The 137,218-nt window shown below is 45.6% G+C and overlaps 5 protein-coding genes and 1 non-coding gene across 6 annotated transcripts in view; 2 read left to right on the top strand and 4 right to left on the bottom strand.

Moving 5' to 3' along the window:
• The window catches only part of Got1l1 (glutamic-oxaloacetic transaminase 1 like 1), a 5,924-nt gene extending 998 nt beyond the window's left edge, over window positions 1–4,926 (bottom strand). The window contains exons 1-7 of the mRNA XM_041673995.1: window positions 4,812–4,926; window positions 2,766–2,947; window positions 2,295–2,406; window positions 1,972–2,081; window positions 1,683–1,775; window positions 1,438–1,588; window positions 510–675 (exon numbers count right to left, since the gene is read on the bottom strand). Coding sequence (XP_041529929.1) covers window positions 510–675; window positions 1,438–1,588; window positions 1,683–1,775; window positions 1,972–2,081; window positions 2,295–2,406; window positions 2,766–2,947; window positions 4,812–4,926 — 929 coding nt within the window. The remainder of the gene's footprint in view (window positions 1–509; window positions 676–1,437; window positions 1,589–1,682; window positions 1,776–1,971; window positions 2,082–2,294; window positions 2,407–2,765; window positions 2,948–4,811) is intronic.
• Window positions 4,927–15,907: 10,981 nt separating this feature from the next.
• On the bottom strand, window positions 15,908–18,390 carry Adrb3 (adrenoceptor beta 3). The gene is made up of 2 exons (XM_041673997.1): window positions 17,128–18,390; window positions 15,908–16,333 (listed from the first exon to the last, which is right to left on the bottom strand). The coding sequence occupies exons 1-2, from the start codon at window positions 18,318–18,320 to the stop codon at window positions 16,288–16,290; spliced, it is 1,239 nt and encodes a 412-aa protein (XP_041529931.1). The 5' UTR covers window positions 18,321–18,390; the 3' UTR covers window positions 15,908–16,287.
• A 19,272-nt stretch (window positions 18,391–37,662) lies between these two features.
• Window positions 37,663–52,559, top strand: Eif4ebp1 (eukaryotic translation initiation factor 4E binding protein 1). Its single transcript, XM_041673791.1, has 3 exons — window positions 37,663–37,874; window positions 50,517–50,693; window positions 52,062–52,559. The coding sequence occupies exons 1-3, from the start codon at window positions 37,733–37,735 to the stop codon at window positions 52,091–52,093; spliced, it is 351 nt and encodes a 116-aa protein (XP_041529725.1). The 5' UTR covers window positions 37,663–37,732; the 3' UTR covers window positions 52,094–52,559.
• A 19,115-nt stretch (window positions 52,560–71,674) lies between these two features.
• Window positions 71,675–71,805, bottom strand: LOC121462456. Its single transcript, XR_005976319.1, has one exon. It is a non-coding gene; the product is annotated as a small nucleolar RNA SNORA3/SNORA45 family (small nucleolar RNA).
• Window positions 71,806–88,245: 16,440 nt separating this feature from the next.
• Chrnb3 (cholinergic receptor nicotinic beta 3 subunit) lies at window positions 88,246–102,303 on the top strand. The gene is made up of 4 exons (XM_041673923.1): window positions 88,246–88,287; window positions 92,740–92,849; window positions 93,080–93,962; window positions 102,172–102,303. Exons 1-4 carry the CDS (start codon window positions 88,261–88,263, stop codon window positions 102,286–102,288), a joined length of 1,137 nt encoding a protein of 378 aa, XP_041529857.1. The 5' UTR covers window positions 88,246–88,260; the 3' UTR covers window positions 102,289–102,303.
• A 10,287-nt stretch (window positions 102,304–112,590) lies between these two features.
• On the bottom strand, window positions 112,591–120,264 carry Chrna6 (cholinergic receptor nicotinic alpha 6 subunit). The gene is made up of 6 exons (XM_041673832.1): window positions 120,170–120,264; window positions 118,605–118,744; window positions 117,175–117,219; window positions 116,261–116,370; window positions 115,178–116,156; window positions 112,591–113,841 (listed from the first exon to the last, which is right to left on the bottom strand). Exons 1-6 carry the CDS (start codon window positions 120,246–120,248, stop codon window positions 113,710–113,712), a joined length of 1,485 nt encoding a protein of 494 aa, XP_041529766.1. The 5' UTR covers window positions 120,249–120,264; the 3' UTR covers window positions 112,591–113,709.
• Window positions 120,265–137,218: the final 16,954 nt, after the last annotated feature.

Here is a 137,218-nt window from a genome sequence, read left to right as displayed (position 1 = left end):
AGATTTTGCCATCTTATTTTTAGTGTGTGTGTGTGTGTGTGTGTGTGTGTGTGTGTGTGTAGGTCTAGGTTCTTTTGGGAATCATCAGGTCTTGAGGTCATCAGTCTTGGCAGGAAGTATCTTTACCTGCTGAACAATGTAGCAGGCTCAGATCAGATTCTCTCTCTCTCTCTCTCTCTCTCTCTCTCTCTCTCTCTCTCTCTCTTTCTCTCTCCTGCGCTTGTGTACAAAACAACGGGTTTCAACTCAATGCAATCTTGAAGTGTTTAGATAACTAACTCACTGGCTTATCTCCAAAACAGGTGACATTGTCCACTCCTACAAGGCAGCGCCACCCTTGGCGTAGCTAGAGCCGCACACAGAGGGCCTCAGTGAAATCTGATGAACGTGTGCACGAATGAGTGGGATAAGAGACCACAACGTAGAAAAAGGACCCAAGCGAATCCCGTGAACCGTCAGTCTGTAGGAGCCCTAGCACCCTCCCATGCCCAGACCCTCCCACCCCGTACCATTCTCCAAACAGAGCAGGGTTGCAGAGGATGGACGTGATTATCCGGGCGCCCGTGGCGGGAGGGTTTCCCCATAGGGCCCCAACGTAGTCCATCAGCTGGGAGAGGACACACAGCAGATCCTGGTTGCTGAGGGCCGCCACGACTAGAATCCCCACTCCTTCATCTGCAGCGTGAACAAGACAGCCTCACCCTCGCGGTCGGAACCTCACCTACCCCTCTCCCTCCCACCTTGTAGGGGGAAGGGCTAAACTGTGGCGTCACCGGCTCAGCCCAGCCGGACTAGCGCTTGGCCCTAGAAGCCCCAGCCTCTTTTTTTTTTTTTTTTTTTTTTTTTTTTTTTTTTTTTTTTTTTTTTGCAGAAAGAGTATCCATAAGCAAGAGTGTGCAAGGAGAGAGCTCGAGAGATTTGCTCAGTACCTCCTCCTCAGCTTCCAGCCAAGGAGGCAGAGGCCTGAGAGGGTGAAATTTTAACTAGATAGAACAGGTGCGGGTGTCTTGGGTAATCTGGGTTTAGTGACAGAGCCCAACTTCTAGCTCACGGGTGCTCTTTTCTGCCCGCACTATGATTTTTCTGGAGTACTAGGCTCCTTCCAGGGGATAAGTGATATCAAAAACATCTATCCTTTGGAGGAGTGGTAGGGGAAGGCAGTAGGGAAAATATGAGTAAGTACAGTGTCTGGTGTGTGTATGTGTGTGTTTGAGGGAGAGAGACAGAGACAGAGACACAGAGACAGAGGAGAGACAGAGAGACAGAGGAGAGACAGACAGAAATACAGAGACAGAGACACACACAGAGAGAACATTATTAAAAACTCATTTTGTAAGCTCATACACACACACACACACCAAAAACACTTGTGCAATGGATATGGCAACAACTTTGTTTCCCATTTCTCTTCTCCTTGTCCTTCTGCCCATATCATACCATAAATGCCAAAATTCTTGGACAGAGACTGGCTGCAGAAGAACTCAAACCCCAGAGACACAAAGTACTGTAAGAGCCTGGTGTCTTCTTCCAGGTCGCCGGTGGACAGACCCTGGCAGGGAATGTCGAAGAACGGGAAGAGGTGCTTGCTCTGAAAGAGAAAAGAGAAACCGAAAGCATGAGGCTGCAGCTGGGGGGACAGCAGAGGTGAGAGGAGGGGTCATGTGGCCGGGAGCTGGGCCCACCTTAATGATGGACATCAGCTTTGTCCACTGATTTTGTGTGAGCCTGCAGTCAATGATGTTCCCAATCACAAGGATACTATCAGCTGGGATATGCTGTAGGAAGACACTGTCTTGTCAAGGCACCACCTCTAACGGTACAGAGGTGACACCTGGCGGTTAGAGGGGAAATACTCTCGAAGGTTTGTTCTCACCAGAAAACCAGGCCAATCCAAGCTCAGCAAGGGCCTCGGGCGAGGGGCCACAAACCAGGTTGATAGAGGGAGAAGATTCTGAGTGGGGACCCCTTTACCTCCATCACGTCGAAGAATAAGATGGGGTCTGAGCACAGCTCCTTGGGGTTCCAGATGGAGTATTCATAGACTGTAAAACCCATGTCCTGGAAGATGAGTCCGTACTGTTCTGTGGGAACACAGACCCCCTACCAGCTGGGGTCCGTGGAAATGGAGAGGCAGAGGCAGAGATGCCAGAGAGCAGGGTGAGGGTTACTGACTGACGGGAGGACAATAACAGGAAAAGGATGGGCATAGCTTGGCACAGCCACTATTTTTCTCCTGCCGAAAAGTGAGGGCAAGAGTGGAGATTACACACAAGGCGGGAATTGGCAACACTCACCCTTTTGGCACGAGACGATACAGACGTTTTTCAAATTCTTACGCCAGGTCCTGAGAAACTGGGCCCCAAGCTGGAAGGCCCCACTGTCACCAACAGTGTGCACACCCCCTACCTGTCAGCAAGCGATACACGAAAGGCACGTTTTACAGGAGCAGCGGCAACCCCAGCGCGTCTCAGACTCAGACTTTAATTCTCTTTGGTGCTGGGGTTGATCTGAGGGCCTTATACACACTGAACATTCCAGTCTTCTTCCTTGTCTTCTTTTACATTAAAACGATCTATTTACAGGTTTTAAATCAGCAACATGAGTTGGTGCAACTGAGTGTCTGAATGAGGATTTAGGTTCGGATCCCAGCTCTGCTTCCCCATGTAAAAGCTATGGATGTTCGGAGTCTGGGGGGGGGGGACCGCCTTTGTCAAGGCCCCCGTGGTGCCATGCAGCCCTGGGTCTGTCTCCTCTCGGTGTCTCACCCTTTTCTCAGCAATGGCTTGGCTGTGCTTTCCAAAGAGGAGTTCCAAGGCGGCTTGGATGAATGATTTCATGCCCAGCAGGGGCAGGTACTCATAGTTCAGAGAGGGGTCCCGGGCGATCTTCAGGCGAGTCTTGTGTACCACAAGGGAAACCCAGGGATGGCCTTCATCGGTCATGCAGACTGTGGAGAAACTTCAAAGGGAGTTCTGGATGCCCGACCTCGGGGTCTCCGGGGCTGGGCTTGGCAGAAGCTCATGAACCACAAGTCTGGCTTGTGCTTTGAAAAGTACCCATGAAAGGTTAAGCTTAACCCTCCCCTCCATTCCTCCCTGCCTCGCTGCCTTTCTGGCTTCTTTACTTTTATAAAACAGTGTGCTGTTAGTGATTGTGTTTTAAAAAAAACCACCACCACTACCACCAAGAACCTCAGCAAAGTCAGGCCTGATGGTCCATACTTGTCACCCCAGCATTGAGGAGGGGAGGCAGGAGGATCATTTTGAGGCCAGCCTTGTCTATAGTGTGTTTCAGGCCAGCCTGAGCAAGATACCTGTCTCAAAAACAAAAACCACAAGCAAAACAGAACGCAACAAAGGCAGCTGAAACCTATGCATTTTAAAGGTTACATACAAAATTAATTAGACATTCAAGAAGTTAAACAAAAGATATGCCCTGGCTTTCATGATGGCGAGGCCTGATTTCATATTAAGAAGGGGCTCACTGTGTCTGACTTTCTCCCTTTCTTTCTTTTTTTTCTTTTTCTTTTTTTAAATATTTATTTATTATGTATACAATATTCTGTCTGTGTGTATGTCTGCAGGCCAGAAGAGGGCACCAGACCTCATTACAGATGGTTGTGAGCCACCATGTGGTTGCTAGGAATTGAACTCAGGACCTTTGGAAGAGCAGGCAATGCTCTTAACCACTGAGCCATCTCTCCAGCCCCCTGACTTTCTCCCTTTCTGTGTCTGTCTCTTTTTCTATGTCTGTCTGTTTGTCTGCTTTCCTTGTCCTCTCCCTCTCTCTAGTTTTTTGTTTTTCAAGACAGGGTTTCTCTGTGGCTTTGGAGCCTGTCCTGGAACTAGCTCTGTAGACCAAGCTGGTCTCGAACTCAGAGATCCGCCTGCCTCTGCCTCCCGAGTGCTGGGATTAAAGGGGTGCGGCACCATCGCCCGGCTCTCTAGTATCAGGCCTTACAGGCTGCCTTGAACTTGCTTTGTAACTGAAAATGACCTTGAATGTCTGATCTTACACCCCTCAGGTGCTGGGATTACAGGTGTGTGCCACACCTGGTTTATTTGCTAGGGATTGACAGAAGGGCTTTAGGCATGCTAGGCAAGCACCCCCCTCCCCCAAGTCTTAATTTTTGGTTTCAAGGAGAGCCCTGGGAGGGGAGATAGTTCAGTGGTTAAGAGCACATATTAGCCCTTGAAGGGAACTCAAGTTCAGTTCTCAGCTCTTACATCAGGTAGCTCATCACCCCCTGTAAAGCCATCTCTGGGGTTCAATGCCACCTTGTACATGTTCGCTCATGTACACGTGCACATGTATGTACGCACACACACATTCTCTCTCTCATACACCCACATATAGTTAAAAAATTAAAACAAACAAACAAACAAACGAAAACCAACCAAAGAATTAGAGGAAAGCAAAGTGTGGTGGTGCCTCCAGGACTTGGGGGGTGGAGGCAGGAAGAGACTCTGCTCAGGGTCTTTCTCAGCTGTTTGTGAGTTCAAGGCCAGCCTGATTTACGAGGGGCCAAAAACAAACAAATGAGAGACGGAGGTTACAGTAGCAACTAAAGAAAAGGTGGGAGGAGAAAGAAGATGGCTCCTCCCAAATTCCCAGAAGTCCCCAGCAAAGGGCCCAGGGTATGGGGTGACTTGGAACCCTCACTGCTCTTCTATGCTCTGGGCAGTTCCGTTAATAAACTAAAACCCTTCCCAGCTGCGGAGGCATGGGCTATTCTTCATTCCTCCACCGGGGGGCGCTGCCCGCTGACAGGCAGTCAAAATATGCAGAAAACTGAAATGACTGGCTCCTACCTCTGTAGGCCAGAAACATCTTGCTAGAATAATTGTCTTGCTTGTAGATCTTTAGTAAGCTGCCTTCCAGCTTCTGGGCTGGGGGTATGTCCCTAAACACAGAAAGACTAGTCATAGTTGAGCATTTACGAAACCAACAACTGTGACCCTTCTGCAGGTGTCTTCTTCCCAGAACCTTAGCAGCTCTGATGCAGACACTGCTCTGACAATGGGTTGTCAAAGAAACAGAACCTTAGGACTCTCAGTCTCCGTGGTGGCAAGTTCAGGGGTCACAGGAACATTCCATGGTACTGGAGGAGAGTCCTCTGGGAGAGTAGGCAATGGGGAGAAGTGATAAAGGACGTGGGATTCCCAGGCACTTTCCCCCATCTAACTTACTGCCTTCTATAGCCCCAAGCCATCCAACTAAAAATAACAAGTCAGTCTCTAAAAAGCAGGACAAGCCTGGCAAGCCATCAAGCTAGGTAGGGCTCCCCCAACAGAAGCAAACATCCCATGGCACACAATAGTGCCAACCAAGGGATGTATTTGCGGCTTCCATTCTGCAAGGAGTTGGGTAAGCACTCAAATCACACTATGATGTGAGCGTAGAAAATCCAATTTTCTTTTCGGTGCTGGGCATTGAACTCAGGGCTTGAAACACATTCTTCAGAGACCTGGAGATTTAAAAGCAGTAAAAAGGGTGTTCTGGTTTCTGTAAGTGTTGCAGCTCGGATGGAAAGGTATCTTGGCAGACAAGGAAAACCCCGAAGTTATTTTAAGTGTAGTAACTTACAGCCCTGCTGCAGGGAAAGGAAGAGGGTTTCCACACAGGACGGTTTCCCCAGCAAAGTGTTTGAGCTCTGCTCAGGACCCCTGGAGTGTAACAACTCTGCCCCACGAAGGGAAAGTTTCCCCAGCAAAAGTGTTACAGACAGTTCTGCTCCTCTCTGGCTCTGGCCAAAGTGGTTATAGCCGGCCTCTGCTTGGCAAAAATGTCACACTGCACAACAAACCTCACTCAAGAGATTTATTAGGAAGGAAGAATCCAGGGGGTGGCTGTCTCCAGTGTGAGCAGCAGCAGCACACTGAAGAGGGTACAGATCTTATACAGGGTTTCTTGGGGGGTGGGTTGGCAGAGTGCTTGCCTAGCGCGTATAAAATTCAATCCGTAAGCCGGGTGGTGGTGGCGCACGCCTTTAATCCCAGCACTCGGGAGGCAGAGGCAGGCGGATCTCTGTGAGTTCGAGGCCAGCCTGGTCTACAAGAGCTAGTTTCAGGACAGGAACCAAAAGCTACGGAGAAACCCTGTCTCAAAAAATCAAGAAAAAAAAAATTCAATCCGTAGTGTTGCATAAACCAGGTACAATGACAAATGCTTGTTACTCTAGCTGTCAGGAGGGACGGAGGCCGAAGAATTTTAAAAATTCATGGTCTTTCTCTGCTACATAGACTTAGATACTGTTTCAATAATACAACACAAAACAACAGTTTTTGTTTGATATGCAAAGGAATTAAATGAGAGTGTTCTATAGTATAGTGTGAGGGGAAAGGGGTTAGCAAGAGGTTGCACACCTAGAAACTGCATCACGCTCCAATTATTTTCTTTTTTTGTAACTCTTTCCTTCCTAAGCCAGGGTCTCAGTACGCAGCTGGGCTGGCTTTGAACTTGCCATATAGATCAGGTTGTCCTCAAACTCAGAGAGCCCCCACCTCTGCGTCCTCAGTTCTGGTACAAAGGCATGTGCCACTACACCTGGCTTTGTGGGGTTTCTTTTCTTTTCTTTCTTTTTTCTTTTCTTTTTTTTACTTATGGACATTTTACTTGTATGTATCCGTGCAAACCTCGCGCCTGGTGCTGGGGCAGTCAGGGAGAAGGTGGATAGTTGAGAACTACCGTGTGGATGCTGGGAATCGGACCTAGACCTCTGGAAGAGGAGCCAGGGCTATTAAATGCTGAGCTATCTATCTCTCCAGTCTCCCCCGCCATTGCCACCCTCTCCCTCCCTTTCTCCGCCAATCTGCTAGCTCAGGCTGAGTACCCTTACTAGCGAAATGGGGAACCTGAGGTTCCCCAAAGACCAGTATTTCCTCTGCTTGCCGCGGGTCGGCCCCACTGCCACCAGCCTAGCCTCGGCTGTGAGCTTTGCAGCCTCAGCGGTCTAGATGCCCCGGGTGACTCGGGTGGACTTGAGCAGAAGTGGCATGGGGGGGGGGGGAACACCACAATTCTCTCTGTCTCTCTGTGTCTGTCTCTGTTTCTGTCAGTCTGTCTGTCTCTCCCCCTCCCCGCGCCCCCTTCTGCCCTCCTGAGGCTTGAACTCTGAAGGAAAAACCTCGGGAGAAGGAGCTGAAGAAGGGGGTATCTGTGCTGTGACTGGGTAGCATCTCTGCCTCAGATTGTGCCATCTTGTAGGTGGCGACTGATTTTCAGGCTTGCAGTGGCAGTGACGTCTTCAGAGCTGGGGAGATCGCGTACAGCGTCTGTAAAACTTTAGAAACGCTTTTAAAAGACCAAAACGTCTTTTGGTAGCTGTTTAGGAAGAAGACACAAGATAGCGCTAGAGAGCCGACAAGAGGATGCATCAGCTTTAGGGCGCGGGTGGGTGGGTGGGGTGGGTGTAGACAGTTCTATGAGGGTGTTTTCGGAGCTAACATTTCCTTAAATTCGGCCCCACTGTCACTCCTTTGGAGGACTTTGTACATGCTCCCCACAAACTTTCCACACACCCCGCAAGACCTTGGGAATCCTTGGAAATGACCTTGAGCATGAACGTGAGAAGGCAGGCAAAAATGGCAGGAGCAAAAGCTACTTCCTTAGATTGCTTCCGAGTTTGGGCCAAGCGCTTGGGATGAGCGGACGTCAGAGCTCTGGGTGAGACTCAGGTGGCCACAACTGTGATAGAAGAGGAATGGGGATGCCCGAGAAGCCGTGGGGTGAGCAGAAGGCGTGAGCTACACCGTGAGAACGAGCGCTTGCCATACCAGGAAACTGCTGGCGTCTCACTTCTCTCTGGGCCCCACGTGTTAAATAAGAATGGAGAAATCGGCTTTTAAGCTAAGATCAGGCAGCACCCACATCACAGCTCACAACTTTCTTGAACTCCAGATTTGGGGACCCGAACCCCTCTTTTATCCTTCTCCAGCACCAAGCATGCATGCAGTGCATAGATATACATGCAGGAGAAACACCCATACAGATAAAATAAATCAATAAGTGAATTTTAATTCAGACATTAAAACAGAGAGGAGAGGAAACCAGGAGAAGATGAGCATCTTCTGTAAGGGGCCGCCAGGTCCTGACATTAGAAACGCTTTTTGCTCTCTCTATACCTTCTACCTATCCCTACCATTTATCTTATTGACAAAGCTGTATTTGGTGAAGGGAGATATGACCAAGACCCAAAGCCAGGCCAAGGTCAGACCAGAGTCTGGACATGGTGAGAGCCGAAGGGGGACCTCTAGTGGAGGGTCTATAAAGTCAAGGGAATTAATCTGAGATGGGTCCGACTCTCATAAGAAAGAACAGGCAGGGCATCTCATAGTGACCAAAGACAAGCCCCACAAAACAAGCAGGGCTATGGGAATGTAAATCAGTAGGTCAGGAACTTGTTCTAGCTCTAGTCTCATTCCACCAAGTTATGCTGGAGCAGCCCCTTCTGTTTCCAAACTGCTTTCATCATGTAGGATCTTGACTGCTCTTCCAAATTAATCTGCATGGGCTGAATGCAGAGGTAGCGTTTCTGTTTGAATCATATATAAGCAAATGGCTGAAGAGCTAATGTGTGACTTCACACACACTTGGCAGTACGTGTAGAGAAGATAAGGGGAACTTTGTGTTGCTCAAGGAGGTCTCGAGTCCCCCAGACAATATAGGCTGTTGCTATTGCTTTGTTTGCTCACAAGAACTAGATGGTTAGATCCTATTGCTGAAGACATGACATACTTTGGTGGCAGGACATAGAGAAATTGAGCTGGGACTGGCTACATTTTCTAGTACCAGAAGGTGTTATGCAGGCTGATGGAGGAGAGATCCCCTCAATAGTCTTAGCAAGTGAGGAAAGCTGGGGACCAGAGAGGTGGCCTTCTCTGGGGAAGAGCACATCCGTTGGTTGCCCAGTGACACATGGTCAGCCCTGAAGACACACACATAAGTCACATTATCCAAACTGAACAGAGTTACTTAGGAATATATATGTATACACATATACACATATGCAAGCAGTAACAATGAATGAAAAAAGAGACCATGAATTTGAAGGAAAGTGGAGAGAAGTATGTGGGAGGCTGTGGAGGGACGAAAGGGTAGGGAGAAATGTTGTAACTGAATTATAATATCAAAAGTAAACAAAATAATAAAAAAGAATCCATTGTGGAGGGAGGAGGGGCTAATGAGGGAGGTCCCACCTTCTCTGAGGAAGGACTGGCCGTTAGTCTTGCTGGGGGAGGCAGGGCGATTTTCTTCAGTGATGGAGCCACTGATAATTTGCTGATATAACCTCCTACCCACGCTCATTCCAGAAACTCATTTCAATTCAATGAGTAGCGAATTCCCCCTCAAATCTGACAAACAATCAAAGAAATAGACGTTAAAGGGAGCATTGCTGAAGAGAAGGGAGTTGGGTGTGTATGGGAAGGGGTGAGGGAGAGCAGTGGGGGATGAAAAGGACATCATCATATCATGGGTGGCATTTTCAAAGAATGAAAACATTTGAAGCCTCCAAACCTAAAAGTAAAAAACAAAAAATCCACTAATGAGAGAGAGCGAGAGAGAGAGAGAGAGAGAGAGAGAGAGCGGGAGAGTGCGCCAACATCGGTAAGACCAGTCCCAGATACTCTGTGATTCCCGTGTGACTGCATTTTAATAATGTTTTATTCTATCTTATTTTTTGTCTTTTGTTATCATAGTGTGTGACACGCACCTTTACTATTTTTTTGTTTTTGTTTTTCTTGGCTCTGAAGCTTGTTTGACTAAAGAAATTTTGACTATCCAACTCACCACTTGTAGGTACATACATTTGCTTATTTTGAGACAAGGTTTTAGGCATCCTAGGCTGCTCTCCAACTCGCTATGTATCAGAAGATGACTTTGAACTCCAGACCTTCCTCTTGCCTCCGCCTCCTCAGTGCTGGGATTGCATGGCCATTGCCATGTACAGTTTTGGTTTGTTTGTTTTGGTTTTTCAAGACAGGTTTTCTCTGTAGCTTTGGAGGCCTGTCCTAGAACTAGCTCTTTTTTTTTTTTTCCAAGACAGGGTTTGTAGTAATAAGGGCAGCGGGGCTGTGTCCCCAGCACCCCGGCTGCCTGGCTAGCTTATGCCCGAAATAACAACACACAAACTGTATTCATTTAATCACTGCTTGGCCCATTTCTATCTAGCCTCTTCTAGGCTAATTCTCACATATTAATTTAGCCCATTTCTAATATTCTATGTAGCACAGCTAGGTGCGCTTACCGGGAAGATTCTAGCCTAAGTTCATCCTGGGTCGGAGCTTCATCACGTGCATCTTCCCTGGAATGGGGAGCATGGAGTCTCTCTGAGGTGTCTGCTCCCAAGAGGAGAGCTGTGGAGTCTGAGCTCACTTCCTCTTCCTCCCAGCGTTCTGTTCTGTTTACTCCTCCCACCTATCTTCTAACCAATGAGGGCCAAGCAGTTTCTTTTTATTTAACCAATGACCTTCCTCCATCATTTCCCCTTTTTCGGTTTAAACACACACACACACACACAAAAAAAGGCTTTAACTTTAACATAGCAAAATTACATACAACGAAACAGTTATCAAGTAAAAGTTACAATAATCTTTATCATAACTAAGGAAAACTATAACTATAACTAACTATTCTTAACTCCATCAAAGACTCCAGAAAGATACAATACTACCTAAGCAAACAAGAAAAAAGCAACTTTTAAAACTCTAGAAATGACAGAGACATCTTGTTGCCTGGACAGTCACCCAAAGTTCCTCTGTACCATTGGGGCATCCATCTTCAGCCTTCAGGCCCATGCTATCCAGCAGACATTTCCATAAAGCAGGAAAATTCAAAGTCAGTTCAGTCACTATCTGTTGTGTACTGCAGAATGTCTCGCAGACTCTTTCATGAATCAGGAACCCCGAAAGATCATCTCACCTTAAGCAAGTTCAGTAGTCCTCTCTGCGAGTTCTCTGTGTCCAATTTATGCAATAGTCCAGGCAAGAGCAGTTTCTTGCCCAAATGGCTATCAAACTCCATAAGGATCCTCTTCGATGCCCATCTTCCTCTTGAAGTAGATTGGTGCTGCCAGGAGCAGAGTGTCTCATTGTCATGAAAAGTCCTCAGTTATTAAAACATTAAATGTCCTATTCTGTAATCTTTGAAAGACATGAAGAATGTCTATCTAAAATATATCTCTATATATCTAGAAAATCTAACTAACATGACTACAAGCTTTACTATTATCGATGATTATCCATTAACAACCTATATTTCTTAATTATACAGTACATATTTAAATGAACTACACAATCACAATACCTTAATCAAAATCAGAAACACTTATACATATAACAAAATTGACTTTAAATCTCTATCAATAAAGCAAAATCTATACTAATGCAAATTATTCATATCTATATCATATCCCCCTTTAAATGTAAAAGAACGTTTATAAACATTTTTTGGGAATATGGGCACAGTTATTTCTCTCCAAACTGCTTCCTGCTGAATGGGGGCGTCGTTAATTAGGTCTTTCATGGTATAACCTGTGTGCTAGTTTCATCTCAGTTGGCAGTTGAGCGAAGCAATTTTCTGAAGGTGTTCACACCAACCTTTCAGGAGGGTGTGGTCCATCATACCAAATTGGAATAGAAGAAATGAACAGGGTCTCATCCTCTGTGAAAACAAAATAAGAAACTCCTTTCCAAAGCATCATGTCCTTAGATCCAAATTTCAAAGTCAAAACATCAAAGTATCTATGTTGGATTAGTTCAGAAGCATTTATAAATAAATATCTTTTAGTATCTGTTGCTCCTTCCTCAGCATTTAAATAATTTAAAGAGAGCATAATAGCATACAGTATCAAAATTCTCTGTGTATTTTCCGTCTTTGTGCAGCTTTGTTTTAACCTCTATTTTGTTTATTTTTACTTTTAACTCTTTGCTTTTTGAGACAGGTTCTCTGTGTCTTTGACCTGAAGTAACTCTGTAGACCAGGCTGTCCTTGAATTCTCAGAGATCCGCCTGTCTCTGCCTCCCAGGCATTGGGATTAAAGGTGTACACTATGACACCTTGAACTCACAGAGAACTGTTTGTCTCTGCCTTCTAGGCACTGGGATTAAAGGCGTGTGCTACCACACCTTGAAGTCACAGAGGTCAATCTCCCTCTGCCTTTCAAGTGTTGGGATTAAAGGTGTGTACTACCACACACAACAACTCTCTTCCTTTTTTTTTTGTTTTTTACTTTAAGAATTTTAACTTTTAGTCTGCATATATTTTTAACACGCTGTAAATCATTTAAAAATTTTCTTTGTCTTTGACGCTCTCTTTACTGTATCTCTCTCTGTTTTTCTGACCACATGAGTCTTTAATTTACCAAGCAATCTCAGTAGTACTAAAGCCGGCATTTTTAAACGGCGTAGCTTTTTTCCTGCTACGGCTGAAAACCGAAAAGCATGCATTCAGCTTTTCCTCAACACCATTTAAGTGTTTCATGGCAGGACCTCTTAATGAGCTGCAGGGTTTTGCAGCTAAAGCTGAGTCAGGAAGCTTCTCTTAGATGAGAGCGCTTGCTTGCCTCTAGCAAGCAGAGTGCCACAAATGCTTTAAAGCCAGAGTTCACACTGGCAGCACAGCCCCAAGAAGCTGCGCTTTAAAATGACACAGCGTTTTATCTGCTGCTGTTGCCGAATCAGGAAATCTCTCTACAGCAAGCCACCAACAAACAGCAAAAATCTGTGTTAAACCCTCTCTCCCTTATTTTTAAGCCTTCTCAGGTTTTTTAAGTGGGTTTAGTCCATCACGTCAGGCGCCATTTGTAGTAATAAGGGCGGCGGGGCTGCATCCCCAGCACCCCGGCTGCCTGGCTAGCTTATGCCCGAAATAACAACACACAAACTGTATTCATTTAATCACTGCTTGGCCCATTTCTACCTAGCCTCTTCTAGGCTAATTCTCACATATTAATTTAGCCCATTTCTAATATTCTATGTAGCACAGCTAGGTGCGCTTACCGGGAAGATTCTAGCCTAAGTCCATCCTGGGTCGGAGCTTCATCGCATGCATCTTCCCTGGAACGGGGAGCATGGCGTCTCTCTGAGGTGTCTGCTCCCGAGAGGAGAGCTGTGGAGTCTGAGCTCACTTCCTCTTCCTCCCAGCGTTCTGTTCTGTTTACTCCTCCCACCTATCTTCTAACCAATGAGGGCCAAGCAGCTTCTTTTTATTTAACCAATGACCTTCCTCCATCAAGGGTTTCTCTGTAGCTTTTGGTTCCTGTCCTGGAACTAGCTCTTGTAGACCAGGCTGGCCTCGAACTCACAGAGATCCGCCTGCCTCTGCCTCCCGAGTGCTGGGATTAAAGGCATGCGCCACCACCACTCTTGTAGAGCAGGCTGGCCTTGAATTTACAGAGACCCATCTGCCTCTGCTGGGATTAAAAGTGTGCACCACCACCACTCAGCTAGTTTTTGTGATGCTGGGACTCATACTTAGGGTGGCAGGCAAGCTAGGCAAACAGTCTAGTAACAGAAAGAACTTCGGTTCTTTATTTTTTATCAAGGTTTGAACTAAATTCTTTCTTTTCTTTATTGAGATAATTTCTTTCGGTGCAGCTAAGGCTGGCCTGGAATTTGAGACCCCCTTGGAGAGCTGAGACTATAGGTGTGTCTGCACACCTAGTTGGACTAAGGTATTTATAGGAGTCTTTTAGTTTTTAAAACTGTTCACTAGACAGGGGAACATTCCACTCCTATTGTATCTCATATTGCCACCAGGGGGCGCATAACACTTCTAATGTCTGTGCAACAAGGCTGAGGTTTAAAAGGCCCGCCAGGAAAGCCATTCTAACACAGGACATAGTGGGGCACACCTCCAATCTCTGCACTAGGGTGCCTGGGATGGAAAGACCATGAGTTCTAGGACAGTCTGTGCTACAGAGCTAAACCCTCAAAAAAAGACAGTTCCAGACCTCTATGGATTTCCCTCCAAACGGTTTCCTTTCTTTGGTTGGGAGGTCTCTACTCTGAAGGTTTGGGGAATGAAGTCGGTATGGAATTAGTCTAGTAACTGCCCACGAAGCCCACAGCCTACACTTACCCATCAGCACCTAGAAAAGTCCACCATGGGAAGAGTCCCAGAAATGCTAATTAACAGTGCCCTCCTTTCTTTAATTCAGCTTGTTCTTTTGCGGTTTCACCCAAGAGGTCACCTGTTCAACTCATGCCCCCTTTCTTTGTCATTTCGGCCCCCTACACTCTCCTACTTCCAGACTCTTGGTCAGGGCTTCCAGAACTCTCCATTTCCCACTAGTCTTTGAGTCTTCACATCTTTGGGTTCATAGCAGGGCCGTTTGTCTTCCCCAGTTCAAGCTCTGTCGCCCACAAAAGCAGTTTGCCTCCCATTCAAGGATGTAAATCTCCTTCAGTCTGACACCTGGCTGGAGAAGGGACTAGAAAGGCTGTCTCTTCAGCTGTCAGATCCACTAGTGACAATCTGCAGATGGAATCCACAGCTTTGTTCAAGTCTAAACACTCCAAAGGAGGCTGAGAGTCGGCACACCGGTATGTGTCCTGCAAGACCCAAGCAGTCTGGGCTCCTGGACACTCTTCAAGGACAATTCTATAAACCAAAGAACCCCTCCCCCAAAGTTACCCTCTCCTTTGCCTGGGCAACTTCCCTCAGCAATGTTGGGAAAATATCCAGAGATCCAGAGAAGAGGCCCTCTGATCCCCAGGCTCTACCAAGACTTCCTTACCCAGGGCCATAGTTCACGAGCAGAATCCCTGCCAAGAAACCGTCTACATTCAGACACCAGAGATCGCACACGGCATTGGTTTGGAAAGGAGAAAGTCATCTTTGGTATGCAAACATCCTGAGAAATAAAACCTGTGCTCTAGGAGAAAAGGGAGCTGCATAGACTAGGTCCAGTTCGCAGGGAACACCCATATGTGGAAATGCATGTAGCATTGTCGCGTGGGCGATGTGAGGTTCTGTACCTCTGGGGCCCCCAAGCCCAGCCAACGCAGAGCACGCTCTGCCACGGGTGTGCTAAATGTTAGCTGATTAACTGGCCTTCCCGACTCTCACTTAGCCTGCTCATGGTCTCTGCTCCTGGAGTTAAAGAGGAGCCCGCGAAACACTCCAGTGGCTTCCATACAGCTTCTTTTTCTGCGAGAAACATGTCAGAGAAGAATAAAAAAAAACCCCGGAAATGAGGGAAAAAGTCATATGAACAGATAGTCGTAACTCCAGTTTTGTTTCTCGAGGGTAATAATTTCTTCAAACCAGGAAGGAAGTGGAAAGATAGGCAGTACAGAAGTACAGAAACATGTACGTGTGTGTGTACACACATCTATTAATATAACACAAGACGTATTGCCCCTTCCTAAATTTACCAGTGCCCTGTGCTTCCAGATACACAGACACACAAAGCACAGAACCGAAGTGTTTGCTGATGTCAATGAGACCTTATTAATCCACTCTGGTTTGTGGTATGGGAGTATCCTATTCTTGGTCCTGGGCACAGCAAGCCCCCTCGTCTAGAAAGACAGCCCAGTCTTGGGTGAGTGACTACATTGCTTCTCGCAACTAGATCCCCAGAGTTGCAGGAAAGGCAGGGAGGAAAGAGAATCAAAGACTCGCCAGTCCCATTTACACAGACAGCCTTTTCGGTTTTGTCTGACGAGGATTAGGAAGAAAGGGGCAAGGATTACTCCGAATTTACTGCCCCTGACAAAAGGCCTCTGAGCCGGGGAAGCCAGCAAGGGGATTATGAAAAGAAAACAAACGGGAGAGAAAAGAGAACAAAAGGACAAGTTACATTCAGTAATATTTATTAATTTGATCTTAAGTGGAAAAGGGAGCCAGCCCAGTGGTTCACCTTCTATGAACCCTGGAATCCCCCCAAACCTGGATGACCCGACCATGAGGTAGATCAGAGCTGGTTTGTGCTGAACGCAAGATAAGGTCTGAGGGAGCCATGGGGCAAAACCTCAAATTTGGTTGTTTTTTCCCTGGCTTCCTGCCCTCAAACCAACCAGAAACACAGAATCACAAGCCGCTTACTGGGGTCAGGAAAGCAGAAAGAAGGGAGGTAGGTAGGGGTGCTTTCTTTGCCCTAAGCACACAGCATACACACAAACAGGGTGATGGGCATCCCTTCAAAGCTGTAGGGCTGCTCACGGGGCAACCGGGCACAGGTGGTCTAACATCCCAGCTGCTGAGGAGGTAGCGAAGTTCAAGGCGGGTCTTCCGGTGAAACCCACTCGGTAAGAGTTCCCCTTCGCAGGGCATCTTGCAGTCTAGTTAGCAGGCTCCCGAGAGATGAGGTTTTTCAGCCTGGGGACTCACTCTGAGAAGAAATTAGGGGCGTTATCAAAATTCTGCATCCATGGAGTCGTTTCTTGTTTTTCTGGCAAAAGCAAAACAAAACAACCCCTCCCCCCTAAAAGAAACATGAAAACTCCCAGAAGTCCTGCAAAATGGAGATAATATTTCTTAGGGTAACTGGTCAAGGAGGCGGGAACCAAGCACTAGCGGGAAGGGGTCAGTGTCTCAGGAACCCTGAAAAGCACTTTTACTTTCCAAAGGTATAAGGACCATTCAGCTCCCGCCTTCCCAGTCCCACCCTACAGCTCCTACCCAGTCCCTGGGGGAGGGATGCAGTTGAAATTTCAACTCATAGGTTCCTTGCTGGATCTCGGTGGTCCTTCATGGGGGAAATGGCCGCTCACCTCCATGGCCACCAAACCTTTGAAGGAAATTGGAGATGAGGGCGAGGGGTTGGGAACTACACTGTTATCTACGGTGGCCCTAGCCAGGTGTAGAACTTGGGCGGCTGAAGAATGGAACTAGAAAACCCAAACTCGAGGCGACCAGGGAGTTTAGAAACCTGCAGGCAGGGCAGCAATTGTTTGTGGGGCTCACCTGGTCGCCGGGTGAGCAGTCTGCCTGCCCCTTTGCCTCCGTCCCAGGGGTTGCATCCAAGAAAGGAAAGGACCCTAAATTCCATTTTAGTTCCTACTCCCTTTCTGTCCTTTCTAGGCAAAAGGCCCTGTCCACTCCTGTCCCCAAGCCCCAAACTCAAAAGCGGAGACAGAAGGTGTCCCCACCCGGAGCCCCCGGTTCTCTGCCTGTGTCCCCTACCTGTTGAGCGGCCGGCTCTGCCTGAACTCGGCTGAGCTGGCCCGAGCCGCTGTGGCTCCCGCGGGACTGGCTGGGAAGGCGACAGCGCGTGGCTCCTCCCGCCCGCGGCCACCGCAACCGCACAGAAGACGGCGGAAAGCGTCGCGGAAGTCCGGGCTGCGGCAGTAGATGAGCGGGTTGAAGGCGGAGTTGGCATAGCCCAGCCAGTTGAGGGCGATGAAAACCCCGTTGGGAACCAAAGAGGGCCCAGCGAGGGCGCGCAGTACGTTAGCCAGGAAGAAGGGCAGCCAGCACAGAGTGAAGATGCCCATAATGAGACCCAAGGTGCGCAGGGCGCGGTGTTCCCGAAGCGGCAGGAGCCGCGCCGGCCGCCGGCCGCAGGAGGGCACTCCATCCGGAGCCAAGCCTGTCCCTCCTGTGACAGGGGACGGAGAGCGCGACGGAGCCCGCGGAGACTCCTCGGGCGGGAAGCGGCCCAGCTCCCGGCGCAGTAAACGCCGTTGACGCTTAGCCACGACGAACACTCGCGCGTAGACAAAGAGCATCACCAGGAGCGGAAGGTAGAAGGAGACGGAGGAGGAGAGCAGCGCGTAGGGCATGTTGGAGACGAAGGAACAGCAGCGCGGATCGGAGTGGCACTCCTGCGCCTCGGCGTCAGCCCCTACGCGCCACCACTGGCTCATGATGGGCGCAAAGGACACGGTGGCGGACACGATCCACACCAGGACCACCGCCGCCCGAGCTCGGCGCTTGGTAACCAGTGTGCCATAATGCAGAGGGTTGGTGACAGCTAGGTAGCGGTCCACAGCCAGGGCGCACAGGGTCTCAATGCTGGCGGTTACACAGAGCACGTCCACCGACGTCCACAGCTCGCATCCAGTTGCACCCAAGGGCCAATGGCCAGTCAGCGCCAAAGTGGCCCCCGGTGGCATTACGAGGAGTCCCACTACCAAGTCAGCTGTGGCCAGCGAAGTCACGAACACGTTGGTTATGGTCTGGAGTCTCGGCGTGCGGGCTATGGCTATGATTACCAGCAGGTTGCCTCCCACCGTGGCCAGCGCCAACACCGTCCCAGCCAATGCCGCTGCCCATGGCACCCCTGGCAACCCACTTGTGTTGGCTGCACTGGGGTCCAACATGGGGACATCTGACCACAAAGCCAGAGAGCCGTTCTTGTGAGGCCACGGAGCCATCTCCTGTCGCGCCTGGGGTGGGAATGTTCTCCCTGACCCCCTGGCTCAGGGAAGGGGACAATAGGATTTGGGAGCGACTCCTCCTGCCTGGGCCATCTTCCCTAAGTTGTTGGGGTAAGTCTGTCAGCTTTCCCCCGTCTCACCCCCCACACCCTAGATCCCAGGAGGAGTGGCTGCTTTTAAAGGCGCAGTGTCCAATAGTCAGGAGAGGAGAGGCCTCTGGTGGGAATTGGAGGGTAGAGAGGGACAGCCTGCCATGGCACTCCCTCAACACCCGTTTCCTGGAGCTCGGCAGCTCTTTCCTGGCAAGGCCTGCAACAACCCTGGAAAGGCCTTCCACTCTACCCTTTGCCCAACAAGGAAGATGACTCTCTCCCAATACAACAACCCTAAGGTATTTTATTGTTAGAGATAGACTCTCCATATGTTGCTCAGAATGGTCCAGACCTAGAGATCCTTCTGCCTCTAGTCACCCCCCCCCCCAGTGCTGGGATTACAATTCTGTGTGCCACTACTCCCAACCCTTGTCTTGTATCTGAAGCAATAGCAAGTGGTTGATGTCCTTTTCTCTCCCTCCAGATGAGATCTGTCCCCTCCCCTTTTAGTTCTTTTTCTTCTCTTCAGTTACTGGGACATCACCTCCATTCAGGTGTGGCTTTCATTTGACTTGGCGCCCTGAGGCCTGGGATGTTGAGGGCTTCTGGTCCCATCTCCCTCCTTCACTGCCCCCGCCCCCCATTTCTCCTAGAAGATTTCTAGATAAGCCCCTTCAAATTCTTAAGTAATAAAGACACATCACAAGTGAAGAATGGGCAGGGCAGTGGTGGCACATGCTCTTAATTCCAGCATCGGGAGGCAGAGGCAGGTGGATCTCTGTGAGTTCGAGGTCAGCCTGGTCTACAAGATCTAATTCCAGGACAGGCTCCAACACCATAGAGAAACCCTGTCTTGAAAAGCCAAGGGGAAAAAAAAAAAGAAGACTGGGGGCTGGAGATGTGGTTCAGTGGTAGGGTGCGTACTAACATGTCTGAGTCTCAGCATTGAGAGAGACAGAGAGACCGAGAGAGAGTTTGAAGCTAAAGTTTGTCTAGTGTTCTTTACCCACAGGGGCTACATAGCAGATATTTGCATTCTGATGCATAACTGCAGAATAATTATAGTTATGAAGTAGTAACAGTTTTGTTGTTGGGTCAGCACAGCTTGAGGAACTGTATTAAAGGGTCACAACACGAGGAAGGTTGAGAATCACTGAGCACCATCCTCAGTTCTCCAAATAAATAAATAAATAAAACCCTAAAAATAAAAATAAAAAAACACATTTTTTTGTCACCTCCCCCATGGTGAAGAGTTTTCTTGGAGTTTTATTCCTAAGAAGCTAGAATTGAGGGATTCCTCTGTGTGCATGTGAAGGTGTGGGCACATCACGTGTCTTCCTCTATTCTCCACTTTATTACCTTGAGGCAGCATCTCTGTCAGGGCCAGAAAGCTTCTATTTGGCTAGGACGGCTGATCTTGAGCTTTTGGGATTCCGTCTGTCTCTGCCTCCCAGGGCTTGGTTATGGGCATGTGCAGCCGTGCTCAACTCTCTCCTTGGGTGCTGGGATTTGAACTCAGGCCCTCAGGCTTGCAGAACAAGCACTCTCAACCTACTGAGCCATCCTCCTAGACCTTTATGCTGCGTTGCTGGAGTGTGTAGAAGGATAAGCTTGGTATCGAACACCCTGAAGCCTCTTATACAGTACTTTCCCTTACCAGAAGACCAGCGCCTTGCTCTCTCCCCTCACTCAGACTTCCAGGGCCTCACTCTGTCTTTCAGGCTCCCAGTTTTTAAAACGATTCCTTCCAAACCAGGAGTGGGGATGAAAGGCTTAGAAATGAGCTTCTGGAGGTTAGGGAGATGGCTCAGTCACTGAAGTACTTGCCTTGCCAACAGAAGGATCTGAGTTCCATGATTCCCAGGTCCCATAAATAAAGATGGCTAGAGTGATGGCCTGCAGGTGTCATCCCAGAGATGCCGGAAGCCAGTCAAGACTGGACCCTTGAGCTGTCTTGCTTACTCCCCTGAAACAATGGGACAAGAGAGAGAGAGAAAAAAAAGTACAGTGGAAAATGCCTCCAGGGTGACCCCGTGGCATGTTCTTTTGAACAGCTCCACATTTCAAAAGCTCGCTGTATAGTCAGTCACTGGTCTAGGCAATCCCTCTGGGAGGCTGAACCAGGGGCTGGGAGTCAGAAAGGTTGGAAGAGGACAAGAGAACCTAAAATTATCCCCGAGGAAAAGGGACCAGCTGGGCTCCCAGGGACCCAGCAGCTCACTCATCCATGAGCAGGGCTGACAGGGGCTCTCGAGCAAATGCTTTCCCTGTCCCGTGGAGTAACCAACCCACGAAGCCTGCGCATCTCCCCTCTGTGGCCCCTGCCCCCGTCCTGGCATGCCAAGGTGGTGCAGGCTGCATTTGGCTGCGGCTTCTCGCTGTTCATCAGGCTGATTGCGCCCGAGTCGTGTTTTGCAACACTAGAACCCTGCCAGTTATCACAAAGGGGTGTCATGAGATTCCCCACAAGCAAGCAAGCAATCTCTGAAACAAATACATGCCATTTGGCAATTTTTTTCCAGGACATGAGAGTAGGTTGGGGAATGAGTGTTGTACTGAGATATACCCAAAGGCTGTCACTTCTTCAGTGAATAACCTCGCTATTTGAAGAAAGTGTGCCAAAAGGTTTACGTTTTTGAAAAAGACCGAGAGTCCCCAAACCTTAAGGGCATACCTGTGTGTGGTCCCATAATCAAACAGTGTGAGAAGAAATGTACCAGTCCCCTGTTCTCCAAGGCCTGTGAGCCAGAGCTACCACGCCCAAGTACTCTGCCTCCTCCTCCTCCTCCTCCTCCTTCTTCTTCAGTATTTCTCTCTCCTCTCATGCCTCAGGATGCTTCCATTATTTTGCCAACTATTCTTTTTTCCTTTCCTTTCTTTTTTCTTTTCCTTTTTTTTTTTTTGGTTTTTTGAGACAGAGCTTCTCTGTGTAGCTTTGGAGCCTGTCCTGGAACTTGGTGGACCAGGCTGGTCTTGAACTTGTAAACAACCGCCTGCCTTTGCCTCCTGAGTGCTGGGATTAAAGGCGTGAGCCACCATTGCCTGGCTCTTTTTTTTTTTTTTTGTAATTTTACTTTGTAAGTTTTTAATAGATAATGTATTCACATTATCCACAATATAGAAAATGTATATACTAGAAACTTGCTCTCACCACGCTGTTTAACTCAATGAGTAACTACTCTTGAATATTATTAATTCTTACAATAACATTTGATATACAAACAACTCAGTATAAAAACATTTTCTCTTAGCCACCTTTTCCACACAGATATACCTCATCCTGTACTTTTAAATTTTAACTATAAGGAACCAACTTCTGATCCTTCTAGATCAACACACAAAAGATGCCCATTTTTAGTGTGAATGGATATAATACATAAAACCAGCTAATGGATACCTGGTTTACGTCCTGTCTTTATTAATAGATGATGTTGCAATGAATAATTAGCCTTTTCATATTGGTGTAAATGTATTTGTGGATGTTTCTATGAACGGAATTGTTATATATAAACACGGCACACACATTTGTGATTTTGGAAGCCATTGCTTCATTTCTCTCCGCAGACAATATGTCTGCTTCCACCCTCACTATCACTTTTGGTGACCAGCTGGGGGTTGAAACCAGTGGCTTGCTGCTCTGGAAGCCATCCTAATGGCTGGGCCTTGGGGAATTAGCATTGCCTGCTCTGCAGAGGTCGTCCAACTCTGGATAGACACATACATTGCCCAGGGAGAGCAATGCTCAGGCCTTCGGTCCCCCATGACCTTTGTTTTATGCCCTTGGAAGCTATCAGTGAGGGAGGGCCACTAAGATGCTGAGGGTGGACCCCCAGGTCTCTGGCTGTATGTAAGGAGCTCCATAGCAATCTGTGGTGAGGAAAGCCGGCAGAAGTCCTAATAGCAGGAGGTTTGTCCCTCCTGGTGAACAGGAGCTGTTGTCCCATGAACATCAAGACTGCGTGCTTGAACATATGTTTACATGGCATAGCAGGAAGAAAGCAGAGAGGGCTTGTGTGACTGTGGCCTTCTACCTTGTCTAAGACCACATGTCAGATGTGGGTGTATGTAGTGAGAAGAGCGGCGGGCTGTGGCCTGGCTCCCGGCTCCCGGCCACTGGCTAGCTTTACCCGAAATAATTACATGGAAACTGTATTCTTTTAAACACTGCCTGGCCCATTAGTTTCAGCCTCTCATTGGCTAATTCTCACATCTTGCTTTAACCCATATTTAGTAATCTGTGTAGTACCACAAGGTGGTGGCTTACCGGGAAAGATTCAGCATGTCTGACCTGGCGGCTGGCTCCATTGCGCCTCCAACTATGCTTTCTTTCTCCCAGCATTCTGTTCTGTCTACTCCACCTATCTAAATTCTGCCCTATCAAAAAGCCAAGGCAGTTTCTTTATTAACCAATGAGAGCAACAGATAGACAGATGACCCTCCTCCATCAGCCATGGGTGTGTGGTGGGGGGAAATGCCACCTCCCCCCACCCACCCAAGAAGAGACAAGTCATCCATTTTATAGTTGGGAGGGAATACCCTTTACTTCTGGAAATAAATATAAAATGGAAGGAAGATGGATTTTCTTGGGTCATCCAGCCTGAATTGTTGCAAGAAGACTTCTCTTGTGGGGGTGCAGCCACCTGGACCTCCACCTTCTCATCACCACTCATACACTGTCCCCAGGCACCTACCTGTCTTGTGTAGTTTCATTAGGCATATTGATAAGGAATGGACCAGGACTCAGTTTTTGCCCCTGGGTAGGCAATCCACCAGCCTCACAAAAGGAGTGGGCTTTTTACTTTGTTCTGTCAAAGGAGTCCCATTTTCTTGGTAGGCATCTTTGGGAAGGGTGGTTTTGTCTATGATAGGGAAGGGAAATAAAGTATCTCTAGGAGTCATCAAGGGTGATGTATCTGAAGAGACCTGCTGGGGGTAGTTTGAATGGAATTGGCCCCTATAAGCTCAGAGGGAGTGACACTATTAGGAGGTGTAGCTTTGTTAGAGTAGGTGTAGCCTTGTTGGAGGAAGCATATCACTATAGAGGTGGGTGCTGAGGTGTCATATATGCTCAAGCCCCATCCAGTGTCGCAGATCACTTCCTGTTGCCTGAAAGAACAAGATGTAGCTCCTTCTCCACTCAGCTTCTTCTCCAGTACCATGTCTGCTGGCATGCCACCATGTCACACCATGATGATAATGGACTAAACCTTTGAGATGTAAGGGAGCCACTTCAATTAAATGTTTTCCTTATAAGAGTTGCCATGACCAAGCCAAAAAAAAAGATGGCACTAACAAGACACATATCCCGCCTCTCTTCCACTCAAACTTGTCCCCGCTGTCTCCATGAAACATTGCTTCATGGCTGCTCTGCAAGCTATTGGCAGCAGAAGGGAGTAGGGTTAGTATTTTCCTTGTATAAACAGCGCTGTTCAGATTTACTGAGGGACTTGTGCAGGGTCAGAAAAAAATGGGGTGACAGAACTGGGAAGGAAAGCCAATTCTCGAAGGTCTGAGCCAAGGGACTTTCTCTTCTTACTCTATGGGCAGGGACTTGGGAATGTGTGGAGGGTTAGGGAGATGGAGGAAGAAGACAGGGTACATAAAAAGGATAGCCTCTGCTTCCTGTGGTTTGGTTGTTCCCTGGTCCCTTGAAGGAGGTGAAAGGGCAGATTCGGTAGAGAAGTGGGGGCATCGAAAGTGGGAGGATGAGGAGCTTGGGTCGAAGCTCAGGGGTAGAGCTTTAGCCAAGGGTTTGCAAAGCCTGGGTTCAGGCACCAGCATCCCAAGACAACACAACAAACGGAAACAAACCAAACACAAAGACTGAGAAAAGGAAGGGTAGATGCCGACTTGAGGCAAATCGGAGAGGACTAGGCTTCCTCAGAGGACCAAGGGTGGCCTTGTCATAGGGGCAGTCTCTCTGCCACATGAGTGGTCCTGGAAGAGGGGGGCAGGGAGACAAAGAGGAAGAGAATGTAAACCATACTGGGAATGTCAATTCTGTCCTGAGATGCGGGACAACGGGAGGCAGCTCTGACTTTCTCAAGTGATCTTCTCTTTTTGCTATTATAACTTTCTTCTTCTTCTTCGTCTTCTTCTTCTTCTTCTTCTTCTTCTTCTTCTTCTTCTTCTTCTTCTTCTTCTTTTTTTAAGATTTATTCATTATGTACACAGTGTTCAGCCTCCATGCCTGCAGGCCAGAAGAGGGCACCAGATCTCATCACAGATGGTTGTGAGCCACCATGTGGTTGCCGGGAATTGAACTCAGGACCTCCGGAAGAGCAGTCAGTGCTCCTAAGCTCTGAGCCATCTCTCCAGTCCACTATTATAATTTTCAAATGACGCCATGGACACGGAAGGATAAGGGCTCCTTTGACTCTCAGGGGCCCCATTGGTAGCACAGAATATCAAGATGAAATGGCATTAAGAAGGAGAAAAGTCCTAGCTAGGGCTGTGTGGGCTTCTTCCCTTCCCTCACCCTCTCTCAGGAAGGAGAAGGAAAAGGCATGAATCCACTGGAGCTTGTTTCATGTGGTGGCAAAGCTGGGGTTCGGTGATAAGAGGGAGCCATTGTTCTAAGGAACCAAAAAGAGCTGTGTGGCATTCTCTTTGAATGGCAACACATTCAGCAGAGGCACCCAGAGAGACAGAGAACGTCCATGAGAACGCTCCCCTGGTCAAGCACCCACACAGATAAGCACAGCTGTGCCCAGGGCACAAACACTGCTGTACCAGAGGTACACACACTGACGCGTGTGCACACTCAGTGAAAACTCGGATGTGTGCTCTTCCAGGCTCACTGTTGCCATAGTCACAAACGCAGCCATGTACACCCAAACGAAGTCCAATGCGATCACAGGTGCGAGCCCACATCCCAGAAACGTCTAGAGACTCTACCCCACATGGGCATGCCTTATCCATTGAGTTGGAAATAAAATGCCAAAAAGCTCGGGGTTTCAAAAAAGATCTTCAACCCTGTGCAGAAGCAGAAGGTCAAGGGCCAGCACACTTGGCTGCGTCTCTCGGCGCTCATCTCTCAGTAGTGGTGCTGACCACACAGGACTTCAGGTCTTGAGTCTGTCGTGGGAAAGTCCTTTTAAAGTATGGGAAGCAGAGCCCAAATTAAACCAGCAAAGGCACCGCTTGCTCGGAGGGAATAAATCACTGGCTGGCTCTGCTGTGTTGTCATTCATCCCAGGGACACTCTGCAAAGGAGCTTTTTTCTCTTCTCCCTCCCTTTCTCCCCCTCCCTCCCTCTCTCCTTCCCTCCCTCCCTCCCTCCCTCCCTCCCTCCCTCTCTCCCTCTCTTCCTTCATGTCTTTCTCATCTCTCTTTTTCTACAGGCTCCTTACCATTATGCATTACTCTGCCAGGTAATTAACAAACTATGGACTGAAATCTCTGAAATGGTAACCCCAAACAACCCTTTCTATTTATACGTTGATTGTCTCAGGTTATCTGCTGCTATACAGAAACTGAACACAGGAGGTTACATTTTTGGATAAAAGATTTTTTACAAGGACCCTTCCCAAGAAGTGTTTGCCTAAGGGGAAAAACACATGAGGGCCTTAGATGCTTTGGAAGGACCATGGGGGAAGTTCTTGTACAGCCAAGTAGGTGATATATCTGAAGTAATGGGCCTCTCATAAAGGAAGCCTGTTTGGCTTGATATCCTGTGTGGCAAGCATTTGCTCAGGTGTAATTAGTTGGCCCAGGTCCTAGCGGGAAACTTTGAGACATGGACCGTTTTTGGTAAATGAAGGGAATGCACTTACAGCTGAGAGGCCTGAAAGTTAGCTGGCCAGCTGCAGCTGGGATTTCAGTTAATACAGTAATAAAACAGTGTATAAACTATGCTACATATAAACAGTGCAATTGGATACTGTATACACATATGGAGGAAGGGAGAGAGAGATACATACACACAGAGATTTATAATAACAATTAGCTGCTGTAATTATGGAGACCAAGAGCTCTCATCACCTCCCATTTTAAAGCTGGTGCTGTATAATTCAGACTGAGTCTAAAGATCCCTGGCCTTCAATGGACTGGATGAAGCCCCCATCATTACATTGTTGAGGGCAGATTTTCTTCTGGGTCTACTGATCAAATGGAAATGTCTATCAGGAGCTTCCTCCCTGTGCAGATACAATGTTTCACCGGATGTCTGGTGTCCTAGTTACTTTTCTATTACAAAGCACTACCCCCAAAGCAACTTATAAAAGAGAGTATTTGATTTGGGGGCTTGTGGTTCCAGAGGGGTACCGTCCATGAGAGAGAGAGAGAGAGAGAACAGTAACTGGCAATGGCATGGGCTATTGAAACCTCAAAGGGTCCCCCAAAGGATACACCTCACACTTCTTTCAGTAAGGTTACACCACTTAATCTTTCCCAAACAGTCCCATCAACCGGGGGCCAAATATTCAAACATATGAGCCTACGGGAGCCATTCTCATTCAAAGTACCACCTCCGGGCATCCCTTAGCCAAGTTACATAATGGTGACACATGAACTTAGTCACCACAATGAGCAGTCATGCACAGCACCCTGCTTTTGGGAGATGAAGCTTAGAGGGTCATCTTATGGCCTGTACTGATTGCCCAGGGCCTTGGCTTTTGACTGGGATCCTTTCTGCCACACTGAGCTTCAGAAGCAGAGAACTGGACTTGATGGTTGCATCATGGTACAGTTGCATTCATGGGAATGGTTTTAAATCACTAGTGTTTTTTCTTGGAATATTGGACATCAAGGGAGAGGGACTTGAATAGGCATGTATCCAAAGAAGATAAATAAATGGTCAACACACATGCGAAGACATGTTTAGTATCACCAGTTATCAGGGAAAGAGAAATTAAAATCAGGCTGAGGATAATTTTATGCTTACTAGGATGACTAAAATTAAGAACCAAAAGAGCAAGTTTTGAAAAGGCCATTGACAGTTGGGGACCCCCTTGCAATTCCTGGTAGGGCTATAAAATGGTGTAGTCACCGTAGAAAATGCTGTTTCACAAAAAAGTCCAAGACTGCATTTCGGCCTGATGTCATGACACCCACTTCAAGCTTACAACCAAGAGGAATGGACAGTGACGCAAGTAGAAGCCTAGACACCATGCTGATTGCAGCCAAAAACCCCACAAAGCTTGGTGGGTGTGTACAAAGGGGTTTTCAGCTCTGAAATGAATGAGGCCTTGACCAATTGCTATGACATGGACAGACCTTAAAAGCAAATCAGATGTGATAAAATAAATCAGATGTGAGTAGACAAATATCGTGTGGGTACGCTTACATGAAATATTTAGAATAGGCATAGTCAGACAGAAAGTAGGCAAGAGTTAACCAGGGGCTGAAGGGAGGGAGAAGAGAGAGTATTGCTTAACCCTAATGGGAGCAGAATTTCTATTTGGGGTCAAGAAAAACATTTAAAAATAAATAGTCACAATGATTGCACAATACCATGTTTGTAATTAATGCCTCTGAGTTGTACATTTAAACACTGTTGAAACAGCCAGTGTGGTGGTAGACTCCTGTAATCCTGTCTTGGGAGGACCATGAGTTCCTGACTGGCCTGGGACACACAGTGAGACTCTGTCTCAAAAATTACGTAAAATAAAAATTTAAATACATAAGAAATAAAAACAAATTGGCAGCCCGGCTGTGGTGGCGCACGCCTTTAATCCCAGCACTCGGGAGGCAGAGGCAGGAGGATCTCTGTGAGTTCGAGACCAGCCTGGTCTACAAGAGCTAGTTCCAGGACAGGGTCCAAAACCACAGAGAAACCCTGTCTCGAAAAACCAAAAAAACAACAACAACAACAAAAAAAAACAAAAAACAAAACAAAAAACCAAAAAAAGCAAAAAAAAAAAAAAAAAACCTCAAATTGGCAGAAAGAAATTATGTTTGCCCCAAAGCATCTTTAGGGCATGTGGTCTGGAAGGGAAATGAGAAATAATGGGTCAAGGAGGATTAAGTGAGGAGGGAACTGTGAGGGCCGGGTAGAGGCGTGAGCATGGAGGAGGAAAAGCTAACATTAAAGGGTTTAGCTGGAAACCTGCTCCTGTAGAAGCTTCCTAATATATATGTATACACACACACACACACACACACACACACACACGCGCGAAAAAGTGTTTAAATTGAGTTGCACTATAATGTGGGCACAATGCCTCTCATAGAGATCATAGACTAGCAAATAAATAAAAAAGCCCCATGCCTGGAGTGGGTTACCATTTTTGGAGTTGGTCTGTTAGGTCCTATAGACTTCCCAATATTCTAGTTACTTCCATTACCCTGGTTTGTCCTCCAGAACTTGATGATAAGACCTTATGACTGATGATAGCATATACTTGAGTCGGAGAACACGTAGATGCCAAGCTGGTACTGACGCGGAATCTTCATCTACTGGCTAGATTTCATAGTGCTGGAAGATTCTATGATTGCTACCAGAAGAGAAAAGTCATCATTATTCTTACCTAGCCATGAACCCTCCAACTACAGTGACGACTGGTCAAGACACACCCACTGCTCCAATAGGGCACACATGCTAAGAGAACAGCTTTGTTAGTTAGTGGTCTCTCTCTCTCCCTCTGTGTGTGTGTGTGCATGCACAGGTATAAAGGAGACGTATTAGATTGGCTTACAGGATATGCTCTGGGTTGTCCATATATAGCTGTCTCACGCTGGAGAGGTCAAGAATCAATTTCTCAGTCCTTGAGGCTGGACATCTCAGCAGTTCTGACTGATCTACTGCGGATGGCCTGGAGAATTGCTGGAGAGCGATGAATCTTCAGTCTACATCAGAAGCCCAAAGAAGTTGGTTTTAATATTGGTGAAGGAATTGCCTTAGTTAAGGTTTCCCTTGCTATGACACATTTCCTCCTACTCCAACAAGGTCACACCTCCTAATAATGCCACTCTCTATGAGGCTTTGAGGGTCATTTTTATTCAAAGCACCACAGGAATGCTGCAGGAAGAGAGTAGATTAACTTGCCAGTGACGAGGACGGTAAGCAGGGTGTTAAGAATCTGGTCCCCAGTCTGTGGTACTACCAGGATATTCTAGAACCTTGAAGAAGTAGGCACTAGATGGAAGAAGTTGTTACTGGGGACATACCCTTGAAGGGGACATTAGGCCTCTGGCTCCTTCTTGTTTCTTTCAGCTACCTGGCCACCATGAGATGAATAGGCCTCCCGCACCACATTCGTCTATCACTACTGCCTCACTCCAGGTCGAAAGCGATATGGCCCCACAGCAACGGCCCAATCCTCTGAAACACTGCAAGAAAACAAACTTTCCATCCTTATAAGCTCGATTCTCTTATTTTCGTCACTAAAAGCTAGCACAGGGGCTGACTCGTCTTGCCAGGAGAACTCAGAATGATGTTGGAGGCTTCTTGGGGGAGTCCTTGACTCCTCTGGTGGTGAATCAGATGTGCCCCACTTATGACGAGGCCCATAGTTCTGAGTGCTTCGTGTGGAGTTCCAGGGGCAGCTGCCAGTCATCTGCCTTCTGCCGCCGGGTGAGGCTAAAGCTTTAGGAATGTGGGAACTTAAGTGGGCAATTGCTGTTTTATGGCTTGTTTCCAAGAATCCCTCATGACTATATCCTTCCCACTTTCTACTTCCCAGTGGGGAGGGAGGGAGGGAAGGAGAGAGAGAGAGAGAGAGAGAGAGAGAGAGAGAGAGAGAGATCCTTCCTCTCAGTCCCAGTGCTTCTCTCAACCTCTTCCCATATTTCATGCTAGCTGACCACAGTGTCCAGTCCTTCCTCTGCTGGAAGAGATCTTCTCCAGGGACCGCTGTCCTTTCTTGGTTGTGGTAAAGCCAAGCCTGGCATCTGGAGAGGTCAGCTGGAGGATGCACAAGTCAGCTGCCTAATGTTAGTAACTACTTAAATGTTTGTCAGGAGCCTTTTATAGGCTTCCTAAAAAGGGTGTGTGTGTGTGTGTGTGTGTGTGTGTGTGTGTGTTATGGAGGGCCAGCCTGGGATCTTACAGGGCAAGGGGGCAAAGCAGAGTTGTTCAAGAGAAACATGAACCAAGGCCTGTGATGAGATGGCCCACTCAGTTCCCATGCCGTGCTGACTCAAGGCAGCTGCCCTTTCTGGGAGGGTTTGTATGACCGATCCCTGATCATTTAGGGCTAAGTTTTGCCCTGGTTTGGCTTTCTACTCACATATATCAAACCTCAGATTAGAGAGCAAGGCCAATGCCATGGTGACACTGGAGGGCATTCCAGTGTGTAAGGACTTTTCCTGGGGAGCCATGAGCAAACCCCAAGCAAGGCACCAAAGACAACCCAGAAATGATTCCACCTAAGGTTTTCTTGGTGAGCCAAAGAGTTTCTTGGGTTATTTACAGGAGCATGGGTGAGGGGTTCCTTAACGTGCTTATAATGACCCGAAGGCAGCTCATCTTAGTAGGAGTGACCATTACAATTGCTTGCACAACTTTTAAGCAGCTCCACAAGCCCACACTTACACACACTCAAGCACACAAGTTCACACATATCCACATATACATGTATGCACACATGCTCACACACTTTCCCCTCTGGCTATTGTATTACCTTGGCAGTGGGTGGGGGTGAGAAGCTTTTCACTGTCTGTGCTTCTTGTATCGATACAACCAGTAGTAGCCCCGAGAAAGCATAAGAGGAAGGAATCCAGGGTGATGTGGAGGGAGAAAGGAATCCCTGGCCTTGTAGGGAGCAGGATGGGTATTGAGTCCCATGCCCACCATCTAGGATAGAGAACTCATACTCCACACTAGGGGTTCTCTTCAGCCACTTGTAGTATCTGGGTCCCCTCTGTAGGCTACGGAAGGAAATCCTTTCAGGGTAATCTATTTTTCTTTCTTTCTTTGTTTCTTCCTTCCTTTCTTCTTTCTTTTTTCTTTCTTTCTTTCTTTCTTTCTTTCTTTCTTTCTTTCTGTCTTTCTGAATTACAATGAGGATTTATTTGCTCCTTCTGCCAGGTAAAAGTCAGGGGCTGAGAAGAGGGGAAATGTTGAAAGCACAATAGGAAGAGGCGATCACTGAAGTCAACCTTGTGCTTGCTTACAGAAATGAGAACTATTTACATATTTTTCATTTATTCAAATATGCTAATGAGTTCCTTCTCCTTTTCCCCCTTACTATTGTATGTAGAAGTTTTTTCTTTTCTTTTTTAAGAAAAGAACACAGACTGTCTTTTTTTCATTTTCCACACCAATCCCAGTTCCCACTCCTTCTTCTCCTCCCATTCTCTCCACCTAACCACACCATCCGCCCTCCCCCATCCACTCCTCAGAGAGTGTGAGGCTTTGAGGAAGGTCCAAGGCCCTCCCTACTATGTCTAGTAGAGAATGTGCTGTGGGGCAATGGTCTTTTATCCTGCCACTTGTATTATTTTTAATAAAATGCTGATAGGCCAGTAGCCAGGCAGGAAGTAGAGGCAGGGCGATGAGAATGCCGGGAAGAGGGAAGCGCAGTCTGCAGTCATGTCCCAGCCTCAGAGGAAGTAAGATGTGACTGCCTTACCAGAAAAGGTACCAAGCCACGTGGCTAACGCAGACAAGAATTATGGGCTATAAGGTATAAGAGTTAATAAGAAGCCTGAGATGCTAGGCCAATCAGTTTATAATTAATGTAGACCTCTGTGTGTTCCTTTGGGACTAAAGGACGTGAAGAGGGATGCAGGATCCGATAAATATGGCAGTATGAAGCCTGTCACTTGGCCACGGTCTTTTTGAGAGTTGGTGGACAAGGCAGTTGTGATTAAAACAAGATACTCTCCCCAAAGGGAAAACTTGCAGCCCTGATGATTCTGCTGGACAATTCTGTCTGTTCTGTTTTAAAATAGGACAGGAACTCACTCTGTAGTCCTGGCTGGCCTGAAACCCACCATGAGAAGCAAGCTGAACTCAGACTTGCAGTAATCTTCTTCCTTCTGTTCCCAAATCCCAGGGTTACAGGTGTGAGCCACCACACCTTTACACTGGAGAATTCTGGAGAATTTTACCTAATACCTAATACGCAAAGAAAAATAGACAACAGTTTTGTGCAGCTCCTCCAGCACATAAGGATATCTTCCGGTTCATCATTCTACAAGGCCACTACTACCAAACAGGGTCAGCTCAGCACTGAAAGGAAAACCGTCAACTAATATCTTTCCTGAACTCAGACGCAAAGCCCCCAGTTAGACATCCACTAATTTGAAGTCCCTTGAGGAGAAGCTGGTGGTAGATTAGCAGTAGGCAGAAGCACCTTTCCAGCTTCTTGGTGTCTAGGAATCAGAGCAACTAGAAACAGCCCCTAGGCAAGGAAGGCGATTGAGGAAACACCGTGACAGCTGGAGAAACCCACACTGAACCCTCATTTATCGGATCCTGCATCCCTCTTCACACGGGAGGCAGGGAGGCTTGTGGGTGGGGTCCAAGGTCACAGACTCTTTATCAGCAGAACTGGAAGGAGCCTCACCATTCAGGATGCTCTGCTAGCTTTCTTTGCTCCTGACGTACCTGCTAGTGGCTTAAGAAGGGACGTTGTTCAGCTTGTCAAACAGTTGACTTCAAGTCCCCACCCGCTTGCCCTTGTGTAACGACTGCTTAGGAAGATTTCCCCAAGTCCTTTCTAGGCCAAAGTGAAAACCAGGAAGGGCAGAAGGCGAAGGCAGAACTACTAACTCAGCCTCACCAGGCAGGAGGATGCAGCTTTGGCAACCAGATCTGCCAAGGAAGAGGCAGCCGTAAGGCTGTTGAGCCTGACTGCTGGGTGCTGAAAGGAGAAAGTAAGGCAAAAGATAATAGGGAAGTTAGACACCTTTTCAACCGGTCAGTTTAAGACATGCCTTTATTTTATTTATTATTTGATCAAGTTCTATTTTTTATGTGTATGTGGGCTTTGCCTACATGTATGCTTGTGCAGCTATGTGTGTGTCTTGAAGGCCAGAAGAGAGTGTTGGATTCCCTGGAATGACTTCAGGATGGTTGTGAGCCATGCTGAGGGTCCTGGGAACTGAACACCACCAACACTTAGGAGGCGGGAAGATCAGGAGTTCCTGGTAATCCTCTCTGCTTCATACTGAGTTCAAGGACAGCCTAGTTCTATTTAGGACAGAGGCTAAGGAGAGCAAAATGCAGAGCAAGCAGAAAGGCGCTAGAGGGCGCCCTGGTCCAGGAGCTGAGGGGCTACAAAGCATCCCTGGGGCATCATTCCTTTGGTGGTGGCCTCTGGGTTCCTCTTGCACTTCTCACGCTCTGCTCCGCTCCACTGTAGCTTCAGAGAAGCAATTTCCAGGCAAGCCCCTTCCCACCACACCCCAGGCTTTTCTTTCGATTTTATTTATGCCCAGGCTTTCTCATGTGTAATTGCTAACCTCCGACCCAGAATTTATAGAGACCGACCAGGCTATCTTCTAGTAGGACAAGGCCCCCAGGACACTTACACTCATAATGTCTCATTTTGCCTTATTTTATGCTTCAGATAAGAGAGATGTCTGAGTTTGGGCAGCTGTCCAGGCCGAGAACTGGAAGACAGGATTCTGCGTAGCTTTTTATAGTCCCTCTAAGTCCACCGTGGCCCCATGTTTACACAGGCAACCCCATTTTTGCCAAAGTGATTTGTGAAATCCACAGACATAGGTAGTGGATTTGAATCCATGACTTTTCTGTCTATAAACTCGTGGAATTAACACTTTACCATCAGTTTGGAGGTCTGTGTCATTACCAACAGTGTTGGTTCTGCTAGATAAGAAGCCGGAAGGATGTATGTATGCTGGGATTCTATGTAAGTCAGACATGAAGGGAAGATAGGGGCAGTCACATTGAAGCTGGACCAGGGCCCTGGGCAGAGGACCAGAGAAGGGTCCCATTCTAGGCTCTGTAGATCTGAATGTTCAAATCCACGTCTTCAAGACTTAAATCCCAATGTGATAATATTGAGAGGTATGACCTTCAGAGAGTAATAGACTGTGAAGGTCAAAAGGGTATTCTACTGGGGGATTAATGTCTTTACAAGACGACAAAGAGGCGCTAGAGCTTGATTTTTCCCCAGTCTAGAGACTGGAATGTCCCAGATGAAGGTACCAGCCGGCTTGGTTCCCACTGATGGCTCTCTGGCTGACTATTGCTGCTGGGAACATTTCTCCCATGCCGGCCCTGTGCATCTTCCAGTTCGGCTGCTCACTGCAGACTTGGAACGTTCCTTATGATAAACCAGGGAACGTAACTGAGGCTCTTGCCTGAGTTCTAAAAACTGCTGTGGTGAATTACTCAAGCCAGAGAAGCAGAGTTGTGGAAATTCAACCGATAACCAGCAATTTAAAACACACAGGACACAGTCTTGTCTCGTGATGGGAACCTGAAATCTGGGATGACAACCCCAAGTTGGTGGGTCTGACACTGTCTCTGACATGGGAGGCCATGTCAGAAAAGATCCTGGAGAGTCTGTGCAGTAGGACTGCTTTGCTCTTGTGAGAAACTCTCACTTCTACATCAGAAGTGAGAAGTGTTGGCTTCACCATGTCTGTGAGGGGTCTTTCTCCCCCAATTTCCCTCACACACAGGGTCAGATGGCCCAGGCTGCACCTGAACTGTGTTTTACAGCCCAGGATGACCTTAAACTCCTGATCTTCCTGCTTCGACCTCCGGAGTACCGGGAGAACTCATGTCGGCCACCATGCCCAGCCTCTTACATCCACTAAAACTTCTTTTACATCGAATTATTTTGTGTGTATGCATATGGGTGTATGTAAACACATGTCTTGGTGCTCGTGTAAAGGGGAGAGGGTGTTTTGTGGGGATTCCTTCTCTCCTTCCACCGTGTGGGTTCTAGGGATGGAATTCAGGTTGTTAGATTTGGCAACAAGTATTTTTATCTGCTTGGCTATCTCAACCCCTCTATCCTTTTAATATTTAATTAAAAGACATGATATGAATGAGTTCCTGCTCTGAAAGAGGCAGAAATCACCACAGGCAAATGGGTCTGTAAGAAACAGAATTCAGCAGGGAATTTGTAAAAGGCTATGAAATGGCCATGCTCAGTGTCCTTGGGTCACCAGGCCCAGGAGGGAAGTTTACTGAGGACTGGAGAGCTAATTGAGAGAACTACTAAGGCTGGGATATGGCCCTTACCTCAGACCTAGGGCCCTCTTCGCTGTGGTTGTAGGCTTGTTGGCTATCGTCTTTACCTCCTGAGCATGCCCAAGTGCCTTATTCTTATGGGTGGCTGTCTTGGCCAGTGTTTTATTGCTGTCAAGAGACATCATGACCACAGCAACTCTTATAAAAGAAAGCATTTAATTGAGGCTGGCTTACTGTTTCAGAGGTTCAGTCCATTGTTGTGGTGGGGAGCATGGCAGCACGCAGGCAGACATGGTACTGGAGAAGTAGCTGAGAGTTCTGTATCTGGATCCACAGGCAGCAGGAAGGGCAGAGACACTGGGCCTGACTTGGGCTTCTGAAATCTCAAAGCTCACCCTGTGACACATTTCCTCAAACGAGGCTGACCTACTCCAACAAGGCCACACCTCCTAATCCTTCTTTAAGTAGTGCTACTCCCTACACTAATCGTTCAAATATATATGAGCCTGTGGGGATATTCTTATTCAAACAACCACAGTAGCCATCTTTGTGCAAGGAACTATAGGGCTTCCGATAAAGATCCAAGAGGTCCCAAGCTTAGAGATGACCAGTCTTTTAGTTCCTTCAGAGCCTACTCCCTTCCTTCCTATTCCTTTTTAAAATGGAGGCAGAGGAGGCGGGGTCTTATCTATGGACCCTTAACTGAGGGTGGCCTTGAACGGCTGATCTTCCTAGCTCCACTTCCTGAGTACTGGGTTTACAAGCTAACAAAGTGTCACCACATCCAGTTCTTCTGTGATTTAACCCAAAACTTAGTAAACGCCAGGCAAGCTGTCTCCCAACTAACTGTGCTTGCTGTATTCCAAGTCCCTCTCCCCCGCTTATTTCTCTCTTTCATTTTTTGAGATAGGGTCTCACATTGTCCGGCCCAAGCTATGCCTCAAAACTCACTGTAACCAAACCTGGCCTCAACTTTGAGGTAATCCTCTCCTCTCAGAAATCCCAGTGTTAGGACTATGTGAGCTACCATGCGCAGCTCTAGCTTTCTCGTTTGAGACAGGATCTTGCTGTGTGGCCAAGGCTAGAACCCAGTTCCTTCCAACTTAGCCTCCCAGTTGCTGGGACAAGTGTGTAGCACCATACCCAGATGGAATGGCGAGCTTTATAAGCAGGCCCTCCCTGGAATCATAGTTCCAGGAAACCTAGGGCCTTCAGGGCAACAAACAAGGCAAAAGCAAAACTCCTCTCAAAATGCACCTCCCAAAAGGATGAAGGTGGCCTGGCTTGCTCTCACGTGTGGAGAGAGACAGGCTAGCTTGGACCCCAGTGAAGACTGGCATGTATTCAAGAGGCATTCATCAGCTGTGTGTTCTTGTGCAAACCCTGTCCTTTTCTGAACTTCAGTTTTCTGCTATTTGTGGCTGTTATTGATTGCTTGCTATGTAACCTGGACTGTGCCGTCACTCGTGATCCTCCTAGGGCTTCAGCCTCCCCAGTGCTGGGATTTTGGACATTCCCTACCACATGGAGACTGACATAGATTTTCTATCCTGTTAGACATGACCATCCTCCTCAACTTTTCCCTCCCCTCCCTACCAGACAAAGTGCTGGAGTAGATGCCAATTCGAGGACTGTTGGAGAAACGTCTTTGACCTAGAACTCTAGTCCTTCCCAGCCCATCGTCTAAGGAGCTTCGATCCTGCCCATTCCACAGTAGATTGATATTCGGTTCCCAGCTGGCTGGCTAGTTCCCTCTTACTCATCCACCACTCCTTTCAAGGACAGGAATGTGCATGGTTCAGCCTCTGCTCTGACTCCTACGGCACAGTGAAAGCTAAAGAAACTTTAAGAGGGGCGAAGGATCAGCCCACCCTTACTTTTTTCTCGGAGGAACTGGTGGGGATCGAGAGATCACATCCTAACATAGAAAACGGGCCGTCTAGTGCGCTGAGAACGTGGCCACCAAAACGGAGAGCTTCTCCACGGCCACCCCTATATAGTTCTTCCCAGTGCCTCGGGAAAGAACCAGGGAACACAAGGGGCCAACAGTGGGGTTGGAGATGGCATTGGAGAGGGCAGAAGTCGCCTAGGTCAGCAGCTGGGAACCGCTTGCAGGCAGCGGGCTGAAGCAGGGTGGGGCCCGGCGGACCGCAAGTCTCAGGGGGCGTGGAACCCAGGCGGAAGGGGCGGGCCGGGCACGAGAAGGGCTGGGCCGAGGTGCCGCGGGGTTGCTGGAGGGTCGTGGGAGGCACGTCGGAGACATGTCGGGGGGCAGCAGCTGCAGCCAGACTCCCAGCCGGGCCATCCCCACTCGCCGCGTAGCCCTAGGCGACGGCGTGCAGCTCCCGCCCGGGGACTACAGCACCACCCCGGGCGGCACGCTCTTCAGCACCACCCCGGGAGGTAGGCGCGGGCCGGGGGTCCCGGGCGATCTCCGGGACCTGGAGGACACGCGGAGATCCGGAGTCGCACGTGCGACGGGGGTGGCGGCGCTCGGGGGGTTTCGTAGCTGGACAGAACGGACAAGGGGCGTCGGGAAGGCTGGAGGGTCACCGTCTCGGTTGCCCGCCTTCTGGAGCGTGGTCTGGAGATCGGGCTGCAAACTGCCCGCGATAGCTTTTCCCTGGGAGAGACCGCGGAGTGCCCCAAGCACACAGATAGGCACTCTGCCAGGATCACCATGTGCTCAAGTGCGGCCTCTGTGGGTGTCAGGGCAGGTCTAGTGTGGAACAGGCTGGGGGTCGGGGTGGCCCACGGAGCAGGGGGAGGGCCTGGCGTGGAGATGAAGTTTAGTTGATCTCCCTTGGAATAAATAACGTCTGCACGCACACTTTTTAACCTTCACGGTTATACCCTCGTTTGGCGTTGGACACTCGCTCCTTAATGGAGGCTGGGCGTTGAGGGCGCGCCCTGCCCCAGGAGCACGTCTGGGCCACCTGTGGCACGAAGACGATTTACCGAGGGAGGTCTCTATGCAAGGGGCCTGGCGCCGCGTTCAGGGCTGTGCAGAACAACACGTTCCTCGGGTACTGGGGGGAGGGCACAGCGCTGAATTCGCCCAAGCGGCCGTGGATGAGGAAGAGGAAGCTGAGTTGGCGTGGGAGGGGGCCGGCCTCCGGGAACCAGGCATTCCCAGCTTGCCCGGGAGCCCCAGTATAGGCGCTGATGAAACCTATACGCCCGTTTGCATGATGAAATCCTCGTGGCTTGCTACTTCCCTCCCATCCTCGCGCTGCTCCCACCCACTTTGCGCTTCTTCCCTTCCTGGTCTCCTCCCCCAAGCTTCTCCTCTTACAACTTAAAAAACAGGAGAGTTCCTGGCGCTACGCTGAACCTTGGGCTACTCCAGGCCGGGCCAGGCCACATGTCTGTTTTCTCAGGCAGCTGTCCCTACACCAGAGAACACAGCCAGATCCCAGAACCAAAGTCACCGAGGAAGGGATCTTGGAGATGAGTGTCCGGTTTGTGCCTCTCGGTCTTCCAAACACTGCACCAAGGCCCCGCTCCTTGAGCATGTGCCCTTATGCATTGTCGTGGTGTGTTCCTAGACTCAGCAAGAAGTAGCAACCAGGTAGAGGGGGGCAGTGGCCCAAGGAAAAGTTCTCTGCAGGACACAGCAGGTAGCCTGAGCCGTCTCCCTTCCTGTGTCAGGTGGTCATTAACCCCTTGCTGGCTGACCCAATGGTTTGCAGTTAGGTACCCAGAGAACCTTAGCCATTTCTGAAGGGGTTGTCCTACATTAATACTTGAACCTGCGAGTCTTTGAGATGGCCAACAATCCTATAAAGTGACTCTTCTCGTGAATTCCCAGAATGGATGTTTGAACTCTATCCTACAGAAGTTGTTGGGGGGTGCTTGTACCTACTAGTGCCCGGATGAGGTTAATCAGGCAAGCGGGTAGGGTGGCAGATGGTGATGACATTGTTTTGTTAAGCCAACAAAAATGGTGCATGCGAAAATAGTGGCACAGGCCTTTAATCCCAGCACTTGGGAAGCAGAGGGAGGTGGGGCTCTGTAAGTTCGAAGCCAGCCTGGTCTACATAGTGAGTTCCAGGTCAGTGTGTGTGTGTGTGTGTGTGTGTGTGTGTGTGTCTATGTCTGGGAGCTGACCTTGAAGTGACTGCCAGCTGTTAGCTGTGGTAGTGCTGGGAAGAGGGGGAGGGGGCTTGGCACTGATGCTGGTGTCCCGAGGTTTTAGTCCCGGAGAGGGGAGAAGTTCCTGTTGAGGACCAAGGGCAGAGTGAGAGAGCTGGGCTATAGAGGCAGTGAAGGAAGCAGAAGAATGGTCCTCATCTCGCTGCTACCTGAGCTTCCTTTGAAAGTGTTGGAAGCATTATACATTAGGTTCCAGAACACACTGCTGAGTTGAGGGGGTCAGGGAGAGCACTCCAAACTCCCCTGGAACCCTGTTGCTTTTTTAAGAGGCTCAAGAGGCAGGCACTAGGTCTGGACTAGGAAGACAGTCTGACTTGGGGGGCTGGCATGGCTAGCTAGTCAGAAGAGTTAGCGGAGGTAGAATGCAAGCTTGGAGCCGAGGAGAGGGCTCAGGGGTTAAAAAGTGCTCGCTGCTCTTGGGAAGGACTGCCTTTCAACACCTACAGGGTGCTCCTGGACCCCTGACTACTGTGATTCAAGCTTGAGGGGTGCCCTCTTCTGACTTCCACAGGAGCCTCCCCCCAAATAAAAAAATAAAAGCTTGGAGGGTTGGAGGTGAACTCGGTGACGGTTAAGTTCTGTGTCTAGCATCACACAGAAGGAAGGGAGGAGAAGGGGTGCGGGGAATGAATATCAAGTGTAAGACAGAATGGCTGTGTTGGGAGTGACGGGAGCTGGATGTTGGTCACAGACTTTCAGTTATGAGAGCTGTAAATTCCAGGGATGTAGTTATCCGTGACTATACTTAACCCTGCAGTGTTTTCTAGAAATTAGCTAAGAGCAGCCTTAGCACTATCCTTACTTACACAAACACACACATCTGTGACATAGGCTCATTTAATTGTGGGATTTATTTCATGTTTCCTAGTGTGAGATCATCATTTTGTGTTCTTTGACTCGGTCTCCCTCCTACCTTCCTTGGCTGACCTCAAACTGTTGATCCTCCTGCCTCAGGCTCCTGAGGGCTGAGATTTTAGGCATGTGCCATTCAGCTTGAGTGTAAGTCATTTTTATTTGCTGGTTGTATTGAATAATTTAGTACAGCTCACGGGGGACACGATTCTAAAAATCAAAGGCCTGTCTCTAGAATGAAGTGACTTGATAGCCCCCCCCCCCCCCCCCGCAACCCTCCAGCTCTGTAACCCGTCGTAATTCTACTTTGTGTAGAACATGCCTGATATCCAAAAGAGGACTCTTCTCCCTGATAAATGACAGACTAATTAGGTGAGCCTCTAGATTTTAGTGGCCTTCAGAGGTTGCATTTTTTCCCAATATCCTCCCAAAGTGGCAGGTGTTCATTATTCGAAAGCTGAGTTTGTTTCTCCCCCATCATAATGGCAAAAGTCATTACCAGTTTTGGTGAAGGTAAGGGTGGGGTTGTTTTCATTTCATTTATTGGTATAAAATACTGAAACTTTTTTTGCAGATGAACCTTTATTTGATGTTCGCGAGAATGAGTTAGAAGGGAATAGCAATAATGAAAAGGGGCGATAGGTTTTTTTTTTTTCTCTTAATGTTCATTTGTGTATATGAATCCCCATATGTTTAGGCAAACAAACCAAAAACATCCGTTACTGTCTGGAGTGATTCTCAAGGCCAGCTGTCTTTCTCTGAGTGAGTTATAGCCGGGAGCCTGTTGACAGGTTTGTTCAGGGTTAGACCGGATGTTCTCGAGTAGTCCTGATGTCCCCGGGATCTAATGCCAGGTCCAGTGTTTGGAAGGTGACAAGTTGTGCCTGGGTGTGGCTTCGTGGCACGGTGCTCTCTTGGTATGTGTGATGCCCTGGGCAGGTCTTTAAACTAGAGAAAAGATGAAAGTGAAGGGGACAAGAAGCCTAGAATTTCCCTTAGGACATCTAGGTTCTTTCCCCTCAGCCCTGGGTTTCCAGTCTGTCTCCAGGGTGGAGGTGGCTGTCCTGGGCAGCCATTGACTTTTAACAAGCCAGCCCCAAACTCAGTAACTTAGACAGCAGTTTCCTTCTCTGGTCTGTTTGCTTCTTTTTACGGATTTTGATAGCGTTGAGTCATGCTGCAGCTGTATTGCCTTGGGCTTCAAGGTCCAAGGTGGCCTTATCCACAAGTGTGAGTCCTTGCTGCTGGTGGGATTGCCCTCTTGGGGCTCAAAACATTTAGTTTAGCTTGAATTTGTAAACACCTTTATAATAGCAAGGCTACCTAGGGCATGGGCATGGGAGCCTTGTCATGGCACATAAGAAGTATTTTTGTGTTCTTGGGGGCAGTCCAGCTTCCAAGAGGGGGCAAGAGGAAGAGGGGATGGCCTGTTTTATTTTGAGACAGGATCACCTCATAGCCCAGCCAGGATGGCCTCAGATTTGACGATGACCTTAACTCCTGGTCAGGCCACAATTACTTCTCAAGCGTTCAAACACTGCTCCCCCCTCCTTTGCTTCCTCTGAATGTCAGGTTTTAGGAACATTATTTGCAGGGCTCATTCTCACTGTCCAGCTCTGCGCTCCCATTAAAACATGAAAGGCCTGGGTTTTCTTGGCACAAGCAATTGGCTTGTGTCAGGGTGAGAATACAGGAGGTACAGTCTGTTTAGCGCTTTGGTTTGACAACATACAGTGTGAAGGTTTAAAAGCGGGTTTCTTAGCTGACTCTGGTGTCACATGCCGTGATACCAGTACTCAAGGAGATGGAGATCGTAGGATCAGGTATTCAAGGCCAGTGTGGGTTGCTTTGAATGAGAACGGCCCCCATAGACTCATGTATTTGAATGAGTGGTCCCCAGTTGGTGGAACTGTTTGGGAAGGATGAGGAGGCGTGTCACACTGCCGGTGGACTTTGAGGCCTCCAAAGCCATGCCCTTCCCAGTTAGCTCTTACTGTCTCACACCAATAGGTAAATGTGAAAGCTCCCAGCTTCTGCTCCATCCAGCACCATGCCGCCATACTTCCTGCCGTGATGACAGTTGCAGACTCTCAGCCTCACATTAAATGCTTCATTTTGTAAGTTATCTTCGTCATGGTGTCTTACCACAACAATGGAAAAGTAACTAAGCCAGTCAGCCTCAGCCACATACTGAGCTGGAGGGTAGACCGGGCCACATGAAGTCCAGTTACAGAACACTCAAATGAACAAAGCAGATGTCCAACTTAAAAAGATGTGTGTTTGGATTAGAGTAGTACCTCAGTGGAAGAACAAGTGTGTCTGAGACCCTGGGATTAATCCCAGGCACTGAAAAAGGGAAGCTCCAGCCGGTCTCTCTTAGCTTGCTATGGCTACCGTATGAAAATCCCACCATCGAGGTGGCGTAAGCAGCGAAACTTAGATCTGGTAACTGCAGATCTAAGGTGAGAGTAACATTGCTTCCTTCTGAGGCCTCTCTTCTTGGCCTGCAGATGGCCCCCTTCTCTCTGGCCTTCTTCTGGTCTTCCATCTGTGGGTCTCTGTCTAGATTTCCACTTCCTCCAGTGAGACCGGGTCAGGATCTACTCCAAAGGCCTCGTATTGACTCTGCTTATAAAGACCTCCAAATGCCATGTTCTGAGGGGTGTGCCGGGACTTGGAGGAAGACAGTAAAGCCCCTAACGGCCCCCACTCACTCCCACTGGAGCAGCATCTGGATGGAACTGGATGGGGATGGGGGGCAGTGGGAGTGCGGGGGACACTCTCTTGGTAATGACTAGTGGCATCCACACTCTGCACAGGTGCATTTTGAAGTGTTTGGGGAGAGGTCAGGAAAGGGGAAGGTATTTGTCCAGCCTTAGGGTAATTTTTAACCATTCTGTTGTAAAAGTCTTTATCCTGGTCAGAGCCTCTGAGCAAGAATGGAGGCTCTTTGCCCCTTACTGATTTCCCTCTGGTAGCTTCATTAGATACCTGACCTCTGGGAAATATTATTTTTATTATGATTCTGTTTTTGTGTGTGCTTTTGGTTTTTGTTTTCTGGGTTTTGTTTTTTTTTTCCCAACCTGGCGTTGGAAAACTCACTGTGTAGGGGAGAATGACATCACATTGTCATGCTGCTGATTCTGCATCTGCCTCCCAAGGGCTGGGATGAATCATCATGCCTCACTTCCTGTCCCTTCATAGAACACTTCCCCCTAGTAAGTCTTCTGCTTGTTTAAGAGACTGCCCAGCCTGAAGTAGGCCCTCTGAATGTGGGTGAAAGTTGTGTGGCTTGGGCAGTGTGTGAGACCACTGACAAGTGAGATCAGGATTTATCCCTAGTGCACGAACTGGGTTTTTGGAGAACTGGCCCATTCCCTATGGAGGGATACCTCGGTCAGTCTAGATATGAGAAACACTTTGGTGACTCCCAGTGGGAGGCCTCACCCTGTCTGAGGAGTGGATGAGGGGGTGGGGTGCGGAGAAGGTGGAGGAAGATGGGAGGAGGGGAGGGAGGGAGAACTGGAATTGGTATTTACAATAAAAAAAGGGACTGCCCAGCAAGAAAGTCCCTCCCTATACATAAGCACCTCTCATCTATTTTGTATGTGTGGATGTGCTGTGGAATAATGCTCTTGTACATTGTAAAGATTTGTCACTCGTATTAGTTTAATAAAACGCTGATTGTCCAGTAGCCAGGCAGGAAGTATAGGTGGGGTGATCAGACTAAGAGAATTCTGGGAAGAGGAAAGGCAGAAATGCAGTTGCCAGTCAGCACTAGAGGAAGCAAGATGAGAATGCCTTACTGAGAAAAGATACCAAGCTGTGTGGCTAAACATAGACAAAAATTATTGGTTAATTTAAGTTGTAAGAGCTAGCTAATAATAAGTGTGAGCTAATAGGCCAAACAATTTTATAATTTTTTAAAAAAATATTTATTTATTTTTTACGTATACAATGTTCTGTCTGTGTGTATGCCTGTAGGCCAGAAGAAGGCACCAGACCCCATCACAGATGGTTGTGAGCCACCATGTGGTTGCTGGGAATTGAACTCAGGACCTTTGGAAGAGCAGGCAATGCTCTTAACCACTGAGCCATCTCTCAAGCCCCCCCCCCCCCAGTTTTATAATTAATATAAGCCTCTGTGTGTTTCTTTGGGACTGAAACTTCGTCTTTATAGATGTAAGGTGAGGAGGATAGAGGGACACAGGTGTGGTCTGCTTAGATCCAAGTGTGCCTTTAGGTTTGTCTCCAGGTTGTCCAGAACTTCTGCTCAAAGCGATTTTTTAAAATTATGCAAAACATTTGGCACTTAGGCTGCTGCTTTCTTCCTAAGCACAGGCATTGGGTGTCTCCTGTCTCTGCTAGGAAAGAGTCCCCAGTCCCCCCCCCCCCCCCCCCACACACACACACTTTCCCTGGAGAGTTGTGGTAGGAAGTCTGTCCTGTACTCCCCTACACTTGCAGTCTTGTGTAGGGGGAACCATGCTCCTGTGAGGGATGCCCGGGGAAGGGTGGCAGCGAGGCTCAGTTTTCAGAAGTCACATCCAGTAGCAGAATGCGGGAAACCTTAGGGGAAAGGACAAGGACACAAAGCAAAGGTCTTGTCCAGGGAACGACTAATCTTGTTCTGGACACAGATTTAAAAACCTGTGTAAAAGCCTGGTGACCTTTAATGTTCCCAGGTTGAGAACATTGGCATGGGGGTGGCTGGCTATCTATGTGTTTTGTTTTGTTTTTGAGACAGAGACGTTATGTATTCCAGACCAGCCTCAAACATGCTGTGTGGTGAAGGTTGGTCTTGAACTCCTGGCTCTCCTGCCCACATCTCCCAAGTCTTGGGATAATGTCCAGCCATTTATTTATTTGTTTACCTATGAGATGGTGTCTCTGCATAGTCCTGGCTATCTTGAAACTCACTTGTTGACTGGCTTCAAACTCACAGAGATCCTATTGCCTCTGTCTCCCGAGTGCTGGGATTTGAGTATGCACCACCATGTCTGGCTTATTTTTATTTATTTTTTGGTCTCCCAGGCCTTTGTCCATGTAAGGCAGATGAGCTGTTACCCTAGCTCTTAGGAATATTGGCATTTGTTGTTTGAGGTGGGAGTTTTCTGTTATCTTCTTCCTGTGATACAGAAAGATCTGAGGCCCAGAGATTGAGGTAGTGATTCCCAGTTTGAGCTCAGGGCTTCTGCCTCCAAGGCCCATGCGATTTGCACGTTAAGGGCCTGCCAACAACGAGTTCCTAAAAATAGGTGGTGATGGCTAGTGCTTTAAATATAGCTTCATTGAGCCCAGCCTAGCACCCCTGGTTGACAGGTGAGAAAACCAGATCCTTGGGGAATGTCTCCTCACTTGCGTGTCCAGGAAAAGTGGCATCGGTATTAAACCATGCTCGCCTTTAATAAGGACTTTATATTTTGTACATTCCTGGGATTTACGGTCCTAAAGACTGTCAGTCATGCTAAATTCACATGGTTCCTATGTTCTCTGTGTTGGAGAGAGATGGAGGATTCCCCTTCCCACCCCACACTGCCCTCAAGTCTGCTTCCTTCCTTCTGCTGTGTTCACACTGTGGCCTCTAAATTGGGTCCTGTTGTGTTGAACAGGCTGAGCAGGTGGTGCAGCTTGTCACCTTAAATCTTTTTTATTTATTCTCTGTGTCTTTCACATCACGCCTCCCGATCCCATCTCTTATCCCACCCCAAATTCAAACAAAATTTAAGAGAAAACAAGGGGGAAAAAAAAGGAAGGGGACAATCTCGTCGTGGAAGCTGCACTGTGACACAGAGAGTCACGCAGTAAACTGTAAACCCCTTTATGCGTACATGTTTACACGTGGGCGTTTATTGAAAAGAATCATTGGTCTAGTTTGAGGCCCCTGGTCTCTGCTGCACCATTGATGCTAGGCTCTCACTGGGACTCTTCCTGGACATCCCATTGCCTCTCTGTGTTGTGGGAATCTGCAGCCCTGTGTCCATAGGACTGACCCCACCCCTCTCCTCCCGTCCTTTGCTCCAGCCGATCACGGATGGGGTGGGTGTTGGGGTGGGCCAACACATGGTCCTGGTTCTGGGCTTCAGTAGTTGCAGGGTTGGTCAGCTCACCAGCTCTCCCCAGTCTTTGCCCACTAGGGTGGGCTTTCCAGTATTGCCCTGGCTAGTTCATTGGGCGGGGCCAGTTCTGCTCTCTTGCTCTTAGGACCTCAGGGTCAGCTCTCCCACCTGCCTAAGGCGTTAATGGGCTGGGGTGTGGGAGGGCCTCTCTCCCCAACCTATGCTGCCTCAAGACAGATCAGTAATGGGGACAGTTCTCCCGTGCTCATAGTATCAGGGTTGACTCACCCACACCTCCGCCAACAGGATTGGCTCTCACCTTAAACCTTTATGGACAGATGATTGCTAGTGTGTGTACTGGGCTCCCTTGGGTGGGCCACTGTTGGAAGCCACACCAGAAGCTGACGATATCAACAGGCCCATTTTAAGGTCTTTGAGAGGTCAACGAGGCACAAGTAGACAAAGTGGTAGCTTGTCCGGAGTCATTCGAGCTAGTAAATGAGACAGTTGTGGTTCAGGACTCAGAAATAAAATGTTGCTCCATGCAGTTTAACACTGAACTTTGAACTCTCACCCCAGCACCCGGTAGGCTCTGTATCCAGCTACACAGCTGACTCACAGCCCGTACGCTCTGTCCACCTCTACAGTTTTTTTTTTTATTTATATTTTTTTTTAAATACTGTTCTCATCACTGACCAAATCCCTGACAGAAAAACTTAAAACAGAAATATTTATTTTGGCCTGTGATTTCTGAGTTCAGTCTACAGTCACTGCCCTCAGGCAGAACATACTGGCAGCAGGAGAGTGTGGCAGAGGCGGGTCTTTAGGGTAGGTAGACAGGCAGCAGAGAGAAGGGACATGCTGGGGCTTTGCTGGCTTCCCTCTCTTGGAGTGTCCTCACAGGCACCCCCAAAGGTGCGCCTCCCCAGGGTCCTATACTAGGAGACAGGGTCTCTGTGTAGCCCTGGCTGTCCTGGAGGTTGGCCCGTAGATCGTTCTGGCTTTGGACTCACAAAGATCTTTTGGCCTCTTCCTCTTGAGTTCAGGAAACGCCACCACACCTCGTGATCAGGACTTCTTAAACCATTTTTGCTTAACCTCTTCTAGTGTGATTATTTTTTAATATCATCCTAGGTGTGTAGGTCTATGAGATAGATACGCAAATCAAACATTAACCGATAAAATCGTAAATTTATTTAAAGATTTTTTGACATATATATAATTTGACTTTTTATTAAAGATGAAAACCAGTTTTCATACTGAGATGACCTTGCTTACGAAGCGTGGTATCTGGGCTGAGTGTTTACCCCTGAAGGACATAAAGCGTATCCAACGCTTTCAGTTCCAATCTGTTCTTTGTTTTTATAGTCGTCTGCGGTGCACACTGTGTTGGCACAGTTGTCCTGTGCCCTCTGCGCTGACTGATAGGCTGGCAGTAGAAGCTGGGTCATCCTCTGCCCTTTCACACCCAGACAGTTTATCTTGCAGCCCTTGTCCTCCAAGGTGGCCTTCTAGATGGCCATGCCCGCGTCACAGGAGGGAAGAGAACAGCAAAACAAACCAGAGTGTAATTGCCCCTGAGCAGCTAGGGAGAGGCCAGGCGGTGAAGCACTGCCAACCAAGGTCGCTGTTGTTTATGCCGTGTTGTAAAAGCTCGAGGGAGAGAAGGCGCGGGAAGTTCAACCCTGGAAAGCTCATCTCTGCCGAGAGCTCAATTAGGAACTCCAGCTGCCTGCCTCAGCTTCCCTCGTCGGTTACTGCTGGATGTTGTGAACATCCGATTGGATGTTTCCTGTCTGCTCTTTGTTCCCTTGAGGGGACCATCTGCCTCAGATGAGGTTCCTACTCTCTATGTTGGGAACTCCCGCTAGCTGCCTTAAAGTCCATTTCTGCTGAATGTTTGGCTGGTTTAATATCTGTCCGTCTGTCCATCTCTCTCACTATTTATTCTTAACTTGGGTGTACTGTGTGCTTATTCACTTACAACCAAGAGTACTCGTGTATCATTCTCCAAATGGTACCCAACCATCGTCCATGTCAGGAAAGCCGTTCATTTAAAGAGGTGGGGAAGACAGCCGCAGCAGGTGTATGGACTAATCCTAAGCCAGAATTCACTGAATTAAAAAAAATATCCGTGTATGGAGAAAGGGAGGGAGTGAGAGTGTGGGGGGCATGGGTGCGGGTGTGGGTGGGTGTTTACCCAGCATGCATGTGGAGGTCAGCAGACAGCTTGTGGGCATTGCTTTTCCCCTGCTTTGTGCATTTCTGGGTTTGAACTCAGGTCATCAGGCTTGCTGGCAGGTAGGTCCAGCCGAACCATCTCGACAACCCTTGATTTATTGCGCGTGGTACCACATTATATAATATTGTAGCTTGGGACATATACTCACTGTTATGAAGAAACCAGATACCACGACTGCGTTTGAGAAACCAGATTTCTTTGTCATTGGCAGAAGGTAGCTATAAATAGAAATGCAAAGACAGCTTTTAAATTCCAGCTGGATGCCATTGTCTGCCGGAGGCTTGGAACCTAAGACTCGAGACTTGTTTGGAAGGAAGCGTTCGGTATGTGCTGTTGAGGGGTTAAAAAAAAAAAGCCATGGTGCTGTGTTTGAGGCTACAGGGAGCCGAGGATAAGTTCATTTCTTACCCTCACCTCGTGGGTCTCCCATTGTCTTAGCGAGGGTTTCTGTTGCTGTGAAGAGACAACATGACCACGGCAACTATTTTTTTTTTAAATATTTATTTATTTATTTTGTATACAATATTCTGTCTGTGTGTATGCCTGCGCACCAGAAGAGGGCACCAGACCCTCATTACAGATGGTTGTGAGTCACCATGTGGTTGCTGGGAATTGAACTCAGGACCTTTGGAAGAACAGGCAATGCTCTTAACCTCTGAGGCATCTCTCCAGCCCAACGGCAACTCTTTATAAAGGAAAACATTAGATTGGGCCTGGCTTTATTTCAGAAGTTTAGTCCATCATCATCATGGTGGGGAGCACGGCTGTGTGCAGACAGATATCGTGCTGAGAGTTCTACATCTACATCTTGATCTGTAGGCAGAAGGAGGAGACTGTCCAGCACTGGGTGTAGCTTGAGCATATGAGACCTCAACGCCCGCCCCCACAGTGACACACTTTCTCCAACAGTGCCGTTCCCTATGGACCAGGCATTTAAACGCAAGGGTCTGTGGGGGCCATACCTTTTCAAACCACCACACCCATCGTGATCTTGCTCCCTTACCTGGGGAAATGCTCCCTTATATGGTGAGGAGGGAGCTGTATGAGTGGAGGTAAAGGGTCCTGGGTATGATTTACTGCTAGAGACTAGTTCACTGACATTGGTCCTCACTGGGGAATAAGACTAACTTGTGATAGGAGCTTGGGTAGAACGGGGGTGACCTTCATATCAGCCCCTATGGGGGTGATGCAGGTCGATGTAGTGGGAGTTTGGAGAAGGGCTCAGACTAAGACCTTTTTGGAGTGGGTCAAGTGTTTCCTGTTTCTGCAAAGAGTGGGCAGGGATAAGTCTCCTGCTGCTGGGAGTGACCCATTGTCTTTCTGTTCTGGATGAGCGACCTACCGGGGTTCTGCAGGGTAGGGTGTAATGACTGACTCCAAGACCCTCTTTTCCGTGGGATCTGCTTGTCATGGGTAATCAGCTGATAGGGGAAGATGAGGGGCGGTTGGGTGGAGGGATTGTAGAGATGGCATAGGATGTTCAGAACTTGGAGAAAACCAAAGGCGCATCTTGGTGGCCAGCAAACCGTCTGTGAGGGAGGGCCACCCCCAGTGGTGTTGGGGTGGACAGTGGCCAGGTTGGCCGGGTCCCAGGGCCAACTCTACTCCCCCTTGGTCCAGGTTGTCTAAAAGAACCTGCCGCCTCTGCTGTGGCCACACTTCCAGGAAGTGGTAAAGACAACAGGCAAGGGGCTCCAGGTGACCTTATCCGCGTCTTTATTACACTTTCCCCACCAGGAACCAGGATCATCTATGACCGGAAGTTCCTGATGGAGTGTCGGAACTCACCTGTGGCCAAAACCCCCCCGAAGGACCTGCCAGCCATTCCTGGGGTCACTAGTCCGACCAGCGATGAGCCTCCCATGCAAGTCAGCCAGAGCCACCTGCACAGCCCGGAAGAAAAGCGGGCAGGCGGTGGGTGCTGGGCCTGTCTGGGCTCTGAATTGTTTGTCTTTGGGGGAATTCCAAGTTTCAGGGAAGGGGGGTGATGGTGACCCTTTGGGGAGGAGCCGTGGGGAAGCCTAGGGGGTGGGGTGCCGGTGGGGAGCAGAACTTGCCCCCGTCAAAGCTCCAAGGACCCGTGCGCAGCTGCCGTGAATGCATCAGGTAGGGTGATTAGTGAGGAACTGATGGAGAATGCAGTGGCACCCCTCATCAGCCTGCCTTTCTGTGTCGCTGCTTGCCAAGCCCCAACACACATGCGCCACGCTTCTTCGTATATGTGGAGCTGGAGACAACGTATCAAAGACACGGTGCATGTCCCCTCTAGGAACGTACATGCCTACAAGATAAGAAGTAAACTCGGGTACCTCCTGGCCGGTGACTGGCCCTTCAGTGGATTATTGATGGAGACAGGCAGACAATGCCTCCTATTGTTACTTTAGCTTTGACATTTATATAGCTAGGTCCTTCCTGGTTTCCCCCTCCTCCCCAAAGTAATCAAAGCAGACACCCTGGCAGCCGCATGTGGGGTGTGAACATGTGTTTGTGGCAGCATGCAGAGCGACTGGCTGGCCGGAGCTTCTGAGCTCTCTGTTATACAAGCGTGTCCCCATGACGGTGTTATGTAAGCACGCCTGTGCACCCTCAGTCTGAGGAATACCACCTCTGACTTTCTGCTCTGAAGGTGGTACCCCAATCTCACGCTGGGGGCTGCTGACACCCTCCTGGCCGTGGGATGTGGTTCCTGATTACCCTGGTGGGCAGGGAGCTGGGTAGCACTGGGAAGGTGGATTTGACAGCGTGCAGAGAGCCGCATGACAGGTTCCCAGGTTACATGTGTGGTTCCCTGCCCTGTGTTCAAGGATGGAGGGATTCTTGGTGATTGCACACTGTCTTGCACCTTTACTTTTTTACCTCCAGTTAGAGATGGCAGTGAATTAAGTTAGGCTACGCCTGGAATTGTCACGACGAACTGAGAGACGTGCTTTCCTTGCTGGCAGGGTAAACCCACCCTGCTCCTTGTTTCTGATGATATTCTGGCTCTCAGCCCCCAAATAGTGGCCAGGTAGTCCCATACTGTCAGGCTGGGGGTGCATAGTTTTAGCTTTCTTTAACTGGACACAAAGCTCCAGCCCTTGGCCACGTGTTGAAAATGGAATTTATAGACAGTTCAGCGCCTTCACCTCCCTTATGAGGAAGTCTGGTTTCCTAGTCTAGTCAGCTTTTCTTTGGCAGCATGCACGCCTCCATTGGACCTATGAGAATAACTCCTGGCCTCTGAGCCTGGAGGGCTTCCATTTGCCTCTTGCTGATTGGTCCTCTGTCTTTTTCTCTCCACAGGTGAAGAGTCACAGTTTGAGATGGACATTTAAGGGACCAGCCATAGGACGGAGTGATGCCTCTGGGCCCCCGAGGCCCTTGGAAGGAGAGCCACAGCAGTCAGGCCTTAACACCAGGCAGATGTTGGGTGTGGGCAACCCAGTCCTGCTCCTTGCTCAGCCCCTGCTCCGCCTTCCATTTTGTGAACACCAGCACATACCTCCTTGTGCCTCTGATGATACTGAGCTGCTACTACAGGGGGATGATTCTTGTCCACACCCTGCATCCAGTGCCAGGAAGTGGACACAGAGGAACCCATCAGGATGACCGTCTGGCAATTCCAGCCCCAGCCTCTGGAGCACACCCACCCTTTCCTTGGGCTGGGGTACCTGGGAAAGCTACCCTTTTTACTTCTTTCCCTGAGAGGAAATAAAAGCCACCTTTACCCTAGGCCCAAGGTTGGGCCCTGTCTGAACTGTTTTCAACTTGAAGTGATAACACAGTTAACTCTCTGTTCCATGCTTGTGCTTACGTGAACTTTTCTTTACGTCATCTCTTGTGCTTATCAAACTCCAGCTCTCTAGGTATGCAGGGCAGCCTTACTGTTTACTGCTGAGAAGTCTGGATGGAGATAAAGTCGTTCTCCGTGGGACTGGGCTAGAACCCTGCTACTCTGTGATTCTTGTTTTTAGCAGCAACTAGGTGCTCACCTTTCCCCTTGCGCCTGTGCCACTGGGGAGCCTTTGAGATCCATGGGCACCTCGTACTGTCAGTCATCTGTTTGTATGTGCTGCTGCTGGGTCATGCAGAGGAGATAATCTCTCTGCCTTACGGATTTTACTGAAGTATACCATGTACCTATTAAAAAAAGGTAGCCTGAGCAGATTATGCGATTGGTTGTCAGTGGTCCGTGCAGGGGGAGGCTCGGAGGAAACGGTGTAGCTGGGGATGAGAATGGGAGGAAGTGGGTACTGAGCGTTTCAAAGGTCTCGGGGAGCCAAGATGAGTGAGGGTGATATTAAGGTACGTTGGTGTGTGAATGTGATTTACCAGTTGCTGAAGAAGAGCAGTTTTTAGGAATCCTGACTGCAGACCGAGTGGTATGCCGGGTCTCTCACTACAGGACCTGCTGAGGGGTGAGTATGCCTTGTGTAGGTTCTGGGATTATAGTGGTTTGTTACCAGTGGGCCTCAGTGGCCAGATCTTTTGCCCGCCTTTTCTCCAACTGATTTCCAGCCCCTTGCAAAGGACCCTGGAATGCGTGTGGTGGTGTATGGAAGGACCCGACACTTTGGTGTGTTGACTGCACACAGATTGTGTAGCCTCTTCTGTGTGTGGCATTTGAGGCCAGGGAGAGCCTACCACCAGAGCAAAGGTAACAACGGAAATTTCAGCTAGGTTAAAAGAGAGATTAAGTCCTATCCCTTATCTGTTAGCTTCCTGATGCAAACATTTCATCCCCCTGACAGCTCACAGGAGGTCTTGCTCACCCGCCTGCGTGATCCAGTGTTCTCCCATTTTCTCAGGGTCAGTGTATAATTCCCTGAGGACCAGAAGTCATAAAACCTGTGGAAGTTAGCAGTTTTCCTCCCTGAGAAGTGTCCTGCAGAGGAAGAACCAGGCTCTACAGGGTTAATTGTTGCTGGGTGCTATGTGGTGTCAAACTCTGCAGCCCAGCCCTTGTTTTCCAGGAAGGAAGGAAAATGGTGGGGAGATGAGTCTGGTCTGTTCATCTTGACATCTCTATGTGTTGGAATCTTGATGTTTTGTGGAGATGCTCTCATAAGAAACCCATCGGTTTGGCATGCCCACCCTCTGCTGTGACCAGAACCACTTTGAAGAACTCCCTGGCAACTGTCGACAGGGGTGCCACAAACCAGAAATACAGAGAAGCTGCCAGGTATGGCATGTGTTCCCAAGTAGTGAAACCTCATGGAGATGAACTGTCACCAAGCAATTACTTGTGGTTAGCTAGTCCCGGGAGGCTGCGGCTATTCTGGGAACTAAAGGTTCTGAGGTTTAAGAATCTTAGAGAGTAGCTGACCCTTGTAGTGGTTTTTATCCCAAGAAGTCATGAGTAGCCTGTGGTTCAGGGTCCCTGAGAACAAGTGTCCCCAGAGTAATTACCGGGGGTGACAAGGTTGGCATGATTGATGATGATGCTCAACCAGGTGGTGAGTGGAGGATGGACTGCAGGAAGAGGAGGCTTGCCAGTGCTTTGATGAAGATGCCAGAAGCGAAATAGATGTCAGAGGATGGGCCCTTCTTACCTGAACAATCACAGTTAGCAAAGGCATGTGTGTTGAGTAGCTTATGTAAATTTAGATGACAATGGGAGTCCGTTTGCTGGAACAGCGGAAAAAGCCATAATAGAATGACTTGTGCACGTCTGAAACTTTAAGAACTTGGCGGGCAGCATTTTTATTTTTTACACATGTCGGTGGTATATGAGTTTCGGGTTAGGATCCCAGTTGGTTTAGCCTCAAAGCTCAGGTCGCTTATGCCACACTGTGAATGGAAACGAAGACTGGACGGCTCGGCACTGTTAGCAGAGAACTGTTGCTTGGGTTGTCCGGACGAAGTTGAGACTCAAAGTAGGGATCCCTCTGTACAATTAACTGGGATAAAGATAGCTGTCACCCATCTGCAGGCCAATGGGTATGAGAAGACAGAAAATCACTTCCTGAGATCAAGACTTCAGACACCAGGCTGCCCTTAGCCAGTGTGTGTGCGCATGCGCGGTAGAGTGCTTGCCTAGTTTGTCCCCAGCGCTACATAGACGGGGGCGTAGTGGTGCATGACTGGAGGTGGATACGGGTGGGTCACTAAGTCTCCTTAGCAATCTGTGGTCAGCCCGGGCTAAATGAGATCAATGAAAAGAATAAATAAATGACACCGCTAAGGTCGGGGCCTCTGAATTTTACGCAGCACAGGACCATGAGTGGAATGTGTCCAGCAGGAATAGTGAAGGCGGAGGCAAACCCTTCCCCAGCTTGGTCAGAGGCCACAGCACAGAAAGCTATGTTGTAGGTATCCCATGTTCTTCAAAATCCGGAGCAGAGTTTGCTTCACCGCTTCGATAATTGGTTGAGTGCTGCCATCTGCTGGCAGATGTTATAAAAGAACTCACATCTCTCAGGTAAGGTTATTTCATTTAGAGCCCATCGGGAAGAAAGTGAAGATGCTGCATGTATTGAAGACCTAAGAACTCTTTCTGTGGATTATATGCAACGGACCCTCACCGCAGGAAGAAGAGGGAGGGGCTTCAGAATGTTGCCGCGCTAACTCTTGGTTTGAGATAAGGACCCTGCCTGTGGCCAAACTGCCCTCTGATTGGCCCACCACTCGGGCCTGCTGTTGCCAGCTGAGTCCTCCCAGGACAACTAGGAACAACGTTTGCTGGTGCATGGCTTGTCCCCATCTATGAGTGTTAAAACCCTTTCTAAGGCATTCCATGCGCAAGTCAGAAGAACGACTGCTTTCTAAAGAGAAGCGGGATCCCAAAGGTTAAAACAAAACAAAACAAAACAAAACAAAAAAAACCACAAAAATCTCAAACAAACAAAATACTTATAGGATGGTTTAGATTTGCGCTGGAACCATGAATATAACTGTGGCCAGTTTTTTTTTTTTTTTTTAAACAGGGTCTCATACAGTGCAGGCAACTCTTGAACTCCTCATTTTACTGCCCCTAATTCCTAATTCTGGGATTGTTCGGCGCAGTTCCCTTTTCTGAGCATTTGAACAACAAACCCAGATTCCCCATTCACGTCTGTTTTCTGCTTTCCACCTGAACCACTTGATTCCCTCTGACATTTCCAGAACACTAGAGAGCACAAATGCCTCACCAGCATTAATACTTATGGGAGTTTGTGTGGTGGAAGATTAGTTGGAGATGTGTTCCATTCATTTATGCTGTGGAATGCTTCTTTACTGATGCAAAGACAAGTTGCATTCTTTTATGTTTAACTCTGAAGCTGTGTTACTTGGCCTACCTAAAACACCTGATTGGTCTAATAAAGAGCCGAACAACCAATAACTCGGTGGGAGATGGATGGGTGGGGCTGCCAGGCAGAGAGAATAAATAGAAGAAGAAGAAAGGATCGAGAAAAGGAGGAGAGGGGATGCCAGGGATCAGTCACCCAGCCATACAGCCAGCCATGGAGTAAGAAGGAAAGAGGTATATAGAATACACCTGAGTGACAGGTCCTGAAAGAGCAAAGAGTAAAAAAAAGCTAACTATAAGTTTGAAGGTAATTGGCCTCATAAGCTCATAGGGAGTGGCACTATTAGGGGGTGCTTCTTTGTTGAAATAGGTATGGCTGTGTTGTAGGAAGAAACTGTGGGGGTGGGCTTTGAGGTCTCATTTATGCTCAAGCCACACCCAGTGTCCAAGACAACTTTCTCTTGACTGTGGATCAAAGATGTAGAATTCTCAGTTCCCTCTCCAGCACCATGTGTGCCTGCAAACCGCTGTGTTCCACTGTGATGATAACGGACTGAACCTCTGAACTGTAAGCCACCCAGTTAAATGTTTTCCTTTGTAAGAGTTGCTGTGGTCATGGTGTCTCTTTACAGCAATTGAAACCCAAGCTAAGACAATTCCCAAGCAGCTAAAAAAAAAATCAACAAATTGTATGCATTTGTGGGGGTACTGTCTCCATTAGGGTTTCTATTGCTGTGCTAAAACACCATGAACAAAAGCAATGTATGGAGGAAAGAGTTTATTTCATTTTATATCTTAGAACGTCCATCACTGAGGGAAGCAAGGGCTGGAACTCAAAGGCAGGAACCTGGAGGCAGGAGGTGATGCAGAGGACAGAGAGGAATGTTACTTCCTGGCTTGCTTCCTATGGCTCACTCAGCCTGTTTTTTTATACAACTTCGGGCCACCTGTCCAGGGAGGCACTTTATGAAGGCATTTTCTTAGTTGAGAGTTTCTCTCTTCAGATGACTTCAGATTAAGTCACGTGGACAAAAACTAGCCAGGAAAACCCTTAGCTCCCGTCTCTTCACTCTTGAGGATTCTATTCTTTCCGATTTATCACCTTGAACCTGATAGCTTCCTTCATGTTCTCTGCAGTTGAGGGTGGGTTACCCTGAACAGGACACTATCAGTTCACCACAGGGGCGTTGATGTTGGCTTATCAGCTGGCCACCGTGTTTAACTGTCCTCAGGTTGACAGGTAGGTAGACAGCCATCTCTCCAGTGCACTCATGTTCCCGGGTCCACCATGCCTAGAATTAAACTCTCTCAGGTTTTAAAGTGGATTTAGTCTGTCACGTTGGAGCACGAAATGAAGGCCTAAGTCACAAAACAATCCCACACCAGTTTAGAATTATGATTAATAAAAGGGTTATTTATTTAAAGGGAAAACTTACAGATCACTGTTCTAGACAACAGCCCTCAGTGCGACCAGGAAAGGAGTCTAGTAGTCAGAAGTGGAGTCCGAAGCAAGCGAGTGAGCGAGCGCATGGCTACCGCTGCTTTTTAAAGCAAAAGAGACCATACCCAAGTGGGCTGGTATCTTAAAGGCTATTGGCTGAAGGGGCAGAAGGAGCTCCTGCAGCAATGGGGGAAAAGATGCTTGCTGGCTCACTCAGCTTATTTTCTCATACAGCTCAGGCCTGCTGATCTAGGGTGGCAGACATATGGGCTGGGCCCTCCTGCATCCATTAACAATTGAGAGAATATTCCTAACAGATGCACCCATAGGCTAAACTGATTGAGGCAGTCCCCCAGTTGAGGCTGTGTCAAGTTGACAGCTGAAGCTAACTAGCAAGACCGTATCTCTTCTGATTATAATGAAGAGGAAACCCCTCTGTGGTAGTGTGAATGTAGGTAGCCCCCATAAGCTCATAGGGAGTGGTACTATTAAGAGGTGTAGCTTTGTTGGAGTACGTATGGCCATGTTGGAGAAAGTGGGGGTGGGCTTGAGGTCACATGTATGCCTAAGCCACACCCAGTGCCTGAGTCCACTTCCTGTTGCCTTCTGATCTAGATGTACCCCCCCATGCCGGTCGGCATGCTGCCATGCTTCCACCATGATGATAATGGACCGAGCCTCTGAATTGTAAGCCGCCTCCTCAATTAAATGTTTTCTTTCTAAGAGTTGCATGGTCGTGGTGTCTCTCCACAGCAATAGAAACCCTAACTCATCCTCCTAAGGCATCCTCCATTGCTTGCTGTCAGGTGTATTGTTATAAACAGTTATAAACAGTCCAGAAGTCTCCAGGGACAGGACCACTTGACAGGTTAGCCAGCCCCAAGAGGTCAGCCGTATATGTGTATATAACAATCATAATTAAAGAGCTAGAGGCTGTGAATTTGAGAAGTGGGAGGAGTTAGAGGGAGAAGGGGGATGAGTAAATACAGTCCTTATATTTGAAGTCCTAAAAACCCAATTAAAAGTAATACTGTTAAAAGAGTAAGAGACAAATTAGCACAACAGAAATGGTTAAGAGAAACAAAGCTAATATGAATGGGCATGCCCCCGCCCTGGTAATAACAACGGTCATTGTTGGTGAAACCAAAGAGCCTTTACCCATTACCGGAAAAAGGCAGGATGCAAGTCATACCTTGACTGCTCTAATGTTAAAATGTTTACATGGGTCAAAGACCAAAAATTAACATACTAGCAGTATATTGCTCTCATAGAGGGGAATACGCTATTGCAATGGACTTTTCACAGAGTGCTTTAATGTGGTTACTAAGTTGCTTGTGGTCATCTCCAGGAAATAGCCTACACTGTTTTCAAGATGAGGAAAAAAAGTTATCAACCTATCCTGTCTTATCATTGAGGCGTTTGTCACCGTGGAGTTTCTCTCTAATGTAACTTCCCACCTCTGCCTCCACCAATATTCAGTTTTAACCTTTTATTATCCTTTCAGTGGAGAGGCTAGAGAGTTGCAGCTCCAGAGTCTAGTTTTAGTTTATTTCGGGGGCTATCTTTTGCCTCTTAATAGCCATTCTTTATTCAGCCCTGGTTCTGATAAAATACCCTTGGGACTATCTAGTGAATTTTCACTTCGTGTTAACTTAGCAGGTTTCCTCCGATCCTAAAGCTAACGTCATCATACCGCCTCTGAGGCTGAGAGCAGCGACGTCTGTGCTTTGCCATAGTCTGCCTACCTGCTGTTTCCACCAGTGTGTTTGAAAACTATCTTGACTTCTGGTCTTCTTTGTTCCATTACTATAAAAACATTATGAAATGGCTACTTTGTTGGAAAATGATATTTGGGGAAACCAAAATTGGTTCTTCTGGACCATGGGCATTCATATTTGCTTCTAGAATAAACCTCTCCTTTTGATTCTCTGGAGTGAGTGTTGTTTTATTCCTTGACAAGGGGCTATGCAGGGCTGAAGGAGCTGGCATCCATGGCGAGTCCCAGGAAGTCAGCTCATGAGCCCTCTAACTCCCTAGAGGGCTCCTCAACTGTCCGTCACAGGTCACCTCTCACCCATTCATAACGTGCCTGTGCCTTTCAATCTGTGGGTGGTTTTCCTAGATGTTGTCACCCTTAACATCTGGAGTGACAGAGGCCGCAGAATGAAATACTCCTTAATACTGGGTCCAGCCATCTTCCCTCCAGCCCCTCCCACTGCATCACAAAGAGACAGATAAGCCCCAGCATTCTGGACTGTGATGTACAAGAGGGTACTTTAGTCCTCAACACCCCGGAAGCATCAGTACAGTGTGGTTACCAGAGGTTGGAGGAACTGTGCGGAGTAGTGCTTTGTACTGGAATTGTATTAGTGAGTGAGGGAGAGAGAGAGAGAGAGAGAGAGAGAGAGAGAGAGAGAGAGAGAGAGAATCTGCAGCTAGGAGAGGTCCCCTGACTTCAGGGTAGGACCTAAGAAGAGCGAGGCTCTGGTGAGAGAACATGTGTTCCCATGAATGGCTCTCTCACTTTCTGAAGAACAGGAGACTTCAATATAGCAGGACTCACGAAGGATCAGTGGGACAAACCCCAAGGCCTGCCCCTAGGGCTTATGTGGCACTCCGGGAGATTAAACTCCTCTGGGAGGCCCCGGAACATAGAAGAGGTCTGGGCAATAAACAGTTTAGCATGGAAGAGCTTCTATCTCATGGCAAGAAGAAACCAGAGCATCTTCCACGGCTTACAAGCTCTGTTAGTGAGGACTATTCCCCTGACCCTAAAGGCTGTCTGAACATCCTGCGGGGTGACTCTGCGGAAGGCCAGGGGCACAGGCGGACATTTGCCGGACACTTGGGTTTGCCAAAGAACAGTCCCGAAGCAGAAACAGCGTGGGAGGCCCAGGTGAACAGGAGAACAATGGCGTTGCTTGGCAAGGTCAGGAAGCAAACAGAGAAAACCCCAAACCCAGAAGATGCCAGGCAGTTCCTGGAGCAAGAGGTGGTTGTGAACAACAAAAACCCAACCAAGAAATGTCAGCAGCTAAAGAACCTAGGGGATCTGAGGAGGGACCATCTGGAAGGAGGAGGGGACATAGAACTCAGACAGCCACGAGGACCCTACAGATGTGGCAAACACGTTGCTCCTTTAGAAGAAAACATCTTTTTGCAGGGCAAGAAGATCAAGCCCCATTCTAGACGTCCAATGCAGGCAGTGTTCTCTCCATCCATTAGAGAGGAGCAGCCTGGAGAAAAGCTGAAGCCCGAGCCATCAGGGCAAGACACACTGGAAGACATGAAAGCTTCCAAAGAAAGGGAAGCACAGCCTCAACTCCTGCAGGAAAATACTTTCCTGGAGGGACCATCAAGGGTACTGGACCAGAATCTGCTGGCAGAAGCCAAATCCCAGCTTCTAAACAGGAGGAAGATGCAGGCCTTGGAAATGGCCAAATCTCCTGATAAAGAATTCTGGGTGGTCGGCACCAGACGGAAAATACAGCTGCCCTTTCAGGACAGCAAACAGGGTGCTTCAGGAAGAAACAGAGTGAGGCGTAAGTGGCAGCCTAGGGAGGAAGGCTGGGACCCCACAATTCAGGGGACCCCAGTCATTCTCGCAGCTCGTGCACGTACTTACAGCTATCAGAGACCAAAAGACAGGTGTGCTTCAAAGACCAGGCTGACTTTGAGGAAAGGTAAATCAAACATCACCTATTCATAAGTGCTGTGCATTCTATGAGATTGGTTTATGTTTAGGTAGATGTGAATGCTTATTGTAAGCCTTACATCTTGAATGGAAAGCGATCCTGGGAGTCAGGGGCCAAGGAATACCACAAAGTCACTGTAAGTGGAGCAGCTTACAGCCTTGCTCCAGGGAAAGGTTTCCCCAATGCAAGTGTTATAGCTCTGCTCAGGTCCCCTGGAGTGTTACAATTCTGCTTTCCTAGGGGAAAGTTTCCCCAGGGAAGTGTTACAGTCCTGCTCTGCTCTGACTTTGGCACAAATACATTGTTAAAGCTGGGTTCTATCCAGTGGAAAGTGTCACACTGCTCATGAAAGAAAGGGAAAAATCCAGGAGGGTGGTTGCTTCTAGGGTGAGAAACAGCAGAAACTGAGCGGGGTACAGAGCTTCTATAGGATGTCTTGTGGGATGGAGCTTCCTAGGGTGATGTGGGATCAGAGGAATTTTGTAGTCTGATTCTGGGGCAAGCTCAGGGATTGGTGGGCTTCCTTCCTTCCTTCGTTCCTTCCTTCTTTCCTTCCTTCCTTCCTTTCCTCCCTCTCTCCCCTCCCTCCCTCCCCTCCCTCCTTTCCTCCTCTTCCCCCTTCCTTCCTTCCTTCCTTCCTTCCTTCCTTCCTTCCTTCCCTTCCCTCCCTTCCCTCCCTTCCCTTCCCTCCCTCCCTCCCTCCTTCCTCCTCTTCCTCCTTCCTCCTTTCCTCTTCTTCCTCCTTCCTTCCTTCCTTCCTTCCTTCCTTCCTTCCTTCCCTTCCCTCCCTTCCTTCCCTTCCCTCCCTCCCTTCTTCCTCCTTTCCTCCTCTTCCTCCTTTCCTCCTCTTCCCCCTTCCTTCCTTCCTTCCTTCCTTCCTTCCTTCCTTCCTTCCCTTCCTTCCTTCCTTCCTTCCTTTCTTTCTTTTGGTTTTTATTGAGCTATATATTTTTCTTGATTGATGACATTTCAAGCTCTGGTCTTGGGGTCAAGTCAGGGTCAGGATGTTTTTCTTTGACCCGGTTTACCCCACATCCCTCCCATTTTTGTTTATTAATGAAAAATGGAGGGTTGGGAAGGGTGGTGCCATTGTCATTTGACTACTTCCTGTTGATTGAGGGGATCGATGTCCTTGGGGGCAATCCTGATCTTCATCATCAGGATGTAGCTGGGTGCTGCAGGCCTCTGGCTCTTTAGCCAGGGACCAGTGATCCTGTAATAGTAACTGGCTAGAAATCTTTTGAATCTGTTGTCATAGAATCTAGACAAGAAGTTTACAAGTTGGAGTGTAGCTAGCAGGATTACAAAAAGGAGAAGAGAGATGCAGAGGATGGAAGATGAGACTGCCTCGCCGAAAAGGTACCAAGCCACTTGGCTAACACAGACAAGAATTATAGGCTAAGAGTTAATAAGAAGCCTGAGCTACTAGGCCAATCAGTTTATAATTAATGTAGACCTCTGTGTGATTTCTTTGGGACTTAATGACTGTGGGAACTGGGTAGGACAGAAACCTCAGTCAACAGCTTTAGCTGTGAAACCTTGCAGTTCTTTTAAGAGGCCCTGCCACCAAACACTTAAATGGTGTTTATGAAGAGCGTACAACATGCTTTTTGGTGGTGGCAGGAACCTTGAAATGCCATAGTGTTGTGGCAATAAACATAGGTCTGGCCAGTACCTCTGCCATAAGGCTAGAATCTCAGAAAGCAACATCCAGCCATCAAAGCCACAGCTTTAATCCTAGCCATATTGCTTAGCAAATTAAAGACTCATGTAGTTAGAAAAGGAGGGATACAGTAAAGATACTTTCAGATAGAAAAGCCTCTAAATGATTTACATTGTGTTTAAAATATACGTAGGCTTGGAAAAAAAAAGGATAAAGTCCTTAAAATAAAAAATAAAAAAGAGAGTAGTTGGGTGTGGTGGCAAACACCTTTAATTCCAACACTTGGGAGGCAGAGGCAGACAGATCTCTGTGAGTTCAAAGTGTTGTGTTACACACCTTCATTCCCAGCACTTGGGAGGCAGAGGCAGGTGGAACTCTGTGAGTTCAAGGACAGCTTGGTCTACAGAGTGAGTTCCAGGACAAAGATACACAGAGAAACCCTGTCTAAAAAAGCCAAAAATTAAAAATAAAAATAAAAGAAATAGAGTTTAAAATAAAGCCACATAAAGATGGAAAACACGCAGAGAATCTGGATAATGTATGTTATTATGTTCTCTTTGAATTGTTTGAATGCTGAGGAAGGAATGACAGCTGCTAAAAGATATTTGTTTATAAATGCTGCCGAATTAATCCAAGATAGGTATTTTGAAAATACTTTGACTTTAAAATTGAAGTCAAAGGGTTTATTACTTTAAAGAAGAGGTTTTGCTTTTGTTTCTACAGGAAATGAGAGGCTGTGGATTCATTCCAGGTTAAGAAAAATCAGGAAAATCCCCTGAGAAATCTCCGATAGGAGCGGATGGCCCAGATATCTGAGTTATACATCCAGAACAGATTTAAGACTGCTGCCTGAGATGATCAAGTCCCACAGGATACTTCAGTCACGACTTGATAATGATTCTAAATTTTCTTTAGGTCCCCCATAACACCTCCAATCAGCAGGAAGTAGCCTGGAAAACTATGCCCAAATTCCCAGAAAATGGACTATGGATATTTTACTTTGTTTAGAATGTTGATTACAAGTTATTATGAATAAAGGTCAGGATAAAAGCTGAGCAAAGATTCAGAAGTTTTTTTTTTGGGGGGGGGGAAGTGCTGTGGGACAATGGTCTGTACCCTGTCACTTGTATTTTAAACAAATGATGATTGGTCAGTAGCCAGGCAGGAAGTATAGGCAGGGTGACCAGGCAGGAAGTAGAGGTGGGGCAATGAGAATTCTGGTAAGAGGGAACTTTCAGTCTGCAGTCGTGATCCAGCCTCAGAGGAAGCAAGATGTGACTGCCTCATCGAAAAAGGTACCAAGCCACATGGCTTACACAGACAAGAAATATGGGATAATATAAGTTATAGGAGTTAATAAGAAGCCCGAGATACTAGGCCAATCAGTTTATAGTTAAAAAAAGAAAAAGAGAAGAGGGGTTAAGAAGGGTAGCATCTAGTTCCATACTGTACTATCAGTGCTCCATTGGCTATCGGGTTCAAGCTGTTTCCTACATTTTCAAAGACCCATGTAGAGTTGTCAGATCTTATCTTTTACCATACCTAATTGGTTAACATAGAAGCAACATTCCTCCACGAAGAAAAGACAAAGACTATCTCTGTCTGCTGTTAGTAAATCTAATCCTTACCAATTTTGTAGTGCTATGGCAGCCAGCAAGTCTGTTTGTTTCTGGAGGGAGAGGATGATCTCAGCCACCTGTTAGAGATCCTGGATAAACTGTGAGGACAGCTAATAGTAAATAGTTAGGGAGGTAGTCAGCCCTTGCTGCTCCAGAGGTGACACCAGAGGTTATATGCCCAGGGCTGCTAGGTATAACCTGAATTGGATTCAGGGTATGACCCGAATTGCTCATTTTTCATGCTGTGTCTCTATAAACCCAGTGATGGGAATTGGCAAGGGTTCTTCACTGGGTGCCACTCATAGCTCTGAGAAAAGGAACACCAGGGCACAAGTCCCATAGCACCTAGTGAGTGGGTAGTGTTATACTTGAGTGTTACAGAAAAATTGAGGCACTGTGAATGTTTAGACATAGGGGCTGGGTGATAGTACTAAGGGGGTATGGTATTATTATAGTCTGCGGAATTCAGGGTGTTCATAAAGTGTGTTCCTGGGAGATGAAGCATTCAGTGATGAGAGAGAGAGAGAAAGAGAGAGAGAGAGAGAGAGAGAGAGAGAGTCACCGCCGCTGTCGTCATTGTAGTAGTAGTAGTAATATTTGGCTCAGCAAAATATAACACACACACATGTATATATAACAAAATATAACAAGCAAGGTGAGAGAATCTAATAAGACAATGGGCGGGGCCACAATTGGTTGTAAGGCTGACCAAGGAGGATACACAACCAATATTCTTCAAAGTGGTCAGGCAAGGCCTTATTCAATAGCTGATACACAGAGGTTAAGGTCTGAAATGGGATGGTGTGACAGGGAGATGGGATCAGGATCATCTAAAAGGGGTGATATTGGGGATGTAAAGACCTTTGAGGAGAGTTGGACCATTTCTTGAGAGAATGGGATGTGCACCCTGTGTTTTGAGCATGCCTGATGGGCAGCTGTGATAAATACATAGTAGAGTTTACCAATGATCCCTGTCTCCCATCTGGGGTGCCATAGGTCCTTAATTAGAATATAAAAGAATCCCCATTCTGCAAAAAAAGAAGAGTGCCTTCCTGGGTATGCATCATGTCTCCTATAGGCCCAATAAGGGCAGCCTCCATAAGTTTCTGGCCAGTGTTGACAGTGATCTCTAGTTTGCTTATAGAGAAAGCAAACATAGGGGACAGGTGTTTTAGAAGTTGATTTAGGTGTTACTGGGATAAGTGTCTCCGTTTGGCAACCTGCTGGTGAGCAGACTAACCACAAGAACAAATGGATGGAGAAAGAAACCTGAAGCATTTTCTTCACCCTAAATCACTTATTTCTCTAGACTCTCATTTGCATGCTTTCCTATACCTTATTAAAAATATTGTCTCTAAAAATCTTATCATAAGCTTCGTTTTTAAGATTTTTGTTTCTAAGACAAATTGTCATACAAAAAACAGAGAAAACAGACATAGAGGCTAGGCCCTGGTGGAGGAGAGATGGCTAAGGTAGTTATAGGGAACGGAGTCAGTCTGACAGTCATACATGGAGCGATTTCCAGACCCTATTAGGTTGGGTTGTTGGTTAGAGGTGGGGGTCTTTTGGATGATTGTTGGGAGCCATACAGCTTAGTCTCAGATAGGCATATGTCTACCTGTCCAACGGGTTTCCTTGGGACAAAACACCTGTGGAATTGGACACTCACTTGGCAAGGACCAGTCATCCATGGGATAGGGTAGGAATTGCAAAATCTGTGCATCTTGCAGGCTCTTTTCTCATTATGTTGGTGATTCTTTGCGCAGTTATCAGTCGCACCTTGCAGACATGAAATAATCGTCTGGGTTTGAATATTGTTGTCTTTATAGCATTGTGCCCATGTCTACTACTTTTTAACTTTGTAACCACAAGTAGCTGCCTGCTGACATAAGTGCTGTGAGAGCAGGATGTGTCTGGCTTGATAGTTAAGCCTGCAAAAATGCTGAGCTCTATGTCTAGAATAAGGTTATTCTGGGGGGAAGTTGTGTAGGAGGTGGCTGCTTGTTCGTCCTGGCCACCCAGAACCAAAATAACCGCACAGAAACTATATTAATTAAAACACTGCTTGGCCCATTAGCTCTAGCTTCTTATTGGCTAACTCTTATATTAATTTAACCCATTTCTATTGATCTGTATATTGCCACGTGGCAGTGCTTACTGGCAAAGATTCGTCATGTCTGACTCTGGCGGCTCCATGGCATCTCTCCCTGACTTTGCCCTTTTCTTCCCAGCCCTCTGTTTTGTTTTCCCCACCTAGTTCTGTTCCCCTACAGCTCTGCTGTAGGCCCAAAGCACTTCCTTTATTAACCAATGAAAGCAACACCATTTCCCCTTTTCTGTTTAAATAAAAAGGAAGGCTTTAACTTTAACATAGCAAAACTACATATAACAAAACAGGTATCAAGCAAGAACTACAGTTACAATATTTATATCTACTTTATCTTTTATCATAACTAAGGAAAACTATAACTATAAATTCTTCAACTTCATCAAGGACTCCAGAAGGATATAAAATTACCTAAGTAAACAGGAAGTAAATTGTAAGCAACTTCCAAAAGTCTAGAATTGACAGAGACATCTCACTACCTGGACAGTCACCCAAAGTTCTTCTGTACGGTTGGGGCATCCATCTTCAGCTTACAGGCCCTTAGTATCCAGCAGACTTTTACACAAAGCAGGAAATTTCAAAGATAGTTCCACCTGTACTGGCAGTTTGTCTGTCACATTTTTCTGTGTCCTGCAGAATGTCTCGCAGACTCTTTCATGAAGCAGAAACCCTGAAGGATCATCTCACCTTTAGGCAAATTCAGCAGTCATTTCTCTGTGGATCCTGCATGTCCAGTTCATCTAACAAACTCCATAAGGAGCCTCTTCGATGCCCATCTTTCTCTTAAAGTAATTGGTGCTGCCAGGAGCAAATATGTCTCACCATCATAACAGTCTTAAGTTCTTAAACATTTTAAATGCCATATTCTGAAGGTCTCTGAAAGATTTGAAGAATACCCATCTAACTGAAATATATCTCTATGCATCTAGAAAATCTAACATGACTACAAGCTATTATAGATGAGTATCTATTAACTTATATTTCTTAATTATACATTTTAAATGAGCTACAGAAACACAATACCTTAATCAAGATCAAAAATACATATACATATAACAAAATTGACCTTAAATTTGTATCAATAAACCAAGATCCATACCAATGCAAAGTATCCATCTCTATAGCATATCCCCCTTTAAAGGCAAAGAAACATTCACAAACAAACAATATTTGGGAATATGGGCGTAGTTCTGTCCAAACTTCTTCCTGCTGTTTATTGGGCGAAGTATTTTCTTTGTAGGGGTATTTATAGCAACCTTTTAGGGGGTCTTGTTCCATAAAACCATATTGGCCTGGAAACAATCCACAGGTTCTCATCTTCTGTGAAAACAAAAGAAGAACCTCTTTTCAAAAGCAACATATCCTTAGACTCAAATTTTGGAATCAAGATACCTTTATGTTGGTTTAACTTAGAAGTCCATACAATGAAATATCTCTCTTTACTTAGCTTCTTCACAGTCAAAAAATTCAAAGAAAGTACAACAATATACACAATCCAGACACCGTGAATTTTCCATCTTTACACGGCTTATTTTTCTTTACTCCTTTTAATCTACGACTGTCTGTACTCTGTCTCTTTAAAGACGTTTTTCTTTAAAAAATTATTTACTTTTTAATTATAAATGCTCAGGCAATATCTTAGGCTTATTACTAACTAGCTCTTACAACTTAAATTAATCATGTATCTTATCTATGTTCTACCATGTGACTCAGTACCTTTCCCCAACATGGCATTCTTCAATCGAGGTGCTTTTAGGTTGTTTCCAGGTTCTGGCTATGACAAAGCTGCTACAAACATAGATGAGCACATGTCCTTGTGGTACAATTGAGCATCCTTTGGATATATACCCAAAAGTGGTATCACTGGGTCTCGAGGACGGTTGTTTCCTAATTTTCTGAGAAATTGCCACACTGACATCCAAAAGGGTTGTACCAGCTTGCATTCCCACCAGCAATGCAGAAGTGTTCCCTTTCCCCCACAACCTCTCTAGCATAAGTTGTCATTCAGTGTTTTTGATCTTGACCATTCTTACAGGTGTAAGATGGAATCTCAGAGTTGCTTTGATTTGCATTTCTCTGATGACTATGGGTGTTGAATATTTCTTTAAGTGTCTTTCAGCCATTTTAGATTCCTCTGTTGAGAGTTCTCTGTTTAGGTCTGTATTCCATTTTTTTATTAGATTATGTGTTCTTTTGGTGTCCAATTTCTTGAGTCCCTTGTATATTTTGGAGATCAGACCTCTGTCTGATGTGGGGTTAGTGAAGATCTTTTCCCATTCTGTAGGCCACCCTTTTGTCTCATTGACAATGTTCCTTTGCTTTACAGAAACTTTTCAGTTTCAGGAGTTTCCATTTATTAATTGTTTCTCTCAGTGTCTGTGCTGCTGGGGTTATATTTAGGAAGTGGTTTCCTGTGCCAATGTGTTCAAGTGTATTTCCCATTTTTTCTTCTATAAGGCTCAGTGTGGCTGGCTTTATGTTGAGGTCTTTGATCCATTTGGACTTGAGTTTTTTGCATGGTGATAGATATGGGTCTATTTTCATTCTTCTTTTCATATTTAACAAGCTGTCTAAGTTGTTTTTTCTTTGTTCTTTTTTATTACTTTATAAATAATACCAATCAAAATTTCCACTTCCTCCCCTCCTCCCACTTCCCTCCCCTTCCCATCCTAAGAGAGGGCACAGGGTACCCTGCCCTGTGGGAAGTCCACGGCCCTCCCCTCACTATCCAGGCTTAGGAAGGTATGCATCCAAATAGAATAGGATCCCAAAAAGCCAGTACATGCAGTAGAGACAAATCCCAGTGCCATTATCATTGGCTTCTCAGTTGCTTGCAGTATTTGTAAAGGTCCTGAATAATATTAGGATCGAGGGTGCCTTTACATGGCCATTTGAATTGATTATAAGAGATATTTGATTGCAAAAGCAAATAGGGGTCTTCAGGACAGGTGTGAGGTCTACAGTAGAGGCTGGAGATTCTCTAAGAGGCATTCCAAGGGGATGGAGAGGGTGTGGAAAACACCGTTACAAGGATGAGAGAGGAGAAGGAAAATGTCACTGCAGCTTGTAGTTGACAGCACCCCCAAGACTTAGGAAGGACCAAATCATCACCACACTCAATGACGGTCAGGGCTTACTTAGTATGGCTAAGCCAGAGGAGGGACTCGGTGCCTGGAACCAGGCTTTTCCTAGATGCCAGAAGGCGAAGATGAAACAGAGCAGAGAAAGGAACCGCACCGGGTTCCTCGTGGGGAAAGAGACCGCTGTCATCGGGTTCCTCGTGGGGAAAGTGGTCGCTGTCACCGGGTTCCTCGTGGGGAAAGTGACCTCTGTCACGGGGTTTCTCCCATTTCCACTTCTGTTCCATCGCTGGTCTCTGGATAAAAATGAAATATTTTGGTCCAGTCTCTTGGCTCTATTACTCCTACCAAGACTGAGTGAAAACCGTGAGCAAAATGGATGTTTCAATGTATTTCTAACATTGAAGTATCACTAACGGGTTAATTTCCGTGCCGTGTACCCATGCAGGGACTCCTGAGTCAACTTTTGTACCTATCTCTGCCTTGCTCAGGCCACATTTCATTCGCTATCAAGGCTTCATCAAAACATGCTTTAGTGTTTCCGTTTCTGATTTTCTTCCTGGCCCTTGCATCTCCTGTCTCCTCTGCACTCTTCCACACAAGCCCTTCTGGTTTTCTTACACTTGGACAACTCTCTCCTCCTCTTCCCTCCCTTTATCTTTCAATAGCAACGAACATGTTCAACGAAAGGACCAATTTCATAAAAAATGTCCAGCTGTGAGTTAAAGGCATATTGAAGTAGACCCCCCAGTTACTTTTTTTAAGAAGATTTTTTTTTTTAATGCATACAATGTTTTGCCTGCATGTATGCTTGCTGGCCAGAAGAGGGCTCCAGATCTCCATCCAGAAGAGGGCTCCAGCTCTAATTGCGAACGGCTGTGAGCCAACACGTTGTTTCTGGGAATTGAACTCAGGGCTGAGCATTTTGCAGTCTAACAATGGGGGAGGGTGGAGGGTGGATGGAGAACGAAGCTGCGTGAGGTAGATGAGCTGAGCAGCCTCGTGGAATCTCAAAACCCACAGTGCATTCACGTTTTAGCTTGAGCGCTTCTCTTCTGTCTCTCTGAACGAATGCCAGTGGACATGATGTGTAGTGTGACTGTGAGTGAGGAATTCCTGGACAGGGCACAGACCTGGGCACAGCAGGACAGTGCGTCCTGTTGTTGTAACACAGATGTAGAGAATTCTCACCCTCGAAGCGAGCTTAGAGCCCATGGCGCTGTGGACTGTGGCTGTGGCTGTAGATTAGGATGGCCAGGACCACAAATGGTTTAAATATCCAGTTTCCCAGTCTCATACTCAACCAATTAAATTCATAAATGTTTTGGTGCCCAATCCAGATGTTCTGTTTACTTTACTTTAAAATGTAGTTTTCTTATATGTATTAAAAGTCCAATACTGACACAGAGATACATTTCTTGGAAATTCAAAATATATACCAGACAAATTTTATTAATTTTTTAAGTGGCACAATTTCCAAGGGATATAAAGCATTTAGAAACTCTGACCAGCAACAATAGGCAGTGATTTGACCAATCAAATGTTGAATTCACATGCAAACCAGGCAAATGTTTATGAATGATTTTATTTAATATTTAGGAAAAATTACATTTGTTCAATAGGTTAAAATATCAGTATATCCTTATGATCTCTAACTCTTCCAGTAAATACAAAAAATAGCAAATCCATTTATGTGTGGTAAGAGATTCTGACATTAAGTTTAGTTGTCTATAGGAAATAGAAAATCATGAAAACTTATTAACCATTTGCAAATGACCACTTACTGTTAATTCTCATGATCCCTAGATAAGAAAAGCAATTATCCACTCCTAATAACACCTGAGATTATACTTTATAATATCACTAATCAGAGCATTTTGACTAATGATAATTTACAGGAAATTCATTCACCTTTTCAATGTTTTATTATAAAGCTAATTAATTGAGCGACATTAAACAATTTTAAGCTCCATTATTCTGACATTTCTAGATGTATTATTCATGATGCTACTTAAGATAAAAAGAAAATGATATTCTGAGTGGTGGTGGCGGCACATTCCTATTTTTTTTCTTTTCAGGTAGGATATGTTTCTGATCTGGGCACTAACATGAACTCTGAAGACCCCTACCAGTGAATCAAGACCAGTAGATTCTCTTCGAGAACTCTAGCACACCAGGACAACCACCATGTTGGGATATGACTCTAGTCCCAGCACTCGGGAGGCAGAGGCAGGAGGATTTCTGCGAGTTTGAGGCCAGTCTGGTCTACAAAGAGAGTTCCACGACCGCCAGGGCTACACAGAGAAACCCTGTCTTAAAAAAAAATAATATGATATGTTATGGCTTTTACTTAAGATTTATTTTTGTATCTGAGTATTTTCATGTAATGGTGTGTGTGTGTGTGTGTGTGTGTGTGTGTGTGTGTACCATATCCATGCAGTGCCTATAGAGGCCAGAAGAGGGCACCAGATAATCTGGACTGCTGCCAGACATGGTTATGAACTTCTGCAACTTTGGAACTTAACTGAATGTTTTCGTACTGCATGGTGCTCAGAGAGGTCAGGAGAGGGCATTGGATCCACTGGAACTGGAATTATGGATGGCTGTGAGCAGTATCATTTAAAGCTCCTGAGAGACCCTCCCAAGCAGCTGGGATTGACTATTCATCTAACCCATCCCGAGGAATAGGACATCTGAAGCCACAACAGTTATTTGTACAAAATTACTGTTATTAAATGGCAGAAGTCAAGGTTTCTGATTCTTGTTCCAGTGCCTTTCAAGCATCCCTGCCTGTAACCAGTTCTGCTAGCTATATTACTAGCCAACCACCACATACAGCATTGCTCGTAACCACCTCTGCCTGCCACGTTAATCCGTGTACCCAACCTCACGGTTATCTAACTACCCCTCCATCCTACTAATCAAGGCAACCTACCACGGTTACCCAGCCAATCTAACTGGATCCGACAACATGCCATCATTTCCTGTAACCGCCCCTGCCAGCCATTCCAACCAGAGAAACCCACCACGGTTACCTATCACCTCCTCCTAGAGTTCTGCTCATCACCTCCCTATAATACTAATCTAAGTCCCAGTCAAGCCACCTTTGCGTTTCTAGTGTGCACCCGCAGTGTTGAAACCCAGAGCATTTTCCTAGCTTGTTCCTGCCTCTCCTCCCTGCACTGTTGTCCCCCCCCCCCCGCCCCCAATTCCCAGTTTCCCTGATCCTTGAGTGCATTGTTTCCATCTGGTTCCTATTTATTGCCCAGGGATCCCTTTTATCCTGTCCAGGTTTGGCCTCAGTGGTTGACTTCAGTACACAAGCATCTGGTATGGATCCCTTGGCCAATGGGCACCTTCGCAATGTACCGTCTGTACTACTACAAGGGCCTGGAGATTTAAACACACAAAGACACACAGACAGAAACACGGGTCATCTTTGAAACAAGAATGCCCCCTTTATTGTGTACCAGAGCCACTTAAGTATGGATCCTTAACTGATAGCCACGCCCCAGGCAAACCCACCAGAAACCACTCCTCTGCCCTCAGGAACTCCTGAGGGTCTCGCGCTCAGAGCAGCTGCAAACACTGTAACACAAGTTGTTTTGCTCAGAGCAGCTGCAAGCATAACACGTTGTTTACAGGAAATTCAGGGTCTGGGTCCACAGTCCCCAACATCACAGTTAGGTGTCTAGTCCTTTGGTCTCAGACAAGGCTTCCTTTCATACTTCAGACCTTACTAAACTACTGACTCATAGTGTCCCGACTGTCACCTCGACAGGAAGAAGTGCAATGGATGACAGGTTGGTGACAGCAGTAGAGGAACACGCGCCTTCCCACGGGAGGAATGAAGCATTAGAGAGGAAAAAAGGGGGTGGCGCTGGGTGGGTGTCAGCGCAGGCGCTGAGAACCAAGACACGTCCTGCTCTACCAGCCAGGCACGTTCCAGGACCTCTTCCAAGGTCACACGCGTCTTCTATTCCAATGACCTTCACTTCAGAGCCTTCTGTAGCTTGCACAACCTCAAGGCCCCTCCCTGACCCTCTTTGCGGGACGTTAGTGTGGTTTGGTTCCACTTTCACTGTTTGTACCTGGTCCCTGTGGTGGTTTAACTTGGAAGCAGATGTCACTCAGTGGAAGGTATCTTGAAACAGGGCCTCTCTTCAGAACCTGATGGTTCAGGTTCAATTGTACCGCGTCACTGTCTGGAGGAAAGATCTTTGTTTCTCACAAGCTTTGAGCTGACTGGACAGTTGGAGCAGGTCTGGTAAACGCTACCATATACGATCAATGTGAAGGGCATCCATGCAAGTCACTTGGCGGTGCTCACACAGTCCCTGAGGCCTGGGTGTGAGCTCCGCTCAGTCATAGCATTAGCAAATCCACCGAGTGTACACCGTGCGGGCTGTAACTGCTCTAGGTCTCCTCGTTGGGAGCTGCCGGTAGAATGGTGGAGCGGCTGAATGATGCGCACTGCCTGCTTGTGCAGAGTTTGGAGCGTAGGTAGAATCTATTATTTTTATTAAGATGCAAGGAAAATTAATATCTAAACAAATAAGCACACGCCCCTTGAAAAGGAGCTTGTCTACGCGGACCTGCAGTGTGAGCGACCATCCACCAGAGGGCTCTCAAGTCCCACACCCAACCTTCACTGGCTCTAACTCCGTAAGGAACAGTTAATGGCTGTTCTCAATAAGGGCTCTGCACTGTGGCCAGGCTTAGGAAGTAAGGCATGAAAACTGTCTTTTCACTCAGTGTAGCGGCATATGCCTTTAATTACAGCACTCAGGAGGCAGGGACAGGCAAATTTTTGTGAGTTTGAGAGCGCTCTGATCTATGGAGCAAGTTCCAGGACAGCCAGGGCTACATAGTGAGACCCTGACGAAACCTCCTTTCTTCAGTTCTGACTGTTCACAGGAGATACTATGTTGGGAGAGACAGGTTCTCCACCCAGGAGAAAGGACAGCTCTCGCTCCATTCCTACTTTGAGCTGTAACTCAGATGTGTAGAACGCAGAGGCAAACTGAGAATTCGAGACCGGCTCAAATTGTAACTGAATGAATTATCTATATTTTGTATGACCCCCCCCCCCCCCTATTTTAATACAGGCGAGTGCTTGGATTCAGGGATGGTCCTTATGACCCAGAGCTCTGGAAGCAGTGCAAAGGTACGAGTGCTGGGCTGCAGGGGAGTCAGTTCTGACTCTGACGTTGCAGCCACTTACTGTGTGGCTCTCTATAATGGCTTGCCGTCCCAGGCTTTGGTTTTGTTACTTGGAGAAAGACGGTGGTGGGGTGCTTAGCTGTCACACGCAAGCTTTACACAGCAAACGTATAGTTCCTTCAGGCTCTCTTTTCCTACTCTCAGATCCCGGCTCTCTGTCCTTCCTAATAGCTCCTTTTCTAGACCACCAGTCTCTTGACCTCTCTGGGTAAATGTTTTCTTAAACCATATCCCATTACTCCAAGCAAAATATGGGTACGGGCCAGATGGAAGCCAAGCTGCTCAACGCTAGTCTTAGGGATTGTGCAAAGTACTCTCTGCAACCAAGGACATTGATTAAATGGAGTGCTCGAGAAGATATAGTTGGTGTAACTTGGTAAAACGTTGCAGAAAGAGGGCCTGTGAGCTGGTTCCGTGGGCAAAGGCACTTGTCGCCAAACCTGACGTCCTGAGTTTGATGCCTGGGACTCGTGTGGTGGAAGAAGGGAACTGACTCCTACAGGTTGTCCCTCGCCTCTGTACACATGCCATAGCTTGTAGGTGTGTGTGAGTGTGTACACGCTAATAGATACAGTGTAGTCATTTTAATGAATGATGGTTTAAAGAAAACCATACAGCAGAAAAGCATGTTTAGTATCTATTTATGTAAATCTGGTCACCAATTAAACTATTACCTCTGGTTAGCATGGGTCAAGCATATCAACCCTTTGAGACTGTTCTCTGCAGTGGACCACAAAGCTGTGCGGTTGGGTTTGGCTCAGTGACCACCTGGAACTTTTATTTATGTAGTTCTCTGAGACACATCTTCCATGCCTTTAAGGTAGTGGTTCCCAACCTTCCTAATGCTGTGACCCTTTAATACAGTTCCTCATGCTGTAGTGACGCCCAAACAAAAAAAAATTATTTCCGTTGCTATTTCATAAGTGTGATTTTGTTACTGTTATGAATCATAATGTAAATACTGTGTTTTCTGATGGTTGTTGGGAGGGTTAAGACCCACAAGTTGAGAATTCATCAGTCAGTGGATGGTGGCCTGCAACATGGCCTCTCTTCAGAACCTCATGGTCCAGGTCCAGTTGTACTGCATCACTCTCTGGAGGAAAGGACCCAGGGTTCGTGTTTCTTTCAAGCTTTGAACTGACTGGACAGTTAGGGTAGGTCTGGGAAATGCGCAGGACTCTATCAAGATCATAAAGCTTCCTGCCTCACGGAAGGCTGCAGTGCGCCCTTCCACTCAGGCATGCTAGAAGTGGTCCAGTTTTTCAAGTGTGTCAGAGCTATGGATCCAATCACTAGAGACCTTCTCCCAGGCTGACGTGCTTTTGCCAGCCAATGCCTTGTTTACACTCACTCATTTAGCCCTGGACCTACCCAGTTATGCTTGGGAACCACCCACAACCCTACTGGATAACTTCCTTTTTTTTCTTTTTGACAGCACCAAGGTTTGTAGTATAAATTAGCCGTTAAGTTCAAGAATATAAGCTAGCTAATTATTTGGTTGCATGTGGACTTGTGTGTGCAAGCGTGTTCATGTGTGCTAGAAGAGAGGGGCCAGAACCTTGATGGTGGGTGGACGAGGAAGGCTGATTACAAGAGTTCTTTTTTTTTTAAAATATTTATTTATTTATTATGTGTACAGCATTCTTTCCATGTGTGCCTGCAAACCAGAAAGGGGCACCAGGTCTCATTATAAATGGCTGTGAGCCACCTTGTGGTTGCTGGGAATTGAACTCAGGACCACTGGAAGAGCAGTCAGTGCTCTTAACCACTGAGCCTTCTCTCCAGCCCCTAAGAGTTCTTATTAGCTGATGGACACCACTGCTCTCACAGTCTTAAACCGACTCAGCATGACCTGCTTTCCTCGTGGACATGGTGCCTGTTTTATCTCACTCCCCTCTCATCACGGCTGCGTGCGTGCCTTTTATGGAGGCAGTCCAGGAGAGTCCAGAGCATGACAAGAGCTCCTTCCAGCACCAGACAACATGGACCTACGGAGTTCTGCCCTTGACTGCAGGGCACTCTCCAACGATGACGATGGAGAACTCCTGGTTATTTCTGTTTAGTTGGCCACTTGTAGCATTTCCTTGGCTGCTGTGCCTTGGTCCTGCAGAGCAGTGAGAAAAACGTGCACATTTAGGTAATTTTCTTTTCTTTCTGGCCACCTTATCCACGTGGCTCCAACTTTACACTTGCTCGTTGAACAAATTTATACCCGCTAGAGCTCTGCCCCCACGTGTGCGTGTAGATAGAGGAAAAGTAAGCTGTTTGATTCACCACGAAGAAGGTGGAACAGGAAGAACAGTGTTTCAGATTCCTGAGAGAAGCAGAGAGATGACACGCCCACCAGTTCATCTCTTGCAGCCAGGAGGAGGGGGACCAGCAGGTTCAAGGTAGACTAAAGAGTCTGATATCAGGATGCACAAGTCCCATTGGATATGGAAGGGGTCCGGGCATCATCTCATTTGTGAGCTCCTGGTCCAAACTGAAAAGCCCTAGTGAGCAATGACTCACTGGTCTCCACGACAGAGACCACGAGAGGCAGGCATTCTCATGGCACAGATTGACAACCACAAGAAAACACCACAGGAATAATCCTAACTTGTCTAGCCTCATCCTTCCCTCTCATCCCATCTCCCTCTGTAAGAGAGTGAAATAACAAGCCAGGAGTTAGGACCCAGAGATGTTTTAGCCTCACAAGACCCGACAGCTCACTGGGCATCAGTGAAGTGCACTTTAAGAAACCCACACCGAAGGGAGATGACTGTTTTCATCTCAGGCAGCTGGTCACGATCCCCTTAGGTTCCGTCTGGACTTTGGGCCATTTGTATCTTGTTTTCCAACCCTGCTCCTTTCCAGGGGAAATGCTGTGTGGTTGAAAGGAAGAAATCACCTCTTTTGATCAGACACCATGGCAGGTTTTTCCCTGGTCCTTTTGTTTCTCGGTCTCGCTCTCTCAGGTAAGACTACCTTTAACTCAGTGCAGCTGGAGGTTGTTCAGAGGAGGGGAAGCAACAGTGTGGGACCCAGCCTTGCTGTCGGAGCAGACACTGAGCCCTTCAGGGTAACCTTTAAAGTGTGGCTCAGATAGATAACTCCACGAGATCTCTATAAACAGACCGCTAAAGAAGCCAGAGCTCTGAGTATGGTTTAAGACTTGTTCATTGACTGCACGCTGCTCTTTGAGATCTCCCTTGACATAAAAGAGGGAAAATTCTACAGAGTGTGTTCAATGCTATTCCCAGGACTGTTAACGTGTTCGGTGGAAATTTGCCAGGTGGACATTACTATGTCACGTCTACTAACAATCGCCGAGTCTCTGTGCAGACATTTAATTTCGTATGACATAGCCCATAGACCTGTTAATAATTTAATGAAGTTTTGTAAACTAAGGGGCTTCATATATTTCAATACTCTAATAAAAATGCCTGTGAATATCTGTGCTATTTGACCTGATGGAAAGAGGGATTGCTGATGAGAAAAGGGAATTAATAGGAGGTGAGAATAAAAATAAAAAGGGAGGGGGGCAGGCGATGAGGCTCTTCTGAACACTCCGGGGATGGTGGCCAGTTTTCTGGAACTTGGAGTCTTTTAACTGTTATACAACTTAGAAACAAAAAGTTTTGTCATGAAGCTAAGAGCAAAATTTTGAAAAGTGGTATTCCATTAATAATTTTTCTTTATTTATCAGTAATATTTTTTGCCCTATTGGATTATTGCAAGTGTCAGATTGAGAACTGAACATCCAGAACTAAACTCTAGACTTACAAAGGTCAAAGGCTGAGAGGTCCACAAGAGCACTATCATCCTCCCTTTCAGAAATCGCCCTCCACCACGCAGAGGCAAGCAGCGAAATGTCTAAGTGTAGAGAAACACCAAGCAGACTCTAAATAGCATCAGATCTGTCCTCTCAAGAGTCTTAAGTATAGCCTTCCAATAATAAAAATGATAATCAACTTTTGGGTACTTAGCATACGATTAGTGTTCATATATCTGACTTTTTTGGCCTTAATTTATTAGGATATTCCTTTTACTATGAAAGAATGGGTTCTTATAATGCGCTTCCCAAGGGAACCATCTCGGCGGTTATCAAAGATAATTAGCATAAACTCTCTAGGTTCAGCTATGCTTCATCCTCTGCGTACAGTAAATATTGCTTTAGAAAATTGGAATTGGAAGAGAACCTGGTGCTTTTAACCCAGTGTGGGGGCTGCAAGAGTGTGGGCACATAGTCTGTGAGTAAATGTTTCTTGTAGATCAAAAACATAATCAATCTAATGACCTAAAATCAATCTCACTCTGAAACCTCGGGAACCAGTGGGATCTGCTTAGATTTTTGGACAGACTCTTCCGTCCCCCGCTCCCTTCCTTAAGTTCTTTAATCTTACAGCTCACTGTAAAACTATTTAATTTCACAAATTTATTTTTCAGATGACACTGGGTACGTTTTCATTTTTTTTTACATTTCTAAATTTGGTAAATAAGAACAAATGCAGAGTACTGTGTGAGATCTCTCACGTTGATTTTTCACGTTTGAGGGCTTGTGCGTGTTCCCAAAGAGAAAGGACGCTGGCTTATTGTCCTTCCCAGCACTCTTCCCGCAGGATGATGTCTGGTTACTCTTTCAATAAATATTTATTACGTTTCTACTGTACCCTGGGAATACTTCCAGGATGTGTGGATACATGAGAGAATAGAGCAAAGTCATTCTAATAAGCTTCCATGCTTGGAATGATCTATTAAATATTTACTGTTTGGTTTTACCCTGAGTACCAGGTCCACATGTTGGCAGGAGTGGCTACCATTTCTGTGGCATAGTAATGGAAAAAAAAAACAAACCAAGCCCAAATACAGCAAAAGATGTCAAAAGCATCATATTTCTCAATCATAATTGTTGAAATTATTCAATTACTTAAAATATTTCAATAATTTCTTTGCTCTCATAGTTGAAGATCAACAAAGATGCTATCTTTAGCAAAATCATAAAGAACCATGGGAAGATTTGTTTGTTTTCTTATCAGCTATTTATTTCCTGGAATGAATGAGCTTGTCAAATCCTCCTAAAGGGAAATTTAGTACGGAGATGGGAAGAGAACAGGGCCCCTGGCAGTCTGAGGCCGGGAAAACTGATCAAGAATAAAGAGCCCAGAAGATAAAGTCTTAGTCTGAAGCTGGCATTGGGCATCAGTTGAGGGCTGTGCTCAAGGATTGGCATACTAACCTTTCTCTTTTATATTTCCTAAACAAAACCGAAAGACTTATTTATTAGTGGGTCACACCTTGGGGCCGCTGCATGGATGTCAAGATTCTGTAGGCATTGAAGGAGCCACAATAGTTGTCTATCCCGTGCTTCCACATGCTTTGCCTAAGAGGAAGATTGAATCAGGACCAGATATCAAGCCTCTAACTCTGGATCCGGTACCCACTGGTGTTCAGTATGGATCTGCTGGGTTATTGTTTTAGCGATGGGGATCTTGGCAAGAGTTTTGGTATTTTGAGCCAAGTGGAGTACCACTCTCAGAGTGCACTCCAAGCTCCAAGTTCCCTGTGTGGAAACAGCAGCAGGTGTAGAAACCCCCATCTCTGCCTCTCAACATGTGTTCTCTGGCTCTATTTGTTCCTTCCTCTTCTGGTCCTCTACTTGAGAATTTACCTGTCTGGCTGCAAAGAAAATACTTTGCCAAGAAAGATCAGACCATTTAAGTGGGGAGATGGGTAACAGGAGAAGACGTGGGAGACTAGGGATCGAGAAAGCTGCATCAGGTGGATGATGTTTACGCCTGTTGCATTCAGTGTTCATGGGATGGTTCAAAGCAAGCAGATAAGGGCTAAATTTGGAGCAAGAACACTCCTTTCCTGTAAAATCTTCTATGTCTCCCTCCAAAGAGAATGATTGAAGAGTGTGATACCCCCTCTAAAGAAGCCCTGGGCAAAGAGATGAAGCCCAAAGGTCAGACATCAGCTATATAGGAAGGAACTGTTGAGTTATTTATAAAACACCAGCATGGGGTGCCCTCCTGAGATCAAACACATATTATTTGTGCCTTAGTTTTAGAATTTCACACTCTTCTAAGCACTAGGCTTCATCAGACAGAAGGATGATGTTTAGCTTTCTGTACCTGTAGAAAAATACACGTAGCAGGCAACTGGTGAGGGTAAATATTTTACCTAGTAGTTAGATTTTCTGGTCTGATCTTTAGGGATTGTGGTGAGGCAGCAGATTGTTGCAGGAGGGTAGAGTTGGGGGAAAAACTTCTCACATCATGAACCAGAGCACAAAGGAAGAGGGTTCCAGAATCCCACAATTCCCTCAAATGCACCTTTCAATACCATGAGGACCTCCCCCACTTTCTACTTCTTAAAGATTCCAGTACATCTCAATAGACACTACCCAACACATGGGTCTGGGAGCCGCTGAACATCTAGACTATAGTAAACAGTAAAGCACACTGGGCACTGAAGGTGTCACTAACATCATCAAAAATAGCAATGCTAGTAACTCGTGTGCCTAGAATCAAGCCGTTGAAACTGTTTCCGTGTAGAAGCAAGGGGAGGAGATAAATCACGCCCCCTCCACCACCCCCAGATAACCGCAGGCAGGTGGAACCATCTGACCTATCAGCCTGAAGACCACAAGCTGCTATTTTTTTCCAGCTGAGCACTAAGCGCATCCCTCCCTGAAATCTTGATAACATGTAATTTTCTGTGTCCTGGAGTAGCGGGCTAGGGCCACTGCCTTGTCTGCCATGGAACATGACCATTTGTGAATTCATTCATCACACACCATCAAATATTTAACAAGGCTGCAGTTTCAAAGAACCAAACATGCCCAGTGTCATTCATATTTTATTTTAAAAGGACAAATGATTAACTTGTGTGGGCTCATCCTCTGTTCCTGCTGTAGCGACTAAAGCATTTATGTTTTGTTTATTTATTTTTATTTGGTGAATTTTGCTTTGGCCAAAACAGACTTGCCCCCGTCGGCTCCAGCTGCCATAATACAATGCATCCTACAAGTTGGCGACTTAAGCAGCAGGCATTTCTCTCAGTCTTGAGGCGGAAGTACATCATCAGGGTGGAGAGTTCCTGGTGAGAGGTCCCTTCTTGGAGGCCGATCATTTCTTCTGGGTCCTCACATAGCCCTTTCCCCTCTTCTTCCTTTTCATAGGCTGCATCTTCAAACATCCTCACCTTGGGATTGGGTCTTCCACGCATGATTTGAGGTGAAACTAGGAGGAGTAGAGGGTGAGGAAATTATAATCAGGGAATATTATAATAGAAAAATCTATCTTCAATAAAAGAAAAAATAAATAAAACCAGATGAGGATTGAGTCTTTCTTGCTCAAGTCTCCAGATGGTTTCCCTCAAGTGTAATAGAAAACACCAGTCTTTACCTAGGCCATCTGCCCTCTGACTTTTTCCTAAGGACCAATTCCACCCACCTAGCCCCCATCCCTAATTCACTTCTGTTCCATGGACCAGCATGCTCTTTCCAAAACATTCCAGGACTCTTCACCTCTAGAAAGCTCTTCTCCTCTGCCCTCCTCTCCCTTCCCCTCCCCTCCCCTCCCCTCCCCTCCCCTCCCCTCCCTCCCTTCCTTCCTTCTTCTTGAGAGACTCTTTGAATGACTGCTCAGTTTCACTAGGGTTTATAGGTTTGTTTAAATAACTTATCTGATTTTGATTTATCTTTTACAGGTGGTACTTATCAAGAAAATTATCCTTTCTTTTAGATTTTCCAATTGGTAGAATACAGGTTTTATTTTTTTCTATTTATTTATTTATTTGATATTTTGAGAAAGGGTTTCTGTGTGTAACTTTGAAGCCTGTCGTGGCACGTGCTTTGTAGACCAGGCTGACCTTGAATTCATAAAAATCCACCTGCCTCTGCTTCCTGAGTGCTGGGATTAAAGGAATGTGCCACCACTGCCTGGAGTGTACAGGTTTTTAAAACATCTTTACGAGTCTTTGGATTTCCTTGGTGTCTGCTATTGTATTTCCCTCTTTTATTTTCAATTTTGTTAATTTAGATGCTCTCTCTTTCTCAGTCTTCTTAAAAATGTATTCATTTATTATATATACAATGTTCTGCCTGCCTATGTGCCTGCAGGCAAGAAGGTGGCACCAGATCTCATTATGTGGTTGCTGGGAATTGAACTCAGGGCTTCTGGAAGAGTAGTCAGTGCTCTTAACCTCTGAGTCATCTCTCCAGCCCTCTCTGCCTTTTAGTTAATTTGACTGAGAATTTATCAGTCTTTTGATCTTCTTAAAGAACTAACTCTTTGTTTCATTGATTTTTTTGTTGTTGCTATTTTGGTTTCTATTATATTGATTTCAATCCCGAGTTTGATTATTTCTTGCTATCTACTCCTTTTGGGTGTGATTTCTTCTTTTTGGTCTAGAGATTTAGTGTGCTGTTAAATTACTACTATGAGATCTCTTCAATTTTTAAATTTAGGTACTTATGCTATGAATTTGCCCTTAGAACTGCCTTCACTGTGTTCCATAAGTTGGATATGTTGTGTATTAATTTTTATTCAGTTCTAGAAAGTCTTTATTTTATTTTTAAAGTTTTGTCTTGACCCACTTTTAATTCAGTAGTGAGCTGATCAGTTTCCATGAATTTTTAAGACTTCCAATGTTTCTGTTGTTGATATCCAGTTTTAATCCGTGGTGGTCAGATAGGATGCAGGGTTTTATTTCAATTTTCTTGTATCTGTTGATACATCCGTTGTGTCTGGGTTTGTGGTCAATTTTGGAGAAAATGTCATGGATAAAGCTGCTGAGTAAGGGAAAAATGCTCTGTAGATATGTTAGGTCCATCTGGTTTATGATGTCATTTAGCTACAGTATTTCTTGTTTAATTTTGTCTGGGTGATCTGTCTATTGGCAAGAGTGAGTGTCTTAATTAGAGTTTCTAGTGCTGTGACAAAACACCATGACCAAAAAGCAAGTTAAGGAAGAAAAGAGTTCATTAAGCTTACACTTCAGAATTGCTGTTCATCACTCAAGGGGATTCAAATTGGAAAGGAAGAAGTAAAACTTTCGTTATTTGCAGATGATATGATAGTATGCATAAGTGAACCCAAAAACTCTACCAAGCATTTAAGTACCTGGGTTTAGGATGACTCTAATTCTAAGTCTTGTCTCTGTTGGGTGGGTGTTTTGGTCTTTGACTTCTATTGCTCTCTCTCCTTCTTAGGAGAGTGTGGTGGCTGTGTGGGGGGAGAAGTGAGGACCCACTCCTCCTCTGGGATTAAATTCTTACTTCAGTGCAGTAGGAAAAGGAGTCTAGAGAGACAGAACAACAGCAGATGCTCAGGGATCCAGAGTCTGTGACAAGGAGGCAATGGATGGAGGTGGGCTGTGGGGATGCTGGGAAGCCACCTGGGTGGGGTCTCTTTGAACTCTAGAGAATGAGGAGCCAAGAGAACACTTTTTTTTTTTTAATCAGGAGGCTCCAGGGAATCACTCCCCTGACATTTCCAGGAAGCTTTTAGGTCTCTTGACCCATGGATGCCCTAGCAGCTGCCCTGTTGCCCTGCTCTTAGATGCTTTTCTCCTTACTAATAACAGCCAAAGCACTAACGTTTCATAAGGGTGAGTTTTTAAATGAATAAGCCCAAATGTAAGGCCACACTTCTCCCTATTGCTCACTTTAATTCTTTTACTTTAATGCACTTTGTATTCGTACATATGTTTTCTTGAGTGGAAGAGAAAGGGCTTTCATCCAACTGATAATTCCTGGATTTGACTTAGTAAACTTGGAGGGAGCATTTTGCTTGTGATGGTTGGTCATTGTGTGTCTCTGTGGGATCAGAGGTCTTCTTGTGTGAAGGAAATCCTACAGATTCAGTTCTTCTAGGCGGTCAACAGGATATGGACCATTCACAGAGAGGCTGAAAACAGTACCTAGGGTGCACATTGCTTTAGGTTTGCAGCACATACTAGAATATAAAAAAAAGATTTACTAGACTACATTTCTATGTCATTTCCCCAACTTGAGGCTCCAATTTTAAGTCAGGGTATTTTAGGGGCTTCCATACTTGGGAGCTTGCAAAGTTCTTCCTGGGAGATGACGAGGGAAGGACCCCTAACAGAAGACGGCGTCGGGAAGAAGACCAGAAAACAGAGAATACAGTGGGTCCTCAGGAAAGAAATAAGCCTTTCCATGTTTCATTTATTCTGTGCGAAGAATGAGGGCCTGCAGTAAAGCTGAGGGACAAAGAGGGATACTACACAGCACACTGAAGTCTCCAGTGCCGCCAGGACGGATGAAGAGGTGCTGGAGAGGCAGGGAAGAAGGGGAAGCAAAGAGATTTTTCTGTTGTTGTGCTTTTTGTTTTGTTTTGGTTTTGAGGGTTTTTTTTTTGCTTTTGTTTTCTTGTTTGATTACTTTGATTTGTTTCCTTTTGTGAGGGGTGTGGCAGGAATGAGGGGAGGATATGGGGGGACTGGAAGGTGAGCATGATGTGAGACTTACAAAGAATCAATAAAAAAGTTAAGTATAATAAATGAGTGCCTGCTTTGGGCCAGGCCCTTTTCTCAATGTGGAGTATTTATGTGTTACATATAATAGATGCTGTCTGCCTGTTGACTTGAAGTTTGAGGATACATAATGAGAACATGTGAATATGCACACAACAGCATATTTAAAACTGTACATAAACAACACACATACAAAGGCAACACACATATAATAAACTACATATACACCACACATAAAAATGTAAGACACATGTATGTATACAATTATATGCATGCATAATGTAATTTTATATGCGTATGTGTATTTAAACAATATATATATATACAAGGGTAACTTGGGTATACAATACACATACAATGGTAGCATATATAAAAAATACACACAATGACAACATATGTATACAACCAACTGACAAAAGATAAATTCAAGGTGCCATGAAGGAACCAGCACATGGGCAATGTACATTTCTATAAGAAGTTGGCATTTGCGATGAGACTCCATGTCGAGGGTAAGATGGAGGCTATAAGTGATACTTCTGGGATCCACGTGTGTACACAGCGGTGAGAAGACTCTGGTTTTGTCAGTGTGGTGTAGGGAACTAGGGTGCAGGTGGAGAGTGGGGTGCAGAGCACCTCACTTCACCACCTCTGCTGAGTCAGCTGACGGGAAACAGATAAAGATTCCAGGTGCAGGGTGCTGGGTCAGCTGTTCTGTTGCTCACTTAATTCAGGTTCCAGGGTGACTCTCACAGCCACTGAAGGACTCAGCTCGGTAGCTGAACATGAAGACGCCCTCCTCAGACATCTGTTCCAAGGTTATCAGAAATGGGTTCGCCCTGTGTTGAATTCCAGCGACATCATCAAAGTGTATTTTGGATTGAAAATATCTCAGCTTGTGGATGTGGTGAGTCATCCTCCGTCCTGTGTTCAGAACAACACCCCATCCTTAACTGTTGTGATTCCAGACATCTGTCTGTCCCTGTCCTGACACTGACATTTTACAGATAGGCTATGGCGAGCCCGCCCCAAGGAGCCAGTGAAATGTCCTGAGGAAGGATGGCAGGTCACCCCATGCCAGCATTGTAGGACTCATGGGTGGAAGGTGGACAGGGGAACTGGAAGAGGACTGGCACCAGGTTAAAAGCAGGGGAGAAGGGACGATGAAGGCCAGGGTGACAGGCGAGAGCCCAGCTTGCTGCTGCCTATTAGCTGTGCTCTCAGGGCTCCATCTAGAGGAAGACGAGGCGGTGATGACAGAGCCCTGTTCCAGTCCGGGTGGCTCCGACTTTCCCTGAACTTGCCTCTCTCTAGCCTCTCTGCTCACTCTCCTCTTGGGCTTGTACTTCTGTTATGTTTATGCTTGTGGAGAAAGCTGTAGACTCAAATTGTCCAAATGCAGGAACCTGCCCCAAGATGGGCCCCAGAGTCCTAGAATACTTCTCCGGTGTGGCTCAAGCCTTCTGCCCCCTCTAGGCTGGCCCAGTAGCCCAGGACGGCTTCTGGAAAATCATCCACAGTTTGTCTTAAATGTAGCTCTAATTTCTTTCTTCTTTGCGCCATCAAAAGCCTTCTGAGTTATTCAGTTGATAAAAGTATCTCCATAATAAATTACTGCTTGTTCTAATATGTATTTTTGTTTTGTTGTTTTGTTTTCGAGACAGGGTTTCTCTGTAGGTTTGGAGCTTGTTTTGGAACTTGCTCTGTAGACCAGGCTAGTCTTGAACTCACAGAGATCCACCTGCCTCTGCCTCTGGAGTACTGAGATTAAAGGTGTGCACTATCACCACCCAGTGTCTAATCTGTAGTTTCATTTAAGCAAATATGTGGAATGCCTTAGGGTGACATATCACTGATTTATTCTTAAGTTTGGAATCTTTGATCTTTGGGGGTTTAAACACTCAGGATTCTCCCTAAGGAAAATCCAAAAACCTGAAACCCTCCACTTTCATTCTTTTTAACCGTCAACTATTAAAATCCTTTATTGGTTCTTTCAGAGGTTCATGCAACCTGCTTTGAGAAGGCTCCCATCTCTTCCCAGATTTGGTCCCTCCCTGCTCACCCAACCCCGTACCTTTAAATGAAAACCCTTCAACACCGATTTATACTGCCTAAATATTCTTGGATGTGTGCATCATGGTTGGTTTAACCAGGACTACTCTCTTATAGAAAACTGTCTCTTCATTTCCAGAAGCTAAGAATGGCCAATAACTCCACAGCTAGAAGTGGAATTTCCTGCCCAATGCCCATCTCCACATTGGGCTTTGGTTTATCTTCGGGGTTTGTTCTATTTCTGGAGTTTGGTCTATCTCTGGGATCTGGTTTATTTCTGAGATTTGGTCTATCTTTTGGGTTTGTTCTATTTCTGGGATTTGGCTATCTCTGGGGTTTGGTCTGTCTCTGTGGTTTGTTCTATCTCTGGGATTTGATTTATTGCTGGGATTTGGTTTATCTCTGGGGTTTATTTTATCTCTGGGATTTGTTCTATCTCTGGAGTTCATTCTATCTCTGGGGTTTGTTCTATCTCTGGGGTTTGTTCTATCTCTGGGATTTGGTCTCTCTCTGGGATTTGGTCTCTCTCTGGGATTTGGTCTCTCTCTGGGGTTTGGTCTATCTCTGGGATTTGGTCTCTCTCTGGGATTTGGTCTCTCTCTGGGGTTTGGTCTATCTCTGGGATTTGGTCTCTCTCTGGGATTTGGTCTCTCTCTGGGGTTTGGTCTATCTCTGGGATTTGGTCTCTCTCTGGGATTTGGTCTCTCTCTGGGATTTGGTCTATCTCTGGGATTTGGTCTCTCTCTGGGATTTGGTCTCTCTCTGGGATTTGGTCTATCTCTGGGGTTTGATCTATCTTGGGCTTGCACTGCTTTCAGTTAATATTTGCAGCTACTGTGCTGTATCCAGAAGATGACGTTTAATGTTCACCCTTTGTATTTGTCCCTTTCTTAGGATGAAAAGAACCAGCTGATGACGACAAATGTGTGGCTCAAGCAGGTGAGGTTACCAAAGCTATGTCTGCCAGCCTGCCCAGGGTCTGCCAGTGCTTTCTACTGAGACATGGTTCCATCTGAAAAACACTAGAAAGTGTGCTGGGTTCCTCAGGGGAAGATTTTGGGACGCCTGGAAAGGGTCTGTTCTATCTTCAGCTGTGAAACAGGAGAGTAGCCCTGTTGGTATGTGGGGATGCAGCTTCCTGTGGCTCTGTTCGTCAGGGGTGGGACAGTATGGGGCAGGGGTGACACTGGGCAGGCAGTGACTGACAGTGATTCAGCACTATTTACTGAGAGTCTGCTGAGTGACAGGCACTGTGCAAGATCCTGGAAGGGAGGGAGAGAGAACAGTCCCACCTTCAAGGAGAGGATGGGGAGTAGTGATGTAAGGAAAAGTTACTCTAGGTAATGGACATCATAAATAAGTTTATAAAAGAGCCTGTGATTATATGAAGGTGCCGCTGGGATGGGGGAAAGCCCGGGAATGCTCCCAAGAAGAGCAGATCTTTAACACAGGTGCCAAGGTCAATAGAAGGCCTGATAACCAGACCGGAATGGATTTTGTGGACCACATGAACTGTCTTCCCAATAGTCCCCGTGGCTTCACAATGCTCTCACGTCTAAGCAAACCAACAGAAACTTGTCTCAACCATCCCAGAATACCTTACTCAAAATGAAGACTAAAGCACTCAGTCCCCCTCTTTCCTCCTTTCCCTCCCACACTAGCCAATAACGTCTCCCCTCAACCATGACCTTACAAGCCCCAGCTCTCCCAGGCAGAGGGATTCCTCTATTTTTATTCTATTGATTTTATTTTTCAGACCCGCTTGTCTTTCTTCTTTGAACTTTCAGAGAGCAACCAAATCTCTGGGGACCATAAATATCTTATTAACTGACTTGCTGGAGCCATGTGAGAAGGGCAATGTCCTGACCCCTCAGACTCTGCACCGTCATGTTAAAGGTCCAAATGTCTTGCCATCCATCCATCCATCCATCCATTCATCCATCCATCCATCCATCCATCCTTCATTCTTCTTAGGACTTCTCCACTAGTTCCCAAGAGTGTCAGTGTATTAAAATAGGACCATAGAAAATCTTTTAGATAAATTTACATTTTCAAATTTTCTTTAACGTTATTTAGGTCGGACAGACATTATTTTATTTTTAGATAAAATACTTCATAGCTCTATGAATCAAAGCACAGATTAAATTCTTTTGCTGCCAAGCTCATCTTCTGCAAATAGGATTGCTCACATTAAGCAGAATGTTAGCTTGTAAGAAAGAGGCTCCTCACGAAGATCCATGGGCAAAGCGAGCAACTCCTGATCTTCATGTTAGTAACTTCCGAGAACACGTTTGCTAGCAGCCCCAAATACCCTGCCAAAGAGTTAAATCTAAATTATATTTTGATGAGATGTAACAGATTAAGGTCACCTGTCCACATGGCTGAACACAAAGAGCATAATCAAGCCTTAAATCACACAGCAACAACCTGAGCTTTCAGAAAACAGAGCACCCCATCCCACCCCTCGTTCTAGAGTTAACTCTTACCTGCCTGCATTTCAATGAAGCTCGGCTTACACAGGGACCTTGAGTAACTGGTCCCCAACCCTCCAAAAGAGGCAGTGGCACATGAGGGTAAAGAAAGTCTTAGCAGTTGGTGCTGCACTGACTGTTTGAGGTCTGCACGCAGAGCCATGCACAGCCTGGGATTTTATTGGGAGCAGACTCCTTAATGGTAACTGAGAGGGAAGTAAAGGGAAGAAAACAAACAACAAAAAAGCCACTGTGTGTCGACATTTCTGAGCCTGGGACCCTCTGATGATTCCCAGAGTCTCTCAGCAGAAGCCAAGGTAGTCACAAGGAGGGAGTTGTGTGTGTTCTTCCAAACGGGGGTAGAAAACAAAAGAAGCTGAAAATGCTGAGAAAATGCTTTAATTAGTCTGGTTCTTAGTTGCTAGTCCTCTATGCATGCTTTCCTGCAGTTACATAGTATTTCAACTATTTTAGAGTCTAGCTTTCCAAAAGCAATGAAACTATGTCTTCTTCTTCTTCTTCCTCTTCCTCTTCCTCTTCTTCTTCTTCTTCTTCTTCTTCTTCTTCTTCTTCTTCTTCTTCTCCTCCTCCTCCTCCTCCTCCTCCTCCTCCTCCTCCTCCTCTAGAGAAATCTCACCTTTGAAGAGCTCCCACTATTTATCAGAAGCTTCAAGTTTATTTTCCTTTTTAAAAACAATATTTTAATTTATTCTTTGAAGATTTCATGTAGATGCATTATGTCTTGGTCATATCAGCTTGCCACTGCTCAGTTTGACTCTGCCCAGGCTCCTCAGCATGCCTCCCTTCTAACTTCATGTCCTATTATTTAAAAATATATATAATTCATTGAATCCAGTTAGTGTTACCCGTATGTGCATGGATGTAGGACCATCCACCAGGGCATAAGCATCGCACCATGGCCCTACTGTGACGGACAGTTCCCCATCTTCCTTCAGCAGCAGTCAACTGCCAATGGCTCCCCAGCCCAGGGTGAGGTCTCCATAACCCCTCCTCCATCCATTCTAGAACTGCTTTTCAGAGATAATAAATCAGTATTTATTTAAACAAGACAGAGATGAAAATGCCAGCTACTACCAAACATTGGTCCTTTATGCCCAAACCAAATCCGTGTAAGCTGCTTTGCTGGAAAGAACAGGAAATAATATAAAAAGATAATTTGTGTAAAAATATTTAAAAAAATTATCAAATCAAGAATTCATCTCTCTTAGTATAGTAAGTCTAAGGCAAAGGTAATTAAAATATATGACATTTTAAGTTTATTCTTTGAGAATTTTATACTTGAGTTGTGTATAGTGTATTTTATTATATTCATTCTCTGCTTCTTCCACTCCTTCCAGGAGCTCCCCCACTCAGTTTTATGTTTTTTTTTTTTTAAAATAACCCTCTTGTCTTCTATAACCCTCTGAGTCTGATTACTGCTGTCTGTAGGCATCTACTATACCCCTAAAGAGAGCAGACTCTTTCTCTCCCTTATCAGCCTTCAATAACTACTCAGATGGAGAGGTAGCTTGGGGTCCCTTCCCCCTCTGTACAGGAATACTGACTGGCTTGATCCTGTGCACATTTTGTGTAGGTAACCACAGCGCTGGTGGGTTCAGGAGTGCCTCACCCTGTCATGGCCAGGAGACACTGTCTCACCCTGACCTCTGGCTCTTACAACTTTTCTGTCCCCTCTTCTGTGATGTTCCCTGAGCCATGGGTGGGATGGCAGGGTCTGGGGTGGTTGATCCAGAAGTCCTATCTACCACTGAGCCCTCCCAATCACACTCCTCCATCTGAACAGTTATGGGTCTCTGCATTGACCACTATCTCCTAGAAGCAAAGTTTCATTGACCAAAGTTGAGAGCTTCACAAACATATGGGTATAAACATAAATATTTCGAAAGCGATTGCGCTTTTTTAGGCATCATTCATATTTCAATATTTTGCCATCCAATGAAGCCACCCATCTGCCAATTCTTGATTTTTTAATGACATAGATGGCATCACTGGGCTCCAGGAAGCCTCACGCTGGGTACACCTTTCTAACACTTGAAGAAAAAAAACCAAACATATGGAGGTCCAGGATAATAGAGACCTAATTTAAAATGCTAATTAGGAGCTTATAGAAGCCACTTTACAGAAGCCATCAAAGGAAAGTCTTCCATGCATTCTCGCTGTTTAAAAGTGACGAGGCCGTCAGGAGTGGTCACAGGGTGTGGACATGTCACAGCAACAGGCCAGAATCATATGTTCCCATTGTCAAGGGACTGATATCTCATTGAACAAATCCTCCCGGAATAAATTGGATGAGATCAGATATTACTTTAGAGAAAGGGTCTCACTGTATAAATAGGGCTGGCTTTCAGCTCACGGTCCTCTTAGCTTAGCTTCCCAAGTACTGGGACTAGAGGCATGCACCTTCCCATACAGTTGTGATTTTCTGTTTGTTTCTTCTTTTTTTTTTTTTTTTTTTGGATTTTTCAAGACAGGGTTTCTCCGTAGCTTTTGGTTCCTGTCCTGGAACTAGCTCTTGTAGACCAGGCTGGCCTCGAACTCACAGAGATCCACCTGCCTCCGCCTCCCGAGTGCTGGGATTAAAGGCTTGTGCCACCACCGCCCGGCTTCTGTTTGTTTCTTAAGAGGAAATAGGGTAGAAACACAAGTTGTGAATCAATGCCCTTTGTGATGAGCCCCTTGACTGGCTTACACATGGGCATGTGGAAGTTCAGAGGCCAGGCTGGCTTACAGAGCATCCTGAAGCCTCGCCCAATCCTAGATAGAATGCCAGGGTCTAACCTGGGTGAAAATCCCTTTCATAACAAAATGGTGGGCTGGTAAATTTTAGAAATTTGAAAACCTCAAGCTCTAAGGTACTGAGTTTTCAGAATAAAGTTGCTGCAATAATCATTTAATGCAGGAGTGGACAGACCAAAAATTGCGCTGGAATCCTGAAGAATATGGTGGAATTAATTCGATAAAGGTTCCATCAGAATCGCTCTGGCTTCCTGACATAGTTCTCTTTGAAAAGTAAGTATCTTAGAGTAGTGACTGCATTGGTCAGATCAACACAGGAGATAGAAAAGCCTGATTTGGAAAAAAAAAAAAAGAAAAGCCTGATTTGGGTGGAAGAATTAACTTTATCAAATCGGTCTCTTTGTAAAATAGTGATTGGCATTATGGTAGAAGAGGAACGTAGCATAGGCAGTCGACTGGTGAGTGTTTGGCCGGCCACTAAAGCATAACTACTTTCGTGGCAGTGCTGATGGACGTTTCGAGGGTTCCCTCATGACCAAGGCCATTGTGAAATCCAGTGGGACCGTCAGTTGGACTCCTCCTGCCAGCTACAAAAGCTCCTGCACCATGGATGTCACGTTTTTCCCATTCGACAGGCAGAACTGCTCAATGAAGTTTGGATCCTGGACTTACGACGGTAGCATGGTTGACCTCATTCTGATCAATGAAAATGTGGACCGGAAAGACTTTTTTGATAACGGAGAGTGGGAGATACTAAATGCAAAGGGGATGAAGGATAACAGAAGAGAAGGGTTTTATTCCTATCCGTTTGTGACCTACTCTTTTGTTCTGAGACGCCTGCCGTTATTTTACACCCTCTTTTTGATCATCCCCTGCCTGGGGCTGTCTTTTCTCACGGTCCTGGTGTTCTACTTACCTTCCGATGAAGGGGAAAAGCTTTCACTATCAACCTCGGTTTTGGTCTCTTTGACGGTGTTTCTTTTAGTAATTGAAGAGATAATCCCTTCTTCTTCCAAAGTCATCCCCCTCATTGGCGAGTACCTCCTCTTTATTATGATTTTTGTTACCCTGTCAATCATCGTCACGGTTTTCGTCATTAATGTTCACCACAGATCTTCCTCAACGTACCATCCCATGGCCCCCTGGGTGAAGAGGCTGCTTCTGCAAAAACTCCCGAGATGGCTTTGTATGAAGGACCCCATGGAGCGCTTCTCCTTCCCCGATGGAGAGGAGAGGAGAGCAACAGGGCGGGGCAAAGTCTCAGGGAAGAAGAAACAGTTGCCTGCTAGCGATGGGGAACGAGCTCTGGTCGCTTTCCTGGAAAGTGCGGCTGAGTCGATCAGATACATTTCACAGCACGTGAAGAAGGAACATTTCATCAGCCAGGTGAGTCCGCTGTGGCGTCACCGGGAGGGCACAAGGGCGCCATGCTGGTGTCCCTAACAACGGAACACCGTTCTTGTTTACAATAGCATTATCTGCTGGCCACTGTAAACCATATAAAAGAGAACAGTAAGTGCTAGAAATTTTAAGATTAAATTTCTATAAAAAAGTTCACAAAGCGTAATGACTAAAAGCAAGTAGCTGCAGCCTCAGCGCTCTTCTCCGTAATTCCTCAATTCCATTTTAAAGACTTCAATTGCACCTTTAAATGGGTTATCCTGGCCTGTGGTTATTTTCACTTCTTCATGCTATGATCTTATAAAACATGTGTTTAAAAAAATGTGTTTAGTGAAGAGAAAGAATCAAAAGTTGGAAAGTAATACAAGTTTAGTTACAACAGATACTTCATCAAGGGAAAAGGAACTGGTTACTTAGTGTACACATTACTGAAAAACAAGTACCAGGTGATTTTTATTTGGGAACCCCCCAGCTCCCCAGGAAGATGCCAGGAGTTTGAGATCAACAGTGTTCACACAATGAAAGCCTGTCTCAAAACCAGAAATACCTAAGTCTCAGAGGCACTGCCGTTTTGGCCACAGACCGCCACAGACCCACTCCTATCCTGTGTGACATGTTACTTTGCCAGAACTTAGTTTTTCTGGAAGCTGCCTTGAAGGACACGACAAGGAAGAAATGACTGAAACCTGTCAGTACTCAGGCCGAAAGTAGCCTTTATCTTTACACCTTCTACACGCAGAGTTCAGTCATTTACTCTAAAATTCTTGAAAACTAGATCACGGCTCACAAACAGGTCTAGGGAAGTGTTTTTGGAAGCATGCTGTGTATTTTATCTTGTCCTCATAGCTTCAGCCTGATTTATCTTCTCTCTTAACTCTTTATCATATTTTTCATACAAATGATTTTTAAAAGGCTAGAAAAATACCAGCTATACGCTTCAGCTATTAGGGAGGGAGTTTCTGTCTTACTTCTTTGTATCTTTTGTAAATCTAATATAAACATTTAAGTGGATTTAAAAAAAAAATATGATCAGTGCAGATAGTTTGGAAAACTCAGACAAGAGGACCACAATCATTAATAATCCTACTACTTAAGGTTAACATTTTAACATTTTACTCTATCTTGTTTGTATGTTTTATGCTACAGTTTTGTTTCTAAACTTGGAAAACTCAGGAAAAGGCAAAAAACAAAACAAAACAAAGCAAACAGCTCTTCCCCTCCTGTCAATGAGCGGGCCTCCTGCTCTATTCCTCTTTAGCAAATCCTTTCAACAGGTGAAAATGTTGATTGCAGCACTCAGCTGTTAGCAATTCCCTGTACCGTGTCCTGGTTTTCCCTGGCAATCTGTCATGAGGCTCAGTACTGCTGTGAGATTCCTGGGGAGATGGTCCTGTGTGTCCCTAGAATACAGAATATCCTTTCCTTCCTCCATCCATTTCCCTCTCCCCCCTCCTCTTTCAGGGTCTGAAGTGGTTTCCACCAAGTGTATTTTCTTTCTTGTGATTATGCTCTGAAGCTTCCTGTGCAACTGTTGTTAGCTTGAGGGCAGTGTAGAAGCTGGACTCTGTGTCCCTTCAAAGGTGAGCTCCTATGCTTCTCTCACAGATTTCCCTAGCCCATGGCTTGTCCCTTTTTGCACCTGCTGCTGCAAGTCTGGTACCCATTCTCCTACAGCATCCCAGCCTAACTAAAGGCTCCACAGACCCCTTTCTTTTTTTTTTATTTATTTTTTATTTTTTTTTAATTTATTTATTTATTAAAGATTTCTGTCTCTTCCCAGCCACCGCCTCCCATTTCCCTCCCCCTCCCCTAATTAAGTCCCCCCCACCTCAGCCCGAAAAGCAATCAGGGTTCCCTGTCCTGTGGGAAGTCCAAGGAACCCCCCACCTCCATCCAGGTCTAGTAAGTTGAGCATCCAAACTGCCTAGGCTCCCACAAAGCCAGTACGTGCAGTAGGATCAGAAACCCAGTGCCATTGTTCTCGAGTTCTCAGTAGTCCTCATTGTCCGTTATGTTCAGAGAGTCCGGTTTTATCCCAGGCTTTTCCAGACCCAGGCCAGCTGGTCTTGGTGAGTTCCCAGTAGAACATCCCCATTGTCTCAGTGTGTGGGTGCACCCCTCATGGTCCTGAGTTCCTTGCTCGTGCTCTCTCTCCTTCTGCTCCTGATTTGGACCTTGAGAATTCAGTCCTGTGCTCCAATGTGGGTCTCTGTCTCTGTCTCCTTTCATCGCTTGCTGAAGGTTAATATTCAGGAGGATGCCTATATGTTTTTCTTTGGGTTCTCCTTATTTAGCTTCTCTAGGATCACTAATTATAGGCTCAATGTCCTTGGTTTATGGCTAGAAACCAAATATGAGTGAGTACATCCCATGTTCCTCTTTTTGTGTCTGGCTTACCTCACTCAGGATAGTGTTTTCTATTTCCATCCATTTGTATGCAAAATTCAAGAAGTCCTTGTTTCTTACTGCTGAATAATACTCTAATATGTATATATTCCATACTTTCTTCATCCATTCTTCCATTGAAGGGCATCTAGGTTGTTTCCAGGTTCTGGCTATGACAAACAATGCTGCTATGAGCATATACTTTTGTTGTATGATAAGGCCTCTCTTGGGTATATTCCCAAGAGTGGTATTGCGGGGTCCAGGGGTAAGTTGATCCCAAATTTCCTGAGAAACCGCCACACTGCTTTCCAAAGTGGTTGCACAAGTTTGCATTCCCACCAGCAATGGATGAGTGTACCCCTTTCTCCACAACCTCTCCAACAAAGGCTATCATTGGTGTTTTTGATTTTCGCCATTCTGACAGGTGTAAGATGGTATCTTAAAGTTGTCTTGATTTGCATTTCCCTGATCGCTAAGGAAGTTGAGCATGACCTTAAGTGTCTTTTGGCCATTTGAAGTTCTTCTGTTGAGAATTCTCTGTTCAGCTCAATGCCCCATTTTATAATTGGGTTGGTTAGCCTTTTACAGTCTAGTTTCTTGAGTTCTTTATATATTTTGGAGATCAGACCTTTGTCAGTTGCGGGGTTGGTGAAGATCTTCTCCCAGTTAGTGGGTTGCCTTTGTGTCTTAGCGACAGTGTCCTTTGCTTTACAGAAGCTTCTCAGTCTCAGGAGGTCCCATTTATTCAATGAGGTCCTTAATGTCTGTGCTGCTGGGGTTGTATGTAAGAAGTGGTCTCCTGTGCCCATGTGTTGTAGAGTACTTCCCACTTTCTCTTCTATCAGGTTCAGTGTGTTCGGACTGATATTGAGGTCTTTAATCCATTTGGACTTGAGTTTTGTGCATGGTGATAGATATGGATCTATTTTCATTCTTCTACAGGTTGACATCCAGTTTTGCCAGCACAATTTGTTGAAGATGCTCTCTTTTTTCCATTGTATACTTTTAGCTCCTTTATCAAAAATCAGGTGTTCATAGGTTTGTGGGTTAATGTCAGGGTCTTCTATTCGATTCCATTGGTCGACTTCTCTGTTTTTATGCCAATACCAAGCTGTTTTCAATACTGTAGCTCTGTAGTAGAGTTTGAAGTCAGGGATGGTAATGCCTCCAGACGCTCCTTTGTTGTATAAGATTGTTTTGGCTATCCTGGGTTTTTTGTTTTTCCATATAAAGTTGATTATTGTCTTCTCCAGATCTGTGAAGAATTTTGATGGGATCTTGATGGGGATTGCATTGAATCTATAGATTGCTTTTGGTAGAATTGCCATTTTTACTATGTTGATCCTCCCAATCCAGGAGCAAGGAAGATCTTTCCATTTTCTGGTGTCCTCTTCAATTTCTTTCTTCAAAGACTTAAAGTTCTTGTCAAATAGATCTTTCACATCCTTGGTCAGAGTTACCCCAAGATATTTTATGCTATTTGTGGCTATCGTGAAAGGTGATGCTTCTCTAATTTCCCTCTCTGTTTCCTTATCCTTAGTGTATAGGAAGGCCACTGATTTTTTGGAGTTGATCTTGTATCCTGCCACATTACTAAAGGTGTTTATCAGCTGTAGGAGTTCTTTGGTAGAGTTTTTGGGGTCGCTTATGTATAGTATCATATCATCTGCAAATAACGAGAGCTTAACTTCTTCTTTTCCGATACGAATCCCCTTGATCCCTTTATGTTGTCTTATTGCCATTGCTAGAACTTCAAGCACTATATTGAAGAGGTATGGAGAGAGTGGACATCCTTGTCGTGTTCCTGATTTTAGTGGGATGGCTTTGAGTTTTTCTCCATTTAATTTAATGTTAGCTGACGGCTTGCTGTAAATAGCTTTTATTATATTTAGGTATGACCCTTGTATCCCTAATCTCTCCAAGACTTTTATCATAAAGGGGTGTTGAATTTTGTCAAATGCTTTTTCAGCATCTAATGAAATGATCATATGGTTTTTTTCTTTCAGTTTATTTATATGCTGGATTACATTGATAGATTTTCGTATGTTGAACCAGCCCTGCATCTCTGGGATGAAGCCTACTTGATCATAATGGATAATTTTTCTAATGTGTTCTTGGATTCGGTTTGCCAGTATTTTATTGAGAATTTTTGCGTCGATATTCATGAGTGAGATAGGCCTGTAATTTTCTTTCTTGGTTGGGTCTTTGTGTGGTTTTGGTATCAGGGTAACTGTAGCTTCATAAAAGGAATTTGGCAATGACTCTTCTGTTTCTATATTGTGAAATACATTAAGGAGTATAGGTATTAGCTCTTCTTGGAAGTTCTGGTAGAATTCTGCATTGAAACCATCTGGTCCTGGGCTTTTTTTGGAAGGTAGATTTTTGATAACGGTTTCTAGTTCTTCGCGACTAACAGGTCTATTTAGATCGTTCACCTGGTTTTGGTTTAGCTTTGGTATGTGGCACTTATCGAAAAACATGTCCATTTCTTTTGCATTTTCTAGTTTTGCGGCATACAGGCTTTTGTAGTAAGATCTAATGAGTCTCTGAATTTCCTCTGTGTCTGTGGTTATGTCCCCCTTTTCATTTCTGATCTTATTTATTTGCGTGTTCTCTCTCTGTCGTTTAATTAGTTTGGATAGGGGTTTGTCGATCTTGTTGATTTTCTCCAAGAACCAACTTTTTGTTTCATTGATTCTTTGGACTGTTTTCTGCGTTTCTATTTTGTTGATTTCCGCCCCCAGTTTGATTATTTCCAGTCTTCTGCTCCTCCTGGGCGTGTCTACTTCTTTTTTTTCTAAAGCTTTCAGGTGTGCTGTTAAGTCTCCGATGTATGCTTTCTCTGTTTTCTTTAAGTGGGCACTTAGTGCTATGAACTTTCCTCTTAGCACTGCTTTCGTAGTGTCCCATAGGTTTGAGTATGTTGTTTCTCTATTTTCATTGAATTCCAGGAAGACTTTAATTTCCTTCTTGATTTCTTCCTTAACCCAGGTGTGGTTCAATAGTTGACTGTTCAGTTTCCATGAGTTTGTCGGCTTTCTGGAGGTAGGATTGTTGTTGAATTCTAACTTTAATCCGTGGTGATCTGATAAGACGCAGGTGGACACTGATATTTTTTTGTATCTGTGGAGGTTTCCTTTGTTTCCGAGTATGTGGTCAATTTTCGAGAAGGTTCCATGGGCTGCAGAGAAGAAGGTATATTCTTTCCTATTTGGGTGGAATGTTCTATAGATGTCTGTTAAGTCCATTTGCTTCATTACCTCCAGTAGTTCTCTTACTTCTCTATTAGGTTTTTGTCTGATTGACCTGTCCATTGCTGAGAGAGGTGTATTGAAGTCTCCTACTACTAGTGTGTGTGGTTTGATATCTGCCTTGAGTTTTAGTAATATTTCTTTTACATACATGGGTGCTTTTATATTAGGGGCATAAATATTCAGGATTGAGACATCATCCTGACAAATTGTTCCTGTTATGAGTATAAAGTGTCCATCTCGATCTCTTCTGATTGATTTTAGTTAGAAGTCAGTTTTGTTAGAAATTAATATGGCCACACCTGCTTTTTTCTTAGGACCATTTGCTTGAAAGACTTTTTCCCAACCCTTTACTCTGAGTAGATGCCTGTCTTTGTGGTTGAGATGTGTTTCTTGCAAACAGCAGAATGTTGGATCCTGTTTTCGTATCCAATCTCTTAGCCTGTGCCTTTTTATAGGTGAGTTGAGACCATTAATATTAAGTGATATTAATGACCAGTGGTTGTTCATGCCGGATATTCTTGTTGTTTTTGGAAGTAGAATTTGTGTGTCTCCCTTCTTTGAGTTGTGCTAGTGAAGGGCCGCTAGATGCCTGAGTTATTGTAGGCAGTGTTGGCAATGTTGGGTTCCTTGGGTTGCGGTTTTCCTTCTATTACTTTCTGTAGGGCTGGATTCGTGGCTACGTATTGCTTAAATTTGTTCTTATCCTGGAATGTCTTGGTTTCTCCATTTATAGTGAACGAAAGCTTGGCTGGGTATAGTAGTCTGGGCTTGCAACCATGGTCTCTTAGCTTCTGCAGTACTTCTATCCAGGACCTTCTGGCTTTCATTGTTTCCATAGAGAAATCAGGTGTAAGTCTGATCGGTTTACCTTTATAAGTTACTTGGCTTTTTTCCTTTGCAGCTCTTAGTATTCTTTCTTTAACCTGTATATTTTGTGTTTTGATTATTATATGGCGAGGGGATGTTTTCCTTTGATCCAGTCTGTTTGGTGTTCTGTATGCTTCTTGAATATTCAAAGGAATATCTTTCTTTAAGTTGGGAAAGTTTTCTTCCATAATTTTGTTCAAAATATTTTCTGGGCCTTTGAGCTGTGACTCTTCTCCTTCTTCTATTCCTATTATTCTTATATTTGGTCTTTTTATTGTGTCCCATAATTCCTGAATGTTTTGTGATGAGAATTTGTTGGCTTTGCAGTTTTCTTTGATCAGAGTGTTTATTTTCTCTATGGTGTCCTCAGAATCTGAGATTCTTTCTTCTATTTCTTGTATTCTATTGATTATGCTTGTTTCTGTAGGCTGTGCTCGTTGACCTAGATTTTCCATATCCAGCTGGTCCTCAGTTTGTGTTTTCTTCCTTGCTTCCATTTCAGTTTTCAATTCTTGAACTGTTTCCATTACCTGTTTGATCGTTCTTTCTTGGTTTCCCAGGGTATTATGTACATATTTACTCATTTCTTCAAATTTTTGGTTATACTTCTCATCCATTTCTATAAGGGCATTTTTCACATGTTGTTTAAGGGACTCTACTGCTTTCAAAAAGTCAATTTTTTCCACTTCTTCTGTGTTAGGGTGTTGGAGACCTTCTGTTGTAAGATCATTGGGTTCTGGTGTTTTCATGCTGATTTTCAGATTATTGGGTGAATTCTTTCCTTGACGCCTGCCCATCTCCTCCTATCGATGCTATCTAAGGGGTCTGTTAAAACTGGTTCAGGTTTCCCTGCTGGCCAGGGGCTCCTCTTACAAAATGCCCTTGCTCTGTTTCCTGGTTCCTGCGGGGGGGGGGGGGGGGGAGCAAGATCCCTCTCACCCCTCAGAAGGGTCTTCAAGAATAGGACCGGGCTCCTCCTCTGCCAGGGACCTCCCCAACCGAATGCCTACCTCTTTGGTTTAATTGTAGTGGGGCGATCTGTTCTCGGTGTTTCGCGCGGTCCCTGCAGCCTGCTTCTGCTGCTGGGATGGTTCCCGCCACCAGCAGCCTGTGTCCTCTGCTGCCGCTCTGGTCCCCGCCGGTTCCAGCCTGTCCCAGTTGGTCCCCGCCGGCTGTGCTGGGCATCCTCCGGCCCCACAGACCCCTTTCTTATAATGCCTGTCCTACCTGTCATTTCCTCTGTTCCTCAGTGCTGCCTTCTGGAACTGGAGGAGCCACGCCCACACATGGGATAGAAGGAAGGTCCTGTGACACCTAAAACTGCTCTAAAGATAGCAATTTGTGCTTGGTTTCGTAGGCATATCAGGAAGCATTGTATAAAAATCAGTTTTTTTGTATGTGTGTTTGATCAGCAATATTTCCAAGTATACAAACAATTCTGTAGTCTCTGTGTACATTTTCACTGGTGGTAAGTGTTCCTCAAAACTCAACTTGCAAGTTATTTTCTTGAGGTGCAACGAATAACATCACTGGATAGAATCTAAGCCCATGCCGTTAATGATGTGCATATAGATTTTGAAAACTTTAAAATGTGTCCTGAATCCAACATTGCTCGTTTCACATCCCTTAATGGGTTCAGAAGCCCCGCTCGGCCTTTTGAATGAAAGATGCCCTTTTCTCTTCTGCAGGTCGTGCAAGACTGGAAATTTGTGGCTCAAGTTCTTGACCGCATTTTCCTGTGGCTCTTCCTGACAGTTTCCGTTGTGGGCTCCATCCTGATCTTCATTCCAGCCTTGAAGATGTGACTTCATCGTTTCCATTAGGAACAACCCTCTAGATCCATCTAGAAGGCACGCAAGAGACAGGCCCCGCCTCCTGACAGCTACTGGCATGCGCACAGAATGCAGACGCCTGCACTAGCTGCAGGGCCCTCGTGTCGGTGTCTAAGCTTTCTGTGTTTGGAGGACCCTGAGAAAATGTGGGTTTGATTTAATGTGATGGGTTGCTGCCCTTAGAGATGGATTTGGGACAATTCCAAGAGGACGCCAAGTTCCGTTCTTGCGCAGGAGGTCCCAGACTCCCACAGCTATTCATCCTTGCACGCTTGCACCTCTCTATCCCCTGAATTTCTGCATCTGTTCACCCATAAATGCCTGCATTTTGCCCATCCTGGTACCCCTGGTATCTGCCCATTCCCTTGATGGATGGCCTGAGCTGCATACTGGTGCCATGTGGTTCTTCTCTCCCAGTGTGGGTTGACCACACTTTTGACAACAGTTTCGGGAATTATACAGGTAAAACTCTTGGCCTAGAACACTGTGAGCACACTGGTCCAAGATGCCACTTGTCAGTGAATGTCCCACAAATATGGGGTTCATTGACATTGATCTTGATTGGCTGTGACAGCTCTCTTAGCAGGTGTGACTGGAACTTGGTTCACTGCATTGCAAAAGCTTTCCTAATGGTACCAGTAGGAGCTCTGGTGATTTGCGACTGGTGAGATCTCATCAAGATAAGTTAGAACAGAAAAGCAGCCATTAGTTACTAGAACTGTATTCATTAAAACACGCCTTTCTTCTCTTAGGAAATTAAAAGTGCTGGATATTCTTTGATTATGATTTGGATAATGTCTTACCCAGTACCCTATCGCTGGGAAGAGACACCATGACCATCACAGCTCTTACGAAAGAAAGCATTTAATTGCGGAGTTTTCTTATCACTTCAGACATCTAGTTCATTATCCTTACAGTGGGAAGCAGGCAGACATGGTGTTGGAGAGGTAGCCTAGAGTTACATCTAAATCTGTAAAGCAACAGGAAGAGAGAGACACTGAGGCTGGCTTGGGTGTTTGAAACCTCAAAACTCCCTCTCCTCCCTCCCGTGACACACTTCCTACAACAAGGCTACACCTACTTCAACAAGGCCTCACCTCCTAACCTCCTAATTCCTCTGAAGTAGTAGCTCTCCCTGATGACTAGGTACTAACATACGGGAGCCTATGTGGGTCATTCCTATTTAAACCACCACAGATAGAACTGGTTTCCTCCACTGAGTCTGCCTTCGCATTCCTTTCCTGTGTCTCCCTCCTTTCTCCTCCCCACCCCACGGCTCCTCTAGGATTGAGGGGGAACATCTATCAGATTGACTTTGCTGCTGCCACAGAATCCCTCCCAGGTTTATGAAAGGAGTTTGTTCTCCACAGTGCTGAAACTCTCTGCTCTGTTCTATTTTAGACATGGTGCCTCTAAGTGGTTTGTCCCTGAGGTTTGAAAACCCCAATCTAAGGTTTTATTTTCAGATTATCGACATTGCAAAACACAGTAAGAGTTGCGTCCTCTTATTCCTGCTAGTCTGTATTTTCTCCTTCCTAATCCTCTTAAGCATTTCCTTTTATCTTTAGACCTAGATATGCTGTATTGTGTCTAAGCAGACAGGGATATCCATCCAGCTCTGTCTATCTCTCCACCCTTCTCTTCCCCCTATCTCCTTCTCTCTGCATTTGATGACTAACGTCTTCAGATTATGAAGATTTTCTACTATTTCTTTTACTATCTGTCTTCATTTTTCTCTCTTTTCCTCTTGAAATTTCTGGTAGAGATCTTGCCATTGCTGGACCTGAGAGGGCCGGGGGAGCCAGACAAGGTCCATGACAGTAACCCTCCCAGAGACCAGGCCTTACTTTCAGTTTACTAGAACCAGCTGGAGCTGAGCAAGCAGTTCCTGGGAAAGCTGCAACCCAGGGACAACCAATCAGAGAGCGCCCTGCAGCCTTGTGCACGCTTAAGAGAACTAGAGATAGCTTCTTCTACCCTGCAGCTGAAAAGCCCCTAACTACTAGGCCACCAACCAATTCTATAGCAACCTGTAAACTTGTTTAAACCCAGCGATCACCCCCAGACTAATGTCCCCTCCCTGGAATTCTGCTAATCTTGCTTAAAAGGAGCCTGTGGGCTTCTCTTGTCGTTGCCACGAGCCACCCCGTTGGAATTTTAATACAGCACTCTTGCTGATTGCGTGCATGACTGGTGGTCTTTTATGTGGCTTCTCATGGACCCTAACAGGCCTGTTCTCCATGTCTAGTAACCGATTGACTTATACTGATTCTCTTATACTTTTAAATTCTTTGTAAAAACGTAACATTTCCTTAATTATTTGAAAATTGCACACAACGTATTTTGATCCTATTTACCTCTAGTTCCCATTCCCTAACTTCTCCCAGATCTACTCCCTATCCCCATCCTTCAACTCCATGTCCTAATTTATTTATTTATTTATTTTTTAAATATCCCCCTGAGTCTGATCTGTGCTGCCTTATACCTCTGGTGTGGGCCCAGCCCTTAGTCACATCCTGCAGTTGGTCCCTTTCTGGCTGTCAGTGTTGGTATGTGTGAGCAAGGTTAGGTGGAAGTCCTCATTGGTAGCTTCTTGTTCATGTCACACAGCAGAAGTAGCACAGGGGCTGTCCCCATTCCTAGGCTGCCAGGATCATACTTCCACCCCTGGTTCCACAGCCTGCAGCCACCTCTCACTGTTTATGGTGGATTCAGTCCTCTGCCACACTTCTCTAGCTGGTCTTTCTTGGACTCTGCTGATGGTGTTTAAGTGTGTTTATAGAAGGATGGTTTAAACCCTGGTCTGGAGTTCCCACTGAGCTTAGCCATAACCAGTAAAGGGGAATCTCTGCCTCAGCCTCTTCAGGGCCTGTTGCACAGCCTACACTGCCCCCTCCCCTGCCACCTTGCTGCCAATGTGCTCAGATCTGTGCCAATCCAGCACGTAAGGTGGAATACACTGTGTTGGGAGGGAGATAACACAGTGAAATAAAAACCAGGGAAGGAGGATGGTTGGTCCTAGTTTTGTGGCTAGCCAGCAGTATGAGCAGTGGACCTTAAACTAACTCTGTGTCCTAGAGGACTTTAGCTTGGGGATCATTAACAAGCGGTGAGGGAGGATTCATGACCTTTGAGGTTCTCAGTCCTGCACTTGGGCGTTTTCTCTGTAGTTTCCTCAGGGCAGAACCACAGGACCCCTCACAGGAGCGTTGTTCCTTGGACTGTAGTCTGCTGTGTGGCTACCGCAGGACAGAAAATCAAGGCTTACCTATAACTTCCTGACCGATAATGTGGATGAAAGGATGAATAGTTATCATCCCCCTCCTTTGCTTTGACTCTAACTCGTCCTGTTTTACCTGTCAATATGCTAGGAAAAGGGGCAGTATTAATATCAGAAAAAGTGTTTAAAGCTGAATTGAATTTTACATTTTGAAAAACACTAGCAGGAGCCATTTTCTCCAACAAACTTTCCCTGATGTAATACAGATAGTTACAAATGAAGGAAAGGTTAAACCTCAGTGTGTGCACGTGGCTTATTTTTACCAGCAGCTAAAGTAGAAGATGATATTAAGAGTTTCAAATATAGAAAAGGATAAATATTTACATAGCATAATGATCCTGGGGGAGTACTCCAAAAGATAACAGGAAAGCAAAGAAATCCTCGGCCTGCAGAGAGGGCTCAGCATGTAAAGGTAGTGTCTCCCAAGCCCGAGGACCTGAGTTTAATACCCATAACCCTCCTGGTGGAGAGAACTGACTCCCATTAAGGTGTCCTTCAGTGCTACCTGCACAAATGCCTTAGTATAGCAAACACACACACACACACACACACACACACACAAAATACAAAGGAAAGTTAAAAAGATTAACTTCCCCTGCATAGGAAGAAAAATCTGTGGGCAAAATTTGACAGCTGATCCCAATCAGTGCGTGGGTGTTGCAAGACCTGCACAGACAGCTTCTTTGGTTGATCTCATCCTTTGGGTGTCTGCTCACCCCACAGCTCCTGAGGGGGTCTTGACAGAACACAGCCCCAGAGATCTCCCCACTTTCACTATGTGGTTTAGAAAGTGATTGTTCTTGTTCTGTTTGGTGAGGGTGAGTTCCTTACCTGTCCAATGTTATCTCCACTGTGTCCCCCAACATGTATAATAGGGCCGAGAGTGTAGACAAGGTTTATTTAATGTGTTTCCGTGAATTAAACCAGATCCCAGAAGATTTCTTAAAATTTTTATTTATTGATTCATATTTTATGGATGAATGCTCTGCTTGTATACCTGCATGTCAGAAGAGGACATTAGATCCTATTACAAATTGGTTGTGAGCCACCATGTGGTTGCCTGGAATTGAACTCAAGACTTCTGGAAGAGCAGCCAGTGCTCTTAACTACTGAGTCATCTTTTCAGTCCCAGAAGGTTATTTTTTTTTCAAAAAGATTTATTTGTTAATTATGTATACAGCATCTGCCTGCATATATCCCTGCAGGCCAGAAAAGGGCACCAGATCTCATCATAGATGGTTGTGAGCCACCATGTGGTTGCTGGGAATTGAATTCAGGACCTCTGGAAGAACAAGGAAGGACCTCTTAACCTCTGAGCCATCTCTCAGTCCCCCCCACCCCTAGAAGGTTATTTTTTAAGGTTATAATTTAATTGCGACATTTCTCCCTCCCCTTTCTTCCCTCCAAGTTCTCCTGTATACCCCTCTTCACTCTTTTTCAAATCTATGGCCTCTTTTTTTCACTAATTGTTATTGCATGCATTTATGTATTATTATACATATATGTTTCTAAATGTAATCTCTTGAGTCTATATAATGCTATGTGCACGTATGTTTTCAGGGCTGACCATTTGGCACTAGAGAGTCAATTGGTGTGCTCTTCCTTGGAGACAATCACCTCTCCCATTCCCAGCTTTTCTGCAGCTAGCTACGGTTCTTTGTGTGGGGTTGAGGCTTTCCTGTGTCCAGTTAGGCTTGCTTATTGTAGCACCTGTGCCACTACAGGTCAGTTCGCGAGCCGGGAACTAATCTGGAGACTTAAAAACACATGCACACAGACCTACACACGGGGACACAGATTATCCTTGATACAAGAATGCCAACTTTATTGTGCTCAGAAGCAGCCTATATAGGGCTCTGGCCACGCCCCAGCTCTCAGGATTGTTCCGTCACAGGCCCACCAGAAGCCACTCTCCTGCCATCAGGGTCTCCTGCTCAGAGCAGCTGCAGGCACAGGTAATCAAGTTGTTTTGCTCAGTTCACTTTAGCAGGCAAAGGGTCTGAGGCAGGCAAAGCAAGTCAAGGGGCCAGGGGGCTGCAGCCCCCAATAGTTTTTTGGTATTATCTTTGTTCAGTTCATGTGTGGGCAGTCATACTGGTGAGACTTTATGGACGTAGCTTCTGATATTAAGAAGAAACACAAAACTCCCTGACCCTCTGGTTCTTACAATCCGTCTGCCTCTTCTTTGGCTACGTTCCCTGAGTCTTAGGTGTGGGAGTCTTTTGAAGACATATCTGGGACTGTGCTCCACGCCTATGTGTTTTGATTGGTTGTGGTTTTCTGTAGTGTTTTCCATCTGTCGCCAAGAGAAGTTTCCTTGATGAGGGGTGAAGACTACACTCATTGGTGGATCTAAAGACAAATGTTTTTATTTTAGACTGTTGCTAGGGATTATGCTGACTTAGTGAATTAGCGGTCATAGATTCTCCTCTAATGACCATGACTTCAGTAGCACTGAGTAGTTAACTAGGTTAGTAGTTAGCTACTGAGAGAGTCTTAAGTCCAGCTAGAGAGCTGTTGGTTACAACCATCAAGGTTTGTGCGCCATTACTGCACCTGGAGTGTTACCCTGACTTGCGGGTTATTGATGTGGTTCATAGGCATTATAGTTGGTTGCCTCCTTCCTTTGGAAGTTTCCATGGCACCTTCTGAATACTAGAAGTGTTGGATTGGATTACCCACATGCTGTACTCTTGTGTAGCCTGCCCCAACATTTCTAGCTCAGTGCATTGTTTTCAATGTGTACCTTGAGAGAATTCTTTATTTTTTAACTTTTATTTATTCTTTGTGGATTTAACATCATGCATCTCAACCCCATTAACTTCTATGTCTATTTGTATCCCTCCTCTGCCTTTGTAATGCTCTTCCTCCCCGCAAAAATAAAATAAATAAGAGAAGAGAAAAATAAGAGAAAAAAAGAGAGAAAAAAGAGAAAGATCTCATTGTGGAAGCTGTAGTGCGACACCGTAAGTCACACAGTCTATTCTTTGGTCTATATATCTTTACTTGCAAGTGTTGATTGCAAAGAGTCATTGGTCTGGTTTGAGGTCTCTGTTTTCTGCTATGCTATCAATACTGAGCCCTCACTGGGATTCCTCTTGAATATCCTGTTGTTGTCCTGTGTTGTGGAGGTCCTGCAGCTTTGGATCTGCAGGGCCAGCCCACTCATGTGCTCCAGCAGATCATAGATGGAGTGACTATTGGGTTGGGCCCACCCACCCCTAGCCCTGGTTCTTGACCTGAATGGTTGCAGGGTGGGTCAATCCATCAGTTCTCCCCCATCCTCACCACTAGGGTGAGCTCTCCAGCATTGTCCAGGCTAGCTCACCCTATGCAGCAAGGAGCGAGGGTTGGGGCTGGTTCTACTTCCATCCCTTCTGGGTTGGCTCATCTGCACCTTCACCACCAGGACCAGCTGTACTGTGCTGTCCAGGCAAGGTGCAGGGGCCGCTCTCCTGAGTGCTGCAGTTGGTGAGGGGCGGGGCCAGCTCTTCCCCTCTCGTGACCAGAAATAATTATTTCTTACATGAGAACGTTTCCTAAACAATATCGTCATATTTAACAAAGTAGTTCATTTTAATTGTGGTTTTTCTGACTCAGAAGTACTTTAGCTTTGTAGTTAGGGTGTCTGAAATAGGACCTGGTGCAGGGTTGGGTTGTTGTGCCTCCTCAGTCCATTTTAGTCTCCTCCTTGGCAATGTTTTCTTGGGAGGATTAACTCTGCTATTATCGAGAACGTCTCCCCTTTTCATTTCTCAGTCCCTTTGCTTCAGACACCATCTGGCTTGTTCCTTTGTCCCTTGAATTTCCTGTAGTCCGACATGACTACAACGATCCTAACTGTCCTTCTGATTTTGCATCATTGGCAGGAATACATCATAGATGGTCATGTGAGGACCACTTTGCATCCTATGAATGCTCATTCGCTCTGGCTGCCGTATCATTATTGTTATGATTAATTACTGAGTACAGATGGTGACAGTTTGATATCATCTCTATGTCCAGTAGTAAGCTGGATAGTATAGCCTGTGGCTACAGGACATAGTCAATTTGTAATACCCATTGCCTTGGACCCTGGAAAGATGGTATCAAACTAGACACACGGACCACTGTAATGTCCAGAGGATAATGTTTCAATGAAATGCTGAGATGAACCTTTTCGTTTGTCTCAAAGTTCTGTCTTTAAAACAAGCAGTGTTTTGTGTTAAAAGGGGTCCACTTAATTATGTTGATGGCTATTTCACTTTAAGTTGGCATGCATTTCTTCTTCGTACATTTTCTGTCCAGTATGCCAAAACGAAACAATGAAAATAAAAGTAGAATTTTATCTTTGGCTCATGCTTATCTTTGACTAACTCTTTGAGGGCAGCTGGTGTGGCTCGTCCAAGCTCTGGGCAGGGTTGTCCACTGTAGGAATCAGTTCAGGCCACTGTTGCGTCAGACATGCCCACCGAGCGCTTGAAGATGGTCTCTGCTGTGGGCAGCAATGGGGATTCAGACAGACCTGAGGATTATAGTATCTGGTGGTATCCAGGAGAATGGGAAACAGTGTGATGATCTACTCAAGTAACTTAGAAACAGCCCCATGAAGAAACCCTGTATCGTGGTTTAAATATGAAATGGCTCCCTAGCTCATGTGTTTGAACACATGGTTCCCAGGTAATGTGGGCCTTGAGGTGTGGTTTAGTTGGAAGAAAGGAATCTCTAAGGGTGGGGCTTGAGGTTTCATATCTAGTCCTACTTCCTGGTCTCTCTACTTTCTGATCATGGAGGTAATGCGGCCAACTGCTTCAGGTCCTGCTTTCACGTCTTCTCTGCCGTGATAGACTTCAACTGAATGCAAACAATCTTTTCATTCATAAAGTGATTGTTGTCAAATATACCATCATAGCCATCAAAGAGGTAACTAATACAGGTTATAGCCAGTCTGACTTACAGATAAAATTACTCTTTAGCTTTTAAGTCACCCTTTGGGGGTCACAAAGGATTAGGCACGGATCTTTCTGCTTCACCCCAACAGCCCAGATGCTCTTGCTGCAAGGTGCTATGTAAGGGAGTGTCTGCCTATCTTTCTAGCACTATGCTCCGAATAAGGACCCCCAAGAGAGTCTTGGTTTCTCACAGGGGTGTCTGTCATGTGGCTGTTCTGACAGGGAAAGTTCTACACCAACCTGTTTTACAGAGAACAGAAGCTTACTGTCCTTAGTCCCCAGGTCCCAAGGGATAATGGCATCCCTGCTCATCTGGACAGGGGCAATGACCTTTTAAATATTCTAAAGATTTACTTCCATTATTTTATTTAAGTATATATGGGCATGTGTGTGTGTGTGTGTGAGAGTGTGTGCATGAATGTATGATACGAGTGTGCAGGGCAGAAAAGGACATCAGATCCTCTGGAGCTGTAGCCACAGGTAGATGGGAGCCACCTGGTATGAGCACTGAGCACTCAACTGGTCTTTGGGCAGAATAGTAACTATTACTCCTGAGCCATCATCTCTCCAGCCCCCATTTTAGACATTTCTAAACACCAATTGGAAAGTGTATGTGTGCGTGTGTGTGCATGAACCTGCACCTGTTTGTGATCTCTAGGGAAGAACGATTGGGCTCTAACTTGTTTGGACTGGTCTAACAAAAATCAGTGCGCTATGGAGGTGACTCAGCAGTTAAATCACTTACTCTACAGGTAAGGGACTGGATTTCGATTCCTAGAACACAGGTAGATGTCAGGTGGGTGTGGCAGCTTGCCTGTAACTCCAGCCTTAGAAAACAGATAGGGGCCATCCCTGGACCAGGTTGGTAGTAGACTATTAATATCAGTGAACTTTGGGTTTGAATGAGAGGCCCTTTCTCAGTGAATAATGCAGATGATGATCAAAATATTCTAAAATTAAAAACCTTAAATATGCATTTAACAATTTGTTTAATGCTCTTTTTACTAATTTTGAGTTCATATTTTCTTTTGTTCTTCTGTAGCTCCCCCCGCTACAAAAAATGTGGCATGCTTCTTTTTAAAGGTGTATTGCTAGCTTGTTTAGTAGAGAATCTTTTGATAATTGCTAGGTAATCCCTTGGAAGCTAGGCCAGGAAGTCTGAAGAATTCTCAAGCGTTAATGATCTCTCAAGCATGAAGGCATTGAGATGGTTTCCTCCAGCCCCTGCCTGAGATCATTCTTACCCTTCATTCTTACAGTGCAATTCACAAAATGTGTATGCTAACATTTGATGGAGAATTTGTTTGCACAGTGTGTAAGGAACTTTTATAGCACAACAAAACAAATGTTCTAATTAAAAACAGCAATAGCAGCAGCAGCAGCAGCAACAACAACAATAAACAACGCCACAAGTCATATGGTTGGCCACCCATATCTGCAGGAGGATGGAAGCACTACCCAAGACATCTATCTACTTGGTGTAGCTGAACCACAATTATAGCACAGACTAAAGTGGCCCCCAACCTGCAGAGGATTTTTGGCAAGGCCCATGGCTTACTCAGCATCCCTGAGGATCTCAGAGATCCCTTTTTAACATTGTCCAATATGAGCCAGCCCCTATCAAACCACCCATCATGAAGCCTCTGTCCAGAGAGAGGTATTGCTGTCTCCACAGCCTCATCCTGAAAGGGGACCCCTTTCACCCCTCAAGGATGTCAGACAGTCCATCAAACAGGCCCTGGCAAAGGTTATTGATTTTGTTTGGGGGCAACAGCATAGGACAGTAAAACTGAATCATGAAACTACCTATGCACGTGAACAGGGACTTGCTAGGAGAGAGTGGAACTGAAAACAGCTCCTTTTACTGGACTCCACGGGCTGTTGTCTAAGACACACCTGCAAGTTAGCACAGTCACGCCAACAGGTAACTGGTATGGAACACCACACAACTCCCAATGCCCTCCCACCCGGAAAAGAAATTGCTCCAAATGGCACAAGATTAAAATTTCATACAGATTTTATTTTGTCTCCATGAAGTGAGCATGTGAAGGGTGTGGGGGAAAGACTAGACAGATACCTATTTGAAATACGAGAGTGATTGTAGGTACTTCCCAGTTAGGTTCTTTCATTTTGGTTGCTGTAAATTTGTTCTCCATTACCAGATCCTGTTGATCTTGTCATGTATGACTTTTCTAAAAGGCTGTAACTTTGCAAAGAAAAGAATCTATTTGTGTTACCCTTGTCGCACCTAGCACAGAGCTGGGTTCCAGTCACCTGTCCTGCCAGAACCATACTACTGTGATTTGGATCACCCCCAAGGACATGTGTTAAAGACTTAGTCCTCTGCACTGTGGAGATTCTGGGACATGAGGCCCTCTGGGAAGAAGTTAAGTCATTGGGGTGTGCCTTTGGAAGGAATATTAGCACCCCAGATTCTCCCTCTCTGTTTGCTTTCTTGGTAGCTACCATTAAGTGGACAGCTACCCTCTACTGGGCATGTCTGTCATGATTTGCCTCCCCAAGGTCCAGAGGCAGTGGGGTCCAGGGATAAGGGACTAAAACCATTCTGAAACCATGAATTCACAGCAACTTCCTCCTTTCACATTGGTTATCTCAGGTGATATTTCACACAGACAGAAAGCCAATAGTACAACTGATTGACTAGTCCATTAAGGGAGACACCATCTGTTCTCCTTTAACCATGTGTGTGCTGGAGAATTGTGAGCTCCGTCAGAGAGACATGCACAAGACAGTAGGGCACAGGAGTAGGCAGGTGTTGCGAATGTCAGCAGTATTCCAGAGTTTTTCTCCAGTCTTGTGCATCATGGCAACAACCAACAGGAGCTTTAGATACAAGAGAGTCACTTTTCAGTGTGGACTGGTGCTAGCTGCGGGGCCTAGCTCTGTGAGGGTCATGCATGTTCCCGGAAACAAAGTGTGCACAGCATTGGGAAACTGAGTCAGTGCTTCTGGCCTGGGAGCACTGCAGCTTTGGTGGTAAAAGGCTCTAACGGACACCCAGCACAACGAAGACATCTATCTAGGCTCTTAAGGTTGTAATATGGTTTGCCTTTCCCTTCTTGTAGTAGTTTAGGAGACGGGGTGCTTGGCCTTTTCTTGTGGTAAGTAGTTTAGAACAAACGCATCATCTAAAAGACTCAGAAGGCAAAAGGAAAATAAAGATTAAGACTTTCTTGTGTTCCCAAGCAGTGGCTGTAGAAATAGCCCCACAGTTCCAAACACACAGACGATTATAAACACCCAGAGGAAGATCCTGTCCACCACCATGGCCGTGTATTTCCAGTCATCTTCTACCTGAAATGTGATAAAAAAAGATCAAGACTAACTTTGAAAACCAGGACCATAGGAAAACATGCTTTGTCTTATGAATAGTGTTTTCCCCCCACAAAGCAACTTTCTCTGATACTTTCAAAATCAATTATTGGTGTTATGTTTGCTTGCCCGTGTCTCTTCTGTGGTGTTCATTGTCTGAGGAGGGTAGATATACATCATGGATGGCCATGGATGGTGCTGAAGAACTTTATGACCCCTTTCCTGTGACAAGAGTCTTTTCCTGGTTCTAGGGACAGTTCCCAAATTTTCTGCTTGAGAATCCAACTCTTGTCACTTGTGCATAAGGGGAGCCTGGCTCTTTGGGGACCTGAGTCTGAAGCAGTGAGAGAATAGGCTGGAGGATGTGGGCTATGACTGAGAAACCCTTACCCAGAAGTAAGTATCAAACTGATGCTAACAGAGAGAGCTTCTGCATACCTGAACTCTTCCTAACCTTCTGCTATGGCCTCTGTGGGTTGTGTATTAGGGGACCTGCATGGCACGGTAGGTCAGCAGTAACTGTATCTCCTACATAGAAGATGATGCCAGCCCGGAGGGGAGCTCATCGGCCATTCCTGTCTTGTGACACGTGTTAGGACAGGTGTTCTCAGTTTCTCCCGGTGCATCAACAGGCCGTATTGGGATCCTGATATTCCTTCACTAGGAGTTAAAGATGCAGGAAGCTGTAGTTATGAAACAACTTTGGACACCTGGCAAGAGCTTCTGGAAGCCTCAGCTAGTCAAGGGGTGGCATGGGGAGCTGGCATGGTATCTTTGAGTCCTTGCTTTGGGGGAGGGGGAGGGGGAGCAAGTTACTGACATGAGAGTGTGGGAGATAGCATGCTGAGCACATCTCCAAGATGCCTTTGATTCCGGTCTCTGTCCGCCTCTAGTGGAGGAAGTGAAACCCGATCTGCTGAGTGCCAAGGAGCTGTGTCCTTCACCACTGCGATTTCAGGCAGCACCTCAGTCAGTTCGCCTTTCCCTGGGCAGTCTCCCTCCCCACCCTCTCTTTACTACTGTTTGCTGTGTTGGGGCTTGTTCCATGAATCAACCTGTCTTGCATATGTAGCATAGCTGCATTTGACTGTAAGTAAATGCAGATTGGAGATGTGTTGTAGGGCTACATATCATCTCACTGTAGCTATGTAAACTCTAATCCAGGTTCCCCAGTGCTGCACAATAACAGAGCTGGTCTTAGATGATTCTGTCTGACTGTATCACAAATGTAACTCCCACCGATGCTCTGACTAGTCTGTAAAGTGCCTATAGGTTTGCTGGGGGCACAGTGGGCGGGAGGAAAGGGGTATATGCTCACCTCCTTTGTTTCATTGTGGCTCCTCATGTTTTCTGCTATGAACTGAACACTGTCGATCACATCTTCCACGTCTGGTGAGTGCTCTGAACTCTCTGTCTCCCATGGTGCAGGCTGCTGACTTAACCGTCCCCTGCCAGGAGCCATCTCTCTTGGCTTTTGACAGTGGCAGCCTTCCTTCAGAAGTTTGGGTTCTCTTCGTTGAGCAAACTTGACCTTGGTAGATCTCTTAGGAAGGTTTTTGGGGTCTTTAACATCACCCACCTTCTTTGTCTTGTCCAGAGGTCTCTTCATCATCAGAATTGAGGGGAAAACCTGAAGGAAAATGGTCTTCACCCACTTGGGCATGGTATGCGTTGCTGGGGTGCGGTAGTGTATGTTCAACACAAACACAGTCACCACAATGGACAAGGTGACAAAGATCATAGTGAACAGTAGATACTCACCAACAAGTGGGATCACAAGAGATGTGGATGGGATAGTCTCGGTAATCACCAACAAAAAGACAGTCAGAGAAAGCAGAACAGAGATGCAAAGAGTCACTTTTTCGCCACACTCCGAAGGGAGGTAAAAGACCAACACGGTGAGAAAGGAGAGGAAGAGACAGGGGATGATGAGGTTAATGGTGTAAAACATGGGCAGTCTCCTGATGTAGAAAGAGTAGGTTATGTCTGTGTAAATCTCTTCGCAACAGTTGTACTTGATATCATGCTTGTAGCCAGAGGCATCGACAATTTCCCATTGGCTGTTTTCCCAAAAATCTTTCATGTCCACTTTAGAGCCGATGATCAGGAGGTCAATCTCAGCCTTGTCATAAGTCCAGGAACCAAATTTCAGGGAACAGTTTTGATGATCAAAAGGGAAGAAGGTGATGTCCATGGGACAAGAACTCTTGAAGATGGCTGGTGGGGTCCAGGTTATCATGCCGTCGTACTTCACAAGAGCTTTGGTCTTGCCTTCAACTTGGAAGTCACCGACCGCACTGCAAGGAAAGCCACACACTTTTAACAACACAGTCCCTTTTCTGTGGGTCAGCTGGGTCAAAGATTTTGGCAATCGACTGTGAATCTGTCTAGACACACATACTTGTTATAGAGAACAATGTCTGGCTTCCAGATCTTGTCTGCTGGAACACGAAGTGTCTCGATGCCATCATATTCCCTTGGATCCCAACGTAATTTGTAGTCCTTCCAGATCTAAAAGAAAGGAAATAAAGAGCCATTTCTGGTTATGGTGGTGGTGGTGTTCTTGCTTTGTGTTAACTGTTGTTAAATTTGCTTTTTAACAATGTGATCCATGTACATTGGGGGTTCTGATTACTGTTACCCTTTGCCCTCTCTGAACCTCAGTCCCAAACCCTTTTACTCCCTGCAAGCCATGTAAGTTCAATAATTTTCTTGATTAAAAAGTAAGATATTTTGACGATTACATTGATTCCTATTAAAAACAGAGGATTATAACGATGGGCACTGGGAGCTAAATAGCTGAGCTGATTTTGGCATACACATAACAAGATTAAAACTTCATATTGTGTTTCATGGATTACTTCAGTTCAAACTGGGGTAGCAACTTGTTCCTAATGATGTAAACACAATTTGCACGCATGAGGATTAGTCCATTGTACTGTGTACACTATTTAGACTTTAAAGAGCAAAGACGCTTCTATAACTTATAAAAGTCAGCTACTGATTATATAATATGCTTTCCAGACCTCAACCATTGACCTCCTAGAGCTATCAAAGAGGAAAGTAAACATCCGACTTGGGACTCCAGTAATTGATAAGAAGATATCTGAGAGCAGAAAGTAGAAAGGGCAGAGGGCTCTATGTCAAAGACATTAGGCTCTACCCACGTGCTGTCTGCATTAAGCCAGTTGCAAACAGAGCATATACAATGTCTATCATAGGCTGTGGAGGGAAAGAGGTAATGTGGGTGGGTTTGTCATTGAGCGGACACACGTGGGCCTGGTTCAAAGGGAGAGATAGACGAGAGACACATACGTGACGCAGCCACAGATTGGTTTCCATGATCTGGTTGACTTCATCCTGGGAGGGAGAAATAATTTTTTCAGCCTTCCATGTACTTTCTAATACAAGTCTTTTTTAAAATTGATTTTTATCGAGCTCTACATTTTTTGCTGCTCCTTGCCTTTCTCCTATCCCCTGATCCCTCCCCCCAAGGTCCCCATGATCTCAATTTACTGAGGAGATCTTGTCTTTTTCTACTTCCCATGTAGATTAGATCTATGTAAGTCTGTCTTAGTGTCCTCATTGTTGTCTAAGTTCTCTGGGAACAAGTCTTAAAGCAAGAATTATGGCTAAACATGTAGTGATGGGGCAACAGGCTGTTCTACTATACAAAAAGAAATTCATTTTATTTAATCTGTTTATATGCCACATATGAATTATATTAGTAGCCACATGCCAATGTCAAAATCCACCTACTCAGGACACCGGCTGCCATCCTTCCTCCCTAAGACAGTTGTCTTGAGAGAGAGTCCATCATCAGGGTGTGAGGTGAAGCTGAGCAGAGGGGCAGTCCTTCCAGACTGCAGGGGACACCCAGTTTAGCTCTCTACTCCCCGCAGCCCAGTCCACATGCATCTTGCCCAGTGCAAAATCAAGAAGGGGTCAGAACAGGTATGAGATAAATGGTTTTTAATGGATCAAGTGGGTCTAGCCAGGTAAGAAGAAACCTCTGGCATGTGAAACATGAACCAATATTTACCAGAATATGCATATGTCCAATCAAGAGTTAAAGGACCAGGCTGGCTCAACAACGTCCCCTGGGTAAACCTGGTGGTGTCTGCCAAAATGTTGTAGTTAGGTCTTTCCCTAAGTCTACCTAGGGTAGGAGGACCACTTCCCTATCCTTGGGCTGGAAGATGACAGGCTTCCTCTATGTGTATGGCAGTCTCAGGACCATCTCTGATGCTCTCTCTCTGGTGACATTCCAGGGTTCCCTTAATTTCCTAGTCTATCTACTAATACAACTGGGGCTGAAGTCCAGGCCTGGAGATAAGACCCCTTCTGTACTTTGAGAAACAGACTCTTCTACCTCCTGTCCATGGGACAAGAGAAAGAAGATTATTTAGAACAAGGGGGAAAAAAAGGAAAACAAAAGAGCCTACTTCCAGTTGCCCTTTAAATAATCCCAAAGGAACTTACAGAAGGCCACAGAGTATGGCACATAATTCACTTCGAGCCTCCATTCCACTAGACTTTATGTCTGTATTTTATAATCTGACTCTGAAAGAACTTCTAATCATGCAAAGCCTGACGCAGGGCCTGGAGCGACCCTTTACACGTCCTCCGACATTCACTTTTAAGTCGTGCTACGCGACAGAGCTCCGCGCCCATCAGGTGCACAAAGCACACGCGCATTGGGAATGTAGTCCTCCGGCAATATATCTGGAGTCCGAGGCACTCACCACATTGGCCAGCTGTGTGATGGCCAACTCAAAATGCACTGTGACAGGCTCAGAGACGTTTTCCACCGGCCGGATGAATCGGTTGTAGCGAGCGAACAGTGTGTGGAAGAGCTTCTCTTCAGACACACAGCCTGTGCAGCCTGCGTGGTACACGGAGGAAAGCATCAGAGAAGCGCTGGGGTAGGGGCTGAGCAAGCTCCTCCCTGGCCGAGGCTACTGCCTCAGCCAGAGCCTCAGCACAGCACCAGCTAGGCCCACACCTACCTGGTTGCACTAGGGCCACTCAACCCCATCCCCTTTTAACCGTGCTTACTTTGTTTCAACTTTGAGATAAAACGACTACATAGGCTTCTCAGAACTAGTACAGTGCCCACAAAGTGATCCCGAGACGACTGCCCGTGGAAGTCAAGGGCACCATAAATGTCGTGGACTAGAAAGCCATGAGGAGGGAATTTTTTGTGTCACTAAACACAACTCACAGCATGACCTCTGAACCAGAAGCTTTGTGGGAATTGTGGAGGTCTCTAGGTTTACACCTGGCAAGGCTGGCACCCTCACCAGACAAACATAGTATCGAATCATTGCCTAAAACCTCCAAAGCCATGACCTTTAAAAAATATACATTGGAATCATTTATTTTTAGATTTGTGCAAATGCAGAGTTTTTAAAGTAAATTTACTTAAAGTCCCTTAAAAGCAATTGCAAATTGATTTTCAGTACCCTTTTTAGCCATTAAAGTCTGGCCAGTAGGGCCACCTGTGTCTCTAACTCTTTAAGAATGCAGTAAAATAATTCCTCACCCCCAGTTAGCACACCTCACTTCCCCAACACCCCAGTGAAACACACCCCCATAGTTAGTTTTGTACAGTTCATATTTGACTACAGAAATACGCCATGGACTTCCCCAAAAGATTCGTATTCTGAGCAGATGGAAAGAACCAGAGACTGCTGTGCTTCTCCCTGAAGCCACTTCAGGGGTCCATTTGGAAGGACGGCCCCAGGAGAGAAGACCTCTGCCTGCCAGCTGTCATTCTCCTTAGTGTAATTAAAAACAATGGAAACATTTTTTCAGGAGCCAGCGAGAAACCTTCCTGGCTCCTATTGCCATGTCCCTCCATCAGCCCCCCACCCCGAAACCCAGTAGCACAGAGGGGATGTGATCTCTTCCGCCAGCGGCCATGTCAACTCTTAAGATCCCAGATGAGGCCAGTTACTGACAATGGGAGGGTTCACAAGCTGCGTGACATGTGCCAGCTAACAAATCGCTCTTTGAAAAATGTATTACATATAGTCACAAGAAAATAAGTGGAGAATATTGATAGCATGAACGGCTATGGAAACAGATGACTCTGTGTGCTCACTGGGAAGACATACTTTAGTTAGAAATATGAAATACGATTTACAGCATATTGCAATGTTTTCCCCATACTGCTCCCCAAATCTCATCTGTTAGGTGAAACCTAACTAATAAAAGTCCCCTAGTCATTTGGATCTAGGCAAGCTGAGAAAGGAGAGTGAATGCACGGAGCTAAAATCATTCTAGGATGTAAGCAGAAGTAACTTACCTTTCAAGGAAGCCAGGAATCCACATAGGCTCAGACACAAACCCAAGAGAAGGAACCCCTGGTGCCGGCCCGTCAGCATGATAACAGCACCTGAATTCTGATTTCTACCCAGAGGGTGGTGAAAGACAGCTGTGGGAGTCAGACCATTAAAGCCGCAGAAGCTCGAGGCAACCCACACGGATCTTCTGCGAAATGAAAACACGGAACATCACACAGCTGCTCCCAGCATCGTGGGACTGAGCAGAAGCGAAGGGCAAGAGAAGCCAAGACTGCAGCTTCAGAAGGGCTGTCACATTTCCTGTCACCCTAGATCTCTGTGCAAGAGAGGCGAAGAAAGGCAGGACTTGACACGATGCAGATAGGTCCCTTGGAGACCTGCCACCGCACCTATTATTCTTTAGGGTTCTCCACCTTCCTAAAATGTGGGCATATATCATATATCTGATATGCGACCACTGTGTAAAGGTCATCTGACTCAAGGGATCACGACCTGTAGGTTGAGAACAGCTGCTTTTGGGGTCTAAGCACATATTTACTTGACTCCCACTACAGAACACACACACACACACACACACACACACACACACACACACACACACCCAGCACCAAAGCGTTCACTCAGTTTGCTGTTTAATTGAGGCTTGCTGGAGAGGAATCTGCCTAAAATAACCCCAATTCCTGTCTTCCCTGGGACAGTTTAGAGGGCTTTCATTTTCCAATGCCAGCTCTCCAAGTGCCTTGCTCTTTGGAGTGCTGTGACCCCAGATCAGGAGAGAGATTTAACCGCAAATAACGAGGGGAACGGCTATCCACCAGATACTTTCCTGTTTAGTCCCCTGGGGAGGGGCCGGTATTGATTAGATTTCTGCTCTTTCCCCCTTCTCTTTTTAGCTGGGGTACTGGTCGGGTTCTGATTAGCTGACCATTTGGCTTAGATCTCAGCATTGCTTAAAGAGGAACTAGATGGTAAAATGTTAGCTCTCAAGGAGTTCCCAGTCAGAGTTCAGGGCTCCACCCTGAAAGCAGCACAGTCTGCACATGGACAGGGTCCTCTAAGTTCTCTTAGCCCCCCAGCTCCAATCGGCAGAGGGAGAACTCACAGGCGGGGGCCTCACCCTCGGTTCTTGGTTCTTACACGTCCTCTCAAATCCTCTCCTTAGTACCTGGGCTTTGTCTTTTCCTCAAGTACCACGGAGTTTTCAGAGAGCCCGAGGAGACACAAAGTGAGTCAGGATGACACTCGGCTGTGACGGGTCAAGGGGGCTGTGTCTGAAAGTGCACATTGTAGCTGCTGTATGCTTGTATTTTCTACTGGACACACATCAGAGTCTGAAGAGGACAGGGCTTTCACATCTGGCTTCTGAGCCTCTGGGAGGCTCACAGCTGGCCTGCCTAGGGCTGTAGCAGAGAAGGGGCCTTAGGGAGGCACAGCTGGTCGTGCCTGCTGTCTTCAGTGGGCAAGCTAAATCTGTGTGACAGATGCAAAGAGGCTAGATGGGACCCTTTGCTGGGTGTTTCTTTTTGTAGTGCTAGGGGTCAAGTCGATGAGAACTCTGGGAAATCTGCCTGCTTCTGAGGAACTCTCTGGAAACCTCAGGCTCTGTGTGCCCTTAGTTGATGCTAATAGCCTTGATTGTGGAGGTCACATGACTGAACACTGAGCTGTGTGTGTACCCCAGCTTTGCTGCTGTGCGAGACTCTGAGGGAGGCAGACTAATGGTAATGATGCCTCAGGAGAAGATGCATTTGAGATCTTGTCTGGTGACAGTTGCTTTTCAGTGATTTTCCCTTGTCCTCTGGGGAGAGTTCCTCAATTCTATCTCCTCCTAGACCTCCAAGGAAAAAAAAAACCTCCTTTTTTCTGACAACTAACTATAGAATGAGCTATTCCTGAGAAAAGAGGGGAAAAGACTTGAATACCTTCCAATTAGTACCTTCGCTCCTTAAGCCCCAGAGCTCAGAATATCCACTAGACTGTGCAGCAGAAAAGCAGCCCGATAAGGGTTTGTGTGTTGGCCTCTGAGAAGCTTCCCTGGGATGCGCTCTGCACAGCCTTGCTGCTGTAGCCTCAGGCAAGACTACAACTGTTGGTAACAGCCGCCATCTTATAGCCCCACCCTCATCTTTATCGGCATCATCAACAACATCTTAATTCTTTAGCATCACCCTTATCTTAATATCCTTACTAACCTCTCAATTCATTCATAGCATCACCCTTATCTTAATCAGTATCACCGGTAACACTTAGAAAAACAAAGGAATTGAGTTCAACGAAAGGATCTTGGTTAATTGTGTCTGCTGCTCTTCCAGAGAATTCAACACAAGTTCAGCAGGTAGTTCCCACTCCAAGGATCTGATTCCCTATTCTGGCCTTAGTGGTTATCTGTCCATACATGACACACACACACACACACACACACACACACACACACACACACACCCCATGAGGAGAGAGAGGACTAATAAAATAATTCTTAAAGGAATTGCACATTTCCCCTGCTGTTGCTGGATATTACTTCATATTTATATTCTAGGAATCAGCCCTTGTTCAATCATGTTGTTGACACAGTAGGAGAGCGGTGGAGCTCTGGGTGGGAAAGGCTGACTAACAATGAAACAGCGAGGCTTCCCTTCCCTTCTTTACCTCTTTCCCCCTTTACCTTCCTTGTTCTTTCTTTTAAAAGTTATTCTACAAATGTATTATATATATATATAATTATATATATATAATATATATATATATATATATGAGTGCTCTGCCTACATGTACATCTGTATACCAGAACAGGGTATTGGATCCCATCACAGATGGTTGTGAGCCACCATGTGTGTGATGGGAATTGAACGCAGGACTTTTGGAAGAGCAGCTAGAGCAGCTAGTGCTCTACCCACTGAACCATCTCTCCAGTCCCCCATACTTGTCCTCCATAACACTTTCAAAACACTGCATGGTTTACTGGCTTACTAAACGCTTTTCTTCATTCCAGCCACTTGTCCTTGGGTCATTGACATTTCAAGTGGGAGAAGGGAATGTGGTTTGTAGTTAGACCTCTTCTTCTTCACACAAAGGTGAAAAGAAGACAAGATCGGGTGCATAATTCCCCGGGAGTCACAGAACCATGAAATGCCAGGTCTGGGAGCAGCGTAGCCACAGCTGCTTTCAAACATGACTGTAGTCATTGTTCTCAGGCTCATTACGTCATTGCTATCAAAAACGAGGCATTCTGATGACCAAGGAAGTTGTTTAGTTGGTAGAGCACTTGCCCAGTGTGCATCAGGCCCTGAATACAATCTGCAGCCCTGTCTAAACTGGGTGTGGTAGAATTTACCTCTAATCCCAGAACTCTCCAGGTGGAAGCAGGAGTGTCAGAAGTTCAAGGTCATCTTTAGCTATACAATGAACTCCAGTTAAGCCTCAGATGAGTGTAAATGAAGCCCTGCCCCTCTAAATAAAAAGCGAATGAAATAAATGAATGAAACATTCTTTGCCAGCAATTATGATGCACACTTGCAACCTCAGGGCTCAGGAGGCTTGTGTGTGAAGCTAGCCAGGGCTACCGAGAGAGCCTGGAAAAAGGGCTGAGGATCTCAGCAGAGTTAAAATGTATGCTAATAAGTGGAAGATCCTGGCTTCCATCATCAGTGAGGTGCGAGAGTGAGACAGAGAGACAGAGAGCTATTGAGAGAATAAAATACATTCTTAGACCTAATATAGTAGAAAACTGGAAAGTAAGTGCGTCAGAGGGTAATTGTTTTGTGAGTTTCTAATCATAAAAATTAAGTTTAATTGGGAGATTATCCTGGGTTGAAAAGTAACATTTGTTAACATGAGGACATTTTTGTCATAAAAAGTGTTTTGGGAATTGTGCTGCTTCCAAAATGCACTGCATTGCTTCTCCCCCAAAATAAAGGAGATATTTTGGCATGGTTAGATAAATTAGGTGTGTGCTTTTCCCAAGTTTTTCCCTTTTCTTTTCTTAACAGATTCAAAGTACGCAAGTGAACACTTGGCGGACTGATGTCCAACTGTCAGTTCTCTTTAAACTCAAAATAAGAAAAAAAAACCCTGCTTATAAAACACTAGAGCCCAATGTGCATGTATTACTCATGATCTGCCACAGCATAACACTACCAATAATGTAAGGTCTCATGTGTTGTTTAAAATACCTACCCGTGTTAAACTTCAGGTGTTCGTGGTTTCTCAGTGGTAGTTCATCTCTACCACGTCCAGCATTTCTACCAGTGCAGGAAAAACAAGTATTGCTAATCTGGGTATTCAAAGATGTGTTAATTTGGAGGAATAGAAGAAACTTTACTTCTATTCTTTATTGCTAATCAAAGAAGGAGCTCAACTTGTCCCAATGAAGCCATCCTTTATCCACTAAAAGAGACAAAGGGAAGACCCCGTGGAACAGGAGTGGGATAGAGCATGGTAACTGCCTTAATGAGAAAGGTAAATGCTGATGCTAGGAAGTCCTAGTGCTGAGGAGTCACTTCTGTTCTGTTAATCTCCCAGCCATCGCTACTGTGAGACAAGACATCATTTTAGATACGAAGACAGTGACAACCCACGAGGTTAAATAACTTTCCTAAAACTCCCTCAGAGCTGGAAAGTGGCTGAGCTAGAATTCCAATCTGGATCCATCTGGATCTAAGCAAACACGTTCAAACTCCTGGAAAGGCTTTTAGAGCCATGAATACTTTATACATTGAAGGTGCTTAAAGTCCTTTCCGATCTAGGTCACGGTCAGCACCACTTTTACTTTCCTTCCCCTTGGGTCCTCCCTTGTGCACAGAGCTGGGATGTTAAGGCTGAAGAGAAAATGGAGCTGGATCCTAAATCCAATGCCAGGCAAGAAACCGCAGTCAGGTGTGTCTGGTCCCATACACGCAGACTCCTAACTCTGGGAGAAGAGAGGGTACAAGTCCAGCAGGACCTGTGGTTTTCTCCTTGCACTGCTGGGGATGGAAGTCTAGGGAGCATTCTCCTGCTGAGCTACACCTAGCTTTGGGCATGTTTGTTAGCTCTACCATGGGGTCCACTTAGCAACTACCAGTAAGGACATACTCTAGTGAAAATGATTGCCAAGGCAGGACTCTGGGAATTCTGGACTTCCCTTCCAGGCTCTTGAATTCTGCCTTTATAGAGCAATTATCTGGGGTCTTCAACATAGAAATAAATGTGCTCCAACTGTAGGTCTCTTGATGCACAACCAATTTCAGCTTTGTTAACCATTGTCCCAGAACCTAGAGTTCAGTGAAATGAAATGTATTTCACTGTGGGAGTCCCAGCTGTGACTGGAAATGAGAAAGCAATGCCAAGTTCCATTGATTTCTTAGGGTTCTGTAATAAATCACCACAGATTGGGTGGGCTAATTGTTGCAGTAATAAATCTGCTGTCCTACCCTGTCACCTAGGTAGGTACCTTGTCCCTTTAAGAGACAAGCCCTGCTCACTCCCAATCCCCCCTTTCTGCTGAGGCAAGCAGATTTCATGCCTCCTCTTCTCTCTCCCTCTTTCTCTCCTTGTTCTGAAGAGGCAGTCTCTGCCTCTCCCTCATCCCCTTCCTCTTTCTTTTCTTTTTCTGTCTCCCCTCTCGCTTTCTCTTTCCCTCCATAACCCCTTACCTTTATACCCTTACCAATACACACTAGATAAACTCTATGCCCAAGCTCTCTCTGCATGGCGTATTGGTCAGTCTCCCACCTGCCAGCGGACCTGCCAGGGTCGCGCCGTCATGAATCATAGCACTAATAGCACAGAATGCTATCCTTTCACAGCTCTGAGGATAAAAGGTTAAAAGCACCAACAAAACGCAGCTGTTGGCAAAGTCAGGCTCTCCTGTAGGCTCCCCCAGAGAACCTTCCCTATCTCCTCCTGCTCTTGATGACCCAGGTGGACCTTGGCTTACAGCTTCCTAATTCAGATCTCTGCATCTGTAGCTACAGGGCTTGGTCTGTGCCCCTGCCTCTTTCTCCTGTTTCTTCCAAGGAAGGTGGTGATTGGATTTAGAGCCCTGTCCTCAGACCTCCTGCTCCTGCAGCTCTGGGGTCTGACACAGGCTACTACTTTGTAAAGCTCTATGCTGATCCTGACGCCCATGGCCAGTTCTGTCCACCTGAGGAGAATCCTCTACCAGAGAACAAAAGGAACATTTGCATAGGACCCATTCCCAGCATGCCCCTGTGATATTATAGACTTGGGCATTTCTGGGGCACGTGTGTCTCTGCAAATCTGTCCTAAAACAAACTGTGAGGGAGAGGAAGATGCTGGACAGGTGCTGTGTTTCCTATGAAACAGCCCAGTAGGCACTGGGGTGAGTCCTGCCGTGGTCTTGGAGTGGTGACAGCTGAGGAAAAGCACTCACAGGCAATGTGTATACACTTTTCAAGCACCCATTGAACATTCACAAGGATTGAGTTTTTGTTAAGACAAGAATGTTTTAAAAAGCAATAAAGATTTTACATGACAAAGCATCCACTGTCCAGACACAGATATCAAAGCTTACCTCCAGAACTCTTCCGATTTGCCTTCCATGAAGGTATCAAAGTGCTGCGCTGGTCCTCTGTTTTTCTAGGGTGAGGGAGATAGGTCTCATAATGCACAGGAAATCGATGTTCAGGCCTCACCAGAGTGTGTATAGAATGGAACATAATTTTAATCATAAAGTTCTACGTACACCAGGTGTAATCCCAAAGCAGTGCAGAATGTGGCCTTGTTCCAGAGTTTGTCAGTGTCCCCAGCTTCTCCGTCCATTGATGAGCATGCCTAAGTTTCCAATGTCAAAGCTATACCCTCCAGACAGTGACAACTGGAGAGGACCTGGAGTGAGGTGCAGATAGCTACACTGGTGGGAAGGAAGAAAATGGCACAGTGCTTTGAAAGGACAAAAGCAGAAAGAGAGTCCATTTACCTAGAGTTCTATTCCCAGCAAAACTGTCCTTCATGAGCAAAGGCAGAGTCATCATTTCTAGACAGGGGAAAGGAGGAAATGCATCGTCTACAGCAAACCTGTGCTATCATCAGTGGTGAACAAAGTCAGCCAGTCTCACCGATAGGTACAGGCTAGCAAGACCCTTACTCACAAACAAGGTGGATAGAACCTGAAGAATGGCAGATAGCAGAGGGTGTCCTCTGGGTTTACATGTACAAACACACACATAACTACATACAGGCATCCTCTCTCTTCCATGCCTGTCTATCTTTCTGTCTGTCTCACTTCCATTGCCTAGTTTTAAATCTGGGTTTGGGAGACAATTCTTACTTACTCGTAGAAGGTAATGATTTGGAAATGCTCATGAATATCCTAAGTGGGATGATGTGTCCTTGTTGCTGTGGTTGGTTCTTTGTCAACTTGACAGAAGGTAGTTTTGTGTGAAAAGAAATCCTAATTGAGAAAATGCCTGAATAAGTGTGTACAACGGAAGATAATTTTAGACCACTTTCTTAATTAATGACTGATGTGAGGGTTTTCATCTGTAAATGATTTGGTTTTAGTTTTCATTTTGTGTGATGATTTATTATGATCATTGTATTACGGGAATACTAATTTTATATTGTGATTGGGAGAGGCTTTCACTTTTGGAAGTCTTTGTTAATTGTTGGTCCTTCATTTTTAAATGATTGCCAAGCTATATGATCCTGCTCTTTCATTTATTGGAAGTTTTTAAAATTCCAATCTCTCTTCTACTTTCTCTACATTCTCTACCTTTCTTCCTGTTATTTATCCCTTTTTAGAATGGGGTCCTTCATGCTGCTCAGCCTGACCTCAGACACTTGGGCTTGAGCATCCCCCTGCCTCAACTTCCTGAGTAACTTGAACGAAATGCCACACCTGCCTAACTACTGATTCCACGCAAGGGTTGATATTAATATATCCAGGAAATTTTCATTTCAAAGAATTCACCTAACTGTGACAAACACGTGTTGAAAGAGCCCTTCACAGTCGCTCACTTCTGTAAGAGCAGCACTGACTCCTGTCCTCTTCCATTCCTGGGTGATGTGGTCCCATTATTTTCTCTGTTTTCTTACTTTTTGCTTTTATTCCCTATCAATCTAGCTAAATGGTTGTCAGTTCTGATGTGATGTTTTCAAAACACCAGCTTTTCGGCTTCACAGTTATCCCCTTTAGATTTGAATTCTGTTTTGTAGCCATCTCTACTCTAATCCTGTTTTATTTCTTTCTTCTGCTTGTTTGGGGTTTCTCATGAAGTAGAGGATTAAGTTCTTAGTTTGAGGAATTTTTCAATCTGTGTGCTGTCAGCTACACATTTCCCTCCCAGCAGCTTTCACTGCATACGTCACAATTACTAGTTTAACCACAAAACATTTCTACTCCCCTTTCAGTTTTTTCTTTGTCTCATCAGTTGTGCAAGAATGTGTGTCTGATTTCCTTATTTTCACAAACTTTCCGTCTTTTGTTAGTCATTGCAAATTTCACCCATTGTGGTCAGAGAGTACGTATTGTCCATTTTCCCCATCACATTCATCCCATCCCATCAGGGTAGACCTGGTCTAACCTGGAGAGTGTTCCATCTTCTCTCAGAAGTGTGTTCTTCTACTGCTTAGGGATAAAAAGTCCTATGGAAGAATCTGGCTGAAGAATCTGGCTGTCTTATTGTGCCGTTCTGGTAGAATCTTACCTTTCTTTCTACCTTGCTGTTCCAGATGTTGCTGAAAGTGAGGCTTTGGCCTCTGCAGCTGTTTCTACTATGTTGATGTGTTTCCTTCTGTTAGGTTTTTCTCTTGTATTTGGTGCTCTGGCATTTGATACATACATGCTCATAACCACTATATGTCATCAGTGTTCTGGCTGATTCATATCTCTTAAATGTTTACGTATGTTTAGCAGCATTTTTAATTTATTGTTGATATTACTATAGACATTTTAAGGTGCTTTGTGTTTTAGAAAGCTTTTTATTAAACTAAACCTGTCTGTATCTTTGTAGCCAGTGTGTTTCCTGGAGAGAGCATGTAGCTGAATCCAGATTTTAAATCTAGTTCCATCCCATCTACCTTCATCTGGATGATTTGTCTCATCTGCACTCAGTGCTGCCATTGATACACTTGGATTCATGTTTGTCTTTTTTCATTTTGGGTCTTCTCTGTGTCTTCACCCTGTTTGCTCCTTGTGTCTCCATCACTGTGCTGTTGTTCTGTGTTATGTGAAGTTTTCCACTGTAAAACGTTAATGCCTTTAATGTGTGGCCTTGTGAAGATGTTCCAGATCCTGACCACTGCCTCTGCCTTCAAGGCTCATAGCTCTAACCAGGGCACAGCACATACCCTGTTACATCCCAAACTGACTCCTGTCTCAGGCACCACTGCCTCTGCACGAAGTCAGCTTGCCAGTCATGCAATTGACAGTGGAGCTGCTCATTCTGCTGCAAGTGTAGGGCAGACTGGGCCTTCAGACAGTTAGATGTCCTTAGGAAGTGTTTGGTGAGAGTGCTTGGATCTGAGGAATGAAACAAACTGTCATTCTTTTTTTTCTTTTCTTTTTTTTTTTATTTATTAAAGATTTCTGTCTCTTCCCCGCCACCGCTTCCCATTTCCCTCCCCCTTCCCCAATTAAGTCCCCCCCCCCAGCCCGAAAAGCAATCAGGGTTCCCTGCCCTGTGGGAAGTCCAAGGAACCCCCACCTCCATCCAAGTCTAGTAAGGTGAGCATCCAAACTGCCTAGGCTCCCACAAAGCCAGTACGTGCAGTAGGATCAAAAACCCCTTGCCATTGTTCTTGAGTTCTCAGTAGTCCTCATTGTCCGCTATGTTCAGCGAGTTCGGTTTTATCCCATGCTTTTTCAGACCCAGGCCAGCTGGCCTTACAAGGACTTCTTGAATTTTGCATACAAATGGATGGAAATAGAAAACACTATCCTGAGTGAGGTAAGCCAGACCCAAAAAGAGGAACATGGATGTACTCACTCATATTTGGTTTCTAGCCATAAATAAAGGACATTGAGCCTATAATTCGCGATCCTAGAGAAGCTAAATAAGAAGGTGAATCCAAAGACAAACATATAGGCATCCTCCTGAATATTAACCTTCATCAGGTGATGAAAGGAGACAGAGACAGAGACCCACATTGGAGCACCGGACTGAACTCTCAAGGTCCAAATCAGGAGCAGAAGGAGAGAGAGCACGAGCAAGGAACTCAGGACCGCGAGGGGTGCACCCACACACTGAGACAATGGGAATGTTCTATCGCAAACAGTCATTCTTAATCAAGGCCAATCGTGAAATAACACTGTAGCTCTCCACAGTGAGACCATAAGTTTTAAAAATCTGTATAAAGAAAGACAGAGTGTGCTGTTCCCATTTGAAACAGTAGAAGTCATGAAAGCTTTGAAGACAGAAGCCTGAAAACATGGTTAAAATGCAACGTTTGCTGCCTCAAACAAACAAAAAAATATTGCAGTGCTGGAGTTCCCAAGGAAGAAAAATATCAGGTGCAAAAGTCACAAATTAAAACATTGCAAACACACACTCTGAAAGCAGGAGGCATGCAGGTAAGGCAGGTGGCATTGCCCTAAAGGGCTCCTGCAGAGACTTGATTCCAGTGAGATGAGACACATGGTGCCAATCTGCTGTCACATACAGGTAAGTCAGCCCTGGAGGTTTCTGAGGACCTGGCTTCAGAAGGGACTGTGGTCCCCATCTCTCCAGTTGTCTTTCTGGCGATGTGATTTCTTCCACACGTGTGTGAGTACAGCTGCGTGACCCCATGTCTCTGAGGGTCTTTGTCAGAGCTTAGAAAAATGTCATTCATTACCTTTGAGTCCTCCACACAATAAACTAAATAAATCTGCTTTTCATATATTTACAGTGCCTCAGATATTTCATTAAGGTGACCACTGAGTTTACCTTCAGAATTTGAAATTAGGGTTTGGAAATTCCATACCCCAACATGATACAAATGAGAAAAAAAAATCTTAAAGACAGTGGTCATAATTTTGAGGGTTTTTTTTTCTCTAGCAATGGTGTGGGTGTTTGAAAGATTAATCTATTTATTAGCTAAGATCAAGGAGATAACAATAGGTTCTAACACAGTGAGGATAAAAAGGCAAGGAGAAAACAATGTTTGAATAATTTAGACAAAACCTGGCATCCTAAGTGAAGAAATCCACCAAGGCAGGCCAATGTTTATACTGCCTGACCTTGTTGGGTCAGCCTATCATGACTATATCTTTTGTGTGAAGAGACATTTGCAATGCCAGAGCTAGAAGACAGGGTTATGGTATCTTTCATGCTAGTGTGAAATCAGATTATATCAAGGCCCTGAAGCTGAAGGTTATGTTTACATAACATTAGACAAATTGAAAAGATGGAAAGCTCAGGCTGCTTTGTTTCCTGGAGGCTTAAGCCACATCCTAAAAACTCTTACAGAAATCCAACATGTACTCTGCAAGGCCTCAAGAGAGCTTGTAGCAAGTTTAATCAAATGATAATTGGGTCTCAAATTAAAAATATACATAATCCTAAATTGGACTTAATATGAATTTTTGGAGAAAGTAAATTTACTAGACTAAGCTAAGATCTTATTAGATGACTAAAAGCTAATCAAAAAAAAAGTCATTGAAGGGCTTGTTTTTCACTTTTCTGAATATTGTGAACAATGAGGGCTGATGAGAGGCCAAGGACAATGGTACGGGGTTTTGATCCTACTTCATGTTCTGGCTTTGTGGGAGCCTAGCCAGTTTGGATGTTCATCTTCCTAGACATGGATGGAGGGGGGGGGGGGGACCTTGGACTTTCCACAGGGCAGGGAACCCTGACTGCTCTTCGGACTGGAGAGGGAGGAGGAGATGAGTGGGAGGAGGGGGAGAAGGGTGGGAGGAGGGGGAGGGAAATGGGGAGGCTGGGAGGAGGTGGAAACTTTTTTTTTCTTTTTCTCAATTAAAAAATTTAAATAAAAAAAAGAAATCTTGAAATTAATTCCGACTCTTTTCTTTTCCTCTATTGTAATGTGAAGAACAATGATTGTGTGGTTTCTTTAAAGCTTCATCCTATTATTTTCTTTGCGTAGCACTTTAAAAACCTGACATGTAATAACTGTACATACATATGCATGATATTTAAATATGGTAATATTTTTTAACTATATATAGTGTGTCTCAACCAGACCGTATTAAGTAGCTGTGGTGGTAACTTTTGTCAATTTAACAAAGTCTAGAATCTCCTGGTAGAAAAGCCTCCAGGCAAACATGATTTGTTGGCCTCTGGGCATAGTCTTGATTATATTAATTGAGATAAGAAGACCTACCCTAAAGGAGGACAGCACCATTCCCTGGGATAGGGCCCTGGGTGACATAAAAGGTTGCAGCTACATAAGCAATGGCATTAATGGTCTCTACTTTCTGACTGTGGATGTGATGTAACCACTTACATCGTGGTGGATAACACCCTGAAACTGTGAGTCAAGATAAATCCTTGCTTCCTTGGCTGCTTTTTACAAGGTATTTTTATCACAGCAACACAAAGGGCATAAGACACTAGACTCTTCATTAGCTGGAATATTCACTCCTCTTCTGTTTGGGGAACATCAGTTGTGCTATAATAAAGCACATGTTTTGACACATGTCTAGGTACAGAGCTGAAAAAGGTATTGTGTATTTGAGATTAGTATTTACCTTAGAATTCTTAGGTAAACTTAGTGCCTATGCTAAAATACAAAAAGTGTCTGACCACTTTCAGCATCTGAAGATATGATGCTGAGATTCTGAAAATGAATACACATAAACACTGTGCACTCACTTTAAAGAAAAGGAACAATGATTGACTTTGAAATTCACAAAAATAAATAGTTCACACTATACAGTGCTTCTAAAAATGTCCTATGTGTCCATATAATGCACACTGTACAGTGTTTCAACTGCAAAGTCCTATGCACAGCACACAATGTATAACGCTTCTTCTGCAAAGGTCCTATGTGCAGTGCACACGGCACAGTGCTTCTGCAAAGGTCCTATGTACAGTGCATACTTGTGTTTCATCTTTTGAGAATTCTCTATTTAGTTCTGTACCCCATTTTTAATTGGGATATTTATTTTCTTGATATCCAGATTTTTTAGTTCTTTATTTATTTTAGATATTAGCCCTCTATTGAATATGTAGTTGGTAAAAAAAATATATATTTTCCCATCCTGTAGCCTTCCACTTCAGGCAAATGTAGCCTACAAAGTTTTGGTAGTCCCTTGGGCAACCCTGACCAACAACTCAAAAGCATAGTGTGGGTTTTGTTAGATGTTCTATAGCTCTTTGGAGGGAATTTTCATTTAAGATATATATGTAAATTTATAAGCTAACTTCTGTGCATTATAGGCATTTTAGTTAGATGGATGATGGTCTGATTCCTTGAGACTTTTTCTGTCATTCTTACTGTTATTTGTGTCCTGCTGTTCCCATCTCTATTGCTTTTCTCGCCGTCTCCACCCTGGTCCTTTTTACTTTCCTGGTTTCTGCACTTATTCCAGGTTATGCACTGATATCTGAAGATTTGAGCTAGGAGACTCCAATGAGAAAGAATATTCAATGTTTGTCGTTCTGGGTCTAATCCCCATAATTCTTAAACATGACATTTTTGTAGCAGACCAAAATGCAAGAAAATATGCCCTTCCGTGTATTTTTCCTGATTATCTCTTGATATGACCTTAGGTATTCATCATTAAACTTCCTTTCTCTCACACTGAGTTGAAACTTAGAACCAATTTAAATTGGAGATCCAAATCCTTTGGTTAAATTTCCTACAAGCTCTCTTGGTGCCTTGCAGAATATAAATGGGGTCTCCAAGTGAGTTTTTGAGACAGGACTATAAGGCTCCAGCAAATAAAACAGCCGGACCTTTACATCACTGCCATTTGGTCATTTTTATATAAACATGACTTTAAGCCTCAAGGCCTTGAGATGATTTGATTTAATGTTTTGCTAGAAAGCTACCATAATCCTGTCTTCTAGCTCCATGGCATTTAAAATACCTCTTCTCACAAAAGACGTAGGCATGATATAGGCTAGCCCCACAAGATCAGGCAGCATGAATTGGATTGGCTTGGTGGATTTTTACAGTTTTACAATGGAAAACTTCACATAACACAGAACAACAGCACAGTGATGGAGACACAAGGAGCAAACAGGGTGAAGACACAGAGAAGACCCAAAATGAAAAAAGACAAACATGAATCCAAGTGTATCAATGGCAGCACTGAGTGCAGATGAGACAAATCATCCAGATGAAGGTAGATGGGATGGAACTAGATTTAAAATCTGGATTCAGCTACATGCTCTCTCCAGGAAACACACTGGCTACAAAGATACAGACAGGTTTAGTTTAATAAAAAGCTTTCTAAAACACAAAGCACCTTAAAATGTCTATAGTAATATCAACAATAAATTAAAAATGCTGCTAAACATACGTAAACATTTAAGAGATATGAATCAGCCAGAACACTGATGACATATAGTGGTTATGAGCATGTATGTATCAAATGCCAGAGCACCAAATACAAGAGAAAAACCTAACAGAAGGAAACACATCAACATAGTAGAAACAGCTGCAGAGGCCAAAGCCTCACTTTCAGCAACATCTGGAACAGCAAGGTAGAAAGAAAGGTAAGATTCTACCAGAACGGCACAATAAGACAGCCAGATTCTTCAGCCAGATTCTTCCATAGGACTTTTTATCCCTAAGCAGTAGAAGAACACACTTCTGAGAGAAGATGGAACACTCTCCAGGTTAGACCAGGTCTACCCTGATGGGATGGGATGAATGTGATGGGGAAAATGGACAATACGTACTCTCTGACCACAATGGGTGAAATTTGCAATGACTAACAAAAGACGGAAAGTTTGTGAAAATAAGGAAATCAGACACACATTCTTGCACAACTGATGAGACAAAGAAAAAACTGAAAGGGGAGTAGAAATGTTTTGTGGTTAAACTAGTAATTGTGACGTATGCAGTGAAAGCTGCTGGGAGGGAAATGTGTAGCTGACAGCACACAGATTGAAAAATTCCTCAAACTAAGAACTTAATCCTCTACTTCATGAGAAACCCCAAACAAGCAGAAGAAAGAAATAAAACAGGGTTAGAGTAGAGATGGCTACAAAACAGAATTCAAATCTAAAGGGGATAACTGTGAAGCCGAAAAGCTGGTGTTTTGAAAACATCACATCAGAACTGACAACCATTTAGCTAGATTGATAGGGAATAAAAGCAAAAAGTAAGAAAACAGAGAAAATAATGGGACCACATCACCCAGGAATGGAAGAGGACAGGAGTCAGTGCTGCTCTTACAGAAGTGAGCGACTGTGAAGGGCTCTTTCAACACGTGTTTGTCACAGTTAGGTGAATTCTTTGAAATGAAAATTTCCTGGATATATTAATGTCAACTCTTGCGTGGAATCAGTTGTTAGTGAGGTGTGGCATTTCGTTCAAGTTACTCAGGAAGTTGTGAGGCAGGGGGATGCTTGAGCCCAAGTGTCTGAGGTCAGGCTGAGCAGCATGAAGGATCCCACTCTAGAAAAAAAAATTACAGGAAGGGAAGGTGGAGGACAGGGCACTAAATCCAATCACCACCTCCTTGGAAGAAACAGGAGAAAGAGGCAGGGGCACAGACCAAGCCCTGTAGCTACAGATGCAGAGATCTGAATTAGGAAGCTGTAAGTCAAGGTCCACCTGGGTCATCAAGAGCTGGAGGAGATAGGGAAGGTTCTCTGGGGGAGCCTACAGGAGAACCTGACTTTGCCAATAGATGCATTTTCTTTGAGCTTTTATCCTCAGAACTATGAAAGAATAACATTCTGTGGTATTAGCCCACACCATCTGTGGTGATTTATTATAGAGCCCTAGGAAGTTAGTAGCAGTTGCCTTTGCTTTCTCATTTCCAATCACACAGCTGGGGCTCCCGCAGTGTAGTACACTGTATTTCACTGACCTCTGGGTTCTAGGGCAGTGGTAATGAAGCTTAAATTGGTTATGTATCAGGAGACTTTCAGTTGGAGCATGTTTATTTCCCCAGATAATTGGAAGAAGGCAGAATTCAAGAGCCTGGAATGGAGGTCCAGAATTCCCAGAGTCCTGTCTTGGCAATCATTTTCACTAGAGTATGTCCTTACTGGTAGTTGCTAAGTGGACCCCATGGCAGGGCTAACAAACATGCCCAAAGCTAGGTGTGGCTCAGCAGGAGGATGCTCCCTAGACTTCCATCCCCAGCAGTGCAAGGAGAAAACCACAGGTCTTGCAGGGCTTGTACCCACTGTTCTCCCCGAGTTAGGAGTCTGCGTGTATGGGACCAGACACACCTGACTGCGCTTTCTTGCCTGGCATTGGATTTAGGGTCCAACTCCATTTTCTCATCAGCCTTAACTTCCCAGCTCTGTGCACAGGGGAGGACCCAAGGGGAAGGAAAGTGGAAGTGGTGCTGACCATGACCCAGTTCGGAAAAGACTCTACAGCATTCAATGTATAAAGTATTCATGGCTCTAAAAGCCTTTCCAGGAGTTTGAAAGTGTTTTCTTTGATCTATATGGATCCTGATTGGAATTCTTACTTAGCCACTTTCCAGCTCTGAGGGAGTTTTAGGAAAAGTTATGTAACCTCCTGGATTGTCACTGTGTTCACTTCCAAAGTGATTTCTTATCTCACAATTGCAATGGGTGGGGGATTAACAGAAAGAATTTAAAGGACCAGTGTGGTGACTGGGGCGCAGGAAGTGCTCAGTGCTGATGAGGAGCACCATCAATGTTACCTTTCTTGCCTCTCTGAGGGCTCATTGCTTGATTCCACCCCATTCCTGAGGCTCACCCCTTTCCTCAGGTTTACAGGATAGGAGATGGCTATGATAGGGCCAATCGGAGCTCCTTCTACAATTGCCAGTGAGCAATTTTGTGTTTCTTCTGAGGCTCCAAATCACCACTATTTTGATTACTTGGTGTATTGGTTCCGTTTCATGCATACGGTGGGACTGGTGAGCCTCCTGGATTCTTCTGAAGTTCAGCATTAGCACTTGTTTAAAATAGCATTTATTTTGTTGACTGTGCTATCCTGTAGTGGAT

Source organism: Microtus oregoni, unplaced genomic scaffold, assembly GCF_018167655.1.
Source record: "Microtus oregoni isolate MIOR12 unplaced genomic scaffold, Mior012 000024F_ref0000369, whole genome shotgun sequence".
In the NCBI taxonomy this organism is placed as follows: Eukaryota; Metazoa; Chordata; class Mammalia; order Rodentia; family Cricetidae; genus Microtus; species Microtus oregoni.
Note: the sequence above shows the minus strand (reverse complement) of the source record. Positions and strands in the feature narration are given on the sequence as shown.

What these genes read in the sequence shown, in the direction of transcription:
- Adrb3 (XM_041673997.1), bottom strand. Translation starts at nt 18,320, where the DNA reads ATGGCTCCGTGGCCTCACAAGAACGGCTCTCTGGCTTTGTGGTCAGAT. An exon ending in CAGAGCCGGCCGCTCAACAG is followed by an intron (nt 16,334 to 17,127) that starts GTAGGGGACACA and finishes ATTTCTTCTCAG; the next exon opens with AGTGAGTCCCCAGGCTGAAA.
- Eif4ebp1 (XM_041673791.1), top strand. Translation starts at nt 37,733, where the DNA reads ATGTCGGGGGGCAGCAGCTGCAGCCAGACTCCCAGCCGGGCCATCCCC. An exon ending in CTTCAGCACCACCCCGGGAG is followed by an intron (nt 37,875 to 50,516) that starts GTAGGCGCGGGC and finishes TTTCCCCACCAG; the next exon opens with GAACCAGGATCATCTATGAC. An exon ending in GGAAGAAAAGCGGGCAGGCG is followed by an intron (nt 50,694 to 52,061) that starts GTGGGTGCTGGG and finishes TTCTCTCCACAG; the next exon opens with GTGAAGAGTCACAGTTTGAG.
- Chrnb3 (XM_041673923.1), top strand. Translation starts at nt 88,261, where the DNA reads ATGACGACAAATGTGTGGCTCAAGCAG. An exon ending in GACATAGTTCTCTTTGAAAA is followed by an intron (nt 92,850 to 93,079) that starts GTAAGTATCTTA and finishes CTTTCGTGGCAG; the next exon opens with TGCTGATGGACGTTTCGAGG. An exon ending in AGGAACATTTCATCAGCCAG is followed by an intron (nt 93,963 to 102,171) that starts GTGAGTCCGCTG and finishes TCTCTTCTGCAG; the next exon opens with GTCGTGCAAGACTGGAAATT.
- Chrna6 (XM_041673832.1), bottom strand. Translation starts at nt 120,248, where the DNA reads ATGCTGACGGGCCGGCACCAGGGGTTCCTTCTCTTGGGTTTGTGTCTG. An exon ending in CCAATCTGTGGCTGCGTCAC is followed by an intron (nt 116,371 to 117,174) that starts GTATGTGTCTCT and finishes CCTTTCTTTTAG; the next exon opens with ATCTGGAAGGACTACAAATT. An exon ending in GCCACAATGAAACAAAGGAG is followed by an intron (nt 113,842 to 115,177) that starts GTGAGCATATAC and finishes ATCACATTTCAG; the next exon opens with GTAGAAGATGACTGGAAATA.